The sequence below is a fragment of the Dama dama genome, chromosome 22, assembly GCF_033118175.1.
Source record: "Dama dama isolate Ldn47 chromosome 22, ASM3311817v1, whole genome shotgun sequence".
In the NCBI taxonomy this organism is placed as follows: domain Eukaryota; kingdom Metazoa; phylum Chordata; class Mammalia; order Artiodactyla; family Cervidae; genus Dama; species Dama dama.
In genome coordinates, this window is record NC_083702.1 from 30,712,718 (window position 1) to 30,826,290 (window position 113,573).

A 113,573-nucleotide genomic window follows, 5' to 3' on the forward strand; every position below is an offset into this window, starting at 1 on the left:
CACCGTTAGTGAGATTTGGGGTGAAAGCTCATCTCTCAAACTGTTGACGGGAATCTAAGTAAATCCTGCGCGGTGACTGCCTCAGGCTGTATCCTCTTCTAAAGGCTCCGGAAGAAGGCAGAGGTAAGCTCTTACCACCGAGTCAGACTACCTGACCCTGAACGTAGGAGCCTGGCTTTACTTTCTTTTCTTTTTTTTTTTTTCCATATTGTAGTGGTTTTTGTCATACATTGACATGAATCAGCCATGTACAGAACAGACTTTTTAGACTCTGTGGGAGAAGGCGAGGGTGGGATGTTCAGAGAGAACAGCATTGAAACAAGTATACTATCAAGGGTGAAACAGATCACCAGCCCAGGTTGGATGCATGAGATGGGTGCTCAGGGCTGGTGCACTGGGAAGACCCAGAGGGATGGGATGGGGAGGGAGGCGTGAGGGGGGATCGGGATGAGGAACACACGTAAATCCATGGCTTTACTTTCTTTCAAAGCCTGATAACTGGCCTTACTTCCTTCAAAAACCTAATGACTTATCATTTTGAAAATAACAGTCCAATTCTCCTTACTCTTGCTTTCCTCCAAGATTTTATTCTCCTGCTTTTTGCTTTGTTTTACCTCTAAACCCTACCTTTTCCCCCACCTACAGCCCTGCATTTCCCAATTGCCTTTTGGCAGCACAAAGAGCAGACGATAAAAGAAATCCACAGATTGCTTAACTACCTCCAAAAGGATCAAATATCTGAATGTTGAGAGATCTTGAGTTCTGTAAGTGGGACTCTATTCCCTTCACTAGACCTATGTAATAAATACATTTTAAAAGGTAGAAGATGTGTATATGTGTGTGTGAATAGTCAAAAACCAAATCAATTGCAACATTTTTTTCTACCCAAATACCATTTAGTAATTCTCAGCTATTTTTTGTACTGCTCCTCAACCTTAGAAGGTGATATTTCTGTCACTGTTTTCAACCTGTCTAAGTAGTTTGAGGAAAAATGGACAAAAAAATATCTGCCCACCTGCAGCTCTATGGACAAAAATCTGAGAACTGCTTTGAAAGTGAGAGGGGGTGGAGCGGGAAGTGCTCTGATCCTTCTGGTCACCTCCATTTCCAGAGTGGAAAAGGAAATTCCAGCATTCCCTTTCTCTTAAGGAGCCCCAAGGGGCAGGGATGTTTCCTGTTGTCTGATAATGATACTTAATATTTATCAACTATTTCTTCTGTGCTATGAGCCATTCCCAGAATAGAAGTGTTTTAACTCATTTAGTTCTCTCAACAAATTCATCAGGTCGCTGGGACACACAGGCAAGCTTTAATGTCATCAAGATCAGATGGCTGGGAAACTGAAGAAGAGGGATTTAAAGCTGAGTTCTGGCTGCTGAGTTCCAGCAGCTCAGCTTCCGAATCACACACTGCACTAACTTTCAAGACCTGACATTAAGTTAGCAGACATGTGGGAAAGAGCATTACAATAATTTTGCAGAGATTTATGTATTCTGTTTCCTTCTTATGATGCATTATGTATGCACTCTTAGAGTGTTCAAAGCCTTGGAGAACCATACTTCTGAAAACATATGAGTTTGTACATTTGAACTTTTATCATATGAAAACATAATCCCATTGCCAATATTTGCCAATATCCAAAAACACCCCTAATCCCTGCCTGAACCATCCCCTTGTCCAAACCCCTAGCCCATCTCCAATCCTCCATCTTCTGGCAGGATCATCCAGAGGTTTCCTGAAACAATTTAACCAGATGATTTCTAGAAGGCATAAATGTCATTGTGCATGAATGCTCAATCATGTCTGACTCTCTGCAGCCCCATGGATTGTAACCCACCAGACTCCTCTGTCCATGGGATTTCCCAGCAAGAATACTAGAGTGGGTTTTCATTCCCTCCTCCAGGGGATCTTTCCCACCCAGGGATCTAACCCCCATCTCCTGCATCTCCTGCATTGGCAGGCACATTGCTTAACACAGAGACACCTGGAAAGCCCTTAAAAAAATAAATGTCATGAAGAGAAGCAAATAGTGTGATGGTACAGAGAGTGCCAAGAGGTATATATTTGGTAGGATTATCTGGGAAAGCCCTTGAGGAGGTAATACCTGAGCTTAAATTCAGAGGTCTGGGGCACAATAAAGGATAGAAATGGTATGGACCTAACAAAAGCAGGAGATAGTAAGAAGAGGTAGCAAGAAAACACAGAACTATACAAAAAAGATCTTCATGACCTAGATAATCACAACGCTATGATCACTCACCTCGAGACAGACAGCCTGGAATATGAAGTCAAGTGAGTTTTAGGAAGCATCACTACAAACAAAGCTAGGGGAGGTGATGGGATTCCAGTTGAGCTATTTCAAATCCTGAAAGATGATGCTATGATAGTGTTGCACTCAATATGCCAGAAAATTTGGAAAACTCAGCAGTGGCCACAGGACTGGAAAAGGTCAGTTTTCATTCCAATCCCTAAGAAAGGCAACACCAAAGAATGCTCAAACTACCACACGATTGCACTCATCTCACACACTAGCAAAGTAATCCTCAAAATTCTCCAAGCCAAGCTTCAACAGTATGTGAACCATGAACTTCCAGATGTTCAAGCAGGATTTAGAAAAGGCAGAGAAACCAGAGATCAAATTACCAACATCTGTTGGATCATAGGAAAAGCAAGAGAGTTCCAAAAAAAACATCTACTTCTGTTTTATTGATTACACCAAAGCATTTGCTGTGTGGATCACAACAAACTGTGGAAAATTCTTCAAGAGACGGGAATACCAGACCACCTTACCTGCCTCCTAAGAAATCTGTATGCAGGTCAAGGAGCAACAGTTAGAACTGGACATGGAACAACAGACTGGTTCCAAACTGGAAAAGGAATATATCAAGCCTGTATATTGCCACCCTGTTTATTTAACTTATATGCAGACTACATCATGTGAAATGCCAGGTTGGATGAAGCACAATCTGGAATCAAGATTGCTGGGAGAAATATCGATAACCTCAGATATGCAGGTGACACCACCTTTTGGCAGAAAGTGAAGAAGAACTAAAGAGCCTCTTGATGAAAGTGAAAGAGGAGAGTGAAAAAGTTGGCTTAAAACTCAAGACTCAGAAAGCCAAGATCATGGCATCTGGTCCCATCACTCCATGGCAAATAGATGAGGAAACAATGGAAACAGTGACAGACTTTATTTTGGGGGGGCTCCAAAATCACTGCAGATGGTGACTGCAGCCATGAAATCAAAAGACACTTGCTCCTTGAAAGAAAAGTTATGACCAACCTAGACAGCATATTAAAAAGCAGAGACATTACTTTACCAACAAAGGTCCGTCTAGTCAAAGCTATGGTTTTTCCAGTAGTCATGTATGGATGTGAGAGTTGGACTATAAAGAAAGTTTATCAAAGAATTGATGCTTTTGAACTGTGGTGTTGGAGAAGACTCTTGAGAGTCCCTTGGACTGCAAGGAGATCCAACCAGTCATCCTAAAGGAAATCAGTCCTGAATATTCATTGGAAGGACTGATACCGAAGCTGAAACTCCAGTACTTTGGCCAGCTGATGTGAATGAAGCACTGACTCATTGGAAAAGACCCTGATGCTGGGAAAGATTGAAGGCGGGAGGAGAAGAGGGTGACAGAGGATGAGATGGTTGGATGGCATCACCGACTCAATGAACCTGAGTTTGAGCAAGCTCTGGGGGTTGGTGATGGACAGGGAAGCCCGGTGTGCTGCAGTCCATGGGGTCACGAAGAGTCAGACACAACTGAGCAACTGAACTGAACTGAACTAAAATCAGATATTAAAATGAGTCACCACATGAAGGTGTAGATACAACGCCCTCTAGGCACACCAGACTAGAAAATACAGAAGCCCTCAGGTGGAAGACAACCTGCAGGGTATATTTGAAGACTGACAAAGAGATTGGTGTAAGCTCTACAGGGCAGGGTATCTACAGCTCATTGGTGTAAGCTCTACAGCTCTGGAGCAGGGTAAGCTCTAACCACTAAGGAGAGAAATGGGGTGGGGGCAGAGGCGTGGAGGGGGAGGTGAGGGTGGACAGGGCGGGGAGGCTAGGGCTGAGCAGAGGCAGACCCCATCCAGGGCTGTCTGCAAAGCCAATAGATAAGACTGTCAGAAATGGGAAACCATCAGAGGAAGTGAACAGAGAAATGATAAAAGATCAGTTTGGCCACAGTGTAGAAAAGAGGTTGAACACAGGAAACCAGAGGGCACCTAGATGACTAAGGTAGTTGTCCAGGCCTGAGGCCTTCAATGTCCAGGACAAGGGCGGTGGCGGTGGCCATGGCGGGGTCTGCACACATTCCAAACGCTTGAGAGACAGCCTGAAGGATTCGCTGTTGGAGGTGTTTTAGGAACCTATTCGTGAGGGCTGCCCGGGTGACTCAATGTTAAAGAGTCGGCCCGCCAATGCAGGAGACAGTGGGTTCGACCACTGGAGAAGATCCCCTGGGAAGGAAATGGCAACCCACTCTAGCATTCTTACCTGGAGTTAGTATTCTTACCTAGAGAATCGCATGGACAGACGAGCCTGGAGGGTTACAGTCCATGAGGTTGCAAAGAGTCAAATGCAAATGATCGTGCATACACACACACACACACACACACACACACACTTTCGTGAGGGAAATGTTTAGAAATTTCTGTGACAACTCAAGGACTCTTGGTAGCTAAGGCTTTATTTATTTGTCTGGATTATTTTCTCCAAGACATTTACTATTCTGTAAAACTTTAAAACAAAGTACTTTTCTCCCAGCTGAGATGCCAACATACTCAAAAATAACTATGATTGTACAACAAATGAACTTAATCACCACAGATTAAAAGGTTTTCAAAACACTAACAATTGCCCCTTGATCACAAACACAGTCTTCTTTTGCTTGTCTCTATCAGCAACTTTTTAAATTATTATTAAGAAACAATGTCTCTTCTTTGAATAAGTATCTACCCAAGGTCACTATCCCTTCCTCAGCAGTGGTGAAATACAGAGTTGTTGATGCTCCTGCTGTCATCCTGGCTCGCCTCCCAGTATTGAATGTGATTTCAGTATTGAATGTATGACCTCCTCTGCACTCTGCTGGTGAGTCCACTAGAGAACACTAGAACAATTCACCAAATTGTTCATGAAACTAGCCGCCCAGTCTCTTCCTTGCAGATGAAAGTCCAGTGTGATCCATGTCATGTTGAAGATGCTGGCCTTGTAAGCTGCCAAATAAAGTCTCCAGGCAGACAGATAACTCAGGAAAGCAGGCAATGAAGATGTTTCAGCTCCCCTTTTATTGTGGGATTTGTTTTCTTTTTTACAGATAAGACAGAGCTGCGTCACTGCAAAAAGTGAGCTTGTTATTCACTCTAAAAATGAGGCTGGAAAAATATATGTCCAAAGATCTCCAAAGCTTTCCTAAAACAGTGTCTGAATGGCCAATAAAAGACAGCTTACTTTTGTTTTCAAATAGCTTCAAATGTTTAAATACCCAGGCAATGGTGTAGACAGAGTTTGTATGGGGTTGGCCAAAAAGTTCTTTCACATTTTTCTCTAACATCTTACAGAAGAATCCAAACGAACTTTTTAGCCAACCCGATAGGTCACCCTCCCCCCAGAAAGGCAGCTTGGGTTCTGAAAGCATTGATAAGTCCAACTCCCCGGCAAAATGTGAGAAGGCTCCTTAAAGCTCTAAAAAGTATAGCTTGCTTTCCCTCATATTTTCATTTCAAATTTGCCACAATGGAAGTAGTGTTACTTAATAATAAGTCCGTCGTAAAGGTTTCTGTAGTGTGGACCATGGAGTCCTCTTTCTTCTCACATTGGAAGATGTAGCAGCTCTTGGGAGATAACTCATTAAATCCTAAGATCTGGCCTTACATGCTGGCAAGATGTAGAAAATATCCCCTAACTGTAAAGTAAAGAGAGTCATCATTGGATGGATAGTAGAGAACAGGCCAAATCTGGCTTGCTGCCTGGTTTCATAATTTATTTTATTGGAATACAGCTGTACTCAATCACTTAAATTTTATCTCTGGCTGCTTTCATAACTGAGGGCTTCCCCAGTGGGTCAACAGTAAAGAATCCAACTGCAATGCAGGAGACACAGGAGATGCATATTTGATCCCTGCATTGGGAAGATCCCATGGAGGAGGAAATGGCAACCCACTCCAGTATTCTTGCCTGGGAAATCCCATGGAAAGAGGAGCCTGGCATGCCACAGTCCATGGGGTCACAAAGAGTTGGACACAACTGACCACAAGTGAGATTTCACAACTACAATTGCAAGCTTGAATAATTGTGACAGTGATCTCACAGCCTGCAGAGCCTAAAACATTTACTATTTGGCTTCCCTCGTGGCTCAGCTGGTAAAGAATCACCTGCAATGCAGGCGACCTGGGTTCAGTCCCTGGGTTGGGAAGATCCACTGGAGAAGGGAATGGCTACCCAATCCAGTATTCTGGGTGGAGAATTCCATAGATTATTCCATATAGGGTCACAAAGAGTCAGACACGACTGAGTGACTTTCACTTTCACTTTCACTTTGCAGAAGAAAGTTTGCTGACCTTTGGTATGAGACAGTGCTTTTGGTAGCAGTAATACGAGTTTGGGGTAGTATCAGTAAAAACTGGGACATGCAGCTAAACAGCAGTGTAAAGTCTTGGGATGGATTTGAGGCAGGAGGCCAATGACCCCTCCCACCTCACCTTCTACCTCCACCAGGGTAAAGGAATTGGAGATTCTTTCCGTATTGAACAAAACTCCAAGACGAGAAAAGCAGGACAATTAAAGGAGAAAGCTGGGCCTTGCTCAGGCCACATATTTCTCATTCCCGGTCAGGAGACCTCCCTAATTTCAGAAAAGCTCCTTGGAGGTCAAAGGGGGAGAAATGTCAAGGGATGCTCTACCCAGATGCCTTTGCAGTAGAATCCATCTTGGCTAAGAGATACGTGTGTGCACACATGGGAAGATCCTGAGATATACCAAATATGGACTGTGAACCAGGCAAATCAAAATGACCAGCCTAAGGAAAACCAGAAGAAATGGCCCACGTAAGTGGCTTAAGTCCCATATAAGTGACTTAAACTCCACATAAATGACATAAGATGACCATCATATCTACTTCTGTGGGCAAGAATCCCTTAGAAGAAACAGAGCAGCCCTCATAATCAACAGAAGACTCCAAAATGCAGTTCTTGGGTGCAGTCTCAATACAGAATGATATCCCTTCATTTCCAAGGCCAACCATTCAATATCACAGCAATCCAAGTCTATGCCCCAACCACTAATGCCAAAGAAGCTAAAGTTCATCGGCTCTCTGCTGACCTACAAGACTTCTAGAACTAACACCAAAAAAAGATGCCCTTTTCATCATAGGGGACTGGAATACAAAAGCAGGAAATTAAGAGATACCTTGAGTAACAGGCAAGTTTGGCCTTGGAGTACAAAATGAAGCAGGGCAAAGGCTAACAGAGTTTTGCCAAAAGAATGCACTGGTCATAGCAAACACCCTCTTACAACAACACAAGAGACGACTTTACACGTGGACATCACCAGATGGTCAATACCGAAATCAGACTGATATATTCTTTGCAGCCAAAGACAGAGAAGCTATATAGAGTCAGCAAAAACAAGACTGGGAGATGTCTGTGGCTCAGATCAAGAACTACTTATTCAGACTTAAATTGAAGAAAGTAGAGAGAACCACTTAACCATTCAGGTATGACCTAAATCAAATCCCCTACAATTTTACAGTGAAAGTGACAAAGATATTCAAGGGATTAGATCTGATAGACAGAGTGACTGAAGAACTATGGACGGAGGTTTGGGACATTGTAAAGGAGGCAGTGATCAAGATCATCCCCAAGAAAAAGAAATGCAAAAAAGCAAAACGGTTGTCTGAGGAGGCCTTACAAATAGCTGAGAAAAGAAAAGAAGTGAAAGGCAAAGGAGAAAAGGAAAGATATACCCATTTGAATGCAGAGTTCCAAAGAATAGCAAGGAGAGATAAGAAACCCTTCCTCAGTGATCAACGCAAAGAAATAGAGGAAACAATAGAATGGAAAAGACTAGAGATCTCTTCAAGAAAATTAGAGATACCAAGGGAACATTTCATGCAAAGAAGAGCAATATAAAGAACAGAAATGGTATGGATGTAACAGAAGCAGAAGATATTAAGAAGAGGTGGCAAAAATACACAGAAGAACTATACAAAAAAGATCTTCATGACCCAGATAACCACGATGGTGTGATCACTGACCTAGAGCCAGACAGTCTGGAATGCAAAGTCAAGTGGGCCTTAGGAAGCATCGCTACGAACAAAGCTAGTGGAGGTGATAGAATCTTGGTTGAGCTATTTCAAATCCTGAAAGATGATGCTTCACTCAATATGCCAGCAAATTTGGTAAACACAGCAGTGGCCACAGGACTGGAAAAGGTTAGTTTTCATTCCAATCCCAAAGAAAGACAACACCAAAGAACGTTCAAACTACCACACGATTGCACTCATCTCACACACTAGCAAAGTAATCCTCAAAATTCTCCAAGTCAGGCTTCAACAGTATGTGAACCATGAACTTCCAGATGTTCAAGCAGGATTTAGAAAAGGCAGAGAAACCAGAGATCAAATTACCAACATCTGTTGGATCATAGGAAAAGCAAGAGAGTTCCAAAAAAAACATCTACTTCTGTTTTATTGATTACACCAAAGCATTTGCTGTGTGGATCACAACAAACTGTGGAAAATTCTTCAAGAGACGGGAATACCAGACCACCTTACCTGCCTCCTAAGAAATCTGTATGCAGGTCAAGGAGCAACAGTTAGAACTGGACATGGAACAACAGACTGGTTCCAAACTGGAAAAGGAATATATCAAGCCTGTATATTGCCACCCTGTTTATTTAACTTATATGCAGACTACATCATGTGAAATGCCAGGTTGGATGAAGCACAATCTGGAATCAAGATTGCTGGGAGAAATATCAATAACCTCAGATATGCAGGTGACACCACCTTTTGGCAGAAAGTGAAGAAGAACTAAAGAGCCTCTTGATGAAAGTGAAAGAGGAGAGTGAAAAAGTTGGCTTAAAACTCAAGACTCAGAAAGCCAAGATCATGGCATCTGGTCCCATCACTCCATGGCAAATAGATGAGGAAACAATGGAAACAGTGACAGACTTTATTTTGGGGGGGCTCCAAAATCACTGCAGATGGTGACTGCAGCCATGAAATCAAAAGACACTTGCTCCTTGAAAGAAAAGTTATGACCAACCTAGACAGCATATTAAAAAGCAGAGACATTACTTTACCAACAAAGGTCCGTCTAGTCAAAGCTATGGTTTTTCCAGTAGTCATGTATGGATGTGAGAGTTGGACTATAAAGAAAGTTTATCAAAGAATTGATGCTTTTGAACTGTGGTGTTGAAGAGGACTCTTGAGAGTCCCTTGGACAGCTAGGAGATCCAACCAGTCATCCTAAAGGAAATCAGTCCTGAATATTCATTGGAAGGGCTTGATGCTGAACCTGAAACTCCAATACTTTGGCCACCTGATGTGAAGAACTGACTCATTGGAAAAGACCCTGATGCTGGGGAAGATTGAAGGCAGGAGGAGAAGGGGACGACAGAGGATGAGATGGTCAGATGACATCACCAACTTGATGAACTTGAGTTTGAGCAAGCTCCGGGAGTTGGTGATGGACAGGGAAGTCTGGCATGCTGCAGTGCATGGGGTGTAAAAGAGTCAGACACGCATTGAGTGATGAACTGAACTGACTGAAGTGACTTAAACTGCTATGAGGGTGTGACTCAGGGATTCTCTCTCTGAGCCTGCATATGTGTCTATTTACACATAGTGTATTCTTTTTCCACTTAATAAACTACTTGCTTCACTACTTCCCTTCCTTTTGGAAATTCTTTTCTGCAAAGTCAAAGGGCCAGGGCCCTTGTCACCGACTACTGGTCTAGAGATTAGGATCTGGTGCTCTCACCACCAGGACCCATCCTCAATCTCTGAGTGGGAACCCAAGCCCAGCTCTAAGTCATTGCAGGCCAAGGTCATGGGAGATCATATCGATGTGTGGCTGGCATCCTTGGCTTTGACAATAATTCTGAGATCACAGTTGTGTCTTTGAGCTGTATGGTACAGAAGCTTCCCTCAGAATCCGTACATGCATGTTATGTCTCTTTGAACATCGAACACATTATAAGTGTTCTTCTCATGCCATTGCACAAGTTCTTTCCTCACTGTGAGCTATGATGAGTCAGACATGATCTCTCATAATTGTTTTCTGTGCTCTATTTTTTTTTTAATGTGGAAAACAACCCTTTTAGGGGAAAGGATTTCTTTTTCTTCATGTGGGAAAAAATTTTTATTTTAGGGACCTCAGAAACAGAGAATTAGATTAATCACACTCAATGTTTCACAATTTGTTCTCATCATTGTGCACATGTGGTATGTTCTTATTCATAAGATCTAGAATAAAATACATCTAAACATGTGGTTTTCCCCCACCAACCCACTTCCTGTTTTATCCAGCCCAAGGTAACCACCCACTTGAGCCTTTGTTTTCATTGTGAGTCTTTTATCATTCTCTTGCTTTCATTTTTTGTATAATTCTGAAGAGTGTGTGCCTGCATGTACCCATGTAGGTATTTAATTGTTCTAAACTTTATAAAGAGCTTCAGGCTCAATGTAATTTGAGAAGACTCAAGGTTTTCACTTATTGCTATGATCCATCAATTTTATTGCATACCATATAATCCAAGTTAATCTGTTTGTGTGTGTGTGTGTGTGTGTGTATGCACGCGTGCATGCATGTGCTCAGTCATGTCCAGCTCTTGCAACCACATGAACTATAGCCCACCAGACTCTTCTGTCCATGGAATTTTTCAGGCAAGAATACTGGAGTGGGTTGCCATTTCCTACTCCAGGGGATCTTCCCAATACAGATAGGGCAGAAATTTTTGTCTGTTTTATTCACCGATGTATCCAAGTGACTGGAATAATGTCTGACGTGAAGCAGGTGTTCAGTAAATATTTGTTGAATGAATAACTGTAACAAAAATTTTCAAATGATACTGATTTGCATTTGCATAACCTAAATGTACTTCTCTTAATTCGTTTTATTATATTTTTCATTTTAAAATAAAACATGTTTTTTAGAGTACATTTGGGTAATTTTGACTACTACAAACTTCTGAAACTGAAGAAATACATTCAGATTCAGAAATTGACCACATTAAATCATTAAATCGAATCCATGATAACTGGGAAGAAAACAAAGCCACCACTTGGAAACCAGTTATATTTATATAGCTACCCCATCAGATCTAGGCATAGAGATAAGCAGATAAACATCTAGAAGTAGATGTACAGGTATTAGGCTTCCTGTATAGGTGGCTCAGTGGTAAAGAATCTACCAGTAATGTAGGAGTCAGAGGAGACTCAGGTTTGATCCCTGGGTTGGGAAGATTCCCTGGAAGGGGATGGCAAGCCACTCCCATATTCTTGCCTGTAGAATCCCATGGACAGAGGAGTCTGGCAGGCTACATCCATAGCAAAGCAAACTGAAGCAACTTAGCACGCATACTGATATTAATTATAAGTTAATCTGTTCAGTGGCCTACTTCCTGTTCACTGTTAATCAGCCTCAGTGTGAAAAGGGTAACAAATCGAAATCTATGTCTGATAAAATATGTCACGCCATCTCACAAAGTAAATTTATCAAAAAGATTTATTTAGACTGGATTTGCAGGAGTGATTACCAGTGTGGTCCGGAATGGCATATGGAAATCAGACTGTCAGCAAGACCCCCAAATTATAAATTACATCATGTCTAGAGCAAAATTTTGGAGATAAATCACAGTGAGAAATGTCACAATAAATCAGTGAACTCCTTTGAACTAAAAGTCACTTATCTGATTTTGTAAATGTGAGACTCTGCACTTCCAATGCAGGGGGCGTGTGAGTTTGATCCTTGGTTAGGGAACCAAGATCCCACATGCCTTGTGGCAAAAAAAAAAAAAACACACAAGATAGGATGTAACAGGAGTGAATCAGGTGTTTCTCTTCTAACATACTTAAATAACAGAGGGCTAGATTTAGGGTTATATTCAGCAATAAGCACAGAAAACCAACAGTGACTTAAACATATAAAGATTTGTTTGTCTCAAGAAGCAAGACAGCTGAACGTATGCAAGCCAGAGTTTAAAAAGAGGCTCAAAAAAGCTTTTAGTGAAAGATATTTCCATCTTTTCCTTATATGTCATTAGCAAATATATCTTCATCTTCATACTTTTGATCTCATGGTTACAAAATTGTTTCTCTACCCCTAATCTCATATCCAGAGTCTAGAGTTTCCTAGATGGCTCAGCGGTAAAGAACTTGCCTGCAATTCGGGAGACACAGGTTCAATACCTGGGTTGGGAAGATCCCCTAGAGGAGGAAATGGCAACCCCACTCCAGTATTCAAGCCTGGAACCATGGATAGAGGAGCCCAGCAGGCTACAGTCCATGGGGTTCCAAAGAGTTGGACACGACTGAGCACATGTGAACATCTTCCTGATGAAAAGCTTTTCCCTCCATGAGTATCTTTCAAGACACAATGAGAACATTTTTTGGTGTTATACCAAAAAAAAAAAAGTGTTTTTCTTTTTAATGTGGGTCATTTTTTTTTTTTTTTTATTAGTTGGAGGCCAATCACTTCACAACATTTCAGTGGGTTTTGTCATACATTGATATGAATCAGCCATGGATTTACACGTCTTCCCCATCCCAATCCCCGCTCCCACCTCCCTCTCCACCCGATTCCTCTGGGTCTTCCCAGTGCACCAGGCCGGAGCACTTGTCTCATGCATCCCACCTGGGCTGGTGATCTGTTTCATCAAAGATAGTATACATGCTGTTCTTTTGAAATATCCCACCCTCACATTCTCAATGTGGGTCATTTTTAAAGTCTTTGTTAAATCCGTTACAATATTGTTCCTGTTGTTTTTATGGTTTGGTCTTTTGGCTCCCAAGGCATGTAGGATCTTAGCTCCTCAACCAGAATGGAACCTGCATCCCCTGCATTGGAAGGTGAAGTTTCAACCACTGGATTGCCAGGGAAGTCCAACAAAAATGTTTTACTCAGCTGTTCTTTCAACTGTCATCCATACAAAAGTGACCTGGTCTGAACCAAAGCAAAAATTGGCTAACGTTCTTCTCCCAAGTCTAGACATGAGAATTTCTTTTTCACTTTTAGCTTGAGGCCTTGGGTAAGCACATTCAGTATGAATCAGTGTGGTTACAACTTTTGAATTTTGTTAAAGATCATTTCGACAGCTAAAATTCTAAAGTTTCATAAAAACCTTCAAATAAGTTTAAGACTAGAGAAATTTACTGAAACTTCACATCAGTCTGCCTTCAGTTAAAGTAATGAATGGATAATGCAGTATTTGGAGTATTATTTAAACAACAAAGGTTTGTTTTTCTTTTCAAAACATAAATTTTTTTTTTCTTTTTTTCTTTTTTAATTTTTATTATTATTATTTTTTTTTCCCAGTGGGTTTTGTCATACATTGATATGAATCAGCCATGGATTTACATGTATTCCCAATCCCGATCCCCCCTCCCACCTCCCTCTCCACCCGATTCCTCTGGGTCTTCCCAGTGCACCAGGCCGGAGCACTTGTCTCGTGCATCCCACCTGGGCTGGTGATCTGTTTCACCATAGATAGTATACATGCTGTTCTTTTCAAATATCCCACCCTCACATTCTCCCACAGAGTCCAAAAGTCTGTTCTGTGTTTCTGTGTCTCTTTTTCTGTTCTGCATATAGGGTTATCGTTATCACCTTTCTAAATTCCATATACATGTGTCAGTATGCTGTAATGTTCTTTATCTTTCTGGCTTACTTCACTCTGTATAATGGGCTCCAGCTTCATCCATCTCATTAGGACTGGTTCAAATGAATTCTTTTTAATGGCTGAGTAATATTCCATGGTGTATATGTACCACAGCTTCCTTATCCATTCATCTGCTGATGGGCATCTAGGTTGCTTCCATGTCCTGGCTATTATAAACAGTGCTGCGATGAACATTGGGGTGCACGTGTCTCTTTCAGATCTGGTTTCCTCAGTGTGTATGCCCAGAAGTGGGATTGCTGGGTCATATGGCAGTTCTATGTCCAGTTTTTTAAGAAATCTCCACACTGTTTTCCATAGCGGCTGTACTAGTTTGCATTCCCACCAACAGTGTAAGAGGGTTCCCTTTTCTCCACACCCTCTCCAGCATTTATTGCTTGTAGACTTTTGGATAGCAGCCATCCTGACTGGCGTGTAATGGTACCTCATTGTGGTTTTGATTTGCATTTCTCTGATAAAGAGTGATGTTGAGCATCTTTTCATGTGTTTGTTAGCCATCTGTATGTCTTCTTTGGAGAAATGTCTGTTTAGTTCTTTGGCCCATTTTTTGATTGGGTCATTTATTTTTCTGGAATTGAGCTGCAGGAGTTGCTTGTATATTTTTGAGATTAATCCTTTGTCTGTTTCTTCATTTGCTATTATTTTCTCCCAATCTGAGGGCTGTCTTTTCACCTTACTTATAGTTTCCTTTGTAGTGCAAAAGCTTTTAAGTTTCATTAGGTCCCATTTGTTTAGTTTTGCTTTTATTTCCAATATTCTGGGAGGTGGGTCATAGAGGATCTTGCTTTGATTTATGTCGGAGAGTGTTCAAAACATAAAATTAAGAGATACAACCTTATTTCTAATTTCAGTAATTAATAGTTACTGAAGTAAATTAGTCATTCACCTGATAGCATAATTTAATATGTTTTCCTCATTTGAAGGGGAAAATATACTTTACTTTTTTTATACCTTCATTTATTTTATGGGAAATACTAGTGATTTCAATAAACAAGTATAAATGCAAAGTATTGTTTGCTTCTAGTCCCTTAATATAATAATTGGCTATGGAACCTATGTCATTATTTTTGAGAAAACAATCAGAATTTCTCTTATCTTCAATGTAGCTGATGTTAAAATGTTACATTGCATGCTAAAATGGAAAATAATTAAGCAATAATTCCTTCAAGTGTTGTCCAATAATTTTATATGTGAAAAGCATAGAAATTAAATAAATTATATGGAACTTAAGTAGAAACATTTTATTCAAAAATAGCATGAATGCTATGAGGTTGAATCCTAATATTTGGTATTTAGAGTACATGCAAAATATATGCAAATTGTGTTATAATACCATTTCACATTCTGAAAGCCATCTTTTAGAAGTTTTAATCATGACTCAAAAAGTTTAAAAGACGAAAGAGAATTCCCAATTTTCTATAGTAGAAAAAAAGATATGGACAATAAAAAGGAATTTATATTTGACTCTGGAATTGCCTTGTGTGCTTATAATTTAATAGTGTTTTCTGGCGATAAGAATTGAAATTGAAACTGAACCATGAGCTCCATCATACAGCCTGAGAAGAGCTTGGAAATTTTATAAACCAATCACATAAAGTTGGAAACCAAAAGAGAAAGGCTACCTATTTTAGTAAAGAGCCTGACCTCACTTTCAATGTTGGACTGTTGACAGCTATCAACAGCCATGCCTGACCTTTTCCCCTTCTGCCCTACAGAGAGGCAAGCTAGGGAAGTTGGGCGTGCCCATCTTTGGCACTTGGAAGAATTTTTTTATATATTTTTTTTTAATTGGATTAAAAAAAAAAAAACACAATGTTATTTTGGTCCTTAGCAGTCCAATGGTTTAAGGCTCTGTAGCACTTTCACAGCAGAGAGCGATGTTCTACTCCTAGTCAGGGAACAAGATTCACAGCCAAAAAAAAAAAGTCAAACAGTTTCACATGTTTATCTATGACATCAGTAATGTCTTTGCTGAATTGCACAGTAGTTTTTGAACACTGAAATAATATTTCCTCCTATCTTTGTGCTATTCACATGTGCCACAAACGATCACTCAGAAACAATATTAATAAAATTTTCGTTTAATGCATTATAAAGCTCATTATTTCCTAATTATCAATATTTTATCATTATCTACTCTTGAGGTTATTCCTATCTATTTTATCCATATGGTGAAGATATCATATAATGTTGTACTACTGCACACTTTTTCCCAATGACTTGTTCAGTGATATCATGTTTATTTACACACTGTAAAATGGCAAATGATGTAAATTAGGCATTATTTTATTGTATTGTTTGGACTTAATAAAGTGATGGAAAAACTACTAGTGGAAGTGAAGTCACTCAGTTGTGTCCAACTCTTTGTGACCCCAGGCTTCTCCGTCCATGGGATTTTCCAGGCAGAGTACTGGAGTGGGTTTCCATTTCCTTCTCCATGAGATCTTCGCGTCCCAGGGATTGAACCAGGGTCTCCTGCATTGTAGGCAAAAGCTTTTACCCTCTAAGCCACCAGGGAAGTGAGGGTATACTTAACTTCAGGCAGGAAGGAACAGTGAGAACTTCAGAGCAGTTCATTTATTTGAAGAGCGCTCTGACCCGCGAGAACACTGGTCTATAGACAATAGGTCAAGAGAGGGGTTCTCTTGGCAACCCATCTACTTTACTTTGGCTTTTGTTTTATCTTTATCAAATCTACACATAAATGCTGCATTCAGCTGTAGTGACAGGAAGGCAAAGCCCTGCAATCGATGAGCTGCCTCTTGGCTTGGGCAAGAAACCACAGCCGATACGCGAAGAGACTAAATGTGAGCTCCCCGGGCACCCGTAGCTCGACTTCTCAAAGAGTGAGGAAAGGCTAAGTGTGAATTCCCAGGTACCCGTAGTTCGGCTTCCCAAGAGCGCGGAGAGACTAAGTGTGAGTTCCCAGGCACCCGTAGCTCGGATTCTCGGGAGCATGCGCCGGAAATGGGCGTCCTGCGCCCTCCCTCTCCGGGAATGCAAACATTTCCGGCTTCCCACTGTAGTCCTCAAACCGCTAAGAGCATGGAGGCTCCGTGCTCGCCCCCGACGGCGGGGAAGTTCGTTGTGGTCGGCGGTGGCATCGCGGGTGTCACGTGTGCGGAGCAGGTAAGGCGGGCGCGCAAGCGATTTCGTCTCTCCGAGACCCTGGAGGCGCTGGCGCTTGAGGCTCCCGCCCGCCCCATTTCCCTAGTGTTTCTTCCAGGTTGCTTTCACTGTTTCCTTTTTCCCTACGCACCCCTTCCGTCTCCTAGGTATTAGAGACTCTGTCTTGGCTCACAGAGGATGTCCTTAGTACCTCGCAGGCTTTTTCTCCGATGCGGGGACGAGGAATGGCGAGCAAGTCATTAGGGGAAACCCAAAGCCGACTGAACCCGGTTGTGGTCCTGGTGATGCCAGAGCAGATGTGGGGAGAAGAGGAATGGGTTACGACTAGGAAGTACTTGGCCAGAAACTCCCGCCATCTTTCTTAATGGCCTGATTGAATCCAGCTTCCTCATAGGTGCCCACGTCCTCAGTGCATCGTAACTAGATTATAAAGAAGTCCTTACGTAAGTTTTGTAGACTTGGGACTCCCAAGATAGAAGAGATGTCATCTCCAGTAATATCTTGTAAAACAGCCGACATGGGCTTAAGTGAAGCGAGGTGATGCTTTTCTGATTTATAGTACACAATCAGACAACATATATACGTAAGGAGTTTTTACATGTATTTTACGTGAATACATGTATTCCAAAAGGGTCTAGATTATTGTATTGGTAAGAAGTAAATATAAGCAATCGAAGTCATTAGAAATTAAGAAGTTTTTTTCCTTAACTTTTAACCTTTGGATGTGTGTAGATTTCATTTATTCATCAAGTAAACACCTACAATCCAGATACTGTACTAAGGACTGATTAGACTGGTACTAACAGAGCAAGGTGCCTCCTTTTTGGAGACTCAAAGCCTAGTGAGTAATGTAAATAAATAAGTAAATCATTTCATCAGTGTGTTCACTACCTTAGGGGTGCCTGTGGAGTTGGTAAGGCGTGAATTAGGGAAGAAGTGTCCTTTCTCACAGGACATGGCCCTTTGTCTTAGTACAGTCATATCTCATTTTATTGCCCTTTGATTTATTGTACTTCACATAAATAACTTGTTTACAAATTGAAGGTCTTCAGTAGGCCTGTGGAGCAAGCCCTCTCTGTCCTATTTTGGAAATTACCACAATATTTCAAACTTCTAAATTATTATGCTATTTTTATGGTGATCTTTGATCAGTGATTTTTGATGTTACTATTGCAAAAAAGATTGCAAAAAGATTAACACCCACTGAAGGCTCAGCTGATGGTTAGCATTTTTATCAATAAAGTATTTTTTAATTAAGGCATGTACATTTTTTATAACACTTTCAGGACACATTTTTATGCACACTTAGTATTGACAACAGTGTGTAGTATAAGCATAACTTTTATATGCACTAGGAAACCAAAATTCTCATGTGATTCGCTTTATTGCCGTCTTCACTTCATTGCAGTGGTCAGGAACAGAGCCCATGGTGTCTGTTATGCCTGTATAGAGGAATGAATAACAGTTTACCAGGTAGACAAGAAAAGCAGATATTCCAAAGGGAGGTAGCAGTGTAATCTCGGGTGAAAAAGCATAGAACCATCTGCAAGCAGCAAAACTTAAAGTATATGGTGCTTGGGGAAAGTGACCAGAGATGAAGCCAGGAAGACTGACAGGGACCTGATCATAAAGAATCTTTTAAGTCATGCCAAGAATTTAACAAAAACTTACAAGTAGTCAAATGATTGTGACCAGTGGAGTAACATGATCAAATGAAAACTTTTGAAAGATTATTAATTACAGTGTGTTTGGAGCAGAGCAAGCTGGTCAATATGAGACTGGAAGGCCAACTCAGAGGTGATATTAGTATTGTAATGGAAACAGAAAGTGAGGAAATAAATTACAGAATATACATAAGAAAGGAGGGATTGATAATGTCAGATATTATAAAAAATTTAAGGTGGTACAAAAAAGAATAATGGATGTGTAGGTGAATTGAACATGCTCAGTTGGTTTTTTTGGTTTTTTTTTTAAGGTTTTTGCAATAACATTCATTTCTTAAAAGTTAACGTGCATAGCAGGAAACCAAAAAGCACAAGCGAAAAAACAAAGTCTTTCCTAATCAGAAGCAGAGACAGATCAAGATAGGTAGAGTTACAGAGCTGCAGGGGTTAAGAAAATTCTTTCAGGAAATTTAAAGTGAGAAAGGAAGAGGTTGTAACTAAGGAAGATGATGAAACATTGGCAGATTAAACCTCCGGATTTTGATAAGACTCTCAGAGTCTCTACTGGTTGGGCATGCCAAAGCACTTGGGAAAGTTGCTAAAGTTTTAAATGTTTTATTGGAGTTTGCTGTGATTTCATTCTGCTTAAGACAAATGAAGTTATTTTGCAATGAAGAAAAGTTGGTTTAACTGTTAAATAGGAAGATAGTTCCTTCTCATCCTTTTCATGGTTATTGTTAGAGTGTAGTGTAAATGTATATTTCATTTTAATCAATATCGGAGTTGAAAGCTTCTCACCACTACCCCATAAATAGAGCCAAGACCCAGGAAAATGGAGACCTTTAAAGGGAGAACAGTGAGTTTTTAGTTTCCTAAGTTAATAACATTAAAATTGCATTATCTGTCTCACCCCTCTATGTACTAATAGTTATTTATCATAATTTTCTTTTCTTTTTTTTAATAAGTTGGCAATTAATTTTCCATCAGAAGATATTCTCCTGATAACAGCTTCTCCTGTTATTAAAGCGGTTACAAATTTCAAGCAGGTAAGAACCATCATATACCTTTCTTAGTGTTAATTTTCAAAAACTGCAGTAACTCACATAGCAGTTAGTGTAATTGTAGTATTTTAATTGTTTAACAAATGCTCTTTTGGTACTCATTTTCAAATCATAGCTCAAAGTTTAGAGTTGTTCACATGAAATACCAAAAGCACCTGGAATATATTAAATTTCTGGTTCTCTCATCTTTTCCTCCCCACTCAGAAGTATGTTTCAGAAAGTTTCTCTTCTGAGGAAGGATGTTATGCACATCTACATATGAATGCAAATATACATGTATATCTTTATGATAAGTGTGTGTGTATGTACAGGTCAGAAGAACACTACCTCTGAGCCGAGTTTACACTTGCAGAGAATTAATGCTTCAGATGTGTAGTAAGCATCTCAGAACACTTTGTAGTTCCATGAGTTTATTTTACACATAACATTATAATAGTCTAAAGAGCATTTGGGTCATAGTATCATAGAAAAGGAGACTCCAAACATTTTTGATCTTGTACCTCACATGTTAAAAACTTTTGCACTCATATCTTAGTATTATATTTATAAACTACATACATGTACTGCAGTGCTATAGTTCTGAATATTATAGGGCCTATGCAAAAAATAAATGAATAAAAGGTGAAAAACATAAATCTTTTCTTACCATACTACAATGAAGACTACTCACATAGTCTTTGATTCAGTATAGGTTTTCCCTTATAATACTCTGATGATGGAATGTATTTTTTTTTCCTTTTGGCATTTTGTATAGACTTAATCTTGAAATAAAGGTTAAAGATTTGATCTTAGGGAGAAAAAGCAATCTACCCATGTCCCACAAACACACCTTTCCAATCTTGAAGTGTGTTTTCTAAAAGTTCTTAATAATATTGTCTCTCAGGGAAGAGATCAGTATACAGTTAACCTACCCTATTTTCATACATAAATCCCTAAGATTTACATAAACTCTTAAGACCAAGGGTAATTTAGTGCCATATGTTGCACTTTATAACCTGCCTACAGATAGGTAAAGTACTTAGGTATAGCCAAAAAGAACTATGTATGGGATTGAGAGAACCAGAGAACAGATTAAACAGGCTTTTAATTTCTAAAAGAAAAAAACATAAATTCAGTTATAGTCTATGAGTACATACTTAGAGATGTATGGCTGAATCTTCCAAGTACAAGTACAGTAGAAAGAGAACACTTGGGTTCTAGGTCTAGCGATTATTTACTGGCTGTGTAGCCTTGATAAATCTCTGTACCTGAGTTGCATCATTAGGATAATATCTTCTTTGCTTACTTAACAGGGTTGTGAGCTTAAGATGTACTAATATATATGAAAGTGCATTGAAATAGCAAATGTCTTTTTTTTTTTTAGTGTATAGAAGTCAGAAATTGCATTCCTTTTTTCATTTATTGAATATTTAGATTATTTACCATTGTGCTAGGCATCCAGGATATGGAAATTAAAAGTATAGACCATGCATCAAAAAGTCACTAATGGTTATCAGTGTGGTTAGGGGAAAGAGTGGTAAAGAGGGAGTTTGACAGTTATTCTATATTATGTATTATTTATTTGTTTAGTGTTAAGAACACATATTCATGACTTGTATAATTTTTAAAGGAGAAGAGAAATTAATGGTAATTCACATTTATGGAGTACTTATTATGCTTTACTTCTGAATGCTTAAATGTAGTAATGTATTTAATTCTTAACCCTGTGAAGTAGGTTGTTCTCCCCACATTACAGATGAAATAAATGTGTCCCAGTGAGGTTCGGTCAGTTTCCAAGTTTATTGTCAGGTTTGAATCCAGACTCTCTGGCTGTAGAGCCCACATGGTCAGTTTCTCAGATGATTATTTTCTACTGGGGCAACAAATATGCACTAAATAGTTATCATACAATTTCATCATTATCCTGATAGAGGCAAAAAATGAGGTCATTTACCAATATATTTGTATTTATACATACTGAACTTTGTGAAAGAGCGCCAAAGCCTGCCTTTGGGAGTTAAGCAAGGCTTTACATAGGAAATTGCATTGAAATGAGATTTAAAGAATAAAAAGGTTTTACTGTGTTTGCAAGAGATCACATGGAGTTTCAATTAAGAGGAGTGGTCAGTTGTGTCAGATTCTATGGAATGGCCAGGTAAGATGATGGTTGGAAAGTGGTTATTTCTAGTATAGATCATTGGTGACTTTCAAAGAATTTATGCAATTTTGAGAAATTAATGGGAGGTAATTCTAAAATGACAGCATGAACTTTTCTCTATTGAAAAAGTTGGCTATGAAGGTAGAAAAGATTTAGAATGGCAACAAGAGGACATGAGATCTAGCATTAAGTTGAATTTTATTCTTTTAAGGTGGTAATTGCTTGAGCATGTTCACCTGTTGAGATTAAGAAACCAGTGGGAAAGCCTGAAGATGAAGGAAAGCAAGGAATATATAACAAGGAAGGAGTCCTGAGGAGGTGAGAGGCCATGGGATCTGGAGCACAGAGCAGTGGATTGACTTTGAAATAGTGGGAGTGGGTCAGGGAAAGTGGACATGAGCAGAGAAACGTCTAGATAGTGGGAAAGTAGTCAGAGTTCTTTGTGGTCTCTGTGTGTAAGGTGATTTGCTGAGAATAAAGAGGATAGAATAAGTTTGGGGAACATCAGAATGATGAGAGTTTGAAAAAGTCACTGAGGGATTGAAGTATGTTACTAAGATGTTACTGCACTTTTCACTGTATTTGCACTGATGGTATAAAAGGAGTGGAAGCTACTTACCCTGGTAGCCATTGTATTCTTGACTGTCACACAGTTAGTGGGAAAAATAAAAGCCATTTCTTAAAAAATGTTACTTTTATTAAATCTTGCCTCTTGAGTGTGCATATTTTTAATATTCTGTGACACAATATGTATGCATAAAGCATTTCTGCATATGAAGAGTACAACATTGTCTCAAGGAAAAGCAGTTGTATACTTGCTGAGTTGCAAGATGAACTAGCTACTATTTTCATGGAACATCACTTTTACTTGAAAGAACAACTGCCACCACTGTGGCCATTCAGGTTTGGAAAATGAATGAAGTGAGCCTGTCACTTCAAGAAACCAGCCAATGGTATATGTTGCCTATATGACAAAATTAGAGCTTTCAAGCAAAAATTAGATTTTTGGAAAACTCATTCTTCACTGTTAGCCTAATAGTACTTAGCCTTTTCTCATGAGATTGGTGATAATAATGAATGTGATTATTTTTTAATATTTATTGATGTGAAATGTGTCAATATTTGGAAGATCTCTGTAATTTTGAGAACCAGTATTATCCTATGTGTGAAATTACAAGACAGACTTGGAACTATCAAAGTGCAGGATAGACTAATGGATTACGCAGTGCCAAAATGAAAAGTTCTTGATACAGTATCAAATTCTACTTTGCATCTAATCTTTAAGAAACCATCACTTGTTGAGTTTTAGTGTAACATCAAGAGGAATGTACAGTTATCTGAAAGGGCTACATATCTGCGTGAGGCTAACTCTCTCTCTGTACTTCAACAAAAACAATGGTGCAATGGTTTAAATGTAGACGCGGTTTGAATGCAGAAGCAGATACCCAGCTAAATTCTACTAAACCAGACAAGAAAGAAATTTGCAAAAATGCAAAACAGGGCTGCTTTCTCAGTTTGTTTTGTTTTTTAAAAAACAATAGTTATTTTTCATTAGAAGTGTATCACTTTTAACATGTATTAGATTTGTTATTGTTACTTTTAAGTTAATTAAGAAATAATTAAAATTTTTCTCCGTTTCAATTTCTAATGCAACAGATATTGCTAGTTCTAACTCAAAAACACAAAAGCTTATTGGGGTCCTCAGTTGGTAAGCCTATAAAGAGGTCTTGAGACTAAAAGGTTTGAGAACTGCTATAGCCAAGCAGCAGGATTTCCAGACAGCGTTTGAGGGGAAATACTAGTCTATAATGTGTGTGGGTCTTCTGTAGCCGCCTGGGTTTACAACTGGAGAATGGATGTAATTTGGTCTGTGGTTGGAAGTTTTCAGGGTAATTAATGGTTAAGGATAAGAGAGCAAGAAAGTAAAGGATTTGGAGAGAAGATGAAATGATCCATAGTGGAGTCCTAGTGGGATAGGACAGAGGTGAGTCCAAGAGGAGGCTGACAATTTTGAAGAACAGGAACAAAGAGTCCAAAGACTAGCTCATAGTAACGTTAGCTAGTAAATAGAAAGAGAAAGCTGCAAGGATAAAGAAATAGATAAGCTGTTTGATTAAACTGTACAGAAGTAAGTAGTGTTAGCCTTCATTTTACAGGCCAGAAGACTAAGGCTCGGTGACTTCCTGACTTGCCCATGAGAGGCAGGACTAGTGTTTGCGTTTAGGTCTAAAGATACGGAGTCTAGCCTTTCTACTGTGGATGTTGCAGCTGGCAAACTTTCCTGTTTTATGAATGTGAAATAGTGTATAAAAAAGAAATGAAAATATTTTATTATTTAAAATTCTTAAAAAATTTAAGTATGCATTTTTATCTCTTTTCTCTCATATAGGTTTCTAAAGTATTGGAAGAATTTGATGTTGAAGAACAACCAAGTACCATGTTAGAAAATCGCTTTCCCAACATTAAGGTTATAGAATCTGGAGTGAAGCAACTAAAGAGCAAAGAGCATGTACGAGGACTTTTCTTAATGACATTTGCTGTTGTTAAATCTTGGTGAGAGGTCTCGCCTGCCTTCCTTTGACCACACCTGTTGCACCACCACCCAGGTCCCTGGCGTGTAAATTTTAGTGACATTGATTGCCGTTGGTATTAGAAAAATGTACCCCTTTTTTGAGTTTCTTGGGGATATATCATTAGTTTAGGTTAGTATTTTAGATTTTACATTTTAAATGATCATTAACATTTGTATAGTGTTCACTGTATTCTGGGCACTGCATTAAGTGCGGGGCACAGGAGCAGTAATAGCAGAAGCCTGCTCCCAGCAGCTCTCAGCATCATAGGGAATATAGACATGCATATGTTTAATGGTGAAATATTATCAAAGCTCTAGTATTAGATGTTTAGGAAGACCTCACAGAGTGAGTAATACTGAGCTATGTTTTAAAAAGGTAGGTGAAGTAACAGTTCTCCACATGGGAAAGGGCATTCCTGGAAGTGGAGACTGCGTGTTGGAGAGAGAGAGGCCATCAGAGGGGTTGGAGTATGGATGAGGAAAGGATATTGGCCAACTAGGCCAAAGAAGTGAGTAAATAGGATTGTGAAGAACTTTTTATGTCATGCTAATAAACTGAGTTCATTTTATCATCAGTGGATAAATAGTAAAGAGAGTCTAAGTGGAAGAAGGGTTGATAAAATATTCATCTAGGAAGATGTATCTGACAGCAGTGTCAAAGACGAACCAGGCTAGAACAAGTGGCTAGTAGCCAGTGACCAAATTAGAAGGTGGTTATAACAGTCTAAAATGATACAAGGCCCAAGCTAAGGCAGTCTCAGGAAAGGTAACTTCTCAGTCTCAGATGTCGGGAAGTCTCCCTGTCATGTGATACACAGTATCTTCACATGAACTTCAGGCACTAAAATGGGAAGCATGGTTTGTAGTTGTTTCTTTGAAGCAGCTCAGGTTTGAGTTCTCCCTTAGGTAGAAAGCATTATGTGTCATGTGTGAAACAAATAACTTGACAGGAAAAAATAAAAGTAAGAAAAAGTACTGAGTTTTATGAGAAAAATTTTACAAATCTGAATCCAAACACCACAGTGATTTCCTAATATTTGTAATGGTAACACTTGTTCCATAAAACACCCATGTCAGTGAATTTGCACTCTGAGGTAGGCTCAGAAGTATACAAATGAATTGTGAGGGAACTTACGTGTCAGGGCATTGGAATGAGCCAGAGTGCCAAGTGTTTCATTTGAAATGTGTCTTGTATAGTATACATGTCTGTCTTCTGTGATCCATCCTTCATATTCTTTAGTGAATTAGAAACGATGTGTTTTACCTTTTTGTCTCCAAAAATTTAACAGTAGTCAATGAAGAGGTTTCCTGTTTGTTTTTATAGTACCTAGGTGCAAATAATTTTTTAAATTTGGTCAATGCCTATAACTTCTGTTAAAATTGTAAGCAGATTATCTAAAGGAATACTTGTATAACATTTCTGTATGATTATACTCTGTTGGTTTATTGGTTTTATGCTGTATTTGTTACGTAGCTGGAGAGTTAAAATGTGTAATATATTTCAGTGGGTATGTACTTTGCTATTTGACAAATTTTATAAATCAAACACAAGGTACAAAGATTAACTCCTAAAACCATTCCAGCAAAGTCTGACATCTCTCATAGTAGCACATGGTTATGTCTATCTGCTTTCTAAATGGTCCTCCTACATGGATACCCATTCAGTATTAAGAAACAAAAACCATGGTCTCTGATATGTATTTTTAGACTCATCTAAATTCACTAATTAAAAATTAATATAAATTAAAGCCAGTACATGCTAAGATTTAAGGTTAACATGTTTTTCACTTACAGAAACATGTAATCCACAAAGAGCATGATGTTTGCTGGTAATGCAATTGTAATTTGTACTTAACAGTATAAACACTGTTTTTCAGCACTTCTGAATTTTTATATTCAGAAGCTATTGTTACCTCTTCTACCATTAACTATTCCTCTCCACCCATAACAGACATTAAGGTCTGATATGATTATAATCATGAATCTACTTATAATGACTCCCTTTGAGATTAGAGTGTTTATCAAGTAAATGTTCATCAGAATGCTCAATTTAAAAATTTCTAAATGTTTAGTCTTTAAGGCCAATATACCTTTCCAGACATGAGATTCTCAAAGTTTTATCCAAAATTTTGTGGGAATGTACCTTTTTTCCCCCATGAGAAAAGGACTGGTTTTCATCAGATTTCTATAGATGGTTCATGGTTCCAAAGGGATTAGGAATCACTGGGTTAGAGAACACATTCTTGTACTTAGTTAGCTTTGTCATTGCTGTAGCAAAGTATTGAGTGCTACCAAGAGGCAACCTTAATATATTTTTTGCTTTTGCCTTATTGAATGTTTCATAATTGTACTCATGTATAAATGTTTCCCCTCTCTTCATTGCTGTACGGTTTTACAGTGCATTTTAACTGAAGATGGCAATCAGCATATTTACAAGAAGCTCTGTCTGTGTGCTGGAGCGAAACCAAAATTGATATGTGAAGGAAATCCTTATGTGTTAGGAATCCGTGATACAGACAGTGCACAGGTAACATTTGGGCCATGGGAAAGAGACATGAAGACTTCTTAGACATTTTCTGCATTTGAATCAAAGTGCTATACTTACAATGATAATTTCTAAACTGTAGCAGCCGAAGAAAGTCTTCATGACTCATAAATCAAAAAGTAGTATAATGTTCTAGTACTGCCAATTTGAGTTCAGTTTTAGTTGATAATTTAGGGCTTCTCTGTGGCTCAGATGGTAAAGAATCCGCCTTCAATACTGGAGACCTGGGTTCAGTCCCTGGATCAGGAAGACCTCCTGGAGAAGAGAATGGTTACCCACTCCAGTATTCTTGCCTGGAGAATTCCATGGATAGAGGAGCCTGGCAGACTGCAGTCCATGGGGTTGCAGAGAGTCAGACAGGACTGAGCAACTAACACTTAGTTGATAATTTATCTTGTTTTTTATCCATGTTCTTTCTCTTTCTGTGTTATCTCAGGTATAATGTCTGTGCTGAAGGTTACAACTAACATTCAGTTCAGTGCAGTCCCTCAGTCGTGTCCGACTCTCTGCAGCCCCATGGACTGCAGCACGCCAGGCCTCCCTGTCCATCACCAACTCCCAGAGCTTGTTCAAACTCACATCCATTGAGTCAGTGATGCCATCCAACCATCTTATCCTCTGTCACCCCCTTCTCCTCCCGCCTTCAATCTTTCCCAGCATAAGGGTCTTTTCCAAGGTGTCAGTTCTTTGCATCAGGTGGCCAGATTATTGGAGTTTCAGTTTCAGCATCAGTCCTTCCAATGAATATTCAGGACTGATTTCCTTTAGGATTGACTGGTTGGATCTCTTTGCAGTCCAAAGGACTCTCAAGAGTCTTCTCCAACACCACAGTTCAAAAACATCAATTCTTCGGCGCTCAGCTTTCTTTAGTCCAACTCTTACATTCATACATGACTACTGGAAAAACCATAGCTTTGACTAGACAGATCTTTGTTGGCAAAGTAATGTCTCTGCTTTTTAATATGCTGTCTAAGTTCGTCATAGCTTTTCTCCCAAGGAGCAAGCATCTTTTAATGTCATGGCTTCAGTCACCATCTGCAGTGATTTTGGAGCCCAAAAAAATAGCCTGTCACTGTTTCCATTGTTTCCCCATCTGTTTGTCATGAAATGATGGGACCAGATGCCATGATCTTAGTGTTCTGAATGTTGAGCTTTAAGCCAACTTTTTCACTCTCCTCTTTCACTTTCATCAAGAAGCTCTTTAGTTCTTCTTTGCTTTCTGCCATAAGATGACACGCTTTCTGGTGTCATCTGCATATCTGAGATTATTGATATTTCTCCCGGCAATCTTGATTCCAGCTTGTGCTTCATGCAGCCTGGCATTTTGCATGGTGTACCCTGCATATAAGTTAAATAAGCAGGGTGACAGTATACAGCCTTGACCTATTCCTTTCCTGATTTGGAACTGATCTGTTATTTCACGTACAGTTCTAACTGTTGCTGCTTAACCTGCATACGGATTTCTCAGGAGACAAACCACACATTATTCTACTCTGATTGGGAATATGTGATTTGCATCCTAAATGATGTAATGATCTTTTTCTCAAAAGGCAAAGCATGTCCAAGACTTACTTCTTAGCAAATAAATCAATATTCAGAAGCTCTTTGTGAAACAGAATCCTAGAACTGAAAAAGACGCATGGTTTGTTCTGCTCGAGAACAGTGGTAAACTATCCCAAAAAGGTGAAATTCTATATTCAGAACCTTTTGCAACTCCTTTTGGTAATTTATTTCAGAATTCATTAATCCTTATTGCCAAGAACATCTTCTTGGTTCCAGTCACAATACTCCTCTCTTACCTCAAGCTCAGTATTGTTCTGTCCTATGAGGTAGTAATTTTATATTTACATAATAAGATTTCACAGCATATTCAAAAGCAGAGACATTACTTTACCAGCAAAGGTCCATCTAGTCAAAGCTATGGTTTTTCCACTAGTCAAGTATGAATGTGAGAGTTGGACTATAAAGAATGCTGACTGCCAAAGAATTGATGTTTTTGAACAGTGGTGTTGGAGAAGACTCTTGAGAGTCTCTTGCACTGCAAGGAGATCCAGCCAACCAACCTTAAAGGAAATCAGTCCTGAATATTCATTGGAAGGACTGATGCTGAAGCTGAAACTCCAATACTTTGGCCACCTGATGCGAAGAACTGACACCTTGAAAAAGACCCTGATGCTGGGAAAGATTGAAGGCGGGAGGAGAAGGGGAAGACAGTGGATGAGATGGTTGGATGGCATCACCGACTCTATGGACATGAGTTTGGGCAAACTCCAGGAGTTAGTGATGGACAGGGAGGCCAAGCGTGCTGCAGTCCATGGGGTCACAAAGAGTTAGACATGACTGAGCGACTGAACTGAATAGGATTTCATAGTCTTATTAAATTGATAGCAATTTTTTTAAAGCTTATTCTTAAATAGGAATTTCAGAGAATACTAGAACTGGGTTTTGTTCTTATAAACATGTGAGGTTCATATTATCAAGGATTGAGTTCATAACTATGTTAGAGTGATGTCCTCTGGGTACATGAACTCGTCAGTCCTCATGATAATCCTGTGGCAGTCATTACTCCCACTCTACAGAGATGGGGGAGTAAGTAGAGCTGACTGCTTCAGCTGTTGAGCTGTCATCCTGAAGCAATGGGACTTTCGTCTACTTCGGAACATACCATAAGAATGATTTCTGGTCACTTTTTCCTCAAGCTCATTGTGATCTTTTTTTGGCAGGGAATGGGAAGTAGAGGGATCAATTAGCTGTTTTACAATGGTGATAACATTTAAAAAACTATTATTATGTGCCTGCTCCTCCTAACAACTTTATCTCCATCATCTTACTTAATGCTTAAAGAATCTTTGAGATATATTCACTTCTCACTTTCATTTATAACTTGGGAGGACCTGAGGTGCAGAGAGGTTAAGCAGCTTGCCCAAGGTCACCCAGTTAGTAACTGCTGGAGCCGGGGCCTCTGTAGTCTGTGCTCTGAACCACTGTGCCGCTGTGCTCCTCATTTCTGTAAGTTCTGAGACTGCAGGGAAAGTGTCGACTGAGGGACTCGGACAGGAAGAATCCTGTGTCCAGGATGCAGCTCAGTGTCATGTTAGTAAATTGACTTGGTCCAGTAGTTGGGAATGTAGTAAGCTAAAGACAGAGCCTCGTGCTGCATTTGAGTGTAATGACACAGGTAAAGAAAGCTAGAAGAAGCATTGCTATAAAGGCAATCTGGGGTAAAACATGGAGACAGCATTTTTATTACATTAATCGGGAGGATACGTCCTGGCAGAGAGGGAAAGAGATTTATTATCAGTGAAGCCTCTTGCTTCAGGCATTGCCCATACTACAAAACACTTGTCGTTTTCTTTTTGATACAGGAATTTCAGAAACAACTTACTAAAGCTAAGAGAATAATGATCATAGGGAATGGTGGTATCGCACTTGAATTAGTGTAAGTACATGTTTTTTAATATTATGTAAGGATTGCTCTGTGATTTGTGTAATTATTGGTAAATGAGAAAATATCTTGTTATCCTGAAAAATCAAAGATAAGGATAATTGTTTTTCATGTATTTTCAAGGAGAAAATCCACTTTTTTTTTTTAGCTTTCATGAAATAATTCATAGTTGAGAAGGTAAATTTATGAAACATAAAGAGTTTCAGGAAAGCTTTCAGTCTCACTGACGACTGGTTAGATTTGACCCATGCATATGTTCCTGTAAGCATGTGCTATATTGAAAAACAATTTAAATATGCACACCTTTGAGAGTCTGGCCCATAGTCACCATGAGTATTTATTGCTTATACCCCATCCTGCTTCACGCATTTACCTTACCCGTCTGGCCAGGAAACTCAAAGTGTGTGTGAGTTTCTGTTTAAAGATATGTGGTACTCCCACGTAACGGGAGTAACTCTTGGTTTCTGGAAGTTTGGGGAATGTGAACACCTTAATATGAAATATTATCATCTTAATATGGTGTTTACAGTTTGAAAACCATTGAGGAGTATCCTGCTGTAGTCTCCAGAGCATTGATGCACTTCCTTTGTGATTTTGTTTCCGCAGATGGCAGACATGGACTAGTCTAGATATTTTTCAGGCCAGAAAGTTGGGTCTGGCTACAAAGAGGACAAATTTATATCCAAATAAGGTGTCTGCCAGAACCCTGTCTTTGCTCCCTTTCACTTGTTCCAGCCCTGAGAGTAGGTTTTTGCCTCTTTTTAGAGGACGGTGAATCTCAGTGGAAGCCTGTAAGAGTGCTTGGATTGCCTGAGTGTGAGCACTGGCAGTCATTAATGTAATTATGAAGTTTGCGGCATTATATGGAAAAATGCAAAGAAAAAACCAGAGTCAAGACCAAATGGGCCGGAAGAGGGAGGCATAGATTTATTGTAAGAGGGGCTTCAAATCCTTACATAGACATGACAGATTTTTCTCTATCAATTATCACCAGAAGTGGAACTTAATACTATTATATTATTAACATTGAAAAGCTTGCTCACATTCAAAAAGTTTCCAAGTCTTACAATATTTAATCCTATTCTTTATTTAGGTTGGAGATTGAAGACCATATACTTGGATAAAATTCATAATTTTATATTCAGTAAACTCTGATTATTTAAGAATGTGCTCATGTAGTGCTAGTCTCTCGGTTTAGGTTAACTGAATGATTAGGCTTTTTTGTCTTAATAAAAAATGACATATCCAGACTCTTTCTGCTTTATAATAGCCCCCATGTTCCACTGATGCTAATACTGATTTCTTCAGTATGCCTTCATTTCAGCTATTATCTCTGTTTCCAAATGTAGGTTAATCCTTTCTTTTTTAAGCAAACATAGTTTTTCATAATTTCACAAAATGTAATACTTCATTGTTTTCTGGGTTTTTTTAAAAGTGGTTTTAGAAATGAAAGCAGAATTTCCCAAAGTGTGATGACACCTTCTTGCTTATGCGTCTTTCTGAGGACATAGGTCATAGGATAGGAGGACTAGAGGGCACCCTGTGAGGCACAGCACACCCCGGAGTTACTTCTGGTGGTTGCTTACAGTAACTGTGGCCACCGGGCAAGCATCAGTATTTTAAGCTATACTGCTATGTGTTACATTGCTACATTACTTTAAAATACCAAAAAAAAAAAAAAGTTGTGTGTAAAATTGGAATATAAAAGTTATGTGTATTCTGCTTTCTGTTTATCAGCAATATATGATCTGAGCAGCATGAGATAGAATGTTCTCCAGATAATCTGAAATTTAGTAACTATTAAGTACTCTGATGGCATAAGAGAGGAGGAGAAACAAAGGCCCACTGGAGAAGGCAAAGGGCTCCTTTACCATACTCCAAAAAGCATGAACATCAGGTGACCTGGAGTCAGATGTACTAAACGTTCTTTTTTCTGTCATCAGCTTATCTGTCAGTTAGCCTTGAAAAATCATATAACCTAACTATGTTATATTATGTCACTCTGAGAAATAAAGGTGGTAACACTTTTTACCATAAAGTGAAGTGAAAGTGAAGTCGCTCAGTCGTGTCTGACTCTTTGTGACCCCATGGACTGTAGCCTACCAGGCTTCTCCGTCTATGGGATTTTCCAGGCAAGAGTACTGGAGTGGGTTGCCATTTCCTTCTCCAGGAGATTTTCCCGTCTCAGGGATTGAACCCAGGTCTCCCGCATTGTAGGCGGACGCTTTTACCATCTGAGCCACCAGGGAAGTGACCAGTGACGTTAACACACTGATTACCATTGCAGTTTCAAATAAAATCCTTGTACAGTTAGGATGACCATATATCCTGTTTGTTCATTTGTACCAAAACACGTATTAAGAGCAGATAAATTATAGTGAACTCCAGGGACTTTGTGGAGTGACTGTTAAGAAAACCACATTCTCAGTGTCCAAACCTAGAGATAAAATTGCTGAAGCCCATAAGCTCTTGCTACCTCATGAATATTAAGGGAAGGTGGTTTCTATATACCTTGGGCATTCCTTTTTTCCTCTAAGATCCTTCATTTTTCTGTGACCTGGGTCTTTCTTTGGCTAGATGTCTTGGAAATTTCTTACATGAAAGGAATTCATTGCAGGGTAATCCTTTCCTGTACAGCAAAGATTTTCATTGTAACTCTCATTCTTTCTTTTTTCTCTGTCCTTCCATAATGTGCTTTGAATACATATTAATAAAACATTTGTTCACAAAGAAGTCAACTGTCTCAATATTGTAGCTATATGTCACCCATCCTTCCATTACTGATTACATTGTAACTAAACAAACCAGGCATTGCTCACTCCTGGGAACCCTAGGGGACATTCATATAATAACTATGTTTAGAAATTGAACACTTTTAGGTGATATTCATTAAAAATTTTTACATGCTATTCAGCACATATGTGTGCATGCTTTGTCGCTAAGTCGTGTCCAGCTCTTTGTGACCCCATGGATTATAGCCTGCCAGGCTCCTCTGTCTATGGGATTCTCCAGGCAAGAATACTGAATTGCCATTTCCTCCTCCAGGGATTCAGTGTATATATTTGTCATGTATATGTTCTCTAAATAAACTTTAAATTCCCCTTATTATTTATTCTACTTTAACTCTTATTACCCTGAAATGTGTTATATTGTGCTTAATAATCATTCTCAGTTTGCCTTAAAATATTTTCTTTACTCTTGCCCTAAGAGGTAGTTGTTATTTATCATACAAAGATTTCTTCTTATGCTTTGAAATTGCTCTAAGTAACTTTCATATTCCTTTTAGGTATGAAATTGAAGGCTGTGAAGTAATTTGGGTCATTAAAGATAAAGCAATTGGGAATACTTTCTTCGATGCAGGAGCAGCTGAATTCTTGACTTCAAAGCTCATTGATGAAAAACCAGAGTCTAAAATTACACAAAAAAGAACCAGATATACAACTGAAGGTAAGTATGGTGTCTAGCTCATTCATTCACAGATGAGACTTTACTTTTTAACCATATAGAGAAAGACTATTAAGAAAATTTAACAAAATATTTTGATAGGACTATAGATAATACTTATTTCTATTTCTTTATGTAACTTTTAAGATTATACATACACATGCACACACAGGTATATATATGTAGGATAAAGTATGTATAACTAAAACTGGAAATTTAAAGTGAATTAAATAAACTAGCCCATCTACATCTGTGCAGGCAGATGCTACAGTTTGACAACACTTAAGTTTATAAAATGCAGTGAGTTTAAAAACAAATACAGTTTTTTAGTTTAAAAGAGCTTTTTTTTCTTCCTTAAATTTTTGACTTATAAAATTGAACAATTTTGTAAGTTTGGGTCACACCAAAAATTGACAAAATTTTCAAAATTGAATGTCTGATTTTCTTACTCTTTATATTAACCAGTGATTATAACATCCATGAAGCACTCTATATGTGTTTATACACAACACTCAATTGAAAGATTATCCATTTTGTAGCTATATATCACAAAATTACTAAAGTAATGAATAAAATAATAGAGATAAGTTTAGTCCTGCTATATGAATGTGTGTATGAGAAGTATTACATTACCTAAAAACTTCCAAACACATAATTCTCTGCCTGGCAGTTTTTGTATCCTTTGGATTTTGAACTGAGTTTGTCTCTTCAGGACGGAAAAAGGAAGCACAAACTGGAGCTAATACTGGTAACATAGGCAGCGCCCTGGGACCCGACTGGCATGAAGGGCTGGATCTTAAAGGAACAAAAGAGGTATGTTTTCATATACTGTTTAAACATATCTAAATCCAATTTTAAATTCTTGAACTGTTTGTTAAAGACTGGTTATTAAGCCTGTAGTCAAAGAATTGGCCAAGTCATTTTCCTTAAAATCCATGGTGTTAAGAATGGACTTCAGGGCCAGTTGGCCCATTTGAACTTTAGAGATAGATCTCCATACACAGGCTTTAGTAAACACACCCATCCTATTTTAAATTAATCTTTTCTCAAAGGTCTCTTTGGATGCAGTCTATTCTAAAGATTATTAGATAGATTCTAAATAAATTACACATTTAATATCCTAATTGCATAAGAGATGAATTGCTCTTACTCATTTACTAGATGTTTTAAGTTATTTGTGGTTAAAAGACTATGATATTTAAATATTGTAAGAAATACATATACAGTCTTTATTACTGTGTATGATTTCTTTTCAGCCTTTATTAGGTTGGAGTGGGCCTGGCTTCACAGTATATCAACTTTGTGTATATCAAATTTTGTGATGGAAATCACACAAAATCATTTATTCCTGCACCTTCAGGTCCTACAGTTAATTGTATTTTTAACTTGCAACTTCAGTTTAGTTCAGTGAACATTTGTTGAGTGTCTCCTACGTAAGTGGCACTTCACTAAAGTTCTGGAATATAACAATCAGGATGTGTCAATTTACTTTTTAGTCCGTAACAGTTATAATTTAAAAATATATACAGGACTTCCCGGTGGCTAAGCAGTAAAGAATCTGCCTGTCAGGACAGACACTGGTTCAATCCCTTATCCAGAAAGATCCCACATGCCGTGGAGCAACGAAGCCTGTGCCCTAAAGCCCAGGAGCCTCAACTACTGAGCCCACGTGCCCTTCAGCCTGTGCTCCACAACACGAGACGCCCCTGTAACGAGAAGCCCGAGCGCTGCAACTAGAGCAGCCCCCTCTCACTGCAACTAGAGAGAAGGCTGTGCACCGCCGAAAATAAATAAAATAAAAATACATATACATGTAATTATTGATGAGGCTTGTATTAAAAAGTATGCCCTTAATGCTACCTGCCGATTCAACTCTTGATCTCTAAATACTAAATGAGTTTCTGCTCACACTTTTCATACACAAAATTAAGAGGCATGTTTGGGAGCATTAAATGTGTTTTCACTTATACTGTAAGAATTTTTGTTTTTAGTTTCTGTAAGTATTGTAAATTTTTTCTTCATCATCAGTAACCCATCCTTCTTTCTGGAAGTATTATGGTGACCAGTACTTCTTTATTTTAGTTTTCTCATAAAATTCACATTGAAACCATGTGTGAAGTAAAGAAAATTTACCTTCAGGAAGAATTTAGAATTTCTGAGAAAAAATCCTTGTCTTTTCCAAGAGACCATCATGATCAGTCAGTTACTACTGACAAAGGTAAGTGATAGAATAAGAAAAAATAATCACTTATTTAAAAAGAAGACAATTTTGCCTTATTGTTATATTTAAAAACTCCATACTTCCATATGAAATTTAAATGTGAAAAGATAAAACCATAATTTAATAATGTAAACAATTTCATTTTCACTACTTAACTCTTTGCATTTTCTAATAAATTAAATTTTATAGAGCTTAACATTTTATGCAAAGCCATTGTTTGACCATCATACCCCTATTAGTGAATTAAGAGTGTCTTGCAGATCAAGACAAAAAATAAAAACTAAAAAACTGATGCTGTTAGAGTTGAAGTGACATCCTCAAAATCAGACAGATTGAAATCTATAAAGTTGAAACCAAGGTACAGATCTCCTGAAATTCCTATTTTCCATTCCTGTGAGAACTACGCTATGAAATATATTCAACCAAACCTCCTGTATGAGACACCCCATTGCTCTGAATTCTTTGAATCTTTTCACAGGGAAAGGAATTGTCTGAGTGTCAATAATAAGGGAAAACTTTGAAAAAGGAGTAACTTACTTGGACTAAACTCTCAATGGAGTATAATTTATTAATAAAGATTTTTAAAGAAATTTATAAAGTGATTATCAATTTACTTTGTTAGAATTTGTTTCTAAATTTGAAGGAAAAATGTTTAGAATGCCTGCCATGGATTTGTGATTATACCCAAAATAAGAAGATGGAATTGGTTAAAATTGTTTTAGCAAATGTACTTCGTAAATATTATTGAGTTATTGTTTTAAAGTCACCTCTTGCCTTGTTCAGTTCTTTTTTGTTCTAGTTGTCATATTCACATAATGTTACAGGCTGTTGGTTGTGATTACACTTGAGAACAAAAAGTTGTTTTTTGTTTTTTTTTTAAGAGATATGGCCTGTATATGTAGAATTGACCAATGAAAAGATATTTGGCTGCGATTTCATTGTCAGTGCTACAGGAGTTACACCAAATACAGAACCTTTTCTCTGTGGCAACAATGTAAGTTGAAAATTTTTGTCTCACTGTGAACATTGCTAAAGTATTATTTATAAAGATCTCTTAATTCTCAAGCAGGAACATTGTTCATTTGAAGCGTGGCACAGAACTGTAATTTAAGATGGCTGAAAACAATTTATATTCATGTCTTCATGTTCAGTATTTTTTTTACTGTCAAATCCTTAAGCAGTTAACATCCCAGCATTATTTAAGGTGACATAATGCACGCTTCATTTATCTAAATGTTAGTAAGAGACTGATGTGTATGCTAAATCACTTTAGTCCTGTCCAACTCTGCAACCTCATGGACTGTAGGCCGCCAGGCTTCTCTGTCCATGGGATTCTCCAGGCAAGAAGACTGGAGTGGGTTGCCATGCCCTCCTCCAGGGGATCTTCCCGACCCAGGATTGAACCCGCTTCTCCTACATCTCCTGCATTGGTAGGTGGGTTCTTTACCATTAGCGCCCCCTTGGAAGTGGGCCTCAGAGACTTCCTATGAATTCTTAAAAAATGATTCTTTTAGAGAAACCAGCTTGTATTTTTTGCTTTCTAGCATTTGAAGCTTGTAGTAACTGAGGAATATTTTTGTACCTATGAGTGGGGTGGTCATGTTTATTGGCAATTTTTGATGTTCTAAGAATTTGAAGTCCCAAGAATGGTATGGGTTCATCTTTAGTAGGAATTTGACTGACTGGAAATTCAGATTAGTTGCCTAAACTTGGCAACTATTTTTCACTTTCCTCACTAAAAGTCAGCATATCAACATGTAGAAATTTGACTTGTTCTTTTACTTCAGAACGAAAAGGTCATGTTTCCTTTTCCTTACCCCATGTGCTTATGAGGAACACTGTTTAGTTTGATGTAGGAGAAGACGGTGGCCTGAAGGTGGATGACCACATGCACACGTCCCTTCCTGACATCTACGCCGCAGGTGATATTTGCACAGCCTCCTGGCATCCCAGCCCTGTCTGGCAACAGGTAAGCTGGCATTACTGACCACAGATGTTTATCAGAGAGTCCATCTGAAAATAAAGGAGCTGCCACAAGTAAATACAGCTTTCTAGTTTCCCAGCTTTTCTACTTTAAGTGGAAAGCTATCAGAGGCTTTGTTTTGTTTTTTGGTCACAAAAACAAAACACTAGAATTTGTCCCTTTTGGTGAGGTATTACATAGTGATGGAATAGACTGGGATGTCTTAATTTTTAAAAGAATTATGACTGTTACTTTTTCATGTTCAGATGCTTATCAGCAGTGTCCAGTAGAACTTTCTGTGATGACAGATAACACTGTGTACTTTTGCGGTGTCCAGTCAGGAATCCACTAGCCACCTGTCTACTAAGCACTTGAAAGGTGGCTGTGGCTGAGGAACTGAATTCTAATTTTACTTGTAATTAATTTAAATAGTTATGTAACTAGTGGCTGCGATTTAGGACAGCACAGTTTTAGATTAAAAAAACAGCACACTGAGATTATAAACCATACATTGTTTCTGATGATCCTGGTCCCTGTAGGAATTACTGAAAGACTGTTCCCATGGTAAACAGCCTTCCTCAGCCTAACAACGCCTTCCACCTGGAGCTAAATCTCCCCCTGCTGTCACAGTGTTGCCTGCCTCGTAATGGTGGGACAGAAGTCCTAGAGGAAGATACTCAAGACGGGGGCCAGAGGTGGCGTTGTTTTAGGAGGAGAGTCAGAGGTAGATGTTACAGATAAAAGAAGCAGTCAACACACTTATCTTGGTGATTACGCCAATGAAAAACAAAAAACCACTTACCTTGGTGAAAGACCAGTTCCACTGGTAGGGCTATTATTCATTCAGATTAACTGGAGTGTGAAGTAGTAGAAGAACTAGATGTATTTTAAGAATCAGCTTTATTATTTTTACATACATCAGAGATAGCATCAACAAGAGGGTGATGTCAGCCATATTTCTAAAATGCTTCAAACTGGCTTGTTTTCAGTTTTCTCTACAATGACATCCTATATCGTTTTTATGGCATATCTGTCGCAAACTCAATTAGGAACTGGAGTTGCTGTTTTTGTTGTCGTTTTAACATTTCAACCCACTAAGGGTTAAAGCCAGACTTCCCTGGTAGCTCAACTGGTAAGCAATCTGCCTGCCATGCAGGAGACCCCAGTTCAATTCCTGGGTGGGAAAGACACCCTGGAGAAGGGATAGGCTACCCACTCCAGTATTCTTGCCTGGAGAATCCCCATGAACAGAAGAGCCTGGCGGGCTACAGTCCATGGCATCGAAGAGAGTCGTACACGACTGAGTGACTAAGCCCAGCACGACAGAAGGGCTGAAGCCAGGGAACATGTCAGTTACGTCCTTCGTGTGCCTCATGCTCCAGCACAGGGAAGAAATGGCCAGAAACAAACAGGTGTTTCTTACTGTGAGTGTCTCTAATAAACTCATCTCTTAATTTGCATAAGCAGTAATTGTTTCACACAGTCCAAGACGCAGACTGAAGGGCCTTGGAGGCTAAAATGCATTACCAGCAGTGCGGCAGGATAGTATCGCAGGCCACTCTGCTGGCCGCTCTCTAGTTGTTACTGGGCTCTGTAGGCTGCCTTCCTGCTTCACCAGGCCTAACCTTGTTTAGCTGCTGCTGCTGCTAAGTCGCTTCAGTTGTGGCCAACTCTTCGCGACCCCATGGACTGCAGCCTACCAGGCTCCTCCGCCCATGGGATTTTCCAGGCAAGAGTACTGGAGTGGGGTGCCATTGCCTTCTCCAAACCTTGTTTAGAGAGGAGACCAAATTAAAAAAAAAAAAAAAACTCACTTCTTTCAGAAATTCTTAAAACTCATGATTATAGTTATTATTTTTTGCACACAAAAAAGACATTAGTTGCCACACATGAGGTGTAAGAATTATCAAATATCAGAAGCAGTTGGTTAGTGTGACAGTGATCCAGTCAGTTACCTAACAAGCTAGGTGTAACTGTTCTCGGGGACTGTCCAGCACTTTAAGGAATTGTACATGGTTAAGGTGGTAACATTCTTCAAATAATGACAATGAAAAATAAAATTGCATGACCTTCTTTATTTCAGATGAGGCTGTGGACCCAAGCTAGGCAGATGGGCTGGTATGCGGCAAAATGCATGGCTGCAGCTAGCGTGAGAGAGTCCATTGACATGGATTTCAGCTTTGAACTTTTCGCTCATGTAACAAAATTTTTTAACTATAAGGTAAGATAGATAGACAAATATTAATAGTACTTTTCCTGCTTGTTAGTCTTATAACTAGTTACAGTCATTAATTTTTTCACGTGAATAAGAGCTTAATCTGGTTTTAATCACTGTACAAAAAATGACAGATTTCCTCATTTCTTACAAACCATAACTGGTATTATTGCTGGAGGCTTCCCCGGTGGCTCAGAAGGTAAAGAATCTGCCTACAGTGCAGGAGACCTATGTTCGATCCCTGGATTGGGAAGATCCCCTGGAGGAAGGCATGGCAATCCACTCCAGTATTCTTACCTGGAGAACCCATGGAGACAGGAGCCTGGTGGGCTACAGTCCATGGGGTCGCAAAGAGTCGGACACAACTGAAGCGACTAAGCACGGTCCCTGGATCTGATAGTCAGACCTGCCTTCTCACTGAACTCTTATAGTTCGGGGCCGGGGGGCAGGGGGGATAATCTCTTCCAGATTAGTTCCCTGATGGTACATTTCTGAGTTTTATTTGAAATTCACTGCTCCTTTGTGAAGAGAATTAACAGCTATTCATACCAAAGAATGAGCAGGTACTACCCCCTACATATTATTTAACCCTCTTTACATCACTCTGGGGCAGGTTTTTGCCTCCTCATTTACTGACAAGGAGCAACACACACATACAAATATATACATAAATTTCAGAGAGGTTCAACAGTTTGCCCTTGAAAGGTCTAACTCAGTTTCTTATTCAGCCTTTAAATCATGACTCCAGGCTGATGTAGTTCCACATCCTACACATTTGTATAATCACTAGGTATTTTTAGTGTTCATATACATTGTATGGTAGTGTCATCTGTAGAGTAAATGCATACTGTACAGATGTTTTCTTTGGTTCCTTCTAAATGGTACTTTTAGCAGTAAAACTTTGTGATGAGAGTTCCCATTCTAGGAAAACACAAAATAACTGTGTGTTTTGTTTCTTCTTAAGTACTCACTAAAAGAACGTTTTTTTATTTCTCTATATAGGTTGTATTACTGGGAAAATACAATGCACAGGGCTTGGGTTCAAACCATGAACTACTGCTGAGGTGTACCAAAGGGCAGGAGTACATCAAAGCCGTCCTGCAGAACGGGCGAATGATGGGCGCCGTCTTAATTGGTGAGACTGACTTAGAAGAAACATTTGAAAATTTAATTTTAAACCAGATGAACCTTTCAGCATATGGAGAAGATCTGCTGGATCCAAATATTGATATAGAAGATTATTTTGACTAAAAAGGGCATTTCAAGAGCTACATCACATTGCAAATAAGATTTAAAAAGTCAGAGGATTACACAGATTTAATGATGACCAGCTGAAGTTAAAATAATTTATAGATTTTTTTTTCTAACACAAAATTGACCACTAATTATGTAAAGATAAGTCTGAAGTATCCATTTCTGTGTTTTAAACTTAGAGACGTTCATTTGTGATTTAGCTTTGAAACAAATTAGCTTGTTAAATACTTAACCAACAGTGTGGTATCTGGTTAACATACCAGAGCCATTCTGACCATGAAAGGTCAAAGGCAGGCTGTGATTTCAAGAAGCTTACCGTTGTAATCTACTTAAGCAGGTGTGTAGCAGTATCTTACTTGCTATATTATTTGTATTGATACCTTATTCCTTATTTGCATTCTACAACTATTGTTACATGAAATCACTCACTTTCTATGATCAGCTTTTGTAAGCCAGTTGTGTGAAAAGAAAAATACAGCTAGTTGTGGCAAGGCATAAAGAACTTAACAAAGTTACATGAACTTAATCTCTTATGTATTTTACATTTAAAGGGTTTTACAATAAAGTTAATTTATTTTTCCTGTTTCATACTGTAAATTTATGCAATTCATGGTCTCAAGACCTCAGAATGTCTCAAATTCTCAAGTTTTCAATACTTCAGAGATAAATTTTGAATATGTAGCTCCATATGTATAAAATATTAATAAAATTGTCTTAAAATTAAACTTCTGGTTAACTACAAAACTAATAGTGTATCCATGCATAAGATGTTTTCTTGGAAAATTTAGAAACACTCATCTCATGCATTATCAGTTTTTCTTTTCTTAGCCCCTGTATTCTTACAGTCAGGTTGCTGAAGCATGTTTGCAGACCTCTTCAGGAAGTTACTTGGAGTTTTTTCTTCCCTCTTTTTATCAGTTCCTTCAGAATGACAGGTTTGAGGTGATTCAGTCTGCAAAACAACAAGACAAACACTGGTAAAAATTCAGCTATTTCATTTTCTTAGGAGATTAATATCGAGTCCTTCTATATTAATCAGCTCTTTTAAATGTCCAATGGTCTTGTTTTTATTTTCAAATGTCTTCCAGTATGAGCCCCATCTGGAATAGGAAGGGCTGTGCTGTCACGACCATAAGGATACCTGACGTGTCCGTGGACACGCTGGCGCCCGCTGAGCTTTTGCAGGCTGGAGAGCAGTTAGTCTGTGACCGGGGTTTTCAGCTTCTGCACACGCCGACTGTGGAGCTAGTACTGACCACAGCTAGGTCATGAGAGCAGGGCGCATCATGACATCAGACATTAAAATGGAGTCTGCACATTCCAAAAGCTGGGAAACCCCTAGTCTATTTAAAAACTAGTCTACATCCTTCCACTTAATACCTCTACAGAACACAAAAGTAGGCTTTCTCTCTTCTATACCCAGATTCCAAGAACACTGACTTATCTCTTCTGTGTTCCACTGGACCCAGAAGAGTACTAGTTAAAGAAAAGCATGACACAGGCTTTAATGTCTTTTTCAAATAATTAAACATTGAAAATCAGTAGTCACCCTGAAACAGCTCTGCACGGGCTTCTTTACTCTCATGGTGATAACGTGGGCCTCGCTGTTCAGAAGATTAGCTTTAGGTCCTACTTTCAAATATGAAATGGTAGCGTAAGCTGTAAAACTGTAGTCTTCTCTGCAGGAGACAAAGGCCAACAATCAGGCTTTGAGAAGTTGCAGACAACAAACTGAAATTTAAAAAAAATAAGTAAAATAATTTTAATTAACATTGATATGAAATAAAACTTTTAGTATAAAAACGCAATAAAGTATTCTACTTTTCTGCTGCTTTGACATATGATAATTAAAAGTTTGAATTTGTTTACTAGGTGAATTTTATAGTGTTTAAAAATTCCTATGAAACAACCACTAAACCATTTGTTCTGTTGCACTTATATAAAAATGAGAATCAGGAAAGACAGCGTGAGAGGGCAAGAAACGGGTCTGTATATACTTGAGATACTGCTGTATGAGGAAGTGTGCAATGATTTTCTCCAGGTCTTCACGAGGAAGTGTGGGGGGAGCAAGGCCTGCCACTCTCAATTTCGAGGCACCCTTTCCCATCCAAGAGTCGATCAGTTTTAGTGGAGTGAGCTTTTCATTCAGGTCCTCGGCCTGCTTCAGGATCTTAATAAGATCCCTGCAGTATGCAGTTACATTCTTTCTTTCAAATGCTGTAATGAAAGAGACATGGTTAAAGATGAATGAGATTTTGAAATTGGGGCAAGGATAGGCTGTCCTAAGTGGTTAGACTCTTTTAAAAAATAAGTCATCCAATGTGAGCCACCCTAAACACTGGTTTGTTCCTATGTTCTGAATTAAGACTATTGCTCAAGTCTCTTTTCATTAGATTAAGGTATAGTCTCTCTAAGACATGAATTTAAATGATATAAAAAAAAATAATCTGTTTATTGGAAGGTCTTTGGAGATGCTCTCAGAACCAAAAGGTATCAGCCACACATGATTATGACAAAGACTTAGAGGTGTTTATAGAGGGTAAGTCTCTTCTACATGTTTACCAGGTTTAGACTACCATATTTAGTCAATCTGTTCTTCATTGCTTCATATTTAATGATGCATGCTCATTAAGCAATATTCTGACAACCAGTGTGGCTTCCTAGGGACTCTAATTTCACAAGAATCTCCTGGACAGTTATTCCCATCTATTGACACAAGCACTCAGACGTATTTATCATACTGTTGTTAATTTGGTCAGTATAAAATGGTCTAGTAAACACAAATAATTTTCTCTACCTGCAAAGTTAAAATTGTTGTGACCTTCCCCAACCAAGGCATCAGAACTCAGTGAGGAATGGGTTAGTCTAGCTCATCAAACAATATGCATATATATACAGAATTTTTAAAAGTGAAAATACAGCACCAGCATTACCAAACTAGTGTCTTAAAAGTGATTGAATATTATCTGGATCAAAAATGATACACTATCATCTCTATTTTGTACTAAATTACTCTCTTCAGTCAGTGACTATAAAGTATTGGAGATTATTACAGGAGGTCAGCATTCTCATATATAAATAGTATTTCTAATCAGGGATTTTAAATGTTTCCCTTCACTTCTTAAAAATCTAACATCTCAGTGTAGCAATATAAAATACATGCATACACACAGCTTTTATTTGTACTTGTTTCAAAACTTTGTGTTACTCCTCTCAAATCTGAGAAATTCTATTCACACCTGGCTAATTCTTTTAACTCCATTTTGGGTGTCTAATACTGTCCTCATGTAGTCCTAGCTATAAACATTAGCTTATAGAAATCTAAAAAGGACAACTCACAAATCTCTTTACAGCAGTTATCACACATTTTGTTACATGCTTCTGGACTCCATACTTCGTCAAAATGTTGAGCTATCAATACACGGCGACATCTGCAAACACATTGGAGGTATGAATTATCCCCATTTCAAAATGCAGGGTTATATACTGTTACTAGTTTCCTGTTGCTGCCATAACATTAGCATAAACTTGGTGGCTTAAAACAACGCAGATTTATAATCTTACATTTTTATAGGTTAGAAGGCTGACATGGGTCTCACTGGGTTAAAATCAATAAAAGCAAGGTGTCGGCAGGGCTGGATTTCTCCGAGCAGTTCTAGGGAAGAATCTGTTTCCTTGCCCTTTCCAGATTCTAAAGACTGCCTGCACTTCTTGGCTCATGGCCCCCTTTCCTCTATCTTCAAAGCTAACAATGGGTTAAGTTTTCACATTACTCTGACATCTTATTCCTCCTTTTAAGAACCCTTGTGATTATAGTGAGTCCACCCAAATAATTCAGAATCATCTCCCTATCTTAAAATCAGCTGACTACAACTTTAAATCTATTTGTAACTTTAACTCCCTTTTGCCATGTAAAGAGCATACTCACAGGTTCCAGAGATTCAGATGTGGACATCTTTGGAAGACTACTACTCTGCCCACCATATGTAATAATTTTTTCCATATGTTGTTAGTGTAAAAATAACTTCTATGCACTGGGAAACCAAAAGATTCACATCACTAGCTTTATTACAATTTTCACTTTACTGCAGTGGTCTCAAACTGAAACTGCAATATCTCCAAGGTATACCTGTATTAGAGAATCTTCCTGATAGCAAAGTAGTTTCCTGTATTTCATAGTATCATTTTGAGTCTAAGTCCCAAAATATGCTTCATGAGGGCATTGGATATTGGATATCTAAGGACTTTTTCATTTTCTCACTTTTTAAACTTACTGTAGCATTAATAGGAAAGAAATACCATTTTTTATCACTGCTGCTGCTGCTGCTAAGTCGCTTCAGTCATGTCCGACTCTGTGCAACCCCATAGACAGCAGCCCACCAGGCTTCCCCGTCCCTGGGATTCTCCAGGCAAGAATACTGGAGTGGGCTGCCATTCCTTCTCCGTTACTATCACTAATTACTGCTTACTTAAAAAATTTTGAGTCCTTATAATATGATGGGCAGTAAGACTACAAAGATGACTAAGAGTAAAAATAGTAATTGTAAGGGAAGAATACAAATGCAAGATTGTTAAAATGCATTTGAAATTAAGAGAGTAGCAACTTACATCATCATGTATATAGAGAAATTGCTATATATAAACCTCATGGTAACCACAAATCAGAATTCTATTATAGAAACCCACACAATAAAGAAAAAGGAATTCAAACACTAAATTCATCAAACCACAAGAAAGTAAAAGAAGGAACAAAAAAGGTCTACAAAACCACCTCAAAACAATGAAATGGCAATAAGTACATACCTATCAACAATTCCTTTAACTTTAAATGGACTAAATGCTCCACCCAAAAGACATAAAGTGGCAGAATGGATACAAAATCAAGACCTGCATATATGCTGCCTACAAGAGACTCAGTCCATGGAATTCTCCAGGCCAGAATAGTGGAGTGGGTAGCCTTTCCATTCTCCAGGGGATATTCCCAACCCAGGGGTCAAACCCAGGTCTCCAGCATTGCAGGTGGATTCTTTACCAGCTAAGCCACAAGGGAAGCCCAAGAATACTGGAGTGGGTAGCCTATCCCTTCTACAGCAGACCTTTGAACTGGGGTCTCCTGTATTGCAGGCAGATTCTTTACCAACTGAGCTATAAGGGAAGCCCCATATCAGATAAACTTTAAAACAAAGACTGTTAAAAGACACAAGAAGGACATTACATAATGATCAGGGGATCAATCCAAGAACATATAACAACTATTGATACACATATATATATATATATACACCTAACATAGAACCACCTAAATACACAAAACAAATATTAACAGACATAAACGGAGACATTAACACAATAACAGTAAGGGTCTATAATACTCCATTTATATCAATAGACAGATGATCCAGACAGAAAATCAATAAGGAAACACTGGCATTAAATGATACGTCAGACCAGATTTGACATATATAGATCATTCTATTCAAAAATAGCAGAATATATTCTTTTCAAGTGCACAAGGAACATTAACATTCTCCAGGACAGATCACATGCTATGCCACAAAACAAGCCTTGGTAAAGTTAAGACAGGAAATAATATAAAGCATCTCTTCCAACCACAACACTATGAAACTAGAAATCAACTATAAGAAAAAAACTGCAAGAAACTCAAAACATGCAGAGGCAAAACCATATACTACTAAACAACCAATGAATCACTGAAGAAATCAAAGAAAAATGCAAAAATACCTGGAGACAAAACAAAAACACAACAATTCAAAATCTATGGAATTCAGAAATAGAGTTCTAAGAGGAAAATTTATAGCAACACAAGCTTACCTCAGGAAATAAGAAAAATCTCAAATAAACAACCTAACCTTACACTTAAAGGAACTAGAAAAAGACCAAACAAAAACCAAAGTTAGTAGAAGGAGTTAATAGAAGGAAGGAAAGAAACAAAGATCAGAGCAGAAAAACTAGAGACTAAAAAAATAATGGTAAAGATCAATGAAACTAAGAGCTGGTTCTTGGCACAGAGTCTAAACCACTGGCCCACCAGTAAAGTCTCAAGATAAACAGAATTAATAAATCTTTATCCAGACCCATCAAGGAAAAAAGCCCAAGTCAATAAAATCAGAAATGAAAAAGTTGCAACCTATACCAGAGAAATGCAAAAGATCAAAGACACTACTATGGACAAATATTTGCCAATAAAATGGATAACCTAGATGAAATGGACAAATTCCTAGAATTGTACAATCTGAACAAGACTGAACAAGGAAGAAATAAAAAATATGAACAGACCAATTACCAGTCATGAAACTGAATCAGTAATTTGAAAACTCCCAAGAAATAAAACTCCAAGAATAGATGGCTTCACAGGTGACTGCTACCAAACATTCAGAAAAAAGTTAACAGTTATCCTTCTTGAAGAAAGAGTAACTTTTTTCTTTTTAGACTTAAGATACTATATTTTTATTTTTGACAATATTTAAAGGTTACTTTCCAAGTATTACAAAATATTTTCTATATTCCCTGTGTTGCACAATACATCCTTGAGCCTATCTTACACCCAAAAGTCTACACCTCCCACACCCCCACCTCCTCCCCCTACTCTCATCACTGGTAACCACTAGTTTGTTCTCTATATCTTACAATATATGTTCTTAAATCCAGGCATTCTACAGGTTCATGTACTGGTTTCTACCCCTTCAGACATCTGCTTTTACTGGTTTACACTTGATGTTTCACCAACATATTTACTCATTTAAGGAAGGACCCAAATAACATCGCATGCTTTCATGTTGTGCTTGTTTTTAATTGACAAAAGTGACAAAAAAGTGTGTGGCTTACTTGTTTATGTTTTGACAGTAGGACACCATCTCATAAAGCTTTTGTTGTCCCACATTTTCCATCACCACCATTGAACTTATCCTGAATATATCTCCAAAGCCATAATACAAAATACAGTCTGCTTTCATGTCATCTCGACCTGCAGTGGGAAGCATCTTCAGATTGCATAGTTACTTTAAAAAGTCAAACATGCAAATAAATATAAAATTTGCTGGTGATATCTCAGTCTAAACATATCATATCTAGGAATTTCAGATAGAGATGTAAAAGTTAATTTGTAACAGCTGGCCTCAAATTTTTTAAAATACAACTGAAGAGAACTGTCAACAATCAACTTTATTAGCTTAAAAACCTGTCCATAAATAATCCAGTTATTCACATTATAAACTTGAAACCACTAATTAAAAACTCAGAAGACAAAGATGGATATCAAATTATCTTAGCAAACATAAGAAGAAATAATTCATTACACTCCAATAGAACATAAGGAAAATTTCTCCATAGGCAAATAAATATAAAACTTCAAAGGACTTCATTGTTTGTTATAAAAATACTAGGCAATAAAGAGTTAAAAATACAGTATTAATAAATATCACAGTGTTTTTAAAGCTCTTTTAAAAAATTACTTCTGGGTATGAGTTATACATACCTGCACGGCCACTCTCTTGGTAATAATTTTCCATGGATTTACTCATTGAATGATGAATAACAAACCTCACATCTGGCTTATCAATTCCCATACCAAATGCAACTGTTGCCACAACTACCTAAAATGTATTAACATTATATATATATTAATTAAGCTAAAATATATTTAAAGGTGAATTAGGTTTCAATTAAGTATTTATTAGTTAACCTGAATTTCATTCGCTGACCATCTTCTGTGAACCTTGGTCTTATCTTCTGGTTCCATATTGGCATGGTATGCACCTGCAGGAATCCCCAATTTCTGTAAACTAATTGTAACTTGCTCAGAGTCTTTCTGAGAAAAGCAATATATGATTCCTGTAGTAAAAGATGTCAAATGGTTAGATATATATAGCACATTCCTAGAAAATTTTTCACTCACACACTCAAGATACTGGTAATTACACCGCATGGGGAAAAAAAGAATTATGAAAAATTTCAAGGCCCTGAACACAGACTGACTTTCCAGTATAACTCAAGATTTGATCAGCAACTTGCTCTAGAGCAGTAACGAGCCTGGAGCCACCAGTTTAGGTTTCCATTATCTTAGTTCTCTCTCCAACTTTATCTTCCACTACACAGTATTTCTCAAACTGATGCTTCATCCTCTACAAAATGTAAACAAGTGTGCTGTGAAAAAAGAGTTCCATGTGCAAATGAGTTTGGGAAGCACTGCAGTGAACAAAGTTAAACAGGTGTCTCTATTTGCAAGGCTGGTTAGAACTTCAAAGGCGCGGATATACCCTGTGACGCTGTGGGAAGAATAAATAACCTGCAGACTTTCTCAAACTTATTTGACCCTGGAACTCCTTTTACCCAGGGCACCCACTAATATCTCCTGGCAATCTACAGAATAGTTTTGAAATACAACTTTTATACCAATTCTTTGCTTTAGTAACACCTGTCTATGCATTAATCTTGGAACATGTTATACACAATCTCAACTCCATCTACACTTAACTCATTCAGCATTTACTTTTTATATTTCTTTAATGTGTCCTTTATTATAAGAAAACTGTGTTTTATATCCCTATAGAACATCATTGCTTAGCCTTCAATCTTATACACAGTAGATACTTACTAAATAAGTGCTATTGATAACATTATGTCATTAGGTCTATTCTAATGCAATTAAGTGTAAATAAGCAAATCAGTTTCATGACTCTTACAATATGTGTCATTAGCAAATGCCAACCCGATTTCTAAGATCACCAAGAAAATTAATTTTATCATGAGATTTTCAAGTATGTTCTGCCATGCATTAATCTTTTTCAGTGAATTGCTGTAGTATTTGTTACTTCTGTAAAGTGCTCAGTCTTTATAGTTGGTTTGTTTTTATATTACCTGATTGCCCCTTGTATCTTCCATTAATGAGCTTTACAATGTCCTCAATAAAATCTTCAGTGTTTGAGGGCTTCTGCCGAACCTAAAAAAAGTTAACTTATTAAAAAGTAAATTAATGAGTGCCATTCATGTGGTTATTTACTTACAACTTTCACGGTGCCATTCTTTCTTGGACATGGTGTTTTTTCCTATCATTCTTTCATTTGCTTCATCTGACCCTGTCACCACCCAGACTCTTCTTGATCCTTAATTTTTAATTCACCAAAAAGGAGGCACAGAAGCAATGAATAACTTGTAAAGATGTACACTTTTTTTATTTTCTGACCCTATATTTGTAAAAACATAAACCATGGCACAAATAACTATTCAGTAAGAATTCAGAAAAATATTAAGTCTATCCTTAAAGGACTGGAAAGTAAAAACGGCTGTGAGGTTCTTTAACTTTCAAGGTTATATACTAAATAAAATCTAAATAGGGAGGATTAGCAAATCTTTAAGGGTATATTAATTTTGCATTATTTCATAATTAATTTTACAGAGATGTCATTAGAGTCCTTGGTTATCTTTTTCACTTTTTTGGCTATGCCATGCATCAAACCCATGTCCCCTGCATTGGAAGTACTGAGTCTTAACCACAGGACCATCAGGGAAGTCCCAAGTCCCTCAATCAATGCATGCTTTCTCTCCATCCTTACACAAAAAGCATGTATGCAAATTTAACAAGTCAGTTTCTTCTACTTAACCAAGCAAAGGATTAAATAGCATAAGATATATGAAGGAAGCATTCATGAATAAATCTGTTTATACTCATCCAATTTTTTTTAAACTTTTGAACATAACTGTGACTCATGTAAACAGACATAATGAAAAAGTAAACTTTGAAAAGACCCTGATGCTGGGAAAGATTGAGGGCAGGAGAAGGGGACGACAGAGGATGAGATGGTTGGATGGCATCACCGACTCGATGGACATGAGTTTTGGGAGGCTCCGGGAGGCCTGGCGTGCTGCAGTTCATGGGGTCGCAAAGAGTCAGACATGACTGAGCGACTGAACTGAACTGAAACTCTCTTCTAAATCCTTCACAAAATAAACTGACATAGAATTACATACCTCATAATAGAGATTTGGCCGATTAAAAGAAGCCGTGAAAGTAAAACATTTTTCAACGCACAATATTTTCTGAGCATCCTTCAAAACGTGACTGGTCGCTGTTGCGGTCAATCCAATTAGCGACGCATTTGGGAACTGCCGCTTCAAGATACCAAGAGCCTTATAATCTGGGGAAAAAAAAAATACAGAGTAGCCCTCTTCCTATTCTTTCAGGAATAAAAAAAGGACTGATCTTTTAGGCAGATCATCAAGATGACTGTGAGTTTATTTCCACAACCATTTGTATCTAATCTGCCACTGCAGCCTAGCCTTTGTGACAGATGGACTTTACTCTGCTTCTATAACTGGTTCATCAGAAACAAGCACTCTTGGCCATAGGTGGAATGCCCTGCGAAATGTCTCCAGGAAGCTAAGCACTGGTCTACACCTGTTGGATAGTGGATTCAAGAGGTGGAGTGGGAGCAGCCGTTTGTTTTATGTTTGAATTATGTTTGAATTTGGCAAAGGATAACACAAATATTGTGTTTGAATTATGGCAAAGTATAAAAGATAAAAAGACCATCTGTCAAAACCCTTCTACCACAGAGACCACCCAAGAGTGTTAAACTCAGACAAGAAAATGCTTGGTTTTTACAGAACCCACTTTAGGGAAACTTCTGGGCTCATATTTATCATATACATCTAAATCACTAGCTTTGTCATCCTTGAGTACACCCTCAAGTAGTTAAACTATTTGGAGAAAAGTGAGAAAGAAACGTTGTAGAAATGGCTCAATGTTAAGGTTGAAGGCTACTGTAACATCAGGGAGGAGAAAGTTATCTGTTTGGAAAGTTATGAAAGACCACAGTCCAGAAGTAAACCCACATATATATAGTCAATAAATCTTCTACAAAGGAGCCAAGAACACATAATGGGGAAACAACAGTTTCTTCAATAAATGGTGTTGGGAACACTGGACAGACACATGCATAAAGAACAAAACTGGACCCTCATATGACACCATACACAAAAGTGAATTCACAATGAACTAAAGACTCGAATGTAAGATTTGGAACCATAAAACTCCTGGACACAAACACATGAGATAAGCTCCTTGACATCAGTCTTGGCAATGATTTCTTGAATCTGAGGCCAACAGCAAAAACAAAACGAAAAAAACAGGTGGGGATGCTTCAAATTAAAAAGCTTCTGTCCAGCAAAGGAAGCCATTAACATAATGAAAGGCAACCCAGGGAATGGGAGAAAACATCTGGCAAATCATGTGTCTGATAAGAGGTTAACTAATACACAAAATTGATAAAGAACTCATATAGCTCAATAGCAAAAACAAACAAAAAAAAAATTGATTTTCAGATTTCTTTGCATAGAACAAGTTTGAGCAATCTGTTTTAGGCTAAGACTGTAGGATTATGCTGGTAGGGCAAAGACTAAGGTTACTAAAGTATACCACAGAATTGTAACAGTGAGGAGTTCACTGGGTATAGATCCTGGAGTGAGTGCTGAAGATACCTAAAACGATGACTAGAAGAGACAACTTTGAAGCATAAGCAAATTCCTCAACAGATATGAAGGAGAATCCAGAAATCAGTAAAACTTTACGGCTAAAGATGAAAAAGTACAGTATTTGTTAATATATACACATTTCAAAAGATAAAGGCAACTGGACTAAGAAGCACTACCATGGTGGGTGGGGATTAAAGAGATTAAAGATTCTGCCTCTTGACTCCTCTTGCATTAAGGCAAGAAAAAAATAAGTACTGACTACCTAAGAGGATAATTTTAATGGAAGCAAGGATTTGCATCATGTAAAGCTGAGTAAGGAAAGAGTCCCTAGCATTACAGGGTTTTCTAGGTAGAATACACATGTGTGTGTGCACTCTGTCTTGTCTGACTCTTTGTGACCCCATAAACTGTAGCTCACCAGGCTCCTCTGTCCATGGCATTCTCCAGGCAAGAATACTAAAGTGGGTTGCCATGCCCTCCTCCAGGGATCCTCCCGACCCAGGGATCGAACCCATGTCTCCCGCACTGGCAGGTGGATTCTTTATCACTGTGCCACCTGAGACGCCCAGAACATACATACCAGGTCTGAAATCGTGTCCCCACTGACTACAGCAATGAACTTCATCTACAGCAATTCGGGTAAATCTTCTTGCTTCATAGGCTTTTTCCAGTCTTGACATAAACATTTTGCTTTTTGCAATTTTCTCTGGAGTCACATAAATCAGCTTTAGCTTGGAGTTTTTATTTACCATTTCAGCATGAACCCATTTCACATGCTCCTATTGAAAGGAAATATAGACACAATGATAGGACAACTAAGCCAGCAGAATGCAATACTCAGTGGTAAATGAAGATGCTCATTACTCAGAAGCAACAGCCTTGAGCTGCTGTAGCAGCAGATGCTTACTTCATTAAAATCAAAATGATGTCCCAGTACTGAGCTTCATGGTAGCTGTGCAAATAGCACTTTAGTTATTTATTTACATTCAGACTGTTGATAAAAGAAGAATCAATCTCATTTGACAAAAAAGAGAACACAAAAACGAATATGAAGACATTCCAAAAAGCATTTACTCCATGAAGACATAATTCTAAATTTTTCACAATAAATGCCAAAATGTAAGCTAAATGCAGTAAGTATGGTGATAAAGACAGGTTTTATTAATTTTAATCTTGTATTTGAAATCATTTCATAGATCTCACAGATCTGATTTCACAAAACAAAATTTATTCTTGATTAGATACTTTAATGATGTTATCAAATCTATTCATAATCTAGGTTTTACAAAGTATCTGATTCATTATACCAATATCTTATCATTATGAATAATGAAAATGAGATTCTATATATTATGTATTATATACAATAAGAATACATCTTAAGAGGTAACAGCTATTTGGTTCTTAGTGCTGTTGTTTTCCATAACATTTAGTACACTGGATGTTGTATTCTTCCTTCTAATCTAATTAAAGATCAAAAGAAGTGGTGAATGGGATAGAAATAGAAATTGAAAATGCCTTCATCATCCCAGGAAAGCAGTTTGTTAACTCCTCGAGATATTCCTTGTTTTGTTAAGAAATGGCCAAAGTGTATTAAATACTTCAACTGGTCTATATGTCCCAGAAATCTTAGAGGAGCAAACATCTGAGCTATTGCCTGAGAAAAGGATGCTTAGTCACCCAGTCTTGTCTGACTCTTTTTGATCCCTGTGGACGCTAGCCCGCCAGGATCCTCTCTCTATGGGATTTCCCAGGCAAGAATACTGGATCGGGTTGCCATTTCCTCCTCCAGGGGATCTTCCCAAACCCAGGGATGGAACCCATGTCTCCTACATTGGCAGATGGATTCTTTATCACTGAGCCACCTGCAATTTGAACTGCCTGGGTGCACTTACATGCAGATTTTTTTCAGTAGTAAAGACTACAGTACCACGTGATCCACAACTAGTTGAATCCCTGAATGTGGAAGGCTGACTGTAAGTTAAGCGCAGACTTTTGACTGTGTGGACAGTTAGGGCCCCTAACCCTCATGTTGTTCAGGGGCCAACTGTACTTTCCATTATTATTACTCTCTTTTTCAATTTTAAAAAAGTGCAGTATGAGAAGGCAGTGTTCTTCATAGATTCATTTTGGTGAACTAGAAAGCACTTAAAATGACACAAGAGTTTAAATAAATTAAAACTATTTGGGAAAGACTAGAAGAACCAGAACTTCTTGAAGACATGGCTGATTTCAGGTCTGGGAAGAAATACACAAAATGAGCATGACGTTATCTTAGAAAAGAAACCAGACTCAAAAGCTAGGAGTTAGACCTAAGGGCCAAATTAAATAAACTCTCACTACCCAAACATGGGACTACTTCAACATTAAAAAGAATAATAATAACCATGGATGGAAAGACATCAAACATGTTAAAAATCCATAGGTTTAAAATGATACTTGGGAAAAAAAAAAAGAATTTATTGACCACCTTTGGAGAATGCTGGAAAACCAACTCTTTCCATAATACTTGAAATTTCATTTCCATAATGAAAACTGGTTAAAGAAAGGGAAAGAACTTTCAATCTTCAAAGAATAAATAAGGAAAAGGTCCTTTTTTACAGAAAAAGTCTAGCTAATTTAAGAAGTGAGAATTAGAAATCACCTTTTCATAACCCCCTAATTAAATAATGCTCTAAGGTAGGCAATTATTGTCAGCGGCTGTAGCCTGCCAGGCTCCTCTGTCCATGGAATTCTCCAGGCAAGAATACTGGCGTGGGTATTCCCTTCTTCAGGGGATCTTCCTGAGCTAGGGATTTAACTGGGGTCTCCTGTACTGCAGGCAGATTCTTTACCATCTGAGCCACCAGGGAAGCCCCAAAGAAAGAGAAAGAACTTTCAATCTGCAAAGAGTTAATAAGGAAAAAGTTCTTTTTTACAGGAAAAATCTAGCTAATTTAAGAAGTGAGAATTAGAAATCACCATTTTATTACCCCATAATTAAATAACGCTATAAGGTAGGCAATTATTATCAGTGGCTACTAAAAGCCATTAAATGAAAAGATGATCGAGAACTTGATAATTATAGAGCAGGCAGACATAAGGTGACCCCACTGATCGAACTAACATCACACACACGAAAAATAACCAGGTGTTAAATACCTCCTGAGTGATACCAGGAGTAAATATACTCTTACAGAAAAAAAAAAAAAAAGCCCAAATTCAGTCAACTTTTAGACTAACTAAAAGTAACAAGTGGAAAAACATCACAAGGATACAATCAGGAAGAGACAGAATATAGGAAACTTAAGGACCAAAAAAACCCAAAAAACAAAAACCTAAACAATAATTGCACAGGAAACAAACAAGAAATAAAGGGAACCTATTGGAGAAGGAAATGGCAACCCACTCCAGTATTCTTGCCTAGAGAATCCCGTGGACAGAGGAGCCTGGTAGGCTGTTGTCCATGGGGTCGCACAGAGTCAGACATGACTGAGTGACATAGCATGCATGCACGCATGGATATATCAACCAATACAGCATAATGCATGAATTTGGACCATGATTTTAAACAGATAATAACATTTGATGAGACAGAAACCTGAGTATTTTTATTTGATGGTTTTAAGGAACTAATACTAAATTTTTAGATGTGATAATGGCATTTAGTTATATTTTTTAGTTATTTTTTTTTTAAATGTTAGAGATAAATACTGAAGAAGTTACAACTGAAATGGTATGATGTCTGGTACTTGTCTCAAATAAATAAACCAGGGGTGGGCAGGGAGGGAAATTGGGGGTATACAGATGAAAAAAAAACTGGCCATATGTTGATAACTGTGAAAGCTACTTAACAGTTTTTATACTATTCTATTTTTGTATATTTTGAAAATTTTTAATAATATGCTTTTTAAAAAAGAACACCTGGGAAATGCTTTATTGTACAGATAAAGGTAAAAGAGTCCAGTTCCTAACAAGAAATTCCACAAGGTTGGGCATCTTGTTTCTAATTCATTTTTTGTATTTAATTATATCCCATAATCAGAAATTCTTCCTCACTGTTTTAGAATGGATACTATGAAACAAGTCAGCAAACCTTCTGTAAAGTGCTAGATAGTAAACATTAGGTGTTGTAGTCCATATCACAACTAGTCAACTCTGTCGTCACAGGGTGAAAACAATCAGAGGCAACACATAAAAGAACCAGCATGGTTCTGTTCCAATAAAACTTTATTTATGGTCACTGAAATCTGAATTTCATATAATTTTCACACTTCACAAAATACTATTCTTTCTTTTGATTTTATTTTTTTGCCATACCATACGGCATGCAGGATCTTGGTTCCCAAACCAGGGATCAAAACTGTGCCTTCTGCAGTGGAAGTTAGAGTCTTAACCACTGGGACTGCCAGGAAAATTCCACTGCTGACTTTTTTTTTAACCATTTAAAACTACTGAAACTAATCTGAGCTCACACACCATACAAAATAAGCAGTGGGCTAGCCTGATCTATGCGTGGTTATTTTTTACTCCAACATAAAGTTACCAGTTTTTTCTTTTATAAGCAACTCAAATTGTAGCTAAGGTTCCTACTTCACTGAAGAGTATAAATTAAAAATAAAATACAATAAAAGCCACAGGAGCATACCTTAGAACTAGAAGCATTTAACATGGTAGCTGAAATTCCTAATTGTTTCAGAACCATTAACTGGTCTTCCATAAGGGAGATTAGTGGGCAAATCACAAGGGTAAAACCTAAAAAAGAAAGAAATCCATCTTAAATGTCATACCACCACCAAAGTGAGTTTCAACCATTTACCTTCTTTACTGTAACTTGAAAAATCTGTATGTAGGTCAGGAAGCAACACTTAGAACTGGACATGGAACAACAGACTGGCTCCAAATAGGGAAAGGAGTACATCAAGGCTGTTTATTGTCACCCTGCTTATTTAACTTATATGCAGAGAACATCATGAGAAATGTTGGGCTGGATGAAGCACAAGCTGGAATCAAGATTGGAGGGGAAAATATCAGTAACTTCAGATATGCAGATGACACCACCCTTATGGCAGAAAGCAAAGAACTAAAGAGCCTCTTGATGAAAATGAAACAGGAGAGTGAAAAAGCTGGCTTAAAACTCAACATTCAGAAAACTAAGATCATGGCATCTGGTCCCATCACTTCATGGCAAATAGATGGGGAAACAGTGGCAGACTTTATTTTGGGGAGCTCCAAAATCACTACAGATGGTTGACTGCAGCCATGAAATTAAAAGATGCTTGCTCCTTGGAGGAAAAGTTATGACCAACCTACACAGCATATTAAAAAGCAGAGACATTACTTTGCCAACAAAGATCCGTCTAGTCAAAGCTACGGTTTTTCCAGTAGTCATGTATGGATGTGAAAACTGGACTATAAAGAAAGCTGAGCACTGAAGAATTGATGCTTTTGAACTGTAGTGTTGGAAAAGACTCTTGAGAGTCTCTTGGACTGCAAGGAGATCCAACCAGTCCATCCTGAAGGAAATCAGTCCTGAATGTGCATTAGAAGGACTGATGTTGAAGCTGAAATTCCAATACTTCAGCCACCTGATGCAAAGAGCTGACTCATTTGAAAAGACCCTGATGCTGGGAAAGACTGAAGGCAGGAGGAGAAGGTGATGACAGAGGATGAGATGGTTGGAGGGCACCGCTGACTCAATGGACATGAGTTTGAGTAAACTCCGGGAGTTGGTGATGGACAGGGAGGCCTGGCGTGCTGCAGTCCATGGGGTCACAAAGAGTCAGACACGACTGAGAGACTGAACTGAACTGACTATAACTTGTGGCCCTGCCCACCAATTCAGACTGATTTTCAAAGCAGCTTTGGCAATATACCACCTATTTCTTACCTTCATTATTACAGGAAGTAAATATGAATAAATGATAAGCCAAATAGACATAAGTTATATGGAAAACTCTCACCTTATCTAGTCCTATAAAAACATGGAGATATATTATCATTTTGAACTTACTATCATTCTTGACAATCAGTATTGGTAACCTCAGTAAAATCACATAAATCAAGTCATATGCTATCCAGTTACATCAGGAAAAAGTTATTCTGAAGCTTTCCAAAGCTTGTTGTACAGGAGAAACTAACACAGCAATGTAAAGCAATTATACTCCAATGAAAAGAAACAATGAAAAAAGCTCTATGATAAACTACAACAGAAAAGAATATTAAAAAAAGATGTGTGTGTGTGTGTATATGAAAAAGTGAATCACTTTGCTGTACAGTGGAAAATAACAACACTGTGAATCAACTATACTTCACTAAAAAAAAGCTTTCTAGGGACTTCCCTGGTGGTCCAGTGGTTAAGACTGTGCTCCCAATGCAAGGGCTCCAGGTTCAAGCCCTGGTCAGGGAACTAGAACCTGCATGCTGCAACTGAAAAAAAAAAAAAAAAAATCCCACATACTATAGCTAAGACCAGCAGAGCCAAATAAATAAATAATTTTCTTAAAAAAAAAAAAAAAGCTTTCCAAAGCAAACATAGCACCTTGTATCATCCAGAATGATAGTTACATGAGTATCTATCCACTTACTGCACAAGATTAATTCAGTCTGAGCAGAAATCAGTTAACAGTTTATTGACTGACTCAAGTTCTGGTAATAAATCCCCTTTCTGTGAGAAGTGAAATTGTTCACAGCTAACAGAGCTATTTAGATTGCTAAAATCGTGCGGTCTTATGTTTCCATAGTTTGTTCCTTAAAACAACCTGGGGCAGAGAGCAGACCAGTTTCAAAAATATATTCAGATTAAGACCTTATCATGGATTTCACCCTCTCAACTAGTCCTCTCTGCTGTATTTTCACTTTCTCCCTTTTTACTGGTACCTTCTCACTGTATTTAAATATGGTCAGTTCAGTTCAGTCATGTCAGGCTCTTTGCAACCCTATGGACTGCAGCACACCAGGCTTCCTTGTCCATCACCCACTCCCGGAGATTGCTCAAACTCATGTCCCTTGAGTCGGTGATGCCATCCAACCATCTCATCCTCTGTCATCCCCTTTTCCTCCCACCTTTAATCTTTACCAGCATCAGGGTCTTTTCCAATGAGTCAGTTCTTCTCATCAGGTGGCCAAAGTATTGGAGTTTCAGCCTCAGCATCAGTCCTTCCAATGAACATTCAGGACTGATTTCCTTCAGGATGGATTGGTGTGAACTCCTTGCAGTCCAAGGGACTCTCAAGAGTCTTCTCCAACACCACAGTTCAAAAGCATCAGCTTTTCAAATATAGAGACTTGATCAAATATGGTCAAGTCTCTCTGAAATATAAAGAAAAAATGGGCACCTAATTCAGGGCTCCTTGGCTTTTTCCCTTCATAGCAATTCTCTCCCTAGAGTGTCTCTTTCACTGGGCTCCTCTTCCTCACTCCTACTCACTCCCAACCAATTGCTATTTGGTTTCCACCCATCCATTTTGTTGAAGCTGCTCTAGCCAAGGTCATAGATGAGTCCTGTGTTACTAAATCCACTGGAACTTCCATGTCTTTATTTTATCTGACCTTGTGCCAGCAGTCATCACTGTTAACCAGTCCCTGTTTGAAGTACTCCCTTCTCTGCGCTTCTAATAACACCACAATCTCCAGACTAGCCTCCTCCACTTTGCTACTCTATCTTAGCCTTCTCTGCAGGCCCTCATTCTCTGTTTATCCCTAAACTCTTGGTGTTCTGGTTTCTGTTCTGGGCCCTCTTCTCTCACACTGGTCTGGATGATACAATTCACTACAAGAGCCATTTCCACTCTAAGAGCTTCAGACTCAGCAACCTCAGATCACTCAGACCCAACCTTTCCACTCAAACTCAGAGGACAATTCTACCTATATGTCTTGGGGGCATCATTAATTCAACAGACCCCAAATTAAATTCATCACCTTCCCTCTCTCTCCATTTCCAAATAAGTTCTTTCTCCAGTGTACCCTATTTCAGCAAATAACTTCACCCCATCTGTCCCAGCCTGAAATCTGGACAGCTGGACTATCTCTTCTTCTAGCCCTGTATCTAATGAGTACTGAATCCTGCTGAACCTACCTTCTAAATATTTCTGGAATTCCTCCATCTGCTGGAATTATCCTTCTGACAAGTTTCTCACCTGTTTAAGACCCTTCATAGCTTTCCACTCATAGAAGGAAGTTTTAAAAATATCTTTAAAGACTCTTTCAGCATGTCTTGGCACTCTCTCCCTGCCAGGTTACTGAGTATATACCACAGTTTCTCACTCTATGTTGTTGTTGTTCAGTCATTAAGTCGCGTCTGACTCTTTGAAGACACACCAGGAGTGCTGTCCATGGACTGCAGCATAACAGGCCTGCCCGTCCCTCACTATCTCCCAAAGTTTGGCCAAGTTCCTGTCCATTGGGTCAGTGATACCATCCAACCATCTCATCCTCTGCCACTCTCTTTTCCTTTTCCTTTCCTTTTCAATCCTTCCCAGCATCAGGGTCTTTTCCAATGAGTCACTGTTCACATCAGGTGGCCAGATCACATCAGCCATTCATGTCAGCTGAAACTAGAGTTTCAGTTCCAGCATCAGTCCTTCCAATGAATATTTGGGGTTGATTTCCTTTAGGATTTGATCTCCTTGCAGTCCAAGGGACTCTCAAAAGTCTTCTCCAGTACCACAATTCGAAAGCATCAATTCTTTAGCGCTCAGCCTTTTTTATGGTCCAACTCTCACATCTGCACATGACTACTGTCAGATGAAAGACCATAGCTTTGAATACACAGACACTGGTCAGCAAAGGAATGTCTTTGCTTTTTAATACACTGCCTAGGTTCGTCATAGCTTTCCTTCCAAGAAGCAAGTGTCTTCTAATTTCATGGCTGCAATCACCATCTGCAGTGATTCTGGAGCCCAAGAAGAGAAAACCTGTCACTGCTTCCACTTCTTCCCCTTCTATTTGCCATGAAGTGATGGGACCGGATGCCATGATCTTAGTTTTTTGAATGCTGAGCTGTAAATCAGCTGTATCACTCTCCTCTGTCTCACTTTTGGGCCCTCACAAATCCTGCTCCCCTGCATGAACATTCTTCCTTCCTCTTCTGTCCTTTTCGTGCCTGCTTATCCTTTAGCTTTCAGCTCAAATACTACTTCCATACACACACACACACAGACACAAACACACACACATATATACACAGTGGACTATTACTCAGCCAAAAGGGAATAAAATAATGCCATCAGCAGCAACATCAGACTAAGTGAAATAAGCCAAAGACAAATGTCATATGATATCAGTTATATGGAGACTAAAAAAAATTTTTTTTAAATGATACAAATGAGCTTATTTACGAAACAGAAATAGACCCACAGACATAGAAACCAGACTTAAGGTTACCAAAGGAGAAAGGGGAGGGGAGGGATAAATTAGGAGTTTAGGATTAAAAGATACACAGAACTATATAGAAAATAGATAACCAGCAAGGACCTATTGTATAGCACAGGGAACTATACTCAATATTTTAAAATAACATTAAAGGAAAAGAATCTGAAAAAGAATATACATACATATATGGGTATTACTCAACCACTTTGCTGTACACTTGAAATTAACACAACATTGTAAATCAACTATATTTCAATGAAAAAAATAAAATAAAAAATTCCACTTCCTCAAGACAGCCTTCCCTAAAACCCCTAGACCAGATCTTTGCACTGACTTAATTCCCTATTAAAACCTTTATCACAAAACTCTTAATGGCTTGCAAGTAACCTGTATTCTCTAGACCAGGGGTCAATAAACTAAGGGCTGGTTGCTTGTTTTTGTAAAGAAAGTTTGACTGGAACACAGCCAGGGCCATGCCTTTACCTGTCATCTGTGGCTGCTTTCCTGCTACAATGGCCGTTCAGTAGTCAGCAGAGACCTTGCAGGCCACACAGGCTCTCACAGGTACTGCCTGGCTCTCCAAGGAAAAGCATGCTGACCTGCTCTGTACCCCAGTGGTCCTCAGACAGCAGCAGCAGCATCACCCAAGAGCCTGTTAGAAACGCACGATCTGGGTCTCATAGTAAACATGTTGATCAGATTCCCGGCTGGCTGTCACGGACATTAAGGTGTGCGAGAGCACCGCCGGGCACCGTGAGTCCTCTGAAAATCAAGGACCACGCACATTTGCTGACTCCAGTACCTTCCGGGTCTAAGACCACAGCTGACACTCCACAAGGACCTGGGGCTCGACTCCAAGCCTAATGATTCCTCTTCTAGGGCTTCTCCTCCTACAACATGCTTTTCAAGGATGTTTCAGGAATCAGATAGAAGAATGAACTACTCTGTCTTTAACATATCCTCTCTAAGTGAACACTTTAAATATCTATTCATGCGTGCGCTCAGTTGTGTCCGACTCTGTACAACCCCATGGACTGTAGCCCTCCAGGGATCCTCTGTCCATGGAATTTTCCAGGCAAGAATACTGGAATGGGTTGCCAGTTCCTTCCCCATTAAATGTCTATTAGTGAAGAGACAAACAAAAACATGCAGTTGATTTTGGCAAATACATGGTTAAAAATATTTTTTTAAGACTTAAAAATATATTCATAGAAATGATGTTTCTTCACCTTAGAATTGATGTTTATTAATACCCACCATCTGAACACAATGCTGGTAACTGGTAGCATAAGCTCTTTCCCCCTCCTGTAGGCATAACGAGAAATACCTCCTTTCCAGACATTGTGACGTTAATAGTTTCGAGCTGAAGTGGCCTGAACTTCTGCAGTTTAAAGACATTTTGTAGAACATCTTTAACTTTACCAGACCATGGAAAATCTAGAAAGAGAAAAACAAGTTAGGTAGAACTATTTAGAATTATAAATGAGACACAAATGTGAGTGACTGCTTCTATAATAGAGAAGAATCCGATGAATATATAAGACTTTTAATACTATTGATAATTTAATTTTTGTAATAATAGTTTTGAGATCAGTTTAATTCACAAAGCTAAGCAAAACCAAATTTAATGATATATCATAAGAAAAAGTATGTCAGAATAAAATGACAACATTTGCCAGTGAGAAATAAACTACACAGAGGAGAAAGGTAGTCAGGTATTTGATAAATAGTCTGAATGTCGGTCAGGGAATTCACAGTATCAGAAACCTCAAATACCATGAACCAAAGTTAACAATTATATGGACTTTTTGGTGTCAATATCTTGTTTAAAAAGTGGACAACACTGGACAACAAAGCCCAGAAAGCGCTGCAATTCTGTCAAGAGATACACTATTCTAAATTAATGATAAACAAGTTGTTTGGCAAGATCCTGAATCAAGGAAGATTTGTTCACTAGGGGAGGAGAATGAACTAGACTTTAATGAGGAGTCTGAATTTTTTTCTTGTTTAATTTCTTCTCGTTACAACTAAAAAAATTGAGTTAAATAAATATCTTTCTCCAAGCACAGATTAATGCGGTTGGAAACATATTTGATCTGAATAATAAAGGCTTTCATTTTAAAAGGTCGTGGGTAAAGGATGGTCTGCCTACTAGTTCTCTTGCCACTTAAGGAATGGTCAGTTTCACTTCTAAACTACTGAAAAGCACTGACCCAAACACAATGATTCAACTCCAGTTCAAAGAAACAAGAGAAAACAAAACTAGCAAAGAAAAAAAAAAGAGAGCAAACCTTCTTTATTCCAAGAGGCAGGTGAAGAATCACATTCACTGCTCTCCCCAGCATCGGAGCCCTCTAAACACAGTTTTATTCTCTTCGTTAGTACATTTTTTTTCTGAATGAGCTCCTGCTGCCTTTCCAGAAGTTCCTGGATTTGAATGTCTACTGCATGTAGCTCACTCGTTACAGAATCCAGTTCCTCACTCAGAGCTACAAGGGAAGAAAAAAGATACAATGACCAGACAGAATTAATCACAATTTTAGGTTTCCTTATGATTGATTTTCTCGGTATTCCTCACTATCAACTGTATAAACTGAAGAGTAGTCTAGAAGAGTGGTTAAGTGCACGTTTTGGAGCCACCCAGACAGGAGGTATATCTTAGGTCTTCCTCTCACTGGCTGAGCGACCTCAAGCTAAGTACCTTATACTTAACTGAGCCTCAAAATCCCTACCTGTAAAGTGGGGATAATACCTAGCTTTCACAGTATTGCTATACAAAATTAAATGAGACAGAATTTTGAAAGTTCTTAACACAGCAAAGCTTAACTTAACACAGCAGAGCTTAACTTAACTTAACCTTAATAAATAAAAATTATTAATTTTACCACGGTGCGCTTCCCAGGTGGCTCAGCAGTAAAAAAATCCACCTGCCAATTCAAGAGACGTGGGTTCAGTCCCCGGGTTGGGTAGATCCCCTGGAAGAGGAAACGGCAAACCACTCTAGTACTCTTGCCTGGAAAAATCCCATGGATAGAGGAGCCTGGTGGGCTACAATCTATGCAGTCACAAAAGAGTCAGACACAACTGAGCAACCAAACAGTAACAAAAATCATGTTGCAGGACAGTGGTCCAACAATCTTCTAAATCACTTCAGTAAAATGACTAGACTTTAAAGCAAGAGGAAGTTATCTAAAAGTAATCCCCTAACTACTTAGCTATCATTTTACAAAAACATTTGTATTTGGGTTCATACTGTGACATGGTAAGGAGCTGGTGATTATAAACAAGACGACGTATCAGTAAAAAGAGAAATCAAGTGTGCTACTAAAATTGGCACTGCAAGGCCAGCATGGTAATTTATAAAGAAGCCTTAACATATGATACCAAACAATCCAAATATTAAAGTCAAAATGAGAGTTTCTTTTACATCAGTGGAAGCTAGAAAATTTTACAAACATCCTTGCTGCTTTCTAAACATCTGCCTGCTTTAATCAGTGTCCAGTTTTAATGTCTTCCCATGAGATAAAATCTTATGGTTATGAGTTAAAATAGGATGCTCCAGTGTTTTTGTATTCTATCAACTGCTTGTGTGATCCAGGTTTAGGGCTGGCCACCAGTGACGTCTGTCTGGGATTTGGAAGGTGGAAATGAAACGGCAGCCAGGTTTAAAGTCGACATGAGGTCAGGCGCTGCCGCAGCTCACCTTGGAGCCAATATGCTGGCTCACCTTGGCCAACATGGGGCAGAAGTCAGTTCCTCCTGTGCTCAGTCACGTCTGACTCTCTGTCACCCCATGGACTGCAGCCTGCCAGGCTCCTCGCCATTCTCCAGGCAAGAATACTGGAGTAGGTTGTCATTCCCTTCTCCAGGGGATCTCCCCCAACCCAGGAATTGAAGCTGGGTCTCCTGCACTGCAGGCAGACTCTTTACAGTCTGAGCCACCGGGGAAGCCCAAGGATACACAATAGTGAATGAAGCCTAATTTACTGGTGTGGATTCAATAAGAAATTCTGGATTTAGTACACTAAATATAGTGGCCAGGAGTGGCTCTAATTATTTACTTAGCTGACCCCAAAGATGAATATCAGAAAGTTGGGATGGAATGACACAGGGGAAGATGCCAATGAAATGGAAAGGCTAGAACTTTCTGGGTATACGCTAAAGGAGAAGAACTCGAGGCTTAGGGAGATGGGAGTGCTAGAGTGGTTGATCATCCACTCCCCTGCAATCCCCCAGGAGGATCCAGGAGACCCTCCTTTTTCCAAGCCCATAAGAAATGCATTCATGAGGGGAATGAATCCCTGAAGAGGTCTGAGTTGGCTGTTCTCTGTAAGCCAGGAATGACCATGGGAAGTACTGCCTTTCAACTAGACTACCTGAATCAATGAGAATGATGATTTCTAAGACACAAGGGCTAACTGTCAACAATTCAATTCATGACCAAAGGAAAGGCAGATGTGGTTGCCAAAATGGGCAACAGAAAGTGAAAGTGTAAGTCACTCAGTCGTTTCCAATTCTTTGTGACCCCATGGAGCCTGCCAGGCTCCTCTGTCCATGGGATTTCCCAGGCAAGAATATTGGAGTGGGTTGCCATTTACTTCTCCAAAGAATCTTCCCAACCAGGTCTCCTGTACTGCAGGCAGATTCTGTACCATATGAGCCACCAGAGAAACCGAAGGAGCAATAAGCAGAAGGAACAATTAGAACAGTCTGACTCAAAGACATCTTTGGCACTGGCTAGGTGATCATGAAGTCTGAAATAGAAATAGATTATGTGATCTGCACAGGCAGAGTACAAAGGCCTGATTCTGGTGAACACATGTCTGATTTGAATTACCACAACAGAATCATAGTCCTTCAACCAGTTCTCAGAAATGAGCCAAATTATAGATCCAAAGCTCCCTGTGTAAAGTAGAGGTTGGGGCCCTTTAAAAAAGGACCCTCATACACAGCTAAAACTTCATGCAGTAAAGCTATCCTTCTCCAGAGAAACTTATCAAGGTAATTGTTTACTGGGAAAAGGAAAATAACTTCTCAGAAGTTCCTGGACAGCAACCGTAATCTGGTAATTCCTGGAGAACTATAATGACATGGTGACCCACCAGTTAAGAGTATGGACTGAACTTGGGCAAAACAGATGATCAATGCCGTTCTGCTCAGGCGCATCACACAAGGGGCTAGGAGGTCTACTCTGTGGTTACCTCCCCAGCTCCAGCAGGTGTAATTAGAGCAGATACCCCCAGGTGGCACTAGTGGTAAAGACCGCGCCTGCCAGTGCAGGAGACACAGGAGACGTGAAACCTGTGGAACACAGGTTCCATCCCTGGGTAGTGAAGATCCCTTGGAGGAGGGCATGGCAACCCAATTCAGTATTCCTGCCTGGAGAATCCCAGGGACTGATGAGCCTGGCATAGGGTCCACAGGGTCGCAAAGAGTCGGAGATGACTGAGGCAACTTAGCATGCATGCATTCAGCAACTGGCTGGTTTCCTGACCTAAGAGCAAGGACTATTATGATAGGAAAGACCAAGTGGAAGGCAGTATAAAGAGTGCTTACTACCAAAACAGTGATTAGTGCTATTCCTCACACAGCCAGGACTCATGGGCCTGGGAAACAGGGCCAGAAACATGGCTCCTATTATCCCCTAGTGATCCACTAGTGAAATGCTTGCTTCCCATCCCTGAAACTTTGGACTCTGCTAGTCTAGATTGGCCAGTTAGAACTGCTTCTACCAGGGGGAAAAGCAATGCTTCCATTTAATTGGAAGTTGATTACCACTTGGCCAGTTTGGATTCCTCATGGCCAGGAAACCAAAAGGCAAAGAAAGGGGTTACTGGACTGGCTGGGGCAAATGATCCTGACTATTAAAGGAAACTGGACTGCTATATGACACTGCAGAGGTGAGGAGCAGTGTGTCTGGAATGTGGGGGATCCTCCAGGGCAGTGGTCCCCAACCTTTTTGGCACCAGGGACTGGTTTCATGCAAGACAGTTTTTCCAAGGACCAGGGTGGGGTGGGGAAGGGTATGGTTTCAGGATGATTCAAGTGTATCACATTTATTGTGCACATTATTTCTGTTATTATTACATCAGCTCCACCTCAGATCATCAGGTATTCGATCCCAGAGGTTGGGGATCCCTGCTCTAGGGTTATCTTTTGGTATTCCCACATCCCCTGCTTAGAGTTAATGGAAAACCACAAAAACCCATCACAAGCAAACTGCTAAGGCGGCTGCCACCAGGCAAGGCCCACGACCAGGTGAGCTGTTTGCTGAGGACAAGGGGATATGGAAAGCTGAAAGGCAGTCAGAAAATAACAGCTATGACCACATGATCAGGTGAGACCCAAGAACTGGAAGAGCTATTAAGCATTTCTCCTTTATTTTGACATTCCTGTAGAAGCCAAGTTTGGATTTCTCTTGGTGGTGGTTAGTTAGTTGATGAATGGAAGGATAGACTGAGCTTCTGGCTCCCATTCCCCTAAATTTTAAAACAAAAGGGGTTAACAGTCACTAACTTTGTATCTCAGGATTTAAGTTAGAAGATAATCACCGAGGATGTGATTGAGCAAGAAGAGGAATGAGCATCACCCAAAGATGAATAAACAGAATTCCTGTCCTCTTCAGGGGAGAGGATCAGCATACATTTGTTTGGACAAGAGAGAGCTGTGTTAGCTTGGGGAGCCAGAGCTTTAGAAGGCGGAAGTGAAGCAGTAGCTATATTTTCCATATTTAAGAAGGGCAATGCAAGGTCGGGTCTGGTGACCTCTCCAGCATGGGGCAGCAGCTGGGCACGATTCTAGCTGCTGCTAGATATCCTTGGGGAAAGAGAGGTGCCCGCAGTTCCTCCGGATCCTGTTGGTTCTCCTTGGGCTCCTCTGAACACTCAGCCAGATCGTGTGTGACTCAGGGAAGCATGCCAGCACTGTGACAGGTGCTGCCTCACCTAGACTGGAGGCTCTGAGGCAACCAGAGACTGGTCCAGGTTCCGATGAGGTTCATCATCAGAGGGAGCATTCTGTTTGGGGAATCCCCATGGCAGAAGCATCTTCTCTTCCTATCTACTGGCACCACCGACGCCAGGCCAGCCAACAGACACAAAGAAAGAGCCCAAACACTTCCCAAATTGCCACCAAGAATTCCTACAGTCAATCCCTCTTATCACTCACAGTGCCTCTGCTTCTTTCATTGAATCCCACCTAACAGAGATAATAATGTCAACCTGTGCTACAAAGTCAATATGACTGTACCCTGGACAAAGTCCTGATTGACTCAGAATATAACAGAGTAGAGCCAGTTGTAACAAATCTAGGTCTTTTAATGTTTTTGTTCAAAACTATAACCATCTCTAACGCCAGCTCGGACAACACGTGACCTGTATGAGAGATAAGATTGAAAAGGGAAGGATTTCAATCATTCATCACGAAGAGGGCTTATTACTATATCTCAAGAGCACATGGCATTGAGCAGGGATTCTGCCCCTAAGCTTACAGCTGAGAAAAGGGAGGTACCATTCTTCAGAAGCAGGACAGTTTCTAGCGATCTCCCATACTGAAGGCCACAGTGAAAGGGAAGTGATTTACCACCAGGGAACGACCAAATCCAACTCAACAAACTATCTGAAGGCAATTTCAGAGGCATTTCAAATACAGGCTAACAAGTGGGTAGAAAAGAAGAGGTGGGTTAGTTGAAAGGGGTGAAATATTGTAAAAGCAATGATTTAATCATCTCTTCTTAAATAAAATTGATCTATGGCATTATTCGATTATTTTAAAATCATATCCCAGGGACTTCTCCGGTCGTCCACAACAGGTTGAGAGTCTGCCGGTCAATGCAGGGCACACAGGTTTGATCCCTGGTCTGGGAAAATTCCACACGCCTCAGGGTAACTAAGCCCATGCGCCACAACTACTGAGCCCGCACTCCAGGGCCTGGGAGCCGCAACAAGAGAAGCCAGCACAATGGGAAGACCGCACACCACAATGAAGAGTCACCCCTGCCGGCCACAACTGGAGAAAGCCCTTGTGCAGCAACAAAGACCCAGTGCAGCCATAAATAAATATATAACTTTTAAAAAATCACATCCTACTGAGAAAGGGTAAAGTCTTACTAAATAGAATAACTCACTGATGTGATCCAAAAATAACTATTTCAACTGAGATAAGGTTTGGTTCGGTTCAGTTCAGTTCAGTCGCTCAGTCGTGTCTGATTCTTTGTGACCCCATGAACCGCAGCACACCAGGCCTCCCTGTCCATCACCAACTCCCAGAGTTTACACAAACTCATGTCCATTGAATCGGTGATGCCATCCAACCATCTCATCCTCTGTCGTCCCCTTCTCCTCCTGCCCTTAAGTCCTCCAGCATCAGAGTCTTTTCAAATGAGTCAGCTCTTCGCATCAGGTGGCCAAAGTATTGGAGTTTCAGCTTCAGCATCAGTCCTTCCAATGAACACCCAGGACTGATCTCCTTTACAATGGACTGATTGGATCTCCTTGCAGTCCAAGGGACTCTCAAGAGTCTTCTCCAACACCACAGTTCAAAAGCATCAATTCTTCAGTGCTCAGCTTTCTTTATAGTCCAACTCTCACATCCATACATGACTACTGGAAAAACCATAGCCTTGACTAAACGGATCTTTGTTGGCAAAGTAATGTCTCTGCTTTTTAATATGCTGTCTAGGTTGGTCATAACTTTCCTTCCAAGGAGTAAGTGTCTTTTAATTTCATGGCTGCAGTCACCATCTACAGTAAGGTTTGGTAACATCTATGAAACCTACACTTTTGTCTCTTAGTGAAGAATATCTGGGTTAGCATTTAATATAATTTAAATTGCTACCATTTATTATTAACCCTTAGGCTATTAGTATGAATCATTAAGCTGTGAGAGATGAAGACAAAATCTATGTCACTATTTTTTTCACATTTATATTTAAATAAATTGTGAAGTTTTGGGGTGTGGAGAGGAGGATTCCATACTTAAGAAAACCATTCATATAATGTTAGTTAAGAAACTAATCTTGTTTCTCCACTGTCAGTGCTAAGGTCATATTTACTATATCCTACAAAGAACAGGAAAATAACCATAGAGTAAGTTCCTCCCTCCTACCATTCACCTCTTAACTGAATAAACAGCAAAACTTCACTAATAAGCACAAAAGGATCTGGTCAAGTTTATAAAAACAAACAATGCAAGGAAACACATAAAAATACCAAGAGTAGCTGCCTGGAAAAGGTTAAACAGACATCTTTCTTGTATTTTTTAAAAATATTTCAAATGATACCACTTAGGAACTTATCTTAAGGAAATAATCAAAGAAGTACACAAACCTTTTGATTCAAAGATGTTCAATGCAACTTTTTTTACATTTTAAAAATGGAGACAGCCTAAAAGTTCAAAACCAACACTCAAAGTGTTAATTCTTTAATGCCACTATAAAACAACAAAATACAAAGCAGTATTAAAAACAGAATATTGACAACATAAAATTTATATTACATCTATATTCTTTATCTACATTATGTTTTTAAGAATCACATTACCAAACATTATGTAAAATATGTGAAAAATTTTGTTGAAAATAATACATCTAAATGGTACAGTATTAATTTGAGTAGTAACATTATTAGTGATTTATACTTTCTACTTTATAATTTTCTTAGGTTCCTAGAATGCTATCAAAAAACATATCATTCCTTGGAACTTTTATGTATTGCATGGTGGGAATGTAAAATTGTGTAGCCACTATGGAAAACAGTATGGCAGTTCCTCCAAAAATTAAACACAGAAATACCATGTTATCCAGCGATTTCACTTGTAGGTATGGTGATGGTTGAGTCACTAAGTCGTGTCTGACTCTTGCAACCCCATGGACTGTAGCCTGCCAGGCTCCTCTGTCCATGGGATTCTCTTGGCAAGAATACTGGAGTGGGTTGCTATTTCATTCTGCAGGGGATCTTCCTGACTTAGGAATAGAACCTGGGTTTCCTGCATAGCAGGAGAATTCTTTACCGACTGAGCTATGAGGGAAGCCCACTTGTAGGTATATACACCCAAAAACTGGAAGCAGAGGCTCAAACAGATGTTTGTACACCGATGTTCACACCTGCATTATTCACAGAGGCTGAAAAGGGAAATAATTCAAATGTCTCCTGACAAACAAGTGGATAAACAGAAGGTGGTATATCCATAGAGTGGAATATTACTCAGCCTTACAAAGTTACATGCTACCCAACGGATGAACCTCAAAGACAACACAAAAGGACAAATATTGTATGATTCCACTTCTATGAGGTACCTAGAAGTCCAGACAGAAAGTCCCAGACAGAAAGTCCCAGACAGAGAGCAGAATGTTACCAGGGGCTGCAGGGAAGGGGGTGGAGTGGAAGTTATTGTTCACTGGGTACACTGTTGCATTGACCATCTTTGAACCAAGAGCTTTATGTACTTCTTCCACTATTTCCTTAAGGTAAGTTTTAAGTGGTGTTATTTAAAATACTTTTAAAGTATAAAAGAAAGACATCCATTTTACCTTTTCCAGGCACCTACTCTTGGCATTCAGTGGGGAGTGATGAAAAGTTTTGGAGATGGGTACTGGCCATGGTTGCACACAATGCAGACGCACATAATGCCATGCATGCAATGCTCTTGATTGTCTGCTTAAAAGTAGCTAAAATGGTAAGTTTAAATATACTTTACAACAATAAAAAGAAATCTGGAAAAATATCGGAATTATTAAGACAAATATTTTCTAAATTTATTTTTATTTATTCCTACTAAAACTTTTTTTTAAAAGCAGTTTAAGACTCACAGTAAAACTGAGGGGAAGGGACAGAGAAAAACACGCAGTTAGAAAAAGAACGGAATGAACCACAACATGGAATAATCTCCACTAACCTGAAATGGATGCCATTCTAAAGTTGAACCGGAGAGTCAAATTTCTCTCTAAAAGTGAAAGAAAAATCAGAGCAACGTTTTCTTAAAAACAGTACTGTTGATAATGCTCAATGATAATCTGTCATTACTGAGCACAAAAAATGTTAGAAAGTAGATTATATACTGCAGTGACTTTTCAACAATACTACATGGTTCTTCCCACTCTACTTTTTATGGGGAATTCTCTAGATTTCAGAGAAGTAACCAAAGTCACACAAATATAACAACAAGTATGACACCAAAAACATTTAACAAACACCCAGCAAATACTTAGTGAAGTTGCAAAAAAAGAGCAAAGCTTAGAGGTTAAACAGCTTTCAGTCAGTTCACTTCAGTTCAGTTGCTCAGTCGTGTCTGACTCTTTGCGACCCCATGAATCACAGCACACCAGGCCTCCCTGTCCATCACCAACTCCCGGAGTTTACTCAAACCCACGTCCATCGAGTCGGTGATGCCATCCAACCATCTCATCCTCTGTCATCCCCTTCTCCTCCTGCCCCCAATCCGTCCCAGCATCAGGGTCTTTTCCAATGAGTCAACTCTTTACCACTACGTTATTGTGTGATTTTAGCAAACTTAAAACAATCTGTTCCTCTCAGCCACTTTCCCTATCTGTAAAATTGGGATGGTGGAACCTATTTTACAAATAGCAAGTTGGATAGATTCAAATATCCCAGATGAAGCAAAACCCATTAACGAACTACTCAAATTAATCATTTAACATTTTACTGAATGAATGCTCTGAAGGGTTACAATTTAGGCTCAATTTTAAAAGAGGAATTGGTATTCCACAGAGGGATGAGATTTCAGATGGAGAGAACACAGAGTTCAGAAGTGGGGAAAAATCTGGTTTGTATTAAGAAATATTTCTGAATGGTTAACACTTAAGAGTACACACAAGCAAGTGAAAGGAGGTGAGTCTGGAGGAACTTTATTTAGCTTATCCATAACCTCCAAGAACACCTTTTCCAACTCCGATATGGACAACCAACATTTTCTGAAACTAGGTCAATGTCTCCAAAGGTAGCTTCAGCATCACCCTACCCTTATTCAAATTGCTCACCCTATGCCCTGCCTCATGTAGAATTCTGAAGCCACCACTAGGCTGGAAAAATAGGTAAGATCTTCTGTGACTTGCTAAGAAGCTTGAAAGAGTCACAACACTAAAAGCTATTTAAGTAGAGAAGTAAACCAAGGACTTCTAATTCTTTATCTATATGAACACGCCGTCACCATTTCATGGAAATATAATTCTCCTTCTCTGGACTGTAAGATTCTCCAGCAGGGTAGAGACTGAGTCTCTTCACCTCTGTATCCATGTAGCCCAGTAAAATGCCTTGCAGATAGTGAAGGCTCAGGGCGGCACTAGTGCCAATACAAGAGATGTAAGAGATACAGATTCAATCCCTGGGCCAGGAAGATCCCCAGGAGGAAGGCATGGCAACCCACTCCAGTATTCTTGCCTGGAGAATCCCCATGGACAGAGGAGCCTGACGGGCTATGGTCCATAGGGTCACAAAGAGTTGGGACACAACTAACGGGACTTAGCATCCAGGCACACAGGTGTGCTGAGACTGAAAGCAGAGGCTTTCTCCACTTTTATGAAAGAATGTAATCTACAAACCTACAACCATTTCCCCCTACTATTTTAAACAACTCCTTTGATCATATCATTTTTTAAAAAACGTATAAACTCCTTCCCCAAATGATGTGATTTAATAGCAAAAGCTAGCTGAATATATGTTCAAAAATTAATGAGCTATGTATAGCAAGTCTGTCAGAAGTATACCTAGACATTGTTTAAAATCCAAAACAAAGGGAGATCAGCCTTGAAAACTCCCTTTGCAGACAAAACCAACATAGGCATACAAACAAAGCTTAATTTAGCTTATTTTGAAAGACTAACTTGACCTGGGGCTCTTTGCGTTTCTGCCTCTGGGAATCAGAAGCACAACTCCCACTGTTACCCAAGACTGCTATGAGGTAACCACTAACCAATTCTGTATCTTTTAAGAAAATGTTAATATAACCAATCAGTGTAAAGAATAAACAATCAATGCCCTCTTACCAAACAAGCTCTTTTATATTAACTATATAGCCTTGAGCCTAATTCCATGTTTTGATTTGAGTGCTCTAGGTTGGCAAACTGTCTTTTTGGCATATACACAATGAACTTTTACTAATTACCACTTCCATGATTCAGTGGTTTCACTTCTGCTATATCTGAACTTCTGGTAGCATCCTCAGGAAATACTTTACAAGGTCTCATGTCAGTCATGCATGCTTGACATCAAATGTTGCTGTTGTTCAGTCGCCCAGTCATATCTGACTTTTTGCGATCCTACGGACTGCAGCACGCCAGGCCTGCTTGTCCCTCACCATCTCCCAGAGTTTGACCAAGTTCATTAGTGATGCCGTCCAGTCATCTCATCCTCTGAAGCCCTCTTCTACTGCCTTCAATCTTTCCCGGCATCGGGGACTTGACACCAAGTACCAGAGTCTAAATCTCTCTCTCTCTCTCTCTATCTCTCAATCACATACACACATACACACACACACACACACACCCTCTCTCCGCCACCTGGGTTTAGGTGCAACAGCAATTTAATAAAACCCTCCGTCACGCTTAGGCGTCCCCTCTGGCTTTTCCTAATAAACAGTGGTTGCAAATAAAAGGCTATGGTGACCGAGTCTCCTGCCTGGAAAAAGCTGGTGATAAAGAGACCGACCGCAGTAGAACGTGCCCCTAAAGGCCCGAGTTCCATCAGAGGTGCGAGGACCCCTGTATCTCCGTCACCAACGTATTGGTGGAAGGAAGTGAGCCGGCCTTCCCCATCTACCAGGAAAAGGAACGTTAGCTCTTTCAAAGAGGTAACAAGGGTTATCCCAGAACTTCCTCTCGGTGAAGTTAAGGAAGACATTCCTCCTCCTCGATCTCCGACCCCAAGACCCCCCTGACTCAGGTCTACTACTTACCCCTTTCAGCCGCACTCCAAAAAAAACTTCCCGCCACCAGGCTTTCCTTTCTCTCCAGCCGGGGGCATTCACCCTTCCGGGTCGGTCCTTTCAACCAATTGCAGGTACTACCCTTTTCTTATTGGTCAAGGGGTGTGGCCACCATTTGCGTCACTGAACAAGACCAGAGATTACTGGTTGACGTTGGAAGCAGGTGTAGCCAATAGGAAGCGGGTTTGAACCTAGGGTGGGGGAGGCTGCGTGTTTCCGGAAGACGTGGCGGCTCTCGCCTGGGCTGCTTCCCGGCTTCATTCTCTCCACTTCGCTCCACACCCAGGGTACTCCGAGGTGCTGTTGCCGCGGTCCTCACCTCTGCAGCCATGATCTCGTTAACGGACACACAGAGTAAGCACCTGCCCCGAGGCCCCGCCTCAAGCCCCGCACACACCTTCCTCGGGCTGGGTCTCGCCCGCCTTCCCCTTCGCCTGCCCGGGTCAATGAATGAAGCTCCGCGATGGGGGCGGTGGCCTGCAATACTCAGCTAGCACTGCGGGACCCTGGAGGGCTTCCTGGAGGAGCCGGATGCTGGACTTGCGGCTACGGACCTGGCGGGAGGGGAGAGTCAGTGGGGTCTGGGGAGACGCCCGAGCTGGGGAGGGGGAGCTTTCGCCGGCGCGCGGGGGTCGCGCCGCTCTCACACTCAGGAAGATGGGCGCTTTGTTCCTGCCGGCGGCCGCGAGAGAAAGTTTGATGCGCGATGCCAGCGGCCCACTCTTGGGGATATTTTTGCACTTGACATACTTGGGGTCCTCTACAAGTTACTCCTGGTTGTTTGGAGGCCGTGTTTTAAATGTCATCCATGATAGGCTCTTTTTGGAAATGTGCTTACGCTTAAATATTTTGAGTATTTGCTGTTTGCTACCACTGGAAGCAACCTTTTAAAAATCCGTTGAAATAGCTTCACTTTTCTACTGGCTGCTGTCTTCCCAATCGTAAACTTTGTGTTCAGTTAAACGACTTCTTTCGTTAAAATTGTATGTTGTGCTTTGTGGTATGTTTTATTATTTTAGCATCTTTCTGTCTGCCACAGAGTTCTCCAGGCTATCTTATCTCTAAGATTCATATTGCTGTCTGTTTTCTTTCAATATAAAATTTCCAGTTTTCTACCCCTTTTTGTCAGTCTTAATAATTTTGTATTTACATATCTGCCAACCCTGTGCTTCCTGTCTTTCAATGGTAGTGATAGTCTTTTTAATCTCACTTTATCAGCCATGCCTTTTTCTTTTTATTCTGTATAACTTACTTGAATTTTAAAGATTTTTAAGAACTAAACAGTCTGCTGAAATAAAAAATAGAGCTTCCTTTAAAAATGGCTTATTTTAAAGTGAAGTCGTAAGGTTTGGATTCAAGTCTTGACTAAGGTGAACTTCACAAACCTGCTTATAACTCCTGCACACACTGCCACCCCAGGAGAGGTCCCTCCCTTCCTCAGATTGAACTGTGTCTCCACCGTTGAGTGCCCATTTTGGTGTACCTGTTCTGATCAGAGAAAATATGGAGTCCTTTTCTGTTTGTAGGTTTTTATGTTTGGGGTGGTTTTTTTTTTTTTTTTTTGGTTTAGTGTTATAATAAAACTACCAATTATATAAAAGCATCTCATATCAGCTTATCATGTGCTTTCATGTAAAATGTGTTCTGTAGTTCTCATAAGAGCCTTGTAAGGCAAAGAGGAATATGTATCTTGTAGAAATTAAAGAAGGCTCAAAAGAAATCCAGTGTGTAATCATGAGGAAAGCGAGAGAAACAAGACTTAATCCCAGGTCTGCAGGCTCAAAAATCTTTGTTCTTTTCACTGTACCGTGGTAGCATCTAAGAAGACTTGATGTAAAGTTTATTTGAAATCTATCTTAGAGGGATGAAATTTTCCCATAGCAAAAAATAGTTTCAACAGTAGATATTTATTCTTTAGAATTATGCATTGATTTTTTGAGAGATGGGTAGAATATTCAGAGCCTATTTCCCTTGTGAGGCAGAACTCTGGTCCTCTTGACTGAAACCCAGAATTTAGCAGAATACTATACATAAATTGCTAGAATTTATTTCTAATAGTACTACTAATTACTCAGAGGAGTTACTTGATCTCTACGTAGTTTTCCTATCTGTTAATACTCTTGAGTCTGTGATTATTACATATATATATTATTTACTTACCCTGTAAGTAAATAGATTCTATTCCATTGAAGTCTTAAGGGGACAAGTGCTGATTTACATCCTTCCAAAAACCAGAATGAGGGGGTTGTGTTGGAATATGGGCAGAATAGGCAGCATTCTCCTCACTTCATTACAGTGGTGGAGAGGAGGAAATTAAACTCTTTGCTGCTCATTTGCTGAATATTTTAAATAGATAATGGATGAGAATGCAAAATGATTAGTGGACCAAAAGCTCTTTGGATTTCAGCTGGTGTTTGTGTGTGTGTTCAACTGTAGGAATTGGCCATCATTCAAGTGACTTACCAAGATTATTCCGGCATCCCAATTCTGCGAGAGAGTGATCAAGTACTGGTCATAATAAAAAAGCAATTCATGACTTTAAAGGAATTCTATAATCCCCTCCAGTACCCCCTCACAAAAAACCCCACAAAATTTATTGAGGAGGCTGGAGTGGGGCAGTTCCCATGCTACCTCTAAATCTTTACTTCATTATGTCACTTTGCCTAAATTCTACCATGATGTTGAATTGAGTTCTTTATTATGACATTTTCTCTTTTTGAAAGGGGATAGACAGTGCTGCCTTGAAATATCTTAAATAAGAAATTAAAGTGCTAAGGTGATTGTCACTGGAGTAAGAATATCTCTCCTTATCAAATTTCTACAATAAGGTTTTGATTTTAGATAAACTAGTTTTATTAGATTTTTTAAATCAGATTGTGCTTTAAAAACACACATGCATGCGTGCACATGCACGTATGCACATGGGCACGAAGAATGAAATTTTAATAATGCACAAGAAAATACATTTATTTTCAGTCAGTTCAGTCGCTCAGTCGTGTCTGACTCTTTGTGACCCCACGGACTGCAGCATGCCAGGCTTCCCAGTCTATCACCAACTCCCAGAGCTTACTCAAACTCAGGTCCATTGAGTCGGTGATGCCATCTGACCATCTCATCCTCTGTTGTCCCCTTCTCCTCCCGCATTCAATCTTTCCCAGCATCAGGGTCTTTTCAAATGAGTCAGTTCTTCGCATCAGGTGGCCAAAGTATTGGAGTTTCAGCTTCAACATCAGTCCTTCCAATGAATATTCAACTGATTTCCTTTAGGATGGACTGGTTGGATCTCCTTGCAGTCCAAGGGACTCTCAAGAGTCTTCTCCAGCACCACAGTTCAAAAGCATCTGTTCTTCAGCACTCAGCTTTCTTTAGTCCAACTCTCACATCCATACATGACTACTGGAAAAACCATAGCTTTGACTAGACAGACCTTTGTTGGCAAAATAATGTCTCTGCTTTTTAATATGCTGTCTAGGTTGGTCATAACTTTTCTTCCAAGGAGCAAGCATCTTTTAATTTCATGGCTGCAGTCACCATCTGCAGTGATTTTGGAGCCCAAAAAAACAAAGTCTGTGACTGTTTCCTTTGTTTCCCCATCTATTTGCCATGAAGTGATGGGACCAGATGCCATGATCTTAGTTTTCTGAATGTTGAGTTTTAAGCCAACTTTTTCACTCTCCTCTTTGGTTTTCATCAAGAGGCGCTTTAGTGCTTCTTCTCTTTCTGCCATAAGGGTGGTGTCATCTGCATATCTGAGATTATTGATAGTTCTCCTGGCAATCTTGATTCCAGCTTGTGCTTTATCCAGTCCAGCGTTTCTCATGATGTACTCTCCTTAGAAGTTAAATAAGCAGGGTGATAGTATACAGCCTTGACATACTCCTTTCCTGATTTGGAGCCAGTCTGTTGTTCCATGTCCAGTTCTAACTGTTTCTTCTTGATCAGCATACAGATTTCTCAGGAGGCAGGTCAGGTAGTCTGGTATTCCCATCCCATGTGGGCGACTTAAGACTCAGATTAGTAACATCCTAGATCACAGAATTGGCAAATGTATGTGTGTGTGGAGGGGGACAGGTGTTGGGTGAGAGGGCAGTGGTGTGGGGTTTGGCTAGAATTCAAATCTAGTCTTGAGGTTCCACAGCTTATAACTATAACTTGAGAACCGAAACATTCCACTGCTTTACCCAGTGCAATCCAGCAAGAGAGGGTTGCCTCTAACATTTTTGCCGAAACAGTAGCAGGTTATTGCCAAATAGTCCCCGATGTGAATGGATCAAAAGTCTCAAACTGGCCTCGCTGTCCCGTTTTCTCCCCTCCAGTTCTTCCCTAAGCCTATGTATTCACAAGCCCTCTGGTTATTAAAGCACTACTTGGAGCTGCCCTCTCACCATCAGAATCGTACCCAGGAAAATAAACATGCTGTTCATGCTGAACAGTGAGGCCAGTTTGAGGCTTTTGACCCATTCAAGTTAGGGACTATGTGGCAATAACCTGCTAGTGTTTCGGCAGAAATGTTAGAGACAACCCTCTCTTGCTGGACTGTACTGGGTAAAGCAGTGGAATGTTTCGGTTCCCATGTTATAGTTGTAAGCTGTGGAGCCTCAAGACTAGATTTGAATTCTAGCCAAACCCCACACACTCCCCTCCCACCCAATACCCGTCCCCCTCCACACACACACATATTTACCGATTCTGTGATCTCGGATGAGTTACTAATCTGAGTCTTAAGTTGCCCACATGAAACATGGAGCCAGTGATACTTTTTAACCCCCCAGTTTTGCCAAATGAATTAGGACGTTTGTGTACACATCTCATTAAATGTAAAACCATATACGTTGTCTCTCTTTTTCACTGCAGTTTTTAATAACATAACCGACAGTATGTTAGTAACAAGCTGATTTTATTAAGCTTGAATCACTTAAAGATGCTTCTCCCAGAAGTTCAGCATACCCCAATACCCTTGAGTTTCATTTAATCTGATTTAACTGGGGAGAGGGGGATCCTTTGAGAAGCCGTATGGCATGATGGTTAAGTACAGGGACTTTGGATTTGAATAGACCTGAGTTCAAATGCTTAACCAAATGTGTGACTTTGGGCAAATGAAGTCAATTCTCTAAACCTCAGTTTCCTCCATCTCTAAGATGATGTAAGGATACCTACCTTGCAGTATTACTGGGAGAATTAAGTTCTATAAGAGATGTGAAGCTCTTCATAATGGCCAATTCATGGTAAATTCTCAGTATATAGTATGTATATTGCCATATAATTTCCTTTCTGAAGAACAAACATCTTGACATGTTTATGTTATCATTAGGACAACTTGTGAAGAAATAGAAATGGGTTGTATTTAAGTATTGCAGCTGCCAGTGATTAAATCTTAACTACTAAAGAGTTATTTAATGGAATGTTACTTGCTCATTTGTCCATATTTTTCTCTCAGAAATTATATCTGACATCTGAATAGTTATTTTGGTAAATTCTCCTGAAGCATTTAAGCATGTTAAGTATCAGCCTCCAACTTTCACGAGAATTTATGTCCATGGTATATACTTCCCAGTGTATTTATGGACAGGTACTTTGCTGACAAAGGTCCATATAGTCAAAGCTATGATTTTTCCAGTAGTCATGTATGGATGTGAGAGTTGGACCATAAAGAAAGCTGAGCAGCACCATAGAATTGATGCTTTCCAAATATGGTGTTGGAAAAGACTCTTGAGAGTCCCTTGGATTGTAAGCAGATCAAACCAGTCAATCCTAAAGGAAATCAGTCCTGAATATTCATTGAAAGGACTGATGCTGAAGCTTCAATACTTTGGCCACCTGATGCTAAGAGCCAACTCATTGGAAAAGACCCTGATGCTGAGAAAGATTGAAGACTGGAGGAAAACGGGGACAACAGAGGATGAGATGGTTGGATGGCATCACCAACTCAATGGACATGGGTTTGAGTAAGCTCCGGGAGTTGATGGTGGACAGGGAAGCCTGGTGTGCTGCAGTCCATGGGGTCACAAAGAGTCAGACACAACTGAGTGACTGAACTGAACCTGAATTCTTTTAGTCTAACTTTCAGAGAAAAAGGTAGCTGGAATGGGAGGCATTCATTAACTGTAGATTGAAGTGAAGGATGTTGAAGAAGACACATTTAAATGTTCAACTCATTGGAACATTTTGCATGGCTTAAATTTTTAAGGAGCTGTGACTTAGATTTTAGCTTTCTGGAACTGAGGTAACAGATTAGAAATCACTGCTGCATATTTAAAATTGTATTTCCCAAAATATGGCAGTTTCAGTTCAGATCCATTATTTTCTGCAGGTAGTGCTGCTAGGTAAAATAAAGATTGGCAACTGTTTTCCTGCAAGCAAAACTAAAATGAGCAAGGAAGTAGTTTCATGGGTTTGTGCTTTGTAACATTAACAGACTTGTGCAACTGTAACCATAGAAAGTTAAGACTCTTCAGGAGTACAGCTAAGTCTAGGGAATGTAAAGGCAATAAAATGATTAGTTTTATATAAAGAGTAAAAGAGCCTTAAAAGCTTATACTTTCCACTACTCAATACTCGGTACCGAGAACAGTTGCCAACATCTAGGAGTTGATCAACAATTTTTTGTTTCTGAGTGAAGAAGACCCAGAATGTTAATATTAGGTAAAACAGTGTTGGAGAGATGGTTTTAGGACTCAGACTAAGTGTATGAATAGGTGCATAATTGAGAGAGACTTGTAGTAGATGAATGCATAATAAACCATCAGGAAGTCAAAGTGATGCCTCACCTTCTGAATATTAACTTTTAAAGGAGACAGCTACTTGAATCTCAGAATCCCTTGTGTTGCCATTGTGAGAAGCAGCGCATAATAGAGGGAAGTCTGTTGTACTGACGTCCTGTAGCATTTTTGATAGGTTAAGCATTTTAAGAAGAAAGTGCAGGTTTTGTGCATATAAATACTAGTCCTGGAACATAAAAGGAGAAGAGGGGACAAAGAGTAAGAGTACACCCATATACTTATGTCTGAAGCCAGAAGGTTTCTTTGGAGGAAAAAAATACATAACCAAAGGTTTAGAATCCTGATTCATCTTTCTCTATTATGGGTATGTTTGTGAGAAGTCCTATGTTTCATTTATGGATCAGAAATTCTTAACTTATTTTAAATTTGAGAGTAATTTGCTGATGTTAATTTAATTTGTTGTAGTTCGTAAAGAATGTCATCATAAGGTAACCTGCAGTGTTGGGGCCCCTGTTTCCTTATATCAGTCAAAAGAAAAACTGAAAAATTTTTCCTAGTTTACAAGGATCTGAATGTAACTTTTCTTTTGCTCCACCCTTAACTATATGACTTATGTTGCAGAAATTGGAATGGGATTAACAGGATTTGGCGTGTTCTTCCTATTCTTTGGAATGATCCTCTTTTTTGACAAAGCACTACTGGCTATTGGAAATGTGAGTGTTTCAACATATATTTTAACTACATGCATAATGAAATTTTAACTTAATACAAATGAATTATTGCCAGCTGTGAAACTGGGGGAAGATAATTCACTGTTACTCATATGAAGATTCCTGTTACATTTTCTGTTTCCATCAGGGATGAAACTTGCAAGCTTTCTGTTTAAATAAAAGGTAAACACTTGATGAGTTTTCTAATCCCATAACTGCTTGGTTAAATGTTTTTTGATATGTGATTTACAATAGAGTAAAATCAAGACTACCTCTGAGTAGTTCAAAGTAAATGACTTCATAGCCCCATGTCTTGGTAAATTTGTTAATGTTGTTTTGACTTGAAGCATCTGAGATTTAACTATTGCTTCAATAGCATAAGATGAAGAGTTCTTAAAAACCACTTCAACCTTTAAAATATATACCTCTATTAATAATTGACCTGCTGAGAAAGGTGTATATATTGTTTATTTGGAGTGTGTACTCTCTTGTCTACGGTGAAGGTTGTGCAAGAGCCCTAGAAATTAGTAACCCTCCTAAAAAGCGTGAGTCGCCCAGTCGTGTCCGACTCTTAATGCCCCCATGGACTGTAGCCAGGCTCCTCTGTCCATGGGATTCTCCAGGCAAGAATACTGGAGTGGGTTGCCCTGCCCTCCTCCAGGGGATCTTCCCAACCCAGGGATTTACCATCTGAGCCCCCAGGGAAGCCCAGTAACCCTCCTAAGAGGGCAATAAAGTCATTGAGTAAGGATGGAATAGTTTTGAAGTGTATATTAATGTTTTAATACACAGTAACATCAACAGCGTTGGCATCTCAGAATGTGAAATTTAAACATTAGGCTTAATAAATATTTGTGTGAAATATTTTTCCCTCAAGTACAGTAATGAAGAAAGGCACGTGTTTAGGAATAAAACCTGGGAAAACACAAGCTTTTAGTTGACCACCATCTCTTGTCCATTGTCTGAAAACATACAGAATATATTTGAGAAGGCACAGCTGTATTTCATATCAGCTGCTCCCAGACTTCTGATTAATAAAACTAGGATCTTCCTCCTGGATTTGTGTGATTTCTTCTACTACCAAATGGGCCATGTCAGGTTTTCTCTCATCTGTAGGAACTCCTGTCAGTCCTGATAAAAGTTTTCAGAACCGGGAGTCCCTTCAGTTGACATTTTTACGTGCAACTACTGTCTTTTGCCTTGCGGCTCATCTTGCTAATTGACGAAGCTGTCGCCATCTAGCTAAACCTGGGGAAACCACTGCAGGTGCAGACACACATGGGTAACACCTCACTTGTCTTTGCTTCTCTTTTCTTCATCTGATCACAGCAGAAGAGGGCTGAACAGAATGGGATGTAACTACCACTTTAAAATGGTCCTGCCTCTTGTGTGCGTTGTGGCCTTCTCTGGCCAGCTGCCCACATTAAAAGCCACATGTCCTAAACATTTATCATATTTGGCTTTGACCTTCCTTTTCAAGCATATGCAATGCATTTAACTGCTTAACGATGTTGCATTTTCCTTCTCTTGCAGGTTTTATTTGTGGCTGGCTTGGCGTTTGTAATTGGTTTAGAAAGAACATTCAGATTCTTCTTCCAAAAACATAAAATGAAAGCTACAGGATTTTTCCTGGGTGGTGTGTTTGTGGTCCTGATTGGTTGGCCTTTGATAGGCATGATCTTTGAGATTTATGGATTCTTTCTCTTGTTCAGGTAAGGCAACTATTTTATTCCTTCAGTAAACCATCATGTCAGATAATTATTACAGAAACCCAGATGTGTCTATCAAGTGCAGATGATTGCTTGTGTCAGGGTATAAATTAACTTGTAAAGCATTTTTAATGCTATAAAATTTACTTTGGTGGCATCTTAAGGCATTCTGTCTCTGTTTTTTCATCAACCAACCAACCAGTGGTAGATCAATCCGGTGTTTTAACATGTAGAGCCTGATACTGCACAGTTACTGCCACTTGATGATGCTTTTTTTAGTGCGTGCAGATGTTAAAAAATTTTGGACTAAATACATTATGGGAGGGTTTGATCATTTAATATTTTATGAATGCCACTTACCAAGTAAATAATAGTATGCAATGTGAGAAAACACTTTTAAGTAAGGTTGGTTAAATTATTTATTCAAGAAAGGTATATCATTTGTCTTCTATCTGCCAAGCACCGTATTGCCCACAGGAAACATAAAAACTAAGTGCCAAATCTGCTTTAAGGAATCTCTCATTTCTGATTCATGAAATAGACTGTAAAGGTACTGGTAGGATATAGTAGTAATGTGGTTATAGATGTTTATGCAGAATGTTATAGAGCATAGCTAAAGAAGGGATCACATCCAGGGAGAGGGAAGAAATGGTAACTGAATTTTGAAGTTGCTTAAAAGTTCAAAATTTTAATAAAATCCTTTCTTTTTACGTGGCTAACAGTCGATTTTGGTGATAGAGAATCTGTTCGTTCTAAGACCTTTTTCTCCCTCTCCCAGGGGCTTCTTTCCTGTGGTTGTTGGCTTTATTAGAAGAGTGCCAGTCCTTGGATCACTCTTGAACTTACCTGGAATTAGATCGGTAAGTAATCCTATATTTAGCAGCATATTTTTTTGAACCATTAAAATGAGTACTCTCTGGGAGAAAGAATGGTTTGGGAGTTTGGGGTTAGCAGATACAAACTATTATATTTAGAATGGATAAACAACCAAATTCTGCTGTGTAGCGCAGAGAACTATATTCAGCATCCTGTGATAAATCATAACAAAAGAATATAAAAATATATATATATGTATGACTGAATCACTTTGCTTTACAGCAGAAATTAACACAATGTTGTAAATCAACTACAACTTTTAAATTGTTTAAATAAAATAAAAATTTTAAAGATAAATAATTGTTCTCTGATGCTCTTTTTAGAAATTTGAGGAACTGATAACATGATTGATACGTTTTATTGTGATACAACTGTTGCATCACGTACATTGTGGTTACAATGAATAACAGAAAATAATCATTGCTAAACCTACAAAACCTGAAGTTTGGTTTCACTGTATCCACATTTAATGCTGTTTTCCTTTTTTCATGTGACTTGGATTGTCATGCTACCTTTCTCTTTGAGAGTTCAAGGCACCTTTCAGTTAACTTTTATAAGATCTCTAATTTTAGAAGCAATAATATAAAAGAACACCATTATTTCTTACAAATATGTTCTCTCTTAGACTGTATCACCAAATGGAGGATGTTGAAACAATTAAATAAAGCATGTGATACTGAGTCAGATGATAAAATTCTGTTCCCAGCTCTGTCCACAGTTAGAACAGTCTTGTCAAATCTGTATCTCCAGGGCAGGCCATCAACTTCTTACTGGTGTTTGCAGATTTGCATAGATGCTTCTAGAGATACTCCGTAGCATGTATTGAATTCTCAAAGAGCTAAAGGATGGCTTTCCCACTAAGGAATAGGTACCACTGTAAGCCTGATCTCATTTCAATTTTAGAGTCAGAATCTTACAGCTCAGATAACCTAGATATTTGAAGTTACCTTTGGAGAGAAAATGTGCTTTCTCTCCACCTAAATTTGTCATAAAATTCTAATGAATCCATGAGTTCCAGTCACTTATTTGCAATAATATAAAATTTTGGGACCTAGGCTTATAGGGGTATATCCTGATTTCATTTGCATTAATCCCCAAACTCATACAGTAGTCAGTGTTGTTGATACTTAGAATGTCTTTTGAATGTACTGAAACTTTTAGCTATATAGAGTTGTACTTATTAACCATGTCTTTAAGGATTCTTCAGTATTTGCATAAATGGACATGCAGTGCTATAAATTTTTTCTACTATTGCTTCATTAAAATAAATAGGCATTTCTTGATATTATTATTTTATTAAGTAAAAGTATGAATAGTGAAATAAAAGAAAGGGTTAAATGATTGCTACATTTTGATAGTATTATAGCCACTTGGGTTATGTAACTTAATATCTTCACTAATTACTTTGTTTCAACATCTGTTTGCATCACCATCTGGAATGCTGAAGAAAGCCCAATTGCTTTATATTTGGGGTGGAATAATCAAAGTAAATAAGCACTTACATTAATATGTGTTAAAACTTATGTTCTGTAATTATCGATTTATGCTTGCATCATTAAGTCTCTTTTTAATGTCATTGCCACTTTCAGTCTGAAGTCCAGAATACACATTTAAAGTATTTTTAGTCAATAGCTGTTGTTAATTATTGAACTTAATGGAGCTAAATCTGTTTGTTCAAAGACTACATAGGCCCAGAAGAGATCCACAATAATGGTCAGTTGAAATAATATTATTGGGTTCATTAATGCATGAATGGCTGACATTTCAGCTTTTTTTTTTTTTAATTTTTCTTTTGTTAAGCCAGAAGCGTTAACATCATTTTATCCAGTTTTTTTAATTCATTGTGTTGCATTTTTCGTGTTGCACTTTTAAAGTCATATGTATAACATGTCATGCAAAAACTCGTAGAAAAAAAATTTTTTATATACATTTATGTGTCAGAAGATGGTGGTGAGTAGTACTGGATTAATCATTGTCGGTCATACCTTAAATTTCCACAAATCTTACAAAACTGGGTTTTTTTAATTAACATTTAAAGTGTATGTGATATTTTTAAGTGCTCTAGACTTTCTTTTAACTATCTGTTTTTCTTCTTGCAGTTTGTAGATAAAGTCGGAGAAAGCAACAATATGGTATAACAACCATTGAATTGAAGACTCATTTAAAATATTGTATTATTTATAAAATCCTTTGAAGAATATTCAGCACAAAATTAAATTACCTGAAATAGCTTGTAATGTTCTTTACAGAAGTTTAAAACGTATAGCCTACAAAGTACCAACAGCAGTTAACAAAGAAGCAATGAAAACAGGCTTCTAACCAAGTCATCTAAGAGGTCAGCAAGCAAACCGAAGGAGGTGAAATCTATGTTACATGCGTATTGAAACTTTTTAAGGCCATTTTTATTATTTTTCCACAATGTGCGAAACACAGCCATCCTTAGAGAACTGTAATCCCTATTTCTTTCCTTTTTATGTTGAAGATGCAAGCATACCCATAGGCATTTGGTTTTTAGAAGTGTCCACTGCAATGGCAAAAATATTTTCAGTTGCACTGTGTCTCTGAAAATGATGCATGAGTTAGATTGGATTATGTCATTTTAATCTATTAAAACCAGGAAAACCCAGTGTTGATGTATGAATCCCTTTTTTTTTTTTGTTTTTGGTAAGAATATGGTTAAAATAAAACTTTCTTTTTTTTTTTTTTTAATAAAACTTTCATGGTTCTTCTGAATCTTAATATTTTAAAACCAGATGAAAATCCGACCTAGATATTCTTTGTTGGAATGTTGCAAAGGTCATTCTTTACTAGCTTACAGTTTCTAAGTTATAGCTCACTCAGCACTTTTTCCTTCAGCAACACACTCTGGAAATCCTGATATTTCTTGGGACTCTCATCTGAGCATCTGTATCTTTCATCACACATGAGCATTTAACAGAAAGCCATCTCGGCCATGAAAGAGTCTGTTACAAAGCTTGTTTCACTGAAGGGTGTGTTCTTCAAGATACCAAGTGAGATTTTTCCATGTCATGATCCAGTGTTTCCTTTTATTTTTTTTAATTTTAGCAGTGGTTTATTATTTTGCTTTTCATACATTAAAATAACTACTGGTAATTTTTACTTTAAGATGTAACACATTATAAGGTTAAACTTACAGCTATTTTTTTAAGGGCTATTCACAGAAGCCAATTTTTCCCTTATTTTCAGCTTTTTCCTAACATAAAAATCAGCATGCATAATGTGTGTTTCATACACTCGCTCTTCATCTTGAGTTCGTGGAGAGAATATCTGAGTTCCGACGCTAGAGTTATTTTACCGTAATTAAACTGGCTATGGTTCTGCAAAACGTGACACTACAAAAATGATGTGTTATTTTCTCCACTGTTGCTGCTCGACAGGCAGTAAGTAGGAAGCTGTGGTGATTTCCTCAGTAGTAGTTTTCCAAGGAGACACCCTTTTGTAGATGTAGGAAGCCATTTCAAGAGTCATAGTACTATTTGTTTTACTACTAATGATTGTATTATTTACTCATTTTTTTAACAGTTGCAAAGCTTTTTAATACATAAAATCATAATTGAAATTTGTGATTTTTATTTACAAACGTGTCTACAAGATATATTATTGCCTATGTTATTAGTAGTTAAATCTCTTGATGCACAGGGAAGTCCCATCCTTGCTCATCTAAAGAAAGAACGACTTGGTAGATAGTCTTAACGGTTCAGCCTTGTGGATTACTGTCTTTTCGGTACTGGCATTTGACTTATGACATAATCTGTGAACATAGATGATATTGACAAAATGAGACTCCTACCTCAATAGTTCATGGAATGATAAGAAACATTTTGTTGTCTAATGTTCTTCAAAAAAGTACTATCCTTGCTTGGAGAGTGTCAAATATCTACATACTTGGGGGACTGACTTATATAAGTTGCCCTGTGGGACTCTGTTATACATATTTTTGACTGACCCATATTATTTACAGTGGCTAGATAAATCTACCTTTTTTAGAGCAAGAACAGTATCTGTTAATGTAAGGAGCATCTGTATTATTTAACTCCTTTGTAGACATGAATTTCTATCAAAATGTTCTTTGCACTGTAGCAGAGATCTCTTTTTCAACAATCTTGTTTCAGAAAACATTATTAGACAGAAGTGTATAAAGGATGTGATAATCTCCCAATAAGAATGAGAGGCTTGGAGCAGTTTTCAGTTTTATCAGATGTGAGTTTGGGACTGCTTGGCGGCATTGTATGTTTCTTAGAACCATTGATAAGGCTCTATTTTTAAACATAACTTGTTTTCTGACAGAAAACACTGTACATCATATTGTTTCTTCCTTTCCAATATTAGTCTTCTGTCTGTGACAAAAAAAAAAAAGCATCAGTTATTGCTATAAAGGTGGAAGAAAAGGTCTAATACTACTTAGCCTTAAGTGTTTCTGGCATTGTTCAAATCTATTTTCTGTAACAGAAACCTATTTGGAATATTTTTCTTTTCCCCTTATACATTGTAATTCCTGGAATACTGCTGCTTTTAAAAGTCTCACAGATTATATGATCTAACAATTGAATATTGTAAATACACTTGTCTTACTTCTCAATAAAAGGGTACTTTTCTATTAATTGGTGGTTGTCTCAACTTGGGCTGCTAAAACAAAATTCCACAGACCAACTTACACAACAAATGTTAGTTCTCATGGTTCTGGATTCTGGGAAGTCCAAAATGAACATGCTGGCAGATTCAGTTCCTGGAGAGGGCCCTCTTCCTAGCTTTCAGACAGCTGCCTTCTTACTGTGTCCTCACATGGCATAGAAAAAGAGAATGAGCTCTCATCTCTCTTCTAATAAAGACACTAATCCCTTCATGAGGAGTCCCATCTTGGTCACCTCATCTAAACCCAACTACCTCCCCAAGGCCCACCCCCAGTGCCATCATGTTGGTGGTTGAGTTTTCAACCTATAAGTTTGAAGGGAACAAAAATTCAATCCATAACAATGGTCAGATATATTTTTATTATGAATTATAAAAATCGAGCATTGCACAATAACCAAACTTGTGTTTTAAATTAGCCTAATATGCAGTTTTCTTTTTTATAGAAGGATCATCACATCTTTCATTTCCAAATTGTTCAATTAGACATAGGCTTCAGGTTAAAAAACAGTAAATTTAGAAATTGGTGGAGAAATGCTTAATTTTTTTCTCAGCATGAAAGGAATATATAATATTTAAGTATTCATGACTTAAACTTAATGTCAGCAGTGTTTTGATCATAAACTTTAGTAAGGCCAAAAACCACTGGACAAATTTATCAGTTAAGGTACACAATAAGTTTGTTGCATCTGATCATTAAACCACAAGTCTTGACTATTGTCTGTTGAACCGCAAGTCTTGAATCCATTATTAAATATCCAGTTCATCTTTCTAATAGTGAAGGACAGGGAAGCCTGGTGTGCTGGAGTCCAAGGAGTCGCAAAGGGTCACACACGACTTAGGGGCTAAACAACATCTTTCTAACCTTTTCCTCTGGAGTAAAATGTTCCAGCCTCTGTGTTTCTACTTCTTGTATCCGTGTAGGAGGTTGGACATAGCATCTGCCCCAGATCCTTCAACTGACGCTTTTCCATGGCCTTACCTTTACCAACTAAGACCTTTTAACAGGAAAGGGCAGCTCTATTTGACTAGGCCAAAACAGCTGGCCCTTCTGTGTCCTCTCCTAGACCGTTCCACTTGTTTTGTATTTATATGGTTTTGGGAAAGAGATTCTTGAGCTTCAAAGCTTACGTAAAGGATGGTAAAGACATTGGCCAACCAGTGGGGAGTTTTATTTTGGATAGTGGGCCTTCTCAGTGCCCTAAATCTCCTGAAGCTGGTAGCTCTTTGGGGAGTCTTCTTCCACCTCTTTGTGAGACAACTGGCCTATGGAGTCGACTGGCCTTCACAGAGAATAAAGCCAAAACAAAGTAGGAATTAAACCCAGTGATCTCAACATCCAGTAGCAAAATCCTCTATTCTGTCATCAGACGTAATTTCTATCTTCGAGTATCTTAATAGCCATATTGTCCAGGTAATCTTTCCCAAGATAGGTGCTGTTTGAAAAAGACAAACATTGTATGATATCAGTTATATGTGATTTCTAAAAAAAAAAAAAAAATTGATACAAATGAACTTAATATAAGAAATAGACTCACAGACATTGAAAACAAACCTGTAGTTACCAAAGTGGATGGAGTGGGGAGAAGGTAGATAAATGAGGAATTTCAGATGAACAAATGCACAGTACTATATATGAAAGAGATAAACAACAAAGACCTCCTGTAGAGCATAGGGAACTATATTCAACATTTTGGAATAACTTTTTTTTTTTTATGGTGACTTTTTTTTTTTCATTTATTTTTATTAGTCGGAGGCTAATTACCTAACAATATTGTAGTGGGTCTTGTCATATATTGACATGAATCAGCCTTGAAATAACCTATAATGGAAAAGAATCTGAGAAAGGTCATATATATATATATATATATATATAACTGAATATTAGCTTGCTGTGCAACTGAAGGGCTTCTCTGGTGGCTCAGACAGTGAAGAATCTGCCTGCAGTGAGGAGATGTAATAGACACTAGTTCGATCCTTGGGTCAGGAAGACCCCCTGGAGAAGGGAATGGCTACCCCCTCCAGTGTTCTTGCCTGGAGAATTTCCTGACACTAATATAACCTGCACCTGAAACTAGTATAACATTGTAAATAAACCATACTTCAATATTTTTAATGTATAAATAAAATGTAAACAGTTTTTTTCTAAAGATAGGTGCAGTTGTGTGTGTGAACACAGTAATCATGGATCTTGTAAGAATGCAGTTTAAACTTTGACGGTGTTAGGTTGGGCCTGGGCACCCTGAAGTCTACTGGAAGAATTCAGATAACATCAGTGATGTGGGCAAAATTATCTCCATTAAATATGCCTTTTAAAAAAGTTCCAGAGAGAAAAACAAGTATCATGTATTTATGTATATGGAATCTAGAAAAAAAAAAAAAATGGTATAGATGAACCTATTTACAGAGCTGGAAGAAAGACCAGACATGAAAGACAAACATTGTATGATATCAGTTTTTTTTTTTTTATACATATCATATATACCATATATATATATACCATATACCAGTTATATGGTCTTTAAGAAAGACCAGACCAGAAAGAAGGAACATGTGGACAGAGGGATATGGAGGAAGGGGAGGGTGAGACAAATTGGGAGATGGGGCTTGACATATATAAACTACCGTGGGTAAAAAATAGATAGCTGGCGGGAACCTGTTGGACAGTGTAGGGGGCTCAGTGCTCTGTGATGACAGGGATGGAATGCGGGGGGTGGGCGGGGGTGAGAGGGAGGTCCAAGAGGGAGGGGCTATGTGAATGCATACAGTTGATTCTCGTTGTTGTAGAGCAGAAACTAACACAGTATTATAAAGGAATTACACTCCAATTGTTTTTTTGTTTTTTTTTAATGAGGGAAAAATAGGTTTCGGATCCAATTTGTCCAATAGCCACTGCCAGGTCATAGTGTCAGCAGAATAAAAGGTAAATGTTTTTGTACGTCAACTTTTTTAATCAAATAAGTAACTTCTTTTTTAGCCCATTTCTAGGTTTAGACCTGTAAAAATCTTTAACTTTTGTGATTTAACAAAAACATTTGATTGGGAGTCAATGCCTTTTTAGGATAAATTTACCTTCTGGCATGTTACTTTTGATAAGACTACAATATTGATAACATGTCAAAGCCATTCTCCTCACTTGTGCATATTATGCTGAAAATGGCAGCTTTGACGTAAAACATCAGGTTATGAATTCATTAGTGAATCTGTTACAGACAAAGCACATTAATTTATTTTTTCCTTAAAATTGTAATTTCAAAACACAGTTTGACTGGCAATTTATTTTCCTGTCCCTCTTTCTAAAACCTTTGTGTGTGTTTGGTATGGAAAGGGGAAAAAAGACATTTTAGTTGTTTCTTGCCTGAATGATCAGTCACTTCGGTCATGGCCGACTCCTTGCGACCCTATGGACTGTAGCCTGCCCGGCTCCTTCTGTCCCTGCGATTCTCCAGGCAGGAATACTGGAGTGGGAGTGGGTTGCTGTTCTCTCCTCCAGGGGAGAGATCAAATCCACATCTCCTGCGACTCCTGCATTGCAGGTGGATTCTTTACCTGTTAAACCAGCAGGGAAGCCCAGTTGCTTGTTAGGATAACCTAATAACGGTTTCAGTTATAGTCTTCTTTTTTCTATTGCTTTTTCTTTGGAAGTTGCTAAAATCCCTTGAAATTAACTTATAAAATCTGAAAACCTAATATTTAAAGTTAAGATTTTTCTCTAGATATGGTGGTAATCTTTTAGTCCTTAGTTTTTATCTTCCTCCTCTCCTAAACAGGAGAAAATACTACATTCATGGTTTTGGCTCTTTCTTGCTTTAATTATTCTTTAAAGGGAGTAAACATTTCTCAAGTTTCTACCTGCAAACTCCTTTATATATTTCATTCTCATTTACTAACCAAATCTCCTTTCTGCACATGACCATCAAGTCCAAATGTCAGGTGCCCAAACCCCAATCTCTCTTGCACAAGTATTTACAGGTAGATTGCATCACCCATCGGAGAAGGCAATGGCAACCCACTCCAGTACTCTTGCCTGGAAAATCCCATGGATGGAGGAGCCTGATGGGCTGCAGTCCATGGGGTCGCGAAGAGTCGGACACGATTGAGCGACTTAGCAGCAGCAGCAGCAGCAGCATCACCCATCAAGCTTCAATCCCAAATCACACTCGTCTGTTCCTTCTCCATACGCCCTGATATTTCTATTGCTAGCCATTCTCCCAGTTATGCAGACTTTAAGCTTTCAAGTTTTTTAGTTTGTGTTATCACTTTTTATACCGTCTAAGATTTACTACTCAAAATGTCCAAAGGTCAGAATAGGATCTATGAGCATCACTTGGGAGTTTACTCGAAATGCAGATTCTCAGGCTGCATCCAATCTATACTGAATCAGAGCACACATTTTAATGAGATTCCCAGATGATTCAAAAGCACATTAATAAATACCTTCAGAGCACTACTCTAACATTTAGAAGAAAGAGATCATCTCTCTCATCCATGGGACCTTAGCACATGGTGGCCACTCTGATCCTTGTTCACTGCCTGCCTGTGTGTATAACTGTTTCAACTAAAGAAACTCTTGACGAAAGTGAAAGAGGAGAGTGAAAAAGCTGGCTTAAACTCAACATTCAAAAAACTAAGATCATGGCATCTGGTCTCATCACTTCATGGCAAATAGATGGGAAACATTGGAAACAGTGACAGACTTTATTTTTGGGGGCTCCAAAATCACTGCAGATGGTGATTGCAGCCATGAAATTAAAAGACGCTTGCTCCTTGGAAGGAAAGCTATGACCAACCTAGACAGCATATTAAAAAGCAGAAATACTACTTTGCCGACAAAGGTCCATCTAATCAAAGGTATGGTTTTTCCAGTAGTCATGTATGGAAGTGAGAGTTGGACCATAAAGAAAACTGAGTGCCAAAGAATTGATGCTTTTGAACTGTGGTGTTGGAGAAGAGAAGACTCTTGAGAGTCCCTTGGACTGCAAGGAGATCAAACCAGTGAATCCTAAAGGAAATCAGTCCTGAATATTCATTGGAAGGACTGATGCTGAAGCTGAAACTCCAATACTTTGGCCACCTGATGTGAAGAACGGACTTATTGGAAAAGACCCTGATGCTGGGAAAGACTGAAGGCGGGAGGAGAAGGGGACGACAGAAGATGAGATGGTTAGATGGCATCACTGACTTGATGGACATGTGTTGGAATAAGCTCTGGGAATTGGTGATGGACAGGGAAGCCTGGCAGGCTGCAGTCCATGGGGTTGCAAAGAGTTGGACACGACTGAGTGACTGAACTGAACTGTACATAATTGGGTCATAGCCCTCTTGCCTTCTCCAAATTCCTTTTTGCAGTTCTCTTCCATATCATCAATTTTTCCTTCTCTGCCAATCATCTCCATCAGCATACAGGTTCTGCAAATGGTCATCAAAAGGAACCAGCAAACCTGGCTGATTTAAGCAAAAGCGGACTTTATTAAAAGGACACTGTAGGCGAATCACTATCTCCTCCGCACTGCATGCAGGAATCCGTCACTAGCCTTGGAGCCAGTATTGCCCACACAAACTTGAGCGTCCTACAGCCACTGCTGCCCCAGAAAGTGCTCCTCCCACTCCCCACTTATCCCCTCCCAGCTCCAGTCTCCATCCAAGCGGGTACATCTGATTGGTGAAGCCTGCATCCTGACCACACTCTACCTGATAGGGAGACTGGGAGGAAGTATCTAACATGTTCAGCGTCTACAATAGAGGGAGGACACTGCCTCCCACCAAAAGTCATAATTTATAGTTTAGGGAATTTCAGAAATGTCCTTCAAAAAAAAGGATTCAGATGTTATTGAAAGGTTAAAAAAATAATAATTCCATTTCTACCACACTCATTTCTCTTTTTTCAAAGTTTATTTTTTTCCTTTCCCCCTTTTGGTGGAATTAAAAAAGGTTGTCCACACTTGTCTTTATTTCCTCATATCCTTTCTACCCAATCTAGCATTGTTTCTCAAAAGCCATCATATTCCCAAATCCAGCAGGCACTTCTCAGCTCATGCAGTTTAACCTTGCAATGCTATTGGATAGTCTCCCAGCTCCCATGAACTTATGGTCTCTTGGAATTTCACTTTTTTCCAATTGCTTCAGCTCAGTTTTCTTTGCTGACTTTCGCTCAGCTCAATCTCTGTATGTTTGTTTTCAGAGCTCTATCCCTTCCTCTTTAACTCCATTCACTCCCTAAGTATTCTTTCAATTTCAATTTTTTCCTGACTTAAAATTCTCAAATCTGATAATTCTTGCCTTTAGAAAAAAATCTACAGACCTGTTTACTGAGCTCGAGTTTTGCATCTGCAGCTGCTTACTTTGTACTTCTCCATGTATGTCTAATACATATATTAATTTTAATATGTCCAAAGATAATTCTTACTTCTTAATTTCCCTCTCTAAATTGGTTCCTTATGAAGTCCCTCCAATTTCAATAAAGGGCTTCATCATTCAGCTGGTGTTTAAGCCAAAAATCTCAGAATCATCCTTGATTTATTTTTCTTAAACTCTCATATCCCATTTATCCACAAGTCCATATTTTCTACCACCCAAATTCATTACAGCTCTCCATTCCCTATAAGCACTCCCCTAGTCTAAGCCATCATCATCTTTTGCTTATTCCCAAATTGTCATTTGAATTGGCCCATTTCTTCCTCTCCATCCTCAATTCACAGCCCCCTCTCCAGACCCCCCACATAACTTTGCTCCATTGATCACCTTCCTGTTCTTCAAACAAGCCAAGCTCTTTGCCATCCCAAGATTTTGCATTTTTCTTCTGCCTAGAATGTCAGCAATACTAAATCCATGCCAGCTTATCCCATTCTGACTCCACGTTATCCTTCCAGATCCCTCTTGGTTTTTACCTTCCCTAAACTAGCCCACCACTTACCTTATCACCTCATTACCTTATCTTGCTTACTTTTCCTTTATAAAGCATTTTAAAATTCTGAAATTACCTTATTTACTAGTTTGGAGTGTTTCTCCCCTGACTAGAAGCAGAATCAAAGCAGAAACCTGTCTTTTTGATTCATGTTTGTGCCCCGTGGGATGTCTGATACACAGTAGGCATTCCATAAATATTTTGTTAAGTAACTGAATTGATAATTAAGTGAATGACTGATGTCATATTCCATTGAGATTCCCTAACCTTTTCATTCCTATCCAAATGACTCATCTTTACTCACTGGTGATAGCTTGATAGCTAGTTATCTAAGACAAGTTTTGTTCATTTACTTTTGATTCTGCCTGGGGTTATTAAACATTCTCCTTAATAATAATAACAATAATGCCTTGAAAAGCTAGTAAGAAAACCAAAGGTTATGATGCTGATATAACTCAGAATATCTCCTGGCTGATGTGGGCAGTAAGTGATGTTCACCCATCAATCATTTTTCCACTTCCTGCAACTGAATCTCCCTGGAGGAGTCATCAGATGCTCTCAATCTTGAAGATTGACAGGAAGTCCCTGCAGACACCAACTCTATGCAACATCAGGAGGGATCCTTGACACTAAGATTTAAAAGCCCCACTCTCAGAAAGATTTAGAAAACTCACAGGCTAAGTTTTAGTTATCACAGCTTCTGGAAAGGTGCAGAACATGAAGGTAAGGAAAAGTTTTATTTGAGACTTTTTAGCTATTTTATAAAAGCTGTATAGTGTTTTTTTTTTTTTTTTAACTCTTTCATGTTTAATGTGTTTCAGAGTCAAACATTACGCCCTTAAAATATCAGATTCATTTGATTTTACAAAGAAAAAAATTCACTTATTCTCTTAAATCCTCGTTTGGGTTAAATCATTAAAATAAAATATTTCTAAATAATTTTTAAAAGATCTCTTTGTGAATTATCTAGATGATAAACTGGGGAACTCCCTTCTCCCCTACATTCTGAGTGCTCAAACAAAACATAGCAAAAAAAAAAAAAAAAGGGCGGGGGGTGTAATTGTCCAGGAGCCAAGGAAAAAAGTAGAAGATTCTACAGGCACAGAAATGACTTTGATCGTTTCATGCAGGGATTCAAAAGTCTGGTGGTAATGACCTTGACCTTCTTCCTGGTGTTTTCTTTCCTGGGAAATTGCAACAGTGCTCCGCAGGTAATCACAAGCAAAAACTGGGGCTCCTCTGTGCGCTGGGTACGTCCTTCCTTCCTTCTTCCCTCCCCTCTATTTCTTCCCTTCTTTTCCTTCTTTCTTCTCTTTCCTTCCCTTCCCTTTCTATCGTTCCCTCCCCTCCCTTCTCGTTGATTTCTAATGCTGGGCTGGGCAGCAACGCCCCTCTAACTGCTTTCCTCTTCTTGGGTTGTAGAGACTCGTTGAGAGAAGGAACTGGACTCCTCAAGCTATGCTCTACCTGAAGGGTGCACGTATGTTCCAAACACTTTGCTCTTCGACAGTGGTAAACGGGGAGCCTTAGGGGCGCAGGAACCCGCGGGACAGAAGGAGGCCTGCGGGGAGAGAATCCTATCGAGTTCGTTCCCCAAAATAATTGAGGTCATTCTGGTCTCAGTTAATCAAGGAGAAAGGTCGAGGGTGGGGAGTGGGGTGGGGAGGATAATCAGAAATCCTCCAACCCAAACCGGAAGGTAGTTGGCTCTTGCTCAAAGGAAGATTGGAGTTTCCCAGGCACACCGCCCTGGCTGGTGAGCGAGACCGGCGCCCCCTCCGACGCGCTGGGGGAGGCGCGCGGCTTTCCCGGTGGTCTCCTCCCCGATCCGCGCCGGGGACCCGGAGCCCCGCACCCCCGCGCGCCCCGGCTGGGAGCACCCGGCCTCGCCGGCCCGGCTCGCCCGCTGCTGGTCCGGCAACTCCGATCGGCCGGGCCGGGCGGGCGCTGAGCCCTTGTCTCGCCTTGGCAGAGGGGCGCCGCTTCCTTTCCGACCAGAGCCGGAGGAAGGACCTCTCCGACCGGCCGCCGCTCGGTGAGTGCGCGGGAACCCGGAGGCCGCGGGCGCCAGGAGACCGCGCGGGTCGGGAGGGCGCACTCCGCCCCCGGGAAGGCGGGCTCCGGGGCCGCCCGAGGGAGAGCCGGCCCCGCCCGGCCCCGCTGGCCTCAAGGATAGAGATCCGGTGGCGGGAGCCGGGGTTCCGCTCCAGACAGCTGAGGTCGGGGGTAGTGGCGGGCGCGGGGTGGGGCGGAGAGGTCAGGATGGGTGTGAGAGCTGTGCGTCTGCCCCTAGAAATGTGCCTCCCGTTTAACGCAGGGTCTTTACAAGATTTCCTTTAAACGCTGTTGTTACCAATGTTATCATCATCGTCATTGTTAAAATAGTGATTTGCCTAAAAACTTCAAACGCCTCTATTTTATTACTGAAAAGAACTATCAAAAGGTTCAAAGCCAGAAATAGTGAAGAAGTGGGGCGCCTTTAAGGATGGAGCCAGAGACTCTTTCACGATAAACTTTCCACGCCGTTGAATTAAAAAATAGCAATATCATTCATTTTGATAAACATTCAAGATTGCTGAAAATTACCAAGTCTACTCGTTTTGAAAAATACCAAACACCGTTTTGAGCACATAGTAGGTGCTTATCAAATTTTGGTTTACCTTCTTCAAGCCGGCACCTTATTTACTGTAGGAGGTTACGGTTTGTTTTCCCACTTCATTAGATAACCAAAATTCATGGTTTGTGTTGAATCAGGACGGTTTGTCTTCCACCAACTTGTTTGAAATAGTTTTGAATATTCTTCAGATTCTCTTTCAGTCAAATAATTGCCTTATATGTGGCCAAGAAGGTAGATTATTTTCTCAAACTGCTTTGGAAGGAATAAGAAAGAACTAGACTCCAGGCAGTGTGTGTGTGTGTGTGTGTGTGTGTGTGTGTGTGTGTGTGTGTGTGAGTCGTTCAGTCGTGTTTGACTCTTGCAACCCCACCAGGCTCCTCTGTCCATGGAATTCTCCAGGCAAAAATACTGGAGTGAGTTGCCATTTCCTCCTCCTGGGATCTTCCTGACCCAGGGATCAGACTCCAGGCAGAGCCCGGTCTAAACTTTTCCACTCAAACATCCCATTTTAACCTCTGAGGGGGAAAATTCCTCCTGGGCTCTTTATCTTAATCCTCCTTGCTTTAGTGAAATTTGCTGTAGTATATATAGTTTAAATTCTCTTCCATTCCCTGTCATACACAGTATAACCAATTGTAAGTAATGTCCAAAGAAAGTGTGAAATGTTTCACCTTATAAAAATCAGTCTGTGCAAGGGGCTCTTTGCTGAGCAATCAAAAAGCTATTTCTCAGAGATTTTTCTAGTACTATAGCATAATAGAATAAGACTTCCCTATATGAATATTTAGGATTCCCTGGTGACAGATGGTGGGGAAGATGCCCTGGAGAAGGGAATGGCAACCCACTCCAGTATTCTTGCCTGGGGAATCCCATGGATAGAGTAGCCTGGTGGGCTCCATGAGGTTGTGGAGTTGGACCCGACTGAGCAACTAACAGTTACTTACTTATATGAATGTTTAAATGCTAATAGAACCTGTATATGTTTTTTCATTTCTCCAGAAAGACGAAGCCCAAATTCCCAACAACTAACTCTTCCAGAGGCAGCAGCTGTACTATTGGCTTTTTTGCAGAAACCACAAGAAGGTACAAGCATAGTAAACTCTTTTAACTGCAGGACAGAGAAGCTTTGAGTGCTTTGGAGATTCTGTGTTGGGTGCAACAAAGTTGCTTTTAGTTATTTAGATTTTAAAAAATAATTAACAGTTGCCCAGGCCATCAGAAATTAACAGAAATGTTTATTATTTACAGACTACCATATTTCTCACTATAGTGAGTCCCAAGAATGTAAAAACATTTCCTTGATGAGATGGTGGGATTTCATGTTAATTCCATAATCCATAGCCTTTTAGAGCTTTTATTTCTTTTAGAATCCTAGAGACTCCAACTTCATTATTTTATATTTGAAAAAATTGAGGCCAAGTAATCACAAATCCAATTACTTGCTATTAAAATTTGAAGCAAATGAAATAGCTGAAAATCATTCATTTTTAACTTACAAACAGGGCAGTTTCTTATGGTTCACCCTAAGAGATATGGGCTAGTTCTGATGCTAAATGCTAAACCTGTGTGATTTGTGTTGCACTATTCAACTTCTTGGATTTTCCCAATGGCTCAGTGGGTAAAGAATCTGTCTGCAGTGCAGGAGACACAAGGAGACTCAGGTTTGATCTCTGGGTTGGGAAGATCCCCTGTAAGAGAAAAATGGCAGCCCACTCCAGTATTCTTTCCTGAAAACTCCCATGGACAGAGGAACCTGGTGGGCTATGGTCCACAGGGTCACAGAGAGTCGGACATGACTGAGCAACTGAGCATGCACACATACAGTTTCTTGCATGCCAGGACTAGGTGTGATCTTCAAATAGAGACTCTGTCCATGTGGCATTAAAACCACTATTTGCATTAAGGCATCTTGTAACACGTTAGCCTGGACTTTGGAATATAACAGGACTGGGTTCAAATCCTGGCCTGAATGTTTTCCTATCTGGGTGGCCTTAGTGTCATTATTGGTAAAACGGAATAATGACATCCATGGGCAGGGTTGCTCTAAGAGCCAAATGAAACAAAGTATGTGATTTTGTATTAGTATTAACAATAGAGGTCATCAAAGCATAATAAATAGACCTAGACATTTTGCTCTCAAAAACTGTAATGATGCCATATTTATGATATGATTTACATGATAAAATGTATAAAAAAAATACAGTGAGTAGTGTGTGCTCAGTCGTGCCTGACTCTCGGCGACCCGGTGGACTGTAGCCAACCAGACTCCTCTGTCCATGGAATTTCCCGGGCAAGAATACTAGAGTGGGTTGCCGTTTCTTCCTCGCAGGGATCTTCCTGACTGAGGGATCAAACCGGCATCTCCTGAATTGGCAGGTGGATTGTTTACCCCTGAGCCACCTGGAAAGCTCTCTGGTGGTCCGAGCACAAACTGCTGGCCTGCTGCTCTGACACTCATGCTGATGAAGAAAACCCTGTGCTCACTGCCTGGTATTGGATGGGCGCTGTCTGGGAAAGGAAGAGAGCAGGAGGTTCTTTCTGGCTTCAGACTTACAGCTTTGTTGTGGAAAAACAAAACAAAAACAACCCTACAAGAAGTAAATGGAAGAGACGGGGATAAAGAGGTTTTTTGAACTCAGAGCAAAATGGAGGTTGACTTGGTTGCATGGAGGAGATGATACTAGTTAATTCCCCAAATCTGCATTGATGTCTGCTAGGTGCCAGGCACTGTGGCAGATAGAGAAAAAAAGCAGGTTAAACAAAAAAGCAAAAATGAGAAGGACTGCCTGATGGTCCAGTGGTTAAGACAGCATCTCCTGCATTGGCAGGCAGATTCTTTACCACTAGCACCACCTGGGAAGCCCAGTACATTTATTAATAATTCATTCATCCATAATAAGTGAATTACCTCCTAGGATTACCCACCTTTATCGTCCATACTTTACAGATGAGGAAATAGAAGCACAGAAAGACTGAGTAGCTTGCCCACTCTCAGGAGGCAGGGACATACTTGAACTGAGCTGAGAAACAGGAGGTAGCTGATTCTTCATCTGAGAATTAATCACGTGGTCTATGGATTTTTAGCAGACAGGGAACATGGTAAGGAAGATGTAACTGGTTATGGCTCATAGGGTAACCATCAGAGCAGGAACAACAGCTACAATATGAGAACATCGCCTGTGTGTCAGATGTTAATGTCATCCTTGTAGCTCAGAAAACTGAACCTTTCTGGAGTGTATATCCTTTCCTAAGGCCACACGGTTAGTAAGAAGTGATATGGGGAGTTTAACTCAGGGCTGTGGGAATCTGTAACTCTTGCCATCTCTCAAATGGATAGTGATAAGAGGACGGCTGGAGAGGGGAGTCAATGAGAAACTAGGGCAGTCATTTGGGAGTGCAGTCATGAAGTCAGTGGGGATGGAGGCTCAATACTGAGGCATACCACAAGGAGAGCAGATAATACAGGGTAACTATTTGCTAAAAGCATAAAACAGAATGGATAAGCGACCAGGTCCTACTGTATAGCACAGGGAACTGTATCAAATATAGCAGAATGCTTAGTAAGAGTACAGAAATCAGAGGAGGAGGAAGATTGTGTTGGGTAGGAAGGGTCGTTAAAGAGGAGTGGGGTCGGGGCGTGGGAGGGAGACTCAAGAGGGAGGGGATATATGTATACTTATAGCTGATTCACACTGTACAGCAGAAACTAACACACCATTGTAAGCAGTTATCCTCCAATTTAAATTTTTTTCAATTAAATAATAATAAAATAAATTGCGGTTCATAAATCTTTGCCTCGCCCTGCCCAGTGGTATGATTTACTGCTGCTGTGCCCATTCTGAAACCTTGTTTGGAGGGAATTGGGGAAAGGAAATTAGACTGCAGAGGTAAGAGAAAGTGGACGCTTGCTGGCATGGCCTTCAGAATTCTTGCAATGAAAGGGTGAGAAATAGTTGAGTCATGAGCCATGCAACATTTGGCATTCTTACTGAGTTTTGAAGTCAGTAGGAGGACAGCACAAGTTAAGATGAGTGGATCGTGAAGTCTTAGATTTCATTGCTGGGAAGATTTGCAGAGCCAGAAAGGAAAGTGAGCTGGAAGGGAGAAAGGAGAGCTGTTTTAAAGAGAAAGAGAAGGGAAACTTCCCTGACAGTCCAGTATCTAAGACTTTGAGCTCCCAAGGCAGGGGGCCTCTGGTCAGGGAACTAGATCCCACATGCCACAACTCAGACCTAGCACAGCCAAATAAATAAATATGTTTTAAAAAATAAAGAGGAGGAGAAGGATCTTCATTAGAAACTACAGAATGATTAGACTCTAGGTCTCCATTTCAAGTCTTTTGGAAAAATAAATTTCAAATTTTTAGGTCTTTAAGTTTCTGAAGTGGCTTGTCTCTGATGATGAAATTAGAAAACAAAATTTTATTAGTCTAAATTGATGGGAAATTTTGGATTCTTACATGATAGATTAATCAATGTTCACCTTTATATTTTTATTCTGAAGTCCCTAGATATGATTTGGACTGACTCTTTGCAACCTCATGGGAATTCTTCAGGCCAGAATACTGGAGTGGATAGCCTTTCCCTTTTCCAGGGGATCTTCCCAACCCAGGGATCGAACCCGGGTCTCCTGCATTGCAGGCGGATTCTTTACCAGCTGAGCCAGAAGGGAAGCCCTTATTTTAAGTAGTGGATTATTATTTCAATGGAGGATATACAGGGATGATTCCTTTCCTGGCTTTTTTTCCTTTCCTTTAAATACACACTACCCTATATAAAACAGATCACTAGTAAGGACCTACTGTGTAGCACAGAGAACTCTACTCAATACTCTGTAATGACCTGTATGGGAAAAGAAGTGGATACATGTGCATGTGTAACTGATTCACTTTGCTATACAGAAGAAACTAACACTATAATAAATTTTTTTAATGTTTTAATTTAAAGAATAAATAGAGCATCTGATTTTCTGCAGTACTTTGAAATTTGGTTGCAATCCAGGTTAAACTAACTCAGATATTCCAACTATAATGTGACTAACTAGGGGAAAGTGGTTTTCTCTAGAGATGACCTTAGACAAAACAAACAGTGAAATTTTGCCTCTGGTGACTTCCTCTCCCTTCCCCATTGTCAGTTTCAGCCCTTAGACCCAGTTTTAATTCTAGGAACCTAGTGTCCTCTCAGTCTGCTGTTCCCACACAAGAGGTGATTCCTCCTGCTCTGAAGTTTTAGAATCCCATCCAGCTAACAAGTGTCCCTTCTTTTTGTCTTCCTTCTACCCCAGGCCTCTAGTTCAGCTAATAAGAGAATATGTGTTCCTTTGACATCTTTCCTAACCAAAGTGCATTTTAACAGGAAATATAGAAACAGTGGGACTTCCCAGGTGGTGCTAGTGGTAAAGAATCTGCCAGCCAGTGCAGGAGATGTAAGAGACTCGGGTTTGATCCCTGGATCAGAAGATCCCCTGGAGGAAGTCATGGCAACCAAGTCCAGTATTCTTACCTGGAGAATCCCATGGACAGAGGAGCCTGGCAGGCTACAGTCCATAGGGACACACAGAGTCAGACATGAATAAAGCCACTTAGCATGCATGCACACATAGAAACAATACCTTGATGTGAGTGCGTGGTTCTACTAGTGGATATTTTAGACACGAGGCATATTTAGAGAAAGACGTGGCCTTTTTGGATTTCTACTAAACACACCATGTAAATTCATTCACTGTGGAGACCCACATGTTAGATATGAATTCTCTGATGGGTCCCAAGCTGAGGGAGGAAATTTTGTAACAAAATCAGTCAGAATCCAATTAGGGGCATTCTGCAGCAGAGGGCATGAGTTAACATAATGTAAGGGGGGCAAATCAAATGTTTACTTCCTGAAGTTCTCTTCATCTTGTGTCTTCTTGTAAAAAACAGGATGTGTTTATGTTATGTATTTTTTTTCCCTTACAGCTGGAGAAGAAAACTTGGATCAAACCAGATTCTTAGAAGACAGTCTGCTAAACTGGTGACAATATACCAGATTCTATTCAATTATCATTCTATTCTTGTTGAAAACATGAGCCACGTGAATAAAGTCTGTGGACCCTTTTTCCTTCATTTGTAATCTTAGGAACATGTGCAGCCAGTTTTATTCTTCCAGAAGCTAAAGTGATGCTTCATTCTTAGAACATCACTGCTTTCTTCCATGACTTCAGATCCTGTTTAGATCACCTGGTATCTTACTCTTGAATTTAACCCATTTATAGTTATTAGGTTGAAGACTCTTTAAAGTGTTCCTTCTTTTTGTTACAATACCCATCTTGATTTAATCATTCTTAGTTGTTTTTTTTTTTTTTCCATTTTATTACCCACTTGGATTGTCTTAGCACTCAGCAGTGAATCTCCTTTCCTTTCCCCCCTTTCCTCACCTCCAAGGAGAGAGAGGTGGGAAGCATGGGAGGATGGGAAAGAGTGAAATGTGATTGTTAGTATCCAAGAAAGGTGAGTTGTCAGGAAGGGAAGCAGGGGGGATGACTGGGAAGAAGCCCTGTGATCAGTCAGGACACTGTGGTTGCTGAGCGAGGGGACCCTTGGTGAGGCAGGAGCCAGTGGAAGGTTCTACAGCAGGGTGCTCCCCCTGTGCTCTCTGGGGATTTCCTTGAATTCAGTTTAGAAACGAGGATCTAAAAATTACTGGAAAATAAGATGGAAACACACTCCACTCCTGGATATATTGTACAAAAGAAATGAATCTTTTTTTTCGGAGCCATTTTCCTTGGCTAAGCAGATTCAAAGATTGCTTACTCTGTCTAGAACTTGAGGCTTTATTTGCCCCTGGAGGAGGAAATAGCAACCCACTCCAGTGTTCTTGCCTGAGAAATCTCAAGGACAGAGGAGCTTGGCAGGCTGCAGTTCACAGGGTTGCAAAGAGTCAGACATGACTGAGAGATTGAGCACGCACTAGACTTTATTTGCATTAAAACATAACATAAAGGCACCCCAAGAATGTAAGTGCATGATACTATGCCTCATTTATTCAGGTTTTAAAGTCAACTATAAAGTCGACAGTTTTTCAGTACTGTCTGAAAAATAAAATATGCACTACCTACAACAAGCATATAGTATATTTATTTGGAATTACAATATGACCAGCATGTTAATTATTTCTGACTTAATTAATTGAAAGTTGTTACTGATAATTGTCATAAGTGGAAAGCATTGTCAATTCTTATTATCATCTGTACATAAGCTATTAGTAAGTAGGTAAAGAATATCATTATATGAATGTCTCTGTAACTTGGAATTACAGTTTTACTGTATTAAGTAAACAAAAGCCTATATGTAAGATGTGTCTGTATCTCATTTCATAATTGAATAACGAAACTGTTTTCAAGTTAATGTAACACGGATCTCTGCCAAAAACTTAATATGCTAGCATTAAAAAATTCTTTGTGGCATTATAATAGACGCCTGTCATTAATTATTATTTGATTTTAAAATGTATTTTCTAGATAGTATAAATGTCCAGTCTATTGAGAATTATTTACTCACCTGACATAGATTTGCACATTTGAACTACTTAAATACTATGTCTATTTGCAGAATACATTTAAAGTCTGTCTAACAAAGTAATTCTTCCACCTAGAACAATCTCAAGCATTTCCCACTAAAACAGAGCTTTTATAAGCTTTCTAAATGGCCAACAGCTGTTAAAATATTATCAGCTCCAATATTAGAAGTATTTGAACTTCCCGAACATTCTTCTGCTATAAAGATGTGTTCATTAACACAGTAGTTACATAAAGACCCCTATGCCTGGTTTGCTATAACCGTCTATCTCTCCTGGAGTGTCTTTGCAATTCTCTTTATTGCTGCCTTTTCAAAACTGAAATGAATCAAGTGATCAGTGGTCAAAATTTTTCACTTTGTATGACTTGTATTTTATTTACAATTTTTCAGAATTATTCAGCCTTCTGCTTTACTTTTTTAAAAATTTGAGTATAGTTGCTTTATCCCTGGAGAAGGGTATGGCAACACACTTCAGCATTCTTGCCTGGAGAATCCCATGGACCAAGGAGCCTAGAAGGTTGCAGTTCCTATGGTTGCAAAGAGTTGGACACAACTGAAGCGACTTAGCACGCATGCATGCATAGTTGCTTTATAATTTGTGTTAGTTTCTGCTCTACAACAAAGTGAATCCGCTATATATATATATGTATATATATATATATATATATGTATATATATATATATATACATATATCCCCCCTCTTCAGCCTCCCTCCCACCACCCCCCATCCCACACCTCTAGGTCATCATATAGCAACTTCACACTAGCTATCTGCTTTGCACATGGTAATGTATATACATGAGTGCTACTCTCTCAGTTCATCCCACCTCCCTTTGAGTAACTCATCCCACCTCTCAATTCATTCCACCCTCCCCTTCCCCCTGCCCCTCATGTCCGCAAGTCCATTCTCTACATCTGCGTCTCTATTCCTGCCCTCCAAATAGGTTTGTATGGCCTGTACTTTAAAACTGGGAAATGTTTGCCTCCTCTCCATATCTACGTCCTAGAATACCCCACTTCTGGATTGGCCTTGCAGCCACTTTCATACCCTCCAGTTGCTCTCGCCCTCTTTGCTCTATATCCTTCTTCCCCTGTGGCTACATGGCCTCCAGGTGGGCTCTCAATTATCTTCTGTTTCCCTGGGCTTCCCCAGTGGATGCCGTCTCTCCCCCAAGTCCCACATCACCATGGTGATCCTAAACAAGGAGAGAAGGAGATAGGTCCTAACAGGTTACCTCCAAGTAGCATTTCTTCTTTACCTGCTGATGAGAAATAAAAGTCTATATCCCACCAACCCTGAGTTACATTATTTTACCTTGGCCTCAGGAGAAAGGGCAATTGGGAATGCAACTTCCTGGCTTCCTCTTACTGGACTATAAATTCCTTAAGGAAATGTTCATGTCTAATTTGACTTCATCCTTAAAACCGTAATGTGAAATGGGCAACTGTGTCTCCCACATTACTTCAGAGAAATTTAGTCTCCCCATAAGATGTCTCTTTGAATATCTTCAAGTATACACTTAAGCAATCCCTCTTCTGAGACCTCCTGAAAAGCTATTTGAATAGCACTTGTAATATTTTATATTCCCATCTGTATATGTAAAGCCAGCTCTATTCACCCTTCTTCCTACCATTGAAGGAAAGCAAAGCAAAGCAAAGTCACTCAGTTGTGTCCAACTCTGCGACCCCACGGGCTGTGGCCTACCAGGCCCCTCCGACCATGGGATTTTCCAGGCAAGAATACTGGAGTGAGTTGCCATTTGCTTCTCCAGCCATAGAAGGAAGGGTCGTACAATGCATAAAAAAAAAAGTCTTGCTGTCAGCTGGCCAAGCATACAGTTTTCTATAGTTCCTGACCTCCAGTTTATGGATACATCCATGTTTTTTCTTTCTTTCTTTTTTTTTTTGACCTCGCTCCATGGCATGTGGGAATTTTGTTCCCTAACCAGGGATTGAACCCACACCCCCTGCATTGGAAGCGTGGAGTCTTCACAACTGGACCACCAGGAAAATCCCATACATTCTTTTATTTTTTCCTTTTTTATACATACATTCTTTAAGAGCATCAATTTTCTTATCTCTGTTTCTTTCATTAAAATCATGTATAAGGCACTATGATAGGCACAGAGTCATCTAATGACCCCATTGGTTGTTCCTCACTGAGCTTTGTCAAACTTGGGAAGATGACAACCAAACACTGAGTTTTGTCAGTCTTGGGGGAACAACAACTAAACACTGAACTTTGTCAGTCTTGGGGAAAAAACAACTAAACATGAGCTTTGTCAGTTTTGGGGAAATGACAACTAAGTGCCGAGAGCAAAGGGTTGGAGTCAGATGGCAGCAGCTGTCTGAAGAGAGGACCAAATGCAGGGTAGAAATTGATTCCTATATATGCCACTGGAAGCCAAGTGTTTGCAAATCAGTCTTTCCCCATGACCTGCACCATTTGTGCTCATTTCTAATCAGAAAACTATTCTTTCATTTAAAAAAAAACCTTGAATTTTAAAGTTTTAAGTATTTAAGTATTTTAAGTATTTAAGTATACTTAAGTATTAAATACTTAAGTATTTAAGTATTTTAAGTATTTAAGAAGTAATACTTCTTAAAGTATTAAGAAGTTATAGCTTCTATAGAGTTCATGCTTTCAACCATTTACCAATCAAGAGGATCACTTGAATACACACATCACGAGAGCACATCACTTTACTAGGGATATATTTTCATAGTTATTGCAAGAGTGAAACCCATTTTTATCATGAGATCTTTCTGGTGCTTCAGCAAATGGATATTTGAATTGTAATAGAAATCTATTTCATATTTTGTTTATCTAATCTCCTCTGCAGAGCTTTCCAAACTGCTCTGCAGATGCTGGGTTAGTTGGAAGCCACTGGGCATTTTTTAAGAAGTAGGCTTTAGGTAACTTTTTTTCCTTCCCCACAAACCTCTAAGTGAGGGAGTTTGCCATGATCTTCCATTTTGGTCTGAGATGTTGACAATAGAAGAGCTAGAATTTAGGGCAATAGAAGAGCTAGAATTCAGGGGCAATAGAAGAACTAGAATTCAGGGACAATAGAAGAGCTAGAATTCAGTTTCCACTGGTCTTTCATGATCTGATTCCAGCTTGAGCTTCATCCAGCCCAGCATTTCTCATGATGTACTCTGCATATAAGTTAAATAAGCAGGGTGACAATATACAGCCTTGACGTACTCCTTTGCCTATTTGGAACCAGTCTGTTGCTCCATGTCCAGTTCTAACTGTTTCTTCTTGACCTGCATACAGATATCTCAGGAGACAGGTCAGATGGTTTGGTATTCCCATCTCTTTCAGAATTTTCCACAGTCTGTTGTAATCCACACAGTCAAAGGCTTTGGCGTAGTCAATAAAGCAGAAGTAGATGTTTCTCTGGAACTCTTGCTTTTTTGATGATCCAACGGATGTTGGCAATTTGATCTCTGCTTCCTCTGCCTTTTCTAAATCCAGCTTGAACATCTGGAAGTTCTTCTTTTAACTTATTTAACTTGTATGCAGAGTACATCATGAGAAATGCTGGGCTGGATGAAGCACAAGCTGGAATCAAGATTGCTGGGAGAAATATCAATAACTTCAGACATGCAGATAACACCACCCTTATGGCAGAAAGCAAAGAACTAAAGAGCCTCTTGATGAAAGTGAAAGAGGGGAGTGAAAAAGTTGACTTAAAGTTCAACTTTCAGAAAACTAATATCATGGCATCTTGGTCCCATCACTTCATGGCAAATGGATGGGGAAACAATGGAAACAGTGACAGACTTTATATTTTGGGGCTCCAAAATCACTGCCAATGGTGACTACAGCCATCAAATTAAAAGATGCTTGCTCCTTGGAAGAAAAGTTATGACCAACCTAGACAGCATATTAAAAAGCAGAGACATTACTTTGCCAACAAAGGTCTATCTAGTTAAAGCTATGGTTTTTCCAGTAGTCATGTATGGATGTGAGAGTTGGACTATAAAGAAAGCTGAGCACTGAAGAATTGATTCTTTTGAACTGTGTTGTTGGAGAAGACTCTTGAGGGTCCCCTGGACTGCAAGGAGATTCAACCAGTCCATCCTAAAGGAAATCAGTCCTGAATGTTCCTTATAAGAACTGATGCTGAAGCTGAAACTCCAATACTTTGGCCACCTGATACTAAGAGCTGACTCATTGGAAAAGACCCTGATGCTGGGAAAGATTGAAGGCAGGAGGAGAAGGGGTCAAAAGAGGATGAAATGGTTGGATGGCATCACTGGTTCAATGGACATGAGTTTGAGTAAACTCTGGGAGTTGGTGATGGACAGGGAAGCCTGGTGTGCTGCAGTCCATGAGGTCGCAAAGATTTGGACATGACTGAGCAACTGAACTGAACTGCATGATCTGATACACTGTCATTCTTTCTTTTCCTTCTTTAAAAATTATAGGGTATGTATTTATTTATTTTTGGCTATGCTGGGTCATGATCGCTGCACACAGGCTTTCTCTAGTAGCAGCAAGAGGGGACTACTCTTCTTTGTGGTGCGTGGACTTCTCATTGCAGTGGTTCCCTCTGTTGTGGAGCATGGGCTCTAGGTGCTTGGACTTCAGTAATTGTGGCCCATGGGCGTAGTTATGCCATGGCATGTGGAATCTCCCAGACCAGAGATCGAACCCATGTTCCCTGCACTGGCAGAAGGACTCTCAACCACTCTCAACCATTCTCAAACAGGGACCACCAGAGAAGTCCCTGTTTATCTTTATTGTCATCAACAACCCAAAATTGAGCAGACCTAAAGAGAACCTCTACAGACCTGGGCCAACCAATAAGCCAACCAAGGCGTTCTCTGTTATGGAAAAATAATCCACAGGTGAATGTGGGGTTCTGTTTGTTTTTTGCCAATTTAGGTTTAACTACATTCAAAACATTAATATGTTTAACTACAACCATTCAACAATGTCTCAGAGACACTGTCCTTCTTATAATAGACTCTCTATTTTCTTTTGCTAATATTTTTTAAAGATGGTTTTAAATGTTATCCTTCATAAGGCACTATTTTATAATCTTTTTGAACATATTATTTAAATGCCTAAAAGAATTTTAAACAAGACATTATCAATGCAGTTAAACTTTAAATATTGATATATTTATTCATATGGATTTAACAATTTATCCCCTATGAAAGACTAACCAAGTTGTCAAAAAGAGTTTCCTTTTACACATAGAAAAAACTGATATAGTCAGGTGGCACAGTACAGATATCTTCCCACCATTAATTTGAGAAGTGACCTTGTACATATGCATTAACATAGCAAGATCCAGATTTTGGATAGCTATTGTCTTATGGAATCTGATGCAAAAGTAAGCTTAAATTCATGGTTCTGATTCATGTGAAAAATAAAAATAATCACTAAAGGCCAAATTATTTAAAATATATATGTAGAACACATTCAAGGCTAAGGTCAGGATCCTTTGCAGGCAGGATGGCAGACTTGTTTAGTAGGTAT

The 113,573-nt window shown here is 39.1% G+C and overlaps 5 protein-coding genes across 8 annotated transcripts in view; 4 read left to right on the forward strand and 1 right to left on the reverse strand.

Moving 5' to 3' along the window:
- Window positions 1–47, forward strand: part of LOC133043093 (zinc finger protein 42 homolog) — a 5,569-nt gene extending 5,522 nt beyond the window's left edge. Inside the window, exon 2 of the mRNA XM_061123966.1 lies at window positions 1–47. This exon is cut by the window's left edge and continues 252 nt beyond it. Coding sequence (XP_060979949.1) covers window positions 1–47 — 47 coding nt within the window.
- Window positions 48–16,757: 16,710 nt separating this feature from the next.
- Window positions 16,758–42,284, forward strand: PYROXD1 (pyridine nucleotide-disulphide oxidoreductase domain 1). 2 transcript variants are annotated; one of them, XM_061125111.1, is made up of 13 exons: window positions 17,022–17,038; window positions 19,668–19,748; window positions 22,112–22,218; window positions 24,290–24,409; window positions 26,871–26,999; window positions 30,383–30,456; window positions 33,749–33,909; window positions 34,619–34,719; window positions 35,989–36,124; window positions 37,009–37,121; window positions 37,974–38,096; window positions 40,174–40,311; window positions 41,308–42,284. In XM_061125111.1, the coding sequence occupies exons 4-13, from the start codon at window positions 24,338–24,340 to the stop codon at window positions 41,554–41,556; spliced, it is 1,296 nt and encodes a 431-aa protein (XP_060981094.1). In that variant the 5' UTR covers window positions 17,022–17,038; window positions 19,668–19,748; window positions 22,112–22,218; window positions 24,290–24,337; the 3' UTR covers window positions 41,557–42,284. The 2 variants fall into 2 exon arrangements, with proteins under 2 accessions (XP_060981092.1, XP_060981094.1); XM_061125109.1 differs by lacking the exon at window positions 22,112–22,218 and having other exon boundaries at window positions 16,758–17,038.
- Window position 42,285: 1 nt separating this feature from the next.
- Window positions 42,286–76,390, reverse strand: RECQL (RecQ like helicase). Of its 2 annotated transcripts, XM_061125107.1 has the most exons (15): window positions 76,309–76,390; window positions 73,294–73,341; window positions 64,692–64,889; window positions 63,658–63,837; window positions 57,677–57,783; window positions 53,630–53,828; window positions 51,547–51,713; window positions 50,437–50,518; window positions 49,262–49,410; window positions 49,055–49,172; window positions 48,406–48,544; window positions 44,899–44,990; window positions 43,557–43,776; window positions 43,109–43,238; window positions 42,286–42,511 (listed from the first exon to the last, which is right to left on the reverse strand). In XM_061125107.1, exons 2-15 carry the CDS (start codon window positions 73,307–73,309, stop codon window positions 42,359–42,361), a joined length of 1,950 nt encoding a protein of 649 aa, XP_060981090.1. In that variant the 5' UTR covers window positions 73,310–73,341; window positions 76,309–76,390; the 3' UTR covers window positions 42,286–42,358. The 2 variants fall into 2 exon arrangements, with proteins under 2 accessions (XP_060981090.1, XP_060981091.1); XM_061125108.1 differs by lacking the exons at window positions 63,658–63,837; window positions 64,692–64,889; window positions 73,294–73,341; window positions 76,309–76,390 and adding an exon at window positions 62,884–63,018.
- A 153-nt stretch (window positions 76,391–76,543) lies between these two features.
- Window positions 76,544–90,974, forward strand: GOLT1B (golgi transport 1B). Its single transcript, XM_061125115.1, has 5 exons — window positions 76,544–76,692; window positions 83,679–83,770; window positions 85,301–85,479; window positions 86,255–86,336; window positions 88,452–90,974. The coding sequence occupies exons 1-5, from the start codon at window positions 76,668–76,670 to the stop codon at window positions 88,488–88,490; spliced, it is 417 nt and encodes a 138-aa protein (XP_060981098.1). The 5' UTR covers window positions 76,544–76,667; the 3' UTR covers window positions 88,491–90,974.
- A 4,049-nt stretch (window positions 90,975–95,023) lies between these two features.
- Window positions 95,024–107,955, forward strand: SPX (spexin hormone). 2 transcript variants are annotated; one of them, XM_061125113.1, is made up of 6 exons: window positions 95,024–98,629; window positions 99,037–99,117; window positions 99,329–99,386; window positions 99,879–99,941; window positions 101,523–101,606; window positions 106,477–107,955. In XM_061125113.1, exons 1-6 carry the CDS (start codon window positions 98,624–98,626, stop codon window positions 106,533–106,535), a joined length of 351 nt encoding a protein of 116 aa, XP_060981096.1. In that variant the 5' UTR covers window positions 95,024–98,623; the 3' UTR covers window positions 106,536–107,955. The 2 variants fall into 2 exon arrangements, with proteins under 2 accessions (XP_060981096.1, XP_060981095.1); XM_061125112.1 differs by lacking the exon at window positions 95,024–98,629 and having other exon boundaries at window positions 98,999–99,117.
- The last annotated feature ends 5,618 nt before the right edge of the window (window positions 107,956–113,573 follow it).

Bases quoted from the DNA above. Each gene is read 5' to 3' on its own strand.
- PYROXD1 (XM_061125109.1), top strand. From the start codon at position 16,877: ATGGGCGTCCTGCGCCCTCCCTCTCCGGGAATGCAAACATTTCCGGCT. The intron at 30,457-33,748 runs GTAAGTACATGT...TATTCCTTTTAG, and splicing joins GGTATCGCACTTGAATTAGT to GTATGAAATTGAAGGCTGTG. The intron at 38,097-40,173 runs GTAAGCTGGCAT...TCTTTATTTCAG, and splicing joins CCAGCCCTGTCTGGCAACAG to ATGAGGCTGTGGACCCAAGC.
- RECQL (XM_061125107.1), bottom strand. The intron at 43,239-43,556 runs GTATATACAGAC...TGTCTCCTGCAG, and splicing joins CTCATACAGCAGTATCTCAA to AGAAGACTACAGTTTTACAG. The intron at 42,512-43,108 runs GTGACTACTGAT...GTTGTTTTGCAG, and splicing joins CCGTGCAGAGCTGTTTCAGG to ACTGAATCACCTCAAACCTG.
- GOLT1B (XM_061125115.1), top strand. From the start codon at position 76,668: ATGATCTCGTTAACGGACACACAGA. The intron at 83,771-85,300 runs GTGAGTGTTTCA...CTTCTCTTGCAG, and splicing joins CACTACTGGCTATTGGAAAT to GTTTTATTTGTGGCTGGCTT. The intron at 86,337-88,451 runs GTAAGTAATCCT...TTCTTCTTGCAG, and splicing joins ACTTACCTGGAATTAGATCG to TTTGTAGATAAAGTCGGAGA.
- SPX (XM_061125113.1), top strand. The intron at 99,118-99,328 runs GTAATCACAAGC...CTTGGGTTGTAG, and splicing joins ATTGCAACAGTGCTCCGCAG to AGACTCGTTGAGAGAAGGAA. The intron at 101,607-106,476 runs GTACAAGCATAG...TTTCCCTTACAG, and splicing joins TTTGCAGAAACCACAAGAAG to CTGGAGAAGAAAACTTGGAT.